At 52.4% G+C, this 111,151-nt stretch overlaps 4 protein-coding genes across 7 annotated transcripts in view; 2 read left to right on the forward strand and 2 right to left on the reverse strand.

The window, feature by feature from the left end:
* Nucleotides 1–3,417, forward strand: part of E2F1 (E2F transcription factor 1) — a 4,471-nt gene extending 1,054 nt beyond the window's left edge. Inside the window, exons 3-7 of the mRNA XM_075108884.1 lie at nt 473–692; nt 1,160–1,312; nt 1,469–1,583; nt 1,680–1,884; nt 2,129–3,417. Of these exons, the coding sequence (XP_074964985.1) occupies nt 473–692; nt 1,160–1,312; nt 1,469–1,583; nt 1,680–1,884; nt 2,129–2,379 (944 nt within the window). The 3' untranslated portion in view covers nt 2,380–3,417. The remainder of the gene's footprint in view (nt 1–472; nt 693–1,159; nt 1,313–1,468; nt 1,584–1,679; nt 1,885–2,128) is intronic.
* Nucleotides 3,418–9,804: 6,387 nt separating this feature from the next.
* On the forward strand, nt 9,805–39,345 carry NECAB3 (N-terminal EF-hand calcium binding protein 3). The gene is made up of 13 exons (XM_075109185.1): nt 9,805–10,328; nt 15,234–15,258; nt 16,322–16,430; nt 23,409–23,434; nt 23,770–23,867; nt 31,560–31,696; nt 31,887–32,008; nt 32,333–32,412; nt 32,856–32,909; nt 33,539–33,651; nt 35,329–35,406; nt 35,739–35,830; nt 36,703–39,345. Exons 1-13 carry the CDS (start codon nt 10,236–10,238, stop codon nt 36,729–36,731), a joined length of 1,056 nt encoding a protein of 351 aa, XP_074965286.1. The 5' UTR covers nt 9,805–10,235; the 3' UTR covers nt 36,732–39,345.
* On the reverse strand, nt 24,579–30,012 carry ACTL10 (actin like 10). The gene is given in 7 exon segments (XM_075108811.1): nt 24,579–24,621; nt 26,004–26,099; nt 28,863–29,073; nt 29,076–29,126; nt 29,129–29,174; nt 29,177–29,673; nt 29,676–30,012. Coding segments are annotated over 7 exon segments (1,281 nt in total).
* On the reverse strand, nt 39,183–105,892 carry CBFA2T2 (CBFA2/RUNX1 partner transcriptional co-repressor 2). Of its 4 annotated transcripts, XM_075109182.1 has the most exons (12): nt 105,773–105,867; nt 102,555–102,837; nt 58,047–58,190; nt 53,921–54,162; nt 50,894–50,983; nt 50,146–50,327; nt 49,254–49,507; nt 48,459–48,544; nt 47,135–47,330; nt 45,164–45,232; nt 44,609–44,799; nt 39,183–42,063 (listed from the first exon to the last, which is right to left on the reverse strand). In XM_075109182.1, the coding sequence occupies exons 3-12, from the start codon at nt 58,162–58,164 to the stop codon at nt 41,773–41,775; spliced, it is 1,719 nt and encodes a 572-aa protein (XP_074965283.1). In that variant the 5' UTR covers nt 58,165–58,190; nt 102,555–102,837; nt 105,773–105,867; the 3' UTR covers nt 39,183–41,772. The 4 variants fall into 4 exon arrangements, with proteins under 4 accessions (XP_074965283.1, XP_074965282.1, XP_074965281.1 ...); XM_075109181.1 differs by lacking the exon at nt 102,555–102,837 and having other exon boundaries at nt 44,609–44,796; nt 105,773–105,892; XM_075109180.1 differs by lacking the exon at nt 102,555–102,837 and having other exon boundaries at nt 105,773–105,892.
* Nucleotides 105,893–111,151: the final 5,259 nt, after the last annotated feature.

The raw sequence follows: 111,151 nt of genomic DNA on the forward strand, positions 1-111,151 counted from the left end.
TTGGGGAGGCTGTTCCTGGAGCTGGGCTGTTTCTGGCCATTCTCTCTCCAGCCCTTGCTGCTGTCCCCTGGGCTGGTGGCACAGTTGTCCTGCCCATCTGCTGGGCACCACACTGCCTCCATCCCTCCCTGCAGGATGGAGCTGTAGCTGCTGGCACAGTGTCAGTGCAGCATCCCAGGTAGACTCACCTGGAACTTCCCTCATCTCCTCCCTGAGCCCTGCCTGGCACCTCAGTGTCGCAGCCAAGCAGGGGTGTCATTGCTCACACCAGGCCCTGCAGCATCCTTCCCAGGGAGGATGCGGGGAGCTCACTCCATTGCCCTGAGAAAGCAGATGGGTTTTGGGGTGCCAGTCTTGGTCCCTGATCCACGAGCCACCTGTGAGCATGGGCGGGGGGGTGTTTTGGGACCTCTCGGCTCCAGCACTGTGTTTCCCTTGTGGCTAAATTATGGTTGTCCTTGTCGCCTTGCAGGGGCAAAGTCTCCTGGGGAAAAGTCCCGCTATGAAACCTCGCTGAACCTCACCACCAAGCGCTTCCTGGAGCTGCTGAGCCAGTCGCCTGATGGCGTGGTGGACCTCAACTGGGCAGCTGAGGTCCTGAAGGTACAGAAGAGGCGCATCTACGACATCACCAATGTCCTAGAGGGCATCCAACTCATCACCAAGAAGTCCAAGAACAACATCCAGTGGCTGTATGTCCCTGGGCCAGGCTTGTGGGGCTGTGGCTGACTGTCCCTGGGGATGGGGGAGCTGCCTGGGCCAGGCTCAGGGTGGAGCAGGGTCTTGCTGGGACGGAGAAGCTCTGAGTGGTGTCACCAGAGCATCTGCTCAGGTGTCGAGTGGTGGGTCCCCCTTCCTGTGGGCCATGGCCTCAGGCAAAGGCTGTGCTTGAACATGGGTGGCTCCCAGGCAATGGTATTGCTCTGTTGGCTGCAAGTTCTCCTTGGGCTCCCCGAGCCAGCCTGGGAAGCCAGGAGCTGCATCCAGTCTCTGGGAGGGGACCCCAGGAGTGTGCCCTGGGAAATCCCTGCAAGGCTGATTCCCTGGGTGTGAGGTGGGATTTAACCTGGCCTAGGTGGGGACAGTGCATGGGATCTGTGCATGGTGTAGGGCAGAGGAAGCCTTGGGTTTGGCTCCTGATGGCTATGGTGCTCCCCAGGGGCAGCCAGGCCACCGTTGGGGCCCCCGGCCGGCACCGACTGCTGGAGAAGGAGCTGCGGGAGCTGCAGGCGGCCGAGCGGCAGCTGGACGACCTCATCCAGACATGCACGGTGCAGCTGCGCCTGCTCACTGAGGACCCTGCCAACCAGCAATATCCTTTTATGCTGGGCCAGGATGGGGCTGGCTGGGGTGGGGGGAAGTGGTCAAGCCCCACAGCAGGCCCAGCTGCATTGCAGGCAGGGCGTTTCACTGCCCGCCCTGCTGCCACATGAAAGCATCCCTGTGTCTGCTCCTTGACCTGTCACACTGCAGCCTATGTGACCTGCCAGGATCTCCGTAGCATTGTGGACCCCTCGGAGCAAATGGTGATGGTTATCAAAGCCCCGCCAGAGACTCAGCTGCAGGTCTCAGACCCAGCGGAGGTGAGCTGAGGCTGCCCTCTTCTTCTAGTGTCTGCCCAGCCCAGGCTCCCCGGACACCCTACACCTCCTGGTCTCACTCCTCTCCCTTTTCTCTAGGCTTTCCAGGTCTCTGTGCGAAGCACTCAGGGCCCCATCGATGTCTTCCTCTGCCCCGAGGACAGCTCAGGGGTCTGTAGCCCTGTCAAGAGCCCCTTCAAAGCCCCTGCAGAGGAGTCGTCCCCAAGCCATTCGCAGCCTAGAGCCTCCCCGCTCCTGCATCCCGCCCAGGATGTGAACATGCCACTGCTGCCTGGAGAGCAAGGTGGGCAGCCGGGGCTGGGGACAGGGGCTGGCGTGATGGCACAGTGGCTCTGGGTGGCGGTTCTTGCTGTGTTTGCAGCTGGGAGCCCCTCTGCTGTTGGCATAAGTGAGGAGCTGGGGTGATGCTCAGGCACCTCAGCAAGGCAAGGAGGGGGGAAGGCAGGTTCTCCTGGATAGCCAAAACCTGCTTTTTGGGGTTTTTTAGCAAGTATTGTGGGATTTATGGCTGCTTCCCATCCCTGCAGAGACACTGCTGCCAGGGACGAGCGTGCTGCCCAGCAAGTGCCCGGCAGAGGAGGTGAGCCTCTCACCGCTGGCCTCCATGGATGCCCTCCTGGAGCAGAGCAGGGAGGATTTTTCAGGTTTCTTGGCGGATGAGTTCATCAACCTGTCGCCACCGCAGGCGCAGGACTATCACTTTGGCCTGGAGGAGGGTGAGGGCATCAGCGAGCTCTTTGACTGTGACTTTGGGGACTTCACACCCTTGGACTTCTGAGGCTCTGCCTGGATCTTTGCAGGGGAACTGCCAGACGGGTGCAGGGGGGCACCCCGGGGCTCCTGCCCTCGGAGGCAGGGTGGGCAGGGCAGGCAGCCCCTCCAGCTGCAGCGGCCACAGCTCCTCTCCCTGTCTGTTTTTGCAATATTTTCTTCTTACTCCTCCAGCCCCACCCAACTGAGTGGGGGCCGGCAGTGTCCCTGGCTCCAGCCCCACGAGGGGGATGCCAGGGTGGGGGTCCCATCTTGGGGGATCTCCTGCAGGGCCCTGGTCACGGGGGGGCTGCCCAGGGCAGAGCCACTGCCCCCCTCCCCAGGTGCCTGTTACAGAGCTTTAAGCAGTCCTGTGTATAGATTTGATTAATTTATTATTGTCCCCTGGGGACAGTGTTTAATTTCCCAGGGGGGGTTGGGGGGAAGCCATGCAGCAGAGTGGGGGTGCCGAGAGGTTTCGTCACGCTGGGAAGGGGGCAGCAGAGACACAGGGGGTGCTGGGTTGGAGCTGTTCCCCACCCTGTGTGGGGAGCTGCCACAGCCCAGCTGAGTGTGGGGTATTTATTTATTATTTATGGCGTGTGGGAGCTCTCCTGGGATACGGGGGGTAGGAGGGAGCGGGGGGACATGGAGTGTCCTGCTGGGGATTCACCAGCATGGCCCGGCTTTGCTCGTGGCCAAAACGGGGCTTCTGGCAAGGCCACCACGGTGGCCGATGGCTGCAGGAGGGGGGACAAGGCTGGATGGCGCTACAGCCCTGGGATCGTGTGCGTGTCCCCTTGGGGGGGACACAGGGGTGTCCCGGTGGGGGGCGCATCTCTGCGGGTGAGGACCCAATGCCGTCTCCAAGCCTCTCTTCCCCTCCCCACACAGCTGTTCAGCCTTTCTTCTCTATCTCTGTCCCACTGGGCTGGGAGAGGCAGAAGGGAGGAGAGGGGGGTCCTGGGGCTCCCCTGCGGCTGGCCTGGAGACGCACTTTTACTGCCTTTTAACAAGCTTGTGTTCCTCTGAGCTTCATGTTTAATAAAGGTTTCTACTGACTGTCCTTCGGTGCAGGGTTGTGCTTGGGTGACTGGGGGCATTAGGGGTGGTGGGGACCCCAACCTGAGAAGCCAAGGGGTTTGGGGTTATTCTGTGGGGTTTTTTTTTCTGTTTTGACCTTGAACTGCATGAGCAGGTATGTTACTGCCTGGGGTTGCAGGAAGTGCTTTGGCTCTCGTGGTTTTCCCCCCTGCAACTCCATGCACTCCCATGTATGGGATGGGAGCTGGGGCTGATCCTGGCACCCTCTGCTCCTCCGAAGTGGCTGTGCTCCAGGGGGATGGAGTAATGGGTCTGAATGGGGAATGCTTCTCCCTTCAGCAGCCCTGTCCCCACTCGGCTCCTCCCGTCTTCACCCTGGCTTTGGGGCAGTGTTTGCACGGGGGTGCCTGTGCCTGCCCTCCTTCATGGGAAGGAGGAACACAGCGTGGGGCTGGTGTGAAGGCAGCCCGTGCATCCACCACACCACCAGGCTCTCTGTGCCTCCCCAGCACCTCTTGGTCCTGCCTGAAGGCAGCTGTTGGCACCAGCAGCAGCCCTGACCCTGCATGCCACAGCCGCCCCTGTGGCACATCCCCTGCCCAGGGAGTGAGGCTTGGAGACTCCAGGAACCCCCTGGCAGGCTGGAGTGGGCCCGGGGGACCATGGCCCCCACCTCAGTTGGAGGCAGGGATGTGACACTATCCATGTTCATGCGCTCGCCCCCCTCCTCTTTCTGCCTGGCTGTTTCTCCTTTAAACAAGCTGACAAATATTTCACCCTGGACTGTGTTGCATAAGCTCACCCTTCTCCTGCGCTGGCTTTTGGCAGGGAATAGGAGCCTGGGTTTGGGCTGGGCTGCTGGCAGGTGCTGGGGTGGCATGGCACGCCTGTCACTGCTGCCTAGCCTCCCTCCCCTCCCTGTGCTCCATCCTGCACCTGGGTGCAGCCCCCAGCTCCTGCTGCCACAGGATTGTTCTCACTGCAGGGCACACGTGGATGACGATGTGCTGGTGTAGGGTGGCAAACCCCACGGCGCAGCCCCGTCCGTGCGCCAGCTCCGGGCACCTTCCTGCTCCCAGCCCTCCACCCTGCAGCCCCCTGGGACTGGCCGGGGCTTGGAGTGGGGCCAGCCAGGGCCCTGGCAAGGAGGGGAGCATGCTGTGCCATCCCAAAACCCAGCGGCCAGAAGGGCAATGACACACACAGCCTTCCTGTCCCCTGTGCTTGAGTGGGATGAGCCAGTGGCTTGCTGTCATCCTGTTGCCCCATCAAATGGGGCTTTTTCAGGCAATTAAACTGAAAGACCACTCCCGCTGCTCCAGTCCGGGGGGGTCCTGCCCCACAGAGCCAGGGGCAGGAGGATGGGGAGCTCAGGGTGGGTGGGCATGGCCCCCTGTCCCCTGCCTGCTGCATCCTTCTTTACAAGGTCGATGTTTATCACCCGAGGTGACAGAGGTGCTGAAGCTTTGATGATTTACTGCAGGGCACCCAGCCCAGCATTATGTCAACACATCTTCCTCCCTGCGCTTAGCAAGATCCGGCCCTCCTTCTCCTCCCCACCTTTCAGTTTCGCTTTCATGGAGGGTGGCGATCTACGGTGCTGCCCAAAGGGGTGAGACGCAGGTGGGAGGAAAGCGGGGGGCAAGTGGCTCTTGGCTTTCACGGGAGCCAGCAGGCACAGGGAGAGGGCAGAGGACTCGTGCCAATATCCTGAACTCTTCAGGGCTGTTCCTGCAAGCGAGCTAACCCCTGGGAGCAGCACAGCTTTTCCCTTTCCCCTGAGCGAACCTCTCTGCCGGCACTCACCATCACAGTCCCCTAATAGGAACCGTCATGGGATGATGGGCCCTTGGGGCTCCCGGTCCCCAGGAAAGCAGGCGGCGACAGGCCCACGGCCCCCGCTGCAGCAGTGCAGCCCATCTCATGGGGGACACGTTGGCGGCTCCACGCGAGCCAGAGCACTGTAAAAATAACCACTCTGCCTCCTGGGGATGATTCGTGATGCAGCTGAAGGGCTTCCCTCCTGCTATTTCGAACAGTTGGAGAAAGAGCTGATGGTAGCTCGTGTGGGGGTTCTCGTTCCTCTAGAGCACATGGCGGCTTTGGGAAGCGGCCCCGGGCACTGCCTGGTTTTATGAGCTGTCTGCACCAGAGATGCTTTTCTTTGTCAGGCAAAGCAGACACAGTGTGGGAGACAGGCACCCTGAACGTGTCCCATGGGTCCTTGGCTCCTGTTTGCTCCTATCTCACGCCCCCTGGCAGTAACCCTCTAGGGACCTGTCATGGTCTTAGCTGGGACAGAGTTCATTTTCTTCCCTGCAGCTGGCACGGTGCTGTGCCTCGGACCTAGTATGAAAACAATGCTGATAACGCACAGATGTTTTGGTTGTTGCTGGGCAGTGCTTGTACTAGTCAAGGACTTTTCCAGCTTCCCAGGCTCTGCCGGGGGCACAAGCAGCCGGGAGGGGAGGGGGCACAGCTGAGAGAGGGGATTCACACTGGCCAAAGGGATATTCCATATCATGTAACGTCATGCCCAGTGTGTTACTGGGAGGGGCTGGCGGGGGGAGGGAGGCAGCAATCGCGGCTCTGGGAGTGGCAGCATCGGTTGGTGGGTGGTGAGTGGTTGTATCGTTTGTGTTTCTGGTTTTTTCCCTTTTCCTTTGTATTATATTATCATTATTGCTATTATTATCATAATCACAACCCACAAGGGTGGGGGCAGTAAGCAAGCGGCTGCGCGGAGTTTAGTTGCTGACTGGGGCTGAACCACAACAGTCCATTTTCATGGCCAGGCCCCAGCACATTGCAGTGATTTGTATCTCTCTGGGATTGCCAGGGTGACAGCATACTTCCTCCAAATATTCTACTAATTTTTAAGGATTCTGCACCTGTTCAGGAGTGAAGTCCCAAGAGACTGGGAGTACCCACCATCTTAGGCATTTGCCCACACTATCCCACATACCCTGCCACCCATAGCCATCGAGCCTTGGGGCAGATCTCTGGGTGATATTCTTAAATTGCTTATTAACCTTAGAGCCGAAATGATCTGCCAAAGCAATATCAACAGATATATCTTAACTGCCCAAGGATGTTCAAGATACTGAAAAGTTGTTGTAATGAAAGAGGAGGCATTACAGAAGATGGTAGCTAAGGTGCCGTTCTGTATTTCCTCCATAAAAAACCTCCCGGAGGAGGAGGTATGATTGCTAATTGTATCCATGAGGTGGTACCCGACCTACAGTAACAGCTTCATATAAACTTCAAATACCAAATAAAACTCAAGGCCAACGTTTTTAAAACAACTGTCCCAGGCAAAACATCCCTAATCCCTGCAGAGCGCAGCAGACCACAAAAACCAACACCAATCTTTAACAGACACAGCAAATACAAGAGCACGGTACAGATCGGATAAACTAATATTGAGAACAGAGTCTATGCTGTGACCAGCAACTGTTATTATCTCAACCCTTCGGGCCCCACGTTGGGCGCCAAAAATGGACTGTTGTGGTTCAGCCCCAGTCGGCCACTAAAGACCGCGCAGCCCCCACCCGTGTGGGATGGGGGAGAGAATCGGAAGAGCAAAAGTAAAAGAAAAAAAACTTGTCGGCTGAGATAAGAACAGTTTAATAATTAAAATAAAATTATTATTATGATAATTGTTATGATTATGATAATAATAATAATGATATACTAAAAAGGAAAAGGGAAAAAGGGAAAAAACCCAAAACACAAACGATACAACCACTCACCACCCGCCGACCAACGCTGCCAGTCCCGGAGTTGCAATTGCTGCCTCCCTCCCCCCGCCAGCCCCTCCCAGTAACACACTGGGCATGACGTTACATGACCTGGAATATCCCTTTGGCCAGTGTGAATCCCCTCTCTCAGCTGTGCCCCCTCCCCTCCCGGCTGCTCGTGCCCCCGGCAGAGCCTGGGAAGCTGGAAAAGTCCCTGACTAGAACAAGCACTGCCCAGCAACAACCAAAACATCTGTGCGTTATCAGCATTGTTCTCATACTAGGTCCAAGGCACAGCACCGTGCCAGCTGCAGGGAAGAAAATTAACTCTGTCCCAGCTAAAACCATGACAGGACCGCACCTGCCCAGCTCTGGGGGTGCCCAGTGCCGTCGGGCTACAGTGGCAGCTCCACTGGCACGAGCAAATGCTGCAGCAGGCGAGAGGGCAGCTGCAGTCCGAGCTGTGCTGGATGTGGATGTGGTGCTGAGCCCAGGCCGTCGTGGGTCCTGTCCCTGTGCTGCAAGGGTTGGACTTGGAGGAGTCAGGAGAGCCCGACAGTGGGATGAGCTCTGGGACCAGCTGGCAGTGCCTGGGGTCGGCATTAGATGCTGACACAGCATAAAGTTTGCCAGAATTTATACTTTCAATCTAATCCCCCTTGGAGGGTCCGGGCAGGTTTTGGGGTCCCTATAGGCCCCTGTGGTACATCTGGCCTGGGCTGCCGTGCCGTGCCCTGCCAGTGCTGCCTGCTGCCTGTCTTGTTTCTGCATCCCACCCATGTGTCAATATTTCCAATTCTGAAGGCCACTCGTGCAGCATCATTTATTCACGAGAAGCAGGTAAGTGGGTGCTTCATTTGATTCCGGCCCGGTTGTGGTCCTGTGCCCCCCCGACCTTGGGAGTAGAGCACAGCCCTGGCATCACCCCACAGCCGGGGCCGAGACCACGTCCCCCTTCCCTGCTGGTGCCTCCTGGGCCGCGCTTTGGAAGCACCCATGGAAGGAACTGGGGCATCCACTGCCTTCTGCCACTGGCAGAAGTTTTGCCCTGGACTTTGCCCTCACTTTCCAGCTGCTCCTTCCCACGCTGAAACTCATGCTGACCCCAAGGCATCCTGGTAGGGACCGAGCATGGATTTTAGCAACGTGGGAGTGTGGAAAGGCCCCCCCGGGGCTTTGCTTTCTCCACAGCAGAGCCCCGCCATCACTCAAACCACTTCCCTCCCTGGCAAGGTGATCTCTCCCCGCTGCCGAAGGGCCTCCCCTCCCTGTTTCTCTAGTTCCTGCCTCCATTTTAGTTTGGTTTGATGATGGCCATGTTTGACAGCTCCAGCTCCTGGACCTCTTTCTGCCTCCCCAGGGGCAGGGGACAGCCCTGTGCCATGTGGGCTGGGCGCACATGCTTCCCGGAGCCCTTGGGTACCCCCACCACGTGCCAGGTGCACTTTTCCGCCTCTTTTCCCTTGCACACACCCGGAGCAGCCAGGAGATGGTAAAAATAAATGTGATGTATCCTTGCAACTGCTCTGGGCTCAGCTTGCAGCCGGTTGTCCCCGGAGGAGGAGGAGAGGCAAGCGAACTACACGTGCTGTGGCTTGGTCACGTTGGGCTAGGGAAATGTCTTGGTTTTGAGAGCTGGGTTAAGAGAAGCCGAGCTCAGCAAAACAAGCTGGCCTCGAAATGTCCATGTGAAGGGAGAGGTGGTACAGACGGAGGCAAGCCTGGCTGGGATTTTGCATCCAGGCGAAGTGATTGCACGCCCCTTTTTTAAGAAAGATCCTGGGACACTCCGCGAGGGATGGGAAAAAGCCCATCACCCCCAGAAGTTACCACACCTCATGTACCCCAGGAGCAGTGTGAAGCTCTGCCCAGGCATGGCTTTATCTAGTTTAGTTATCTGATTACCTGTTTCCTGTTTGTGGAAACCTTTGAGGACAGGCTGGGGTATGGACATGGATGGTCATATTCCTCTCCGCTTGGACAGACCTCCGGGTGTCTGTGCTGGGCAGGGATGGAGGCAACTCCTGCCTCCTCCTCCTCCCCCTCCCCAGCCAGCCTGTCCCCCACTTCTGCAGCCGTTGCTTGGGGCGGGAAAGGGGTTTTACATCTGCTCGAGGTACTGGGGACTCAGCGCCATCAGTATGGCCCCGGCATGCCAGACCAGGGGGAAGCAGCACTCAGCAAAGGCTGCCCGGCACCACGGGCACGGAGGGGCTGGCACCTCTGGAAAGTCATTTGAAACCACTCTCGCTGGCAGGGGGACCATGCTAGGGCCAGCTGCAACCACAGTGGGGCTACCCGTGGCCAAACTAGGGCCACCCCAGTGCCAACTGGGGCAACCAGGGGTACCCTGGGGTCAACAGTGACCACATTGGGACTACCTGTGGCCAAACAGGGACCAACTGGGGCAACCAGGGTTAGTCAAACCACAGCATGACCACCCGAGGCCGTACCGAGACCCCCGTGGGCTGCATTGGAGCCAACTGGGAGCACAGTGGGGTGCACTGGATCCAGCCGGGACCCGCCCGGGCCAGCCCCACAGCAACCAGGCACGGGGAACGAGCGACTACCCCCGCCGCCTTCCCTCCGCCCCGCCGCCTCCCCTCCGCCAACGACAGGCACGGCCCTGGGTGCCAATCACCGGCCGCGGCCAAACGGATGGCTGAGGGGGTGGGCCTTCAGCCCAGGCAAAGTTGCCTGGCGGCTGCGGAGCCGCTCGCGTAAGTCGGTCTCCGCGTCGCGAGCCCTACGGCAGCGTACCGCGGGGCATCGCACCCTACGGTACCGCACCGCGCCCTACGGCGGCGTACCGCGGGGCATCGCACCCTACGGTACCGCACCGCGCCCTACGGCGGCGTACCGCGGGGCATCGCACCCTACGGTACCGCACCGCGCCCTACGGCGGCGTACCGCGGGGCATCGCACCCTACGGTACCGCACCGCGCCCTACGGCGGCGTACCGCGGGGCATCGCACCTTACGGAACCGCACCGAGCCCTGCGGTACCGCTCTCCCCGGCGCGGTACCGCGCTCTCCGGCGCTGCACGGCTCCCTCCGGCACCGCTCCCACCGGCACCGCAGCGCCCGCGCCCGGCGGGGCCATGATGGCGTGCGCCGAGCTGCTGGCCGTGTGCCTGCTGTCAGCCGACCGCGGCCCCGCGCCCCGCCGCCAGCCGCTCCCCATCTTCCACGACGTGAGTACCCGCAGCGAGCACCCGGCCCACCCCCGGGGCCGGCGGGGCCGGGCGGTGGGTGCCCCCTCGTAGGGGGCCGCCGCGGGGCTGCACATGCAGGCGTCGGGGTGAGGCCCTTTCCCGCCAGCCCCGAGTGAGGAACCAAGCCTGAGGGAGAAGCGAGCGGGCGTAGCTGCTGCTCTAGGCCTGAAGCGGTGAATCAAGGTGTGGGTCGTGATGTTTTAAATAATACTCAGTGTTGTGCCCTTTTTCTGAATTATGGGCCTCTGAGTAGCTAGAAATAGCCCACTCCTCATCAGGAGCTGGCTGTCGTGACTGCTGGAGCGGGAGCTGCGTGTGCCTGGCAGGAGAGCTGCAGAAGGTACTGTGTAGCTGTTAAAAGCCGTGGGATCCCACAGGCAGAGCGTGTCTGTTGCAGCCCCTGTCCCTGCCTGCTCCTAACGCACCAGGAGCTGTGGAGGAGGATGCTCTTTGTGCGGGTTGGAGGTCGGCCGGGCGTCCCAGCAGCTGCGGGTGGCTTGGGGGAGTGGAAGATGCAGAGTGGCCGTTTTTATTTTCACAAGACGGGTCCTGGCACAGTGCCTCCCATCACACGGCATCCCCTCAAGCCATATGGTGAGGGTGCTCCTGTGGAGAGGGAGCTGTGTGCCCTGGGGCCAGGGCTCTGGGGTCACAGTGCCTCTCCCCCATGGCACCCGGTGGGGTGTGCAGGTGGCTGCATGCATGGCCGTCTCCCAGGGCAATGGCGCAGCCTGGGTCAGAGCCCACCTCCGCTGCTGGAGCACGTCAGAGGTGATCAACTCCCCTGCTCCTGGCTGTCTTTCGTGAGCTGCAGGGTGCCTGGGTCAGGTGGGCAGGGCCCGAATCTCCCTGGTGGGCCACCAGCCCTTGCATTCCCCTGTGTCCAGCACCACTGGTGTCCAAGTCACCCTGTGGAGCCCAGGAGGTGCTGCCTCTGCCCTGCCGCAGGGACAAAGCAAGCAAGGGTTAGGGGAGAGGGCTGGTGTGGTGCCCCAGCACCTGGACAGTGCCAGCTGCCATCTCTGTCCTGTCCTGGTGCCACCCACCATGTCCCAGTTCATCCTGAAGGAGGGGAGCAGGAGATCTTGGGCAGCACTTTGGGAAGGTGAATGCCATGCCTGGTCTGGTCCTCCATCTAGGAGACCTCCTGGCATCACCAGGGAGCAGCTGGAAAGCACGGTTTCCTCGGCTGTGGTGGTGCTCACAGCTTCCAGTGGAGGGTAAGGGTCTCTCTCCTGCTGTGGGGGGATTGCAGACTGCAGGGTTCTCCAGCCAGCGTCATTAACCACACTAATTACTTGGCTGATGAAAGATGGGCTGGAGGGGGGTTGGTGGTGACAGCTGTGTTCCAGCTCAGCTCCTCCGGGCACTCACTGAGTCCCACATCTATCCCTCAGGGTGTCATTAAGGCAATTAAAATGGGAAGTGTTAACAGCGCTAGCAGCTGCTTTCTGGGTTCTGTCGGCTTCCCTTCCTCTTCCCTGTGGCTCCCTTTGCTCCCGCCTCAGCTCCAGAGCTTGGCACGGTGAGTTTAGTATCTCTGCTTTTGGGTCTGGGCAGTTGGCTGGTCTCCAGCTGCCCCCCCCAGGCTTGTCAGGACAAGCTGCAGTGGTGCGGGATCCCTGCCTGCCCATCGGGCAGTGGGAAGGCAGGGCTGCCCACGACAGATCCCATGTGGCAGCCGATGCTTCCCCTGGGACCGGAGCCATCATCTCCCTGCCCAGACATCGTCTGCATTCAAGAAAGGTGAGGAGGAGGTGGGCTGTGCCTCCAATGCTTCGTTGCAGGTGCGATACAAAGTGCAGTGCTGCCATCGCAGTTGTTTCTCTATGCAGACATCTCAAACCTCTGGCAGATTCATCCCCCAGGCTGGTGTTCTGGGTTTGCTTACTCCTCTCGCTGTATGAGAGGTTCAGAAAAGCCGCTTGGATGGCCCGATGTTTATCACCGGCGCGTGGCCGCAGCCTGCGTTAGCCTGTGGTGGGTTGATGAGCACAGTGTCCCCAGGGCAGCTGTCCCCTCCCCAGCAGCTGTTTTTTCCCTGGCTGCTTCCAGCCCTGCAGGCAGGGAGAAGCTCTATAATGCCCCTCCTTCCCAGGGTGTGTGTGGGGTCAGCCCCAAGTAAATGCCATTTCAGTGCTTCCTCCATCGGTCTCAGCATGACTGCCGCTGCAGGCACTGAGCAAGGCTGTGGTCACTTGGACACAAGCCCAAGAGCCAGGCGCTAAGGGAAATGCCTCTCTCGGGCTTGAGGCAGCGTCCCTGTGTTTTTGCGACTGTCAGCTCCCGCAAGTGCAAGCAAAGGATTGCCCGTAAGGGCCTCTTCAGCAGCCAGAGCAGACCTGATCCCATTCCCAGCCTGGCTTTGCATCACTTTTCCCTGGCTTTGTCCCATGGCTGCTGTCTGCGCCGGGCTCTTGCACTGGGAGCAGCGCTTACCTGCCATTGCTGTGTGCGCGCCTGCACCCTGGGGGGGCGGGGGTTGCCCTGTGGAGTGTGGCTCTCTGCTATTTTTGCTTGGCTGGAGTTGGATCCTGCCCTGTGCACAGGAGCCGTCGGTGCTTTCTGGTGTGTGCAGTGCTCAGCTGGGGTCGGCTGAGGACGGGCTCACTGGAGGCAGCAGGGAGCCCCATCATCCCTGGGGGACGTGGAGCAGACATGGCCTCGCCTCACAGAGCTCTTGCAGCTCTGCTGCTTGCACCACATTTATTTTAAGCGTCAGGCAGCTGTTGTGTGTGCACTGGCAGGGCTTTTCTAACACACCGCTGGAGCAGGGGATTCCATGTGTGAGGGAGAAGTGTCAGCTCTGTTTGCTGAGGTTTATGCTGAATCCAGAATGGGCTCACCCCAGTTTAGAGACCTTCTCAGCCTCATGGGATCCCCCTTGCAAATTGTGCTCGCCTTCTTAGCCTGCAGACAGACCCTGCTGAGCAAGACCAGCCTGGGAGTGGGAAATGTTTGACCTCACTTGAATCTGTATTTCTTAAGTGCCTGGGTGACACTTGACTGCCTTTGGGATGGGCTCGCTGGCCTCAGTGACATTTGGGGTCACAGAGATGTTGTTGCATGAGCCACATTCCCCTCTGATGACAGAGCTCTGCAGGATTAAGCTTTTGCCTTGATGGAAAGTGGCATGCCCAAAGCAGGGAGGTGGCAGGGAGGCACCGGCATGTGGGACCCGCTGGTGCTGCCCTTGCCTGCAGGCAGAGCTGCCCCTGCAGCCGGGGAGCCCTGGCATGGGTAACCCTGCAGCCGTGAGACCCAGATGTGCAAGTGAGCCATTTAGCCTGGAGAAAGTTTTGCTTTAAAACCTGGAGAAATCCCCAGTGTGTGGGAGCTGTGGGTTCCTGTCTCAGCCGGTAGCGGTAAAGCTCCAAAGCTCATCCAGTGAGTCCTTTGGGGTGTTCAGAGAGTGCCTGCCCCGCTTTCCTGGAAGGGAAGCAGCCTGGCCGGCTGGAAGCCCATGTCCCAGAGGGACAGTTGCCTACTTCTGGTTGGCTCAGGGTTGACCCTGTTCTCTGCAGCGGCTTGGGTCCGGAGGAGCTTGCCTTGCTCGGAAGAGCTTCCTCTGAGGAGGTGTCCCTGCTCCTGGTTTTGGTCGCGGGGAAGGATCAGGGAGGTCCCCGCTGGGACCAGCATCAGAAAAGCTTCTGTCCAGTTGCAAGCCAGTGAGCAGCTGAGGTTTCTCTGGGCAGCTGTTTTTTTACTTCTAAGTTATTTTTCAGGGACGTTTCAGTGGCTAGATATGGACTTGTGCCCTCAAATCACGCAGCAAAGCTGTTAGTGAGCAGTGCAGAAGGGAGCTGGGGGCGGAGGGGGCAGCTGGCAGCGACACATCTTCCTGCGGCAGGGAGCAGAGCTGGTCCGGGGGTGGTTTTATCAGCAGTCTCTGCTTTGCAGGTGTGTGGAAAAGAATATAACAAAGTCTGCTTTCCCCTTTTCCTGCCCTTTTTTTATTCCTCATCTTTCTTCAGACCTTGAGATTTCTTCATCATCCAGGATGGTTAAAAAGGATGATTAAAAAGAAGAAAGTTGCCACACCCACAACTTTCTGTTGTAGGCTCTGTTAGGATGTGCTGGTCAAAACCTTGTACTGTTTGGTCTGGCGAGATGATCCCAGGCTTCAGAAATGGTGCTTTTCCTCACTGGAGTCAGCCCCAGACCTTCTGATAATTATTGGTGAAAGAGGAGCCAGGCAGGGATAAGAAGCCCCAGCTTTCTCCTGGGCTGCAGGCAGAAGCCTCGTAGTTGGGAACCTGGGTTGAAACCCTGAATTGGAGCAGCTCCCCATCTGTGCTCTGTGGCAGAATTAGTTAAAGATTAATTAATTCATTAATTATTAATTACAGTGTGTGTGTGCACGTCGAGGTGTTGCAGGAAGGATTGTTGTGAAGGGTGATTACAAAGTGCAGAACAAGAGCTGCTCCTCGGTGCAGATGGTGGAAGTGTCAGTGGTGATGCACAAAGTGCTCCCATTACGGTGTGGTTTTGTGCTTAATGTTCTTTTGTTTAAAGGGTCTGAAAAATTAAACACCTTCCATCACAAGGGTGGGTAGCAAAGCCCTTTCTACTTCATCTCCCTCTGCGTTCTTTAAAAGATGCTCAGTGTGAGTGCTGGGGTTGCTCAGGCAGCAGCGGCTGTGCTGAGAGCTTTGCACATTGGAGGTGAGAAATGGTTTTTATCGTTTGCAAAGGGGAATTTCCCCAGAGGAGCCTGTGCAGCACTGGCCTGTGCAACCCAGGCAGCGGGGGCTTCTCCATGGCTCCCTGGGCTCTGGGATGTGGTTCTCCCAAGGTGGCAGTGCCGGGTGCTTCCCGGCTCACTGTTCAGCCACGCTGCTCTCCCTGCTGCCTCACTAAACCCTGTTGTATTTTCTTTTGCAGATTTTCCGGCGAGCCGACAAGAACGGTGAGTGCTTTGCTCCTGCTGCTGCCTCCCGGTCCCTCTGAGGGTCTGAGCGAAGCAGCGCAGCCTGTCCCTGCTGGAAGGTTTGACTGAAAGAGTGAAGGAGGATTAGGGCAAGCAGCTCTCTGGCTGCAAGAAAAAGGCTTTTCTGCTACCTCTGGAGGAAAAGGCTCTGGGGCCAAAGGCCTGGCCAGGGGGGCTGGGGAAGTGGGCTCCCCCAATTCACTGTCCACGCACCATGCAGGACAGGGACCCTTCCAAGCCCTTCTCCTGCCTACATGCACACGATCTCTCCTCTGTGCTGCTAGCAGTGAGAAGGGACGGCAAACCAAGCTGTGCAGCAGGTAGCCCAGGGGCCATCAGGCTTCTGCTCTGTCCTTTGCAGGAATGATTCAGTCTCTGTGCTCAGTCCAGGGTTTTACGGGTGCCCCCTGTTGGGTGGCCCTGTTCCTGGATGCCCACTGGAGCCCCTGGCATTTGAGAGTTAGGCTCTGCTACCCAGTGTTTAATCTGGCACCCATAAACCAAGAAATCCAAAATCACAAGTTGTTTTTCTGGGCCTTCCCACCCTCTCTTGGGCTCGTCTCCTTCATGGTAGCTTGCAGGCTCCAGGAGCCACTTTTGTTGCAGATCAAAATGCAGCCCAGGAGCTGAAGTCCTCCACAGAGAGGAAGGAAAAAGCTCTTGAGTCAATGGAGAGATTTTATTTCCATAAAAACCTGATGCTCTCCTTGCTATGCTGTTTGTGATGGACTCTGCTTGGACAGTTGTCTAAGTACAGTGTCTGCCTGTGTTTCTGAAAATGTTGCAGTGGGGTCTTTTGGAAGGGGCTGAAATTCCCACCTGGGAACCTGCTGCTGGAAAGCAGCAGGGGCCCTACTTGCCAGCACTCCTGGGTTTTTGACACGGTGGGACACGCTTTCAATGAGATATCTGCTCTAATTATTATGCACAACACGCCCAATCATCCCACGCTCCCAGTAGAGAGGCTGCTGGGAGGATCGCTGGGGCCTGTGTGCTTCTTTCTGCAGATATATAATTACTCTTCCCTTTTATTTAAATGCAGATGATGGGAAGCTGTCATTTGAGGAGTTCAAGAACTATTTCGCTGATGGGATCCTGAGCTCGGAGGAGCTGTGGGAGTTATTCAGTAGCATTGACAGGTGTCATTCAGAGTAAGTACTGTGGTGGAAGAGAGGAGAGGAGATGAAGGAGAATATAAAACTGCTTGACTGTAGATGGAGGACATTTGGAGGCGGGTGCGATAAATAGTCAGGGCGAGATAAACCTACCTCTTGAAACACGCAGATGTTAAAACCCATTGAACACCAGCTATGAGCGTTGGTGATAAGAGAAGCCAGATATTTTGAGAACAGTCATTATCAGATTTACTGTAGTTCCGTAAAAGCAAGCATCCATTTAAAGTTATATTACGTTAATTTGAAAAATGTATTCCAGAAATATACAGCTCTATAGAGCAGGTTGCGTGTCTGCAGGAGGAGCATGTGTGGACGATGATCCCTGCTCGCACAGGGATCATCACTTTTCACTTATGTAAGAGCTGCTTTCCACCAGAAGTGGGCCTTATGAGTGTAACTGAATTTAGGCCAGCTACTTTTAAAAAAAGAAACCCCCAAGATCAGGAGAAGTAATTGCACTTAGCCCTGGTCTCCTCTTGAATGGTGCTATCTAGAGGAGCCTGTTGGGCTCATCAGGGTTTCTCATCCCAGTCTTTCAGATATCAGTGTGCCCTTGCTGGGGTCCCTGTGCCCTGCCAGCTGCTATGAACGTGTGTGTGTTGGCACTGGGAGAAAGTGGCCGTTGATAAATTGCATGTCTGGGGGTGCCTGTTCAAATGGAGGATGCTGCTTGGGGGGAAGGTTGGCTGCAGCTTCCTCCTGGTCTTGGGCGGGAGACTTGGCTCGGCTCTGGCTCGTGCTGCACCCCAGGAAGCATCTCCTGCACCTCTGTGACACCCTTGGCCAGGCCAGTGTCTGAGCAGGTCCCCACCAGGGAGAGGTAACTCGGAGCAGCCTTAGCTGCGCGCACTGGTCCCAGGGCTCCGCAGGGAGCTGGGGCAGTGGCACAGAGTGCCTATGCCAGGCGTATGCCACGCCGAGATGCCACCAGCCACCGAATGCCACCAAGCCACTGACAGTGAATACCCAGTGGTCCCTAGCTGCAAGTCCCCACATCATACACCCAGGACTGGGGGAGTGGGGTTGATTGACTCCTGCTGAGTGTCGGGTGGTGGGTTTAGCTGATGCTCCCAGTTTAGTGATGGGGCAGAGAAGTGGGCTGGTGTGCGCAGCCCCTTGGTGCCTCTTTCTTTTAAGCCTGCCTGCCCATTGCTGCCTGTCCTGCCAATTGGGCTTGTTGGATGTGGGCAGCAGGAGGCGTCTCCTGAAAATAACTCTGTGTCTTTGGGCTGTGATCCCAGGGAGTGGAGACAGCAGTGAGCCATTCCCTTTCCTCTGCAAATGCTCCTTTCCTCTCGCTCCATTTTGGGGTGACCTTGGAGTCACCTCCCCATACAATACTGCTGGAAAATGGCTTGTGGCAAAGCAGAGAGTTTTAACTGTGCCCTTAACTGAATGGTGAAGGTATCCTGGTTTACCATCACTTCCCGACTGAGCATCTTCCATCTGCCCAGAGCAGATAAAGAGAACTGACCGAAGGGCCCCGTGCGAGCAGGCTGTGTCTGGGAGCCATGCATGGCCTCAGCTGCAGCAGTGCCCTCTATAACTCATTACCCATAATGATGGTGTGGTAGCTATGACAACGTGGCAGTTGCGGCATTGAGCTGGTGACATCTATTAGCAGGGCATGGCCATTGGATCTTTGATCTCTTTCTGCCATGAAGAGCAGAAGGGACCCTCTGGACAGAGTTGGTTTCCAAATTCCTGCGTTCAGTGACTTCAAGCAAATGTGGGAGAAGCCGCCCCTCCAGCCCTGCGAGGATGCCCTTGTTTCTGCAACAGCAGGAGGGAAAGCCCAGCCCTGAGTCCATTGCAGGTGTAGTTCTTGTTTCTGTCCCTGGCTGGGACATGGTCCATGGGCACATGTGCAGGATCAGTGCATGGGACAGCTTCAGTGTCAGCAAGCAGGAGTGGGACAGGACATGGGAGGTGGCAGCAGGGAACTGTACCTGATTTCTTCAGCTTCATCCCCAGCCTGTGGAGGAGGAGGTGGGACCTCCACGAGGGAGCCTGGTGCTCAGCTTATTGTCTGATAAGAGGAATCCTGCCCCCCGCAAACAAAGTGGGACAGTGCTGGGTCTGCCTGAGTGCTCTGACCCAGAGCTGCGCACTTGCTGGGACGAGGGACTGGGAGAGAGAGGCCTCTTCCCAGGGAGGCATGACCCTGCCTGTCCCCAGGGGCTGGCCAGGGACTGCTTGCCCACTGCACAGTGGCAGGTAATGGATATCAAGCAGTGTTCAGCACGCTGGGCCTCGTAGAGGTCTCTGTGGCTCTGTGTATAGAGCTGGACTTTCTGGCATTTGTTTTTGGGGTGTGCAGGGGGACTTGCTCCCTTGTACAACCTCTGGTGTCCTGTAAGGGCTGTGCTGGTGCCCTGCTGTCCCCTCAACATGGGGGCTGGACAGCCCCTGTGCCCCGGGCTGCCTGCTTGCCTTGGACTTGCAGGAACTTAGTATTCTTGAGGAGCTGGCTGAGATTTGCTGCCAAATTCAATAGTTATTACCTGAGGTAATACTTAAAGTATTACAAAGCTGGAAAGCAACTACAGGCTCTACACACGTCTGGCGTGCTTCTTTCATGTCCCATAGCTTTTCTGATGATGGGAAAGTTTCACCCTTAATCCAGTGGGTGGATTTGGCCACAGGGATGCTGTGTTCCTCAGGTGTAGGCTGAAACTTGTGTTTCTTTATCAGTGCCAGCCTGACCCAAGGAGAGACAGTAACAGAGACCTTTATACCCAGGTGCTCTCCGTGTCTGGGTAACAGAGCACTGCCCAGACACGTCCTGACCCTCACCCATCACTGCAAACCTGCAGCTGCCCCCCTGGGTCCCAGAGCTGACATTTGGGAAGATGAATATTTCAGAGGTCTCATGCGTTACTTGTTCTCCTTCCAGAGACCCCACGGCACCACACTCCCCTTTTGTCTGTGTCCTTCCCATCCGATCTTCACCTTCCATCCACCCGGTGCTCAGGTGGGATGCTGTGGCCTCAGGCACCTCTGTTGGGTTCAGGTCAGATTTTATGTTTTCCCATGAGGCTTTTCTGGTTCTGCATTTCTGAAAATTGTTCTATTTTGCTTTTAAAATATCTCCTTGCTCTGATTCTTTGACATTTAGAAAATTATGTTGAAACTGAATTCAACTCTTTATTGCAATTTGGTACAACAGCTAGGTGCGCCATTTCATTTAGCTTGTCAGAAGGCTCCATGGCACTGGTGCAGAACAGAAAGATTCGTCTTCCTGGAAAAGTGTATTTTCATCCACTGAAACGTCTGGGTGAGAAGAGACAAGTGTTTTTGAAGGGATGAAAAAGCTCCACTGCTGCAAAAGCATCTTGGGAGACGCACAGAGTGGTTTGCTCTCCGAGCAGCCCTGTGTCCATCTGCAGCCCAGCCAGGTGGGATGGCAGCGGGTCCCAGGGTCTCACAGGGGCAACTTACTGGAGAGTTGGTTACAGAGGGCTTTGGTCCGAACATTGTAGTGTTGCATAGGTTGCATTACTACTGCTCTTCGCAGGGGACTATGAAACCTGCCAGGAAGTGTGACATGGACCTCACGTGTCTTTCTGTCCTGCATCTGTTTTAGAAGAATAAGGTTTAGAAGATTTAGAAAAACAAGGTCTGATAAATCCTCCTTTGCGTGAGAGTGGTCAGATGGTGGTGGCAGGAATTGGGTACAGACTGCCCAGAGCCTGTGTCTCTGACCTTGAGCCACAAGTGAAAGAGGTGGGAGTGCTGACCTGGTGGTTTTTAAAAGCTCTCAGTGGAAATAAACTCAAGCCTCTGGTTCCGTGGAAGAAGGGATTTGTGTGAACCTCCCCCTTCCCTCTTTAGTCAGAGACTCAGAGCTGCAGTGTGTGCCAGTCTTTGAATGAAGGAGAGTGACTGAAACACCCTGGGTCACACTGGGAAGGTTTGGAAACCAAATCTGTGGTGGCAGCAGAGGTTCGCAACATGATAAATGATAAAAATAAAAAAAATCCCATCTGCTTTGCTGAAGCTGATTGCTGTTTTCTTGCATAAATTCCAGGCACATTCTGACAAAATCCCGACAGCATAATGATGGCAAGATCCTTCATCATCAGTTCAGGCTTAATTACAGTTAATCAGTGGTTTGAGCACAGTCAAAATACAGCTATTTGGAAATGTGGAGAGTCTCAGGATGAGTGCTTTGGAGGCAGAGGATGGCTCTTATCTTGGAGCGGGAGAGGGGATGGCAGAGACAGGAGCGGAGCAAAGCCTGCTGCCTCTTTGCAGCCCTGCGAAATGGGTCGGGATTTGACATGCAGATTCCTTACATGAGCTCCTCGTGGTTTCTGGTATGAAGTAGCTTCTGGTAGCCTGAAAATGGCAGCATTGGCCCTGCTATTTGCTTGCTGCGGTCTGTCCTGCCCCTAGCTGTGCCCTGGGGGCTGCTGCAGGATGTGGAACATGGGGAGAGGTGGCCCGGCAGTGTTGCTGACGGACCAGGCTGCATTGGGAAGGGAGCAGATCTTCCACCGGACAACTCCCAGAGGGCTGATTTTTGCCACAGGATCTTGGTGGTTAGTTCAGTGTTTAACTGTTCAGTGTTTCAGTGATTGATTAGTTAACATTTATTTTTAAGCAGCAAACAGACAAAATAGAAAGAGTTATTAATAATCTCTGGCCTCTCCTTAGAATCCAGAGGGTTGGTGTTGGTAGTAACTCTTTGTCACACAGACGTCTGCTCACGAGAGCTGAGGTGGGGAACTGGGCAGTGGGTTGAGCTGGTGGCCCCTTCTTCTCCCTGGTGAGACCAGTCTCAGCCCCAGGTTCTCACTGGGGACAGTTGCAAACGCCTGGATAACGGATGCATTAGGTGTTTTGTTATCTCCTGTCCCTATCCCCTCTTTTGTGAATTTTACCCATCTCTTGGATGGGAACCAGTGCCTGCAGTTACTGCTCTGAGGCATGGGTCTAACAAGCAATGCTGCGGATGCTGTGGTGCCAAGTCTTTAGTGGCAGTGCAGCAGCAGCAGCGGCTCTGCAGGCTCCAGGCAGCTTTCAGAAATATGTGGAAAAATTAACAAGGAGGAAGATATTTTTCCAATTTAAATTTGTGTTTCAAACCCTGGTCATTCTGTCTAGCAGAGCTGTGGTTGGGTTCATGGAGCTCCTCAGAGATGGGATCAGCAAAGTTTGATGGAGTGGAGCTGACAGAAGAAGGGGCTGTGGTTTCGCTGATTATCTGTATTGAGTCTCAAGGGAAACACTTTTTATCCACTTTAAAAACTGGCTGCAGTGCCAGAACAGTGCGCCAGAGCCCTGCCTTAATCAGCTCCTGCGGTAGGTGTTTAAAATAGATGAGCCAAATCACATCATAAAACTGCCCATCTCCATTGCCTAAGAAGGCGCCTGACACAATTAGCTAAACAGAGGGGTCTGCAGTCCCACTGCTGCGGGTCTGCAATGACATCCACACCAAAATATTTTGATGATTGAAGCACCGCCTATTATTAAAGTACACTAAATGGAAGCCCAGCACAGAGAGAGATGCGGAAACCAGCCTTTAATGTTTGGGGAAAAAGCTGTAGGAAGATTTTGCTTAAATTATTACACCTGTACTTGGCATGGCATTTTGGACACTCCCCACACTCTCCTCTAATCCTACCTCTGTTCATTTTTGCCCCTTTGCCTTGTGAGCAGCGTCAGCGGGGGGACAGGGTGATGTGGCCGTGGTTTGACTTCCCTTGGGCAGCAGCACTGCAACTGTCCTGGTGCTTGGAGCCCTGCAAACTCCAGGTATCACTGGCTCCTCCACATGTGACAGCACTTAAACAGTTAAAAAACTCTCCTTCATGCTCTCTTCCGCTTTCCCAATCAGGATTAAAAATGGTTGTAACCATTTAGGGGACTTTGAGACAGCAGAATTTCTTGAGTGGAGGCTGATTTGAATAAACATTATCCTGGGGCATTTCCCTGGGGCTCTGCAGGTGATGCTGGGCATCAAAAGCAGCTCTGCCTCCATGACTTTGGCCGTCTGAACAGATCTGACAGCTTCATGTGAACCCACAGGTCTGCTTGACATCCCGTCCCAAAAACAGGTGGCTGTTTCTGGACCTTTTCTCCACCCCAGCAGGGCCTTTATTAGCAACAGGAGGGACCTGTCCAAGCCCTGCAGGGATGCCAGCATTGATTCTCCAATGCAGTGCTCTCTGGTATCAAAAAGGGGTGGGGGACTGGTCCCTGCTTCCAGGTTTTTGGACCCAGATCACTGCTTTAATGGCCTTCATGGCAGGGTCAACCCCTCTCATGGGCTGTGAAGCCATCCAGCCCTCTGCCCTAGGAGCCTGAAGGCAGCCCCATGTCTCCTGGGCTCTGAAGACGGGGAAGAGGAGGAGCAGGTGGGGGCACTTGTGGGCAAATGGGAAAGGAGGGTGCCTGGTGCCATGGGGCAGCCGTGAGGGAGGACCTGGGCTGAGGTCAAGGGAGACAGGAGGAAGGAGCCCTGAGTAAATGCTTTGTACCTTTGAGGGGAGAGGATGGGTTGAAGAAGCAGCTTCTGGGGCTCATCAGCTCCAGGGCTCAGAAATGGGGCTGCCAGCCCAGCTGGCTAGCCCAGTGTCGTGGGGCACTGCCTGCCTTCCCTGACCTCACTCCCAGCCCCATCCTGCTCTCACAGATGCTTTCCCAGCACACTCCAGCTCCAGGAGATGTTGGTGGAGCAGCTTTGCTTTCTCCGTCAGCCCCTGAATCAGAGGTGATGCTCTGCAGCCCTGCCTGGGCGCTGCAGGTGCTGGGCATGGCTTCTGAGCTGCTGGCTCTAAACTTGTGCAGCTTTTTATTTTTCTGATACAGCTTTTGAAAATTCATGGGAGGAGCAGTAAATGCACTGAGGGCTCAAGGCAAGCCCTCAAGACCCTGCTCACCACAGCTGTTTCTCCCGAACCAGCACCACCGTCTAACAAGAACTTGTTTTTCTGTTTCTTGTAGCAACGTGGACACGGAGAAATTGTGCGGTAAGTAGGTTCATATTCCTGCCTCAGAGGGCATCCTCTCTCGAGGGTCTGTGGTGGGGCTTTGTACATGTCTGTCCCGGGCAGGGCTGGACGGTCAAGTGGCACAGACAGTCCCTGTATCCCAGCACAGAGGGCATCTGTGGTTTTCCTAAGGGATGGGGCATTTTGGCCCTGGGGATAGGAGAGGACTCTTCAGTCCAGGTGGGAGCGTGACTCTGGAGAGGGACGCGAATGTCCCCTTGCAGCGGTGGGCTGTGTGTGGGCAACAGCAGGCGCAGGGCTGGCAGGGATGGAGGTGCTCGGGAAGCTCACTGTGATCTTCTCTCCTGCTTCAGATTATTTCTCAGCATATCTTGGAGAATACAGGAATGTGCTTTCTGCTCTGGAAGCCCTCAACTCTGCGGTCCTGGCAGCCATGGACAAAACCAAGCTGGTAAGTATGGGACGGTGGGAGGGCAGTGGGGCAGGCGGGTGAGGAACAGAAGCCCTGGTGATCTTAGCTGCTTGCTTAGGGTTAAACTTAGGTGTCAGAGGCAGTAAACGTGGTACCTCTGAGATCAATGGGGTTGCCTGTGTGTCCTTTGGTTGTTTCCATGTGTAGTGAGTGCACGGCCTGCAGTGTGCCTGGAGGAGAGGGAGGCGTGCTGGAGGAGGAGAAGGGTAGGGCTACTGGTTTTGTGCTGTGGAGACATTTTGCACCCTCCTTCCTCAGAGGGCTCTGGCAGTGGTTGTTTCAACAGCTCCTTGCAGACCACCTGCAGGGTCCTGCCTGGGTCACTGATTCTGGGAGCATCGCTGATAACCTGTGTGCTCCATCTCTGAGCTAAAGCAAGGCCTTTTCCACAAAGGAGTGTGGCATGCAGTGGGGACTCCGGGGTTGAGCCTGCTCTGGACTGACCCCAGCAGCTTGTGCTCAGCACAGCCTGTGCTCACAGTGACAAAAATTGGGTGCTGGTGAGGGCGCAGGAACTGCTGCACTGCGAAGGCTGCTTTGGGAAACAGTGAGGTGTCTGGGAGAAGGTGGGAAAGGGTGAAATTCATTGACTTGTGCCATGTGCTTCCCTGTAGTGAATTCTCTCCCTCTCCCTGTAGCTTGTACTGATGGGAGGCAGATTGGAGGCTGCTAATTAGGGCAAGCAGCCTCCTACTCTGTGAGCTCCCCTGCCTCTGCATCAGAGGGCAGCTGTCTGCAGTGCAAAGTGTCATGGGTGAAATACAGCCACGAAAAAGCAGTGGCCAGTACTGGAAGGGACCCTCCTTGGTGACCAGCAGCCCCCTTTGCATTCAAAAGGTATTAAATGGTTTAGCCATGTGCTTGGGGCTGGTGCTGTTTTACAGCCATGGGAAGGGCCGGCCCTTTCTTTCCCACTGCTCTCACCCAGGCAAGGTCTGTGCTGATCCAGGTGCTCTCATCCCAGCCCTGAGCTCCTGGGTGCCCCGATGCAGATACTGACCCTGCTGGGAAGCATCCCCCTGCGCCTCCCTGGTCTGCTGGGCACTGCGCTGGTCAGAAGGCAGGACAGGGCAACGCTCCCACCCTGTGGTCAGGGCTCTTGCAGAGCTGTGGGAAATCTGCCACTGCTAGAGGCTGGCAGAGATGATAAATGCCGCATTCTTACCTGCGGTGACCCAAATATATTCCCATGTTTGTATTTCCAGAATGGGAATTGATCTTGGATTATTGTGGGATCAGTGGGTTCATTAGGTTGGATTTTAACCAAAGCTCACACCTCTCTGAGCCAGGGGAGGGGGCAAAGAACAGAGATTTTCCATAGTACACATATGCTCCTCATTTATGTTCATTCAAACACCTCTAATGCCACCATGGCTGAGGACACAGAGCCCCAGTTTGGCAGAGAGACCACCCTCCTGGAAGAGCCAAATGAAATTTCATCCTGGGGAGCTGCTTTTGCTGGAGATGCAGCTGTGCTGTCCGCTGAGCAAACTGGAAGAGATCTGCCCGCTCCAGCAGCCCTCACCATAAAGCTGTGCTTCCAGAACAGGGCTGTGGGGTCAACAGATGTTGGAGGATCTTCAGTCCGTGCTCGTTTTTCCCCAGGCTGTATTTAAGAGAGCTTCACATGACTCCCGAGGAGGCAGCAATACCTAGACCAGCTAGAAGAAGAAGAAGGGTTCTCTGACTTGAGCTGGGTCTCACCAGTTGAACCAGAGCATCTCTTGGTTAGGTCCATCTCTGGTAGTTCCTTACTTTTGCTGCTACAGGATTGCTCACCCCTGCATCCTCCAGGTACTTACCCCACAGCTGTAAAAAGGCTCATGAAAATACGAGCTCACTTTAAAAGCAGGAAAACAGACAGAGGGCATGGGCTGCTTTGTTGGCACAGCAAAAGAGGAACCTGGGAGATTGTGCTGGGCTTGCTCAGACCATGCCAGGGTGATGAGCTGCAGGGAGGAGAGAGAGGGAAATAAGGAAACCAAAGTTCAGAGGGAATATGCAGTGGCTCTGTGTTTGGGAGCTGTGGGTTGAAGCAGTGCCGCTAAAAGCCTTTTTGGGATCGAGGATTCCCACCTCCGCATGTGCCATCGCGGTCGCAGCAGGCCAGGGTACCTGGACGGGATCAGTGGTGTGTCAGCGGCTGTCTCCTCGCTGGCAGGCTCCTCAGTCCGCTGCCTGCTGTGCACGTTGGTGACCGCAGGATAAACACTGCGATAAAGCATGGGAAACGCAAGCCAGGCTCGTCCTCACTGTGTGACTGCAGTTACTGTAGGAAGTAGTGTATGTGTGGGCAGCAAACCTGCTTGTGGTCTTTGTTGTGGATCCACAGGTTGGCAGGAGGAAACCAAATCATTAGGGGTTCCTACACTGTCATCCTTCCTTGCTGGGTTGCCAGAAACATGGCAAAGAAAAGATGCCTCTTCAAGAAAAGAAGGTTTTTCTCCAAATTCCATCATTCCCACTTACATTTGTAAAATATAACTGTTGATAGCTATGCTGCAGTATATTAAATACAGCTTATCCCATGGCTAAGCTTGGCGTTTGCAATATAATAGTGTCAGAGTAGGAAGTGAATTGTGGAAATACCTTGGGAAACAGTCTGATACTTCTCACAGGGGACCTGGATGCTAAAATCTTTCCATTCTCCATTTTACAAAAACTGCAAACTAATCTATAAATACCTCTCCCAGTCAGGTGCTTTTATTTCTCCTTTGGCAGGAATTATGCGATCACCTATTCCACTCTGTCCTGAGCTTAACTATCATCACAAGAAACTAATAAAGCCTCTCAAAAGCAGAATTACAGCAGCTCTTGGCAACTTTGGGATTTTCATTTGGGTCAATGGAGCTGAAACACCAGTCCACAGCCCAAAAGCCTTGTCTCGTGTTTGCTGAGTTATTTCCTCTGTGACGCCTTCCTGTGAATCTTTGCTATGAGCAGAAAATGCTGTGCTTAGCGAGGCAGAGCACATTTTTATTAAGCCTCTATTTGCAGAGGGGTTCAAGTTGCGTAGCGCAACACCTGACAAGAGGGCTTTGCTGTTTGCCCCCAAGTGAGGAGTGTGAAGGGGGCCGGGCAGCTGAACGGAAGAGAAGGTGCATTTTCAGTTGATTTTCTCCCCTGGCATGAAATTTTCCAAGTCGATGCAGAAGGGTGAAACAGCATTTGGGGCTCTCTTGAGAGGTGGTTATTTCCATCCTTCTCTCTGGCGCGTTCCCCTGGGCGTGCTGTGTTTGACGAGGCGAGAGACAGGAGGCAGCTGGCTCGTCCTGTGCAATGCTCGCCCGAAATACTGAAGTGTCTGCGTGGGTTCCTGCTTTGCCCTTGCAAGGTGGGCTGGGGCAGCTGGGACTGGGAGGATGGGGAGCCCTCTGCGCAGCTTTGCTGCCATCCTCTTCCTCTGCCAGAAAAATGAGATTCATTTTCAAGCACAGATGAAAACCCACTGGCAGCATGGCTGCGGGGCAGGGGGCTCTGCTCGCCCAGGTGCTGGGGGGCTGTGGGGAGTGGCTGTGGCTGTCCTTTGCCCACTCCAGCACCAGCCCAGGGCAGTGCTCGGTAGACGAGCATCCTCTCCATTTACCTTCCCCCACTCTGCTGTGCCAGCAGCCCCAGGCAGACGCAGCTCCAGGACTGGGCTGGTGGCTCAGCTGTGGTTCAGAGGAACCAGGAGACCATGTGGGAATCGAGACCTTCTGTGCTGCCTCCCAAAAAAGATTTTTGACACCAGCGTCCACGTGTTTTTGAGCAGAGCTTCTGGAATTCAAGATACTCAGTTCTCCCATGTGTTGGAGATAAACACAGTAGGAATTGGAAATATTTGACCTGAGTAATGTGGTATTATTGCTGGAATCTGTTTTGGACATAAAAGAGGGAGTTCATGGTGTTTGGCAGGGTGAAGGCAGCCTGGCTCCTCATCTGTGCCAGAGCCTTGGGGGTATGTGAGGATACCACAGGGAAGACAGAGGTGACTCTGGTCCTGTCTGTCTCCTTGTCTTATCAAGGAAAGGGTTGACCTTTCCTGGTGGATGCCTCTGTGGAGGAACCATCCCTCCTGCATCATGCGGAGGCTCCTTCCTTGACCTCCCACTGCCAGTTGTGTCTCTTTTAATGCTCCCAGTGATGTCCCATGGTTTCTGTGGCCCTTGAGGAGCTGGGCAAGGGGGCTGGTCGTGAGGAAAGGAGTCTGCTATGACAGCTGGACAGTGCTTCCCAGCTTCTTCCCCCATGCAATCTCTGATCCTTTTCTAATCGCCTGCTAAGCTGAGTCAGTTCACTAAAGCAACTGCAAAGCCAGGTGGGTGCTTTTCTGCCCGTTCAGTGAGCTGAATTGGCTCCCTGAAGCACCAAATGACCTTTATACCAAAATTAAAAAGAGCGAATTCAGTTCACTGGTTTTCACTGGCTCATCCCCTGTACCCAGTGCTGAGCCGCTTCAGTGCCAAGATCAGAAATCACCTCCCATAGTGAAGTTGCTGCAGTGCAGGTGCCGTGTGGACCTTCTCAGCTTGTTCCTCCCACCCTTGCGTCTCCCCACAGAGCTCGCGGGTCCTGCAGCACCGGCTGCTGGGAGGAGCTTTCCTGCCCACTGGAGCAGCCCCCTTGCCCGTGCCAGCAGCTGCAGGCAGTACATTCAGAAAGGACAGCTTTGCTTCAGTGCTCTAGATGTGCACGGCCCCCAGCCTGGAGCGCTGTGGCTCAGTTGTCGACTGGCAGTACCCAGACAGACGGTGTGTCCTGAATTCACAGCACAAGCAGCAGTTGTGTTGCCAGCCTGATCGGACACGTGCTTATTAGAGTGATGGTGGATAGGCACAGAAATAACCCCGAGTGCAAATGAAAAACAGTTTACTTCTCTGGGAGCATTTGAATTGACTTTGCACACCTGCAGCTGGCCCTCGGTGACCACCACTGCCACAGCTCTGCCCAGAGCAAGCAGACCCTCCTCCCGCAGCAGGAGCTGTGCCCCACCAGTGGGATGCTTTGAATGCCTGGTCGTCATCTGCCCACGGAAATATCTTGTCCACGCACTTGGCACTGTGCTCCTGGTAGTTGCCTTTTGCCATCCATTCGAGCTGGAAAGATGTGAGTGACGCTGCCTATTTCAAGACCCCTGCCCAGGCGGCTGTGCCCTTCTCCAGGCTTGCCAGGACCTTAATCTGGCAGCCTGTGCTGTGAAACGGTGTTCAGCTCTTACGCACATCTTCTCAGGAAAGCCACGAAACATTGAAGATGCCCTGAGAGCGCGATGTTACTCACCGTGTCCCTCCTGGCATGGTTGGCTCCACCTTCTGGAGGCTCTGCAAGGCCAAGTGGTGGAGCCCTGCGGAGCTTTGGTGGAGTAGCCTCAGTTGGAAGAGCAGCTCCGGGCAGCAGAACCTCTTCTTGTCTATCGTTATCCAGTGCCCATCAGGGGCCTGAAATCTGGCTGGATGATGGTAGCCTTGGTAGTCAAGGTCGTCTTTGTAGTCCATGGAGACATAGCAACATTGCTTCCTCAGCTAGATCACTGTTGTCTTCTTCAAGGCCTTCAGCACCGGGGTGTGGCTGGGGCTCTCCATCTGCAGGCTGTGCAGGTAGCTGGAGAGGAAGCCACCAGCTGCACCAAGGTGGTAGGTGGACTCTCTCCAGGTCTTGCCCAGGCAGGCAGAGGTAGCATGGGGCACTCCTGCCCCAACCTCCATGGCCAGACCGGTGACTCTGCTGTAGGTACAGAGGGAAAGAAATCTGGTGTTAGCCATGTGCAGGGCTGGCACCCCAAAGCTCTCAAGAAGCACCTCTCCAACTTTTCCCTATTGGTGGAGGGGTAAGAATGGGGGTTGGCCATGAGCACGGGCTGTTCTTCTGGGAGGACTTTCAGGCCACAGAAGAATAGGTGGCTCCACAGGTTTTCCATGCCCTCCCAGTCCTCAGTGAAGCTGTGCTTGAGTGGGTGAGTCCTGGGTGCTATGGTGAAGCCCGCCATGCCTTCAGCAGGATGCTGCTGGGTCTCCCACATTGTGCCTGCACTGCAGGGATGCAGTGACACGGTCCTTAGCACAAACTTGGGTTTCTTCTGGCCTGCAAACCCTGCCCGGGTGAAGCTGCTGCTGTTGTCTATGATGACTGCAGGCTTTGGCATGACTAGGACTCCTGAGGGATGCCAGGGAGGAAGAGCCTCACCTTGCAGTGGAACAAGAGAAGTCTACTGGGGGCAAACCAGGCCAGGTACCTGCTCTGACAGGGAGACTGTGGCTCAGCCCCAGCAGAGGATGACTGTGCCTGCCTTAGAATTATCTGTCTCTGGGTACGTGCCTCAGCCTTTCCTCCTGTCTCCTTGCTCCCTGCCTTGCCAAGCATCCCTCCTTGGGTACCTCGTCTCTGTCCCTGGGGGCTGGAGATTTGCCCCAGGCCCTTGGGTCATCTAATAGTGCAAGGACAAAACTCCAGGTGGTTTTAAGGAACCAAGTGAAAACTGGACAGGGCAGTACAGTGTGTGGACCAGACTGCAAGGAACAGTGCTGCCAGCAGAACCCATAGCACATGGAAAGGAGCCATGCTCCAGGCTGTGGCTGTTCATTGCAACCAGATTTTTGCCCAGGAGGATCCATGGTCACAGCTGGCAAAGGAAGGAAGGAGTTTGGAGTACATCTGTGTGCACCTGGGTAATTCCCTGGCTCTCTGTGCTTCTTGGACCTGCTTCTGGGGGCATGGTGTGCATCCTGACCCACTCTTTGGGTGCCCTCTGGGCCAGTTTGCCTTCTTCCCAGGACTCAGGGTGACCCTTTCATTCTCCCCAGCACTTCTTGGGTGCCCCCTGAACCTGCCTCTACACGCCCCCAGTGCTAACGCCTGTGGTGCGCACATTGCACATCAGACCAGGACGGGGGGTGATGGGGAAAGACCACAGAGCCCTGTGTTCCTGCTGGACACCTCTCCAGTGCCGTAGGGTGGATTGGGTGGGACTCACAGCCAGACACAGCCATCGTCTCAGCAGCTGTCACTCGTGCTCTGTGGGTGACGTGGGACGGCCCTCGTGCAAGAGCAAGTCAGCGGGAAGAGCCATGAGCAGGTGTGCATTGGAAATTCAGCAGAGATCTCTTCTGGTTGGAGCTGAGAGGTTCAGTGCTGTCTTCCTGGGGAGCGAGGGCATGAAACCAGCCCCCTGCCCTGCCAGTGGCAGGGTGCTCTCTGGAAGGTGCTGCCTGCACCTGGGGGGTTGCTGCGGGCTCTCCTTAGCCTGCCCCAAGGCCTCTGCCCTGCTAGCCTTGTCCCAAGAGCCCTGGTGCAAGCAGAGCAGTGTGTGAACCCTTGGGTACAGCAAGGGATGCTCTGCCTGCCCCGGAGCCCTCCCCAGAGCTGGGGGCTATTTCTGCAAGTGGCCTTTACCTGGGCTTGGGGGTGCCCACCTGAGGTCCCCTGTGGCTCCTGGGGGCCATGCCATCCAGGGGCTGTGGGTGCCGGGGCTGGGGTGGGGGGGTCATGCCATGCATTCCCTGCTGTGACCTCAGAGGTCTGCAGCCAGAGGATGCTTTTGTCCTACAATGTCATAGTTTCCTACAATGCCTAAAAATTTGGTTGGAATCCACCCTGCTGGGTTTATTTAAGAGCCAACCCCTTCCAGATGCAGCTCTGCTCCCCCTGTGCAGAGCCAGGGGCATCTGACAGACACACTCCCTTTTCCTGCAGAGGTATGAGACCTCCTCGAAGATGGAGCAGTTCCTGACCCGGTTTCTGCTGCGGGAAACCATGTACCAGCTGCAGTCCCTGCAGGCCTCGCTTGAGTGTGCCGTGGACACCGTGGAGGAGCAGGCGGGACAGGAGAGGTAATGGGGTAGGACATGCCAGTCCTCCCCCTCTCCCCACTGCCACTCGTGGGGGTTGCAGCACGGGGCAGGACTCACAGGTCCCCCTAGGGGACACATCTGGGAGCAGGATCTGCCCTTTCCAAGCTCACTGTGAAGATGATCTGTATAATGAATGATTCCAGTCCCACTTTGCATTTCATTCTTTCAGAAAGGACATAAAGAAATCTGAGACCTCAGTTGGCCTGAGGTCAGGGAGACGATGTGGGCGCAGAGGACAGAAGAACGTCTGTCTATCTCCAACAGACCCTTATTCTGGGATGCTAACGACAGGTATCTGCAGCCCAGCTGTCCCTTGGCTCGGTATCTCTGCCCCTGCCCCGCTGGAGCCCAGAGTGGGTGTGGGGGCAGCAGCACGGGACAGCAGGGGCTTGTCTGGGGGAGAGCCTGGCCTGTTGCACCCAGGCACTAGCTGGAGCTTCTGTGGGCCGTTGGTATCTCTTGAGTAGCAGGAAAAGTTTCAGGAGAAAACCAAATCAGTTTTTTGGTTTGAATCAGAGGTCTCGAAGCTTTTGTGGTTTCCTGAGTCTTAAGCAAGCTTTTGCTGTGATAAAAGCAAGCTTGTTTGGTGACAACTCTCTGTCCTTCCCCGTGCAGGCATTTGTGTTGAAGACAACAGCCAGTGGATGGCGCAGATCAACAGGCTCCAGCAGCTCATCGAGAAGCTGGAGTGCAAGGTGCGTGGCAGAGGGGAGGTGGGCTGGGGGCTGCCCTGCACCTTGGTGCTGGCCAGCTTGGCGCTGTGACCTCTCTCCCCCTGTGCCAACAGTCCTGGTATTAGAGTCCTGGCAGCGTTACACAGCTGCACACATTCACTAGACCCAGATTCACAAGGCTGATCATCCCTTGCTGTCTCCAAAGCCCCCCTTCTCCCCTCAGCTCTGCTGACCCTCCCCTGGCTTCTCCATGGTCAGAGCTGAACTAAGTCAGTCTGGACCCACCGACACCTACAGATGTGAAGGTCGCGTCCCTTTTCTCCCCTGGGTACCTGAAGGAACGTCCCCAGAGTGGTCCCCATCTGTCACGCTGAGCTGGGCTGGGCTGTGGGTTACTGCAGCATTTTATCTTGTTGCAAAGTTCTCCCAGTAACAATAGTCTTTCCCGTGTTGTTAAAATGCAGAGCCCACGCCTGGAACCACTGAAGGACGAAGCGATGTGCAAAGGAAGAGATGCAGTAAGTCCCCGTCCTGCTGCTTGTTGTTTGCAGGTAACCCCGTAGTGTGCACAGATACCTGCTCACACACCTGCGTGCTCACACAGCCGCTGTGCCCCGAGACTGGGGTCACCTGGGTGAGCTGCCGGCTTTGGTCTGGCAGGGGTTCCGCTGCCTGGAGATGTAGCAGGGTGGGAGTCACAGCTGTGAGCTGGCTGTCGGACCATCCACAGGTCCATGAAAGCCCCGGGCAGTGCCCGTGGCCAACCCAAAGGAAGGCAATGCTCCGCTTTTGAGTGCCCAAATCCCTCAGTTTCACTGCTAGTGCCCTCAGACCATGCAGAGCCCTGCTGGAGGGGTCCCAAGGCCCCTTTCTGCTTGGGAAGGGCACAGGGAACTGTAGCAGCCCCAAAGCAGGACGCCCTCACCGGCGGATGGAGCATCTCCTGTCGGTGCAGTCCTCGTAAAGGCAACCTGCGCAGGTCGAAAGAAGCCACTTTGTGTCAGCTTTGGACCCAGCATTGTGGTGCCAGTGCCTTCTTGTGGCTTCCCCTTGCTCAGCACTGCCTTGTCCCGCTGCTGGGTGGGAGCAGGGCGGGCAGGAGGTGCAGATCAGTCCCTGTTGCCACTCATCTGCTGTCCCTTTGCAGCACATCCTGGTGGCGAAGAGGCAGATCTCAGTGGCGACGAACAGCATCGAGGAGTTTCGCCAGGCATTCAGGTCCTACACGGAGTTCACCGCCGGGCAGAGCAGCTGCCTGCAGTAAGCGTGGCGGGTAGCGGGGCTGTCCGTGGCATGGCTTGCCCAGAAACAGGGGCTTTTAACACAGCACCCCTGGGGGACAAAAGGGTTTTTTTGCGGAGCATTTTGTGTGCCGATTGGCCTGCGGGCGAGCTTGGCGTGTGGAGGTTTGACCTCGCAGAGAGGACAGGACAGTGTCACAGCTGCAGCGCTGTCTGCCTGCGGTACTGTCCGTCTCCTGCTGCAGGTTCCCCCACCAAGAACCCCTTGTCAGTGTCTGGCAAGGACGAGGTTGGTTTTTATGTTAGCACAAAGGGGCTGTGGCTTGCATGTGTAAGAGAATGCATGCTCCATGCGTTCCTCCAGCGCTGAAAGTAATGGGGGAGAAGTCAAGGGGAGAGCTCATGTCACAGCATTGCCGTGTGTAAAGTATATGCGGTGCTGGTGGGAAGTGGCCGTGAGCACCTGAAGCTAATCCCCACATGAGAGCCAGGATCTGCCCCCCAGCATGGCTCTGGGGCTCCAAACAGAGCTGAGGATGGGGCCCAGCTCTGGCTTCTGCCCCTGGAGACTGCACAGCTGCTCTCTGAGAGGCGCTTTCCTTCTCCCATGGGAGATTTCAAGCCACTCTCAGTGGGAAACGTTTGTGTTGTTCCCTTTTAAAGTGTCATTTTTCAGCTCTTCAGTTACAACAGCACAAAATTGTCTTTTCAGTCCAAACAAAAGGAAGATACTTGTTTTGACATGTGTGGCAGAGAGGATGGTATTTTTTTTTCTTTGCAATTGATGGGATTTTCTATCATGAGAACTATTTGTGTAGACAACTGGGTAGCGTTGCGTGGGCAGGCTCTCCACGTGAGTGGAAAGCTGGAGTGAAGCCCGGGGGGACTCCACTGTCCTGGGTCACGCCAGGGGATTAATTGCAAAGCACGTTGCGGCCCCGGCACAGGGGGATGCAGCCTCCGAGCTGCCAGGTGCCTGCCTTTGCTCTCCCCCCGGGTCCCTTCCTGCAGCCCTCAGCAGCAGCTGGAGGAAATGTTCATCCTCAGCTGGAATTAATGATGCTGCATCTGAGTGCAGATGGTTCCCCAGGCCCTGCACCCTACGCCTTGCTCTCTTGTCTCCCTGCTGCTTCCCCCTCCACCTTCCCATGGAACAGAGAAAGCCCCAGCCTGTTCCTCTAGCTGGAGGGAGCGTGGGAAGCATCGCCTGGTGAAACAGCACCACTCTGGGGGGCAGCGAGCTGTGGTTTTATGCTGTGATCTCCGCTCCTTGCATGCGTGCCTTGTTTCTTCCTGTGTGAAGGGCAAGGGATGACACACACCTACTCCCAAGGGCTGGAAGGATGAGCTCCTTCATCAGGCTGTGTGCTGCAGTGCTAGGGACATGCTAAGAAATACTTAAAATAACACTTAACACGCTGGTTTCTGGGCAGCAGCAAGGACTGGCTGTAAAGTTCCTCTCCTGCCTGGCTGCCGGAACTGTGAAGCATGAAGGATTTGGGTTCAGGATTCCCTGGAGCCATGTGCCAGCCCTGGCAGCCACAAATTGTGGATGCAGCCAAACTGCTCTTTGAAAGCCTCCTGGTGAGGCTCACGTGCAGACCTGTGCCCCTCGCTCCCGGGCCTGGCGGGACTGACGTGGCTGCGCCATGCCACCTTGCCAGGCCCCGTCTCAGGGTCGCTCCTGTCCCCGCAGCGTGTCCACCTGCAAGCTGGCGGACGAGGCCTGCTTCATCCTTTACGAGTTCTGGCAGGACGTGACTTCATGGAGAAGGTTGGAGGGGCTGGGTCTGGATGCCCTGGGTAGGGGGGCTGAAAGGGGTTTCCCCGGGGCTCTAGCAGGACCCCACCGCTCCCCCTCCTCATGCAGCCTGTCCTGCTGCTGGCTGCTCAGCCTAGTGCCCCCCAGGGCTGTTTGCAGTAGAAGGGGGTGAACACTCTGATAAAGGCTCTGGGGAGCAGGGCAGGCATGGCTGTCCTGCTCTGGGTGGTGCAGAAGCAGCCTGTCCCGTGCGTGGGCAGGGACCCTGGCACGTGGCCGCTCTCCTACAGTGGCGAGGCGTGCACAAGCCCTGCACCCTCCTGACCCTGCACACTGTTTTACAGCCACTTGCAGTCCAGCTGCAGCAAGACTTTCCAGCGGGCCATCATCAGCTTGCTAGAGTCCCCGGAGCTGCTGACCACCATGCTCTTCCCAGGTGAGGAGGGCCGTGGGGCCAGCTGGGGGGCTGGGGGATCCCCACAGTCCCATGCTCCTGTGCCGGGTGTTCTGCAGAGCGCAGGAGCGGTGTGGGCAACAGGCGCCTTGGCTCCTTCCAGAGCAGAAGGTTGGTTTGGCGGTGACCTAAATTGTGTTTTTCAAACCGGAGTGAGACCCACCGCCCCTGGCAGGTTTGGTTGTGTGTGCTGGCAGCGCTGTGGGGCCTCTGCCCTGCCTGGGGGATGCTGTCCAGGCGGGACAGCCAAGCAGCTCGGGGCACTTCCTGGGTAGCAGATGAGCTGGGGCCTCTCTTGAATACACCCGATGATGGCTCATTTTTTATTTTTCCAGCTGAGCCCTGAACCTGCTCTGCAAAGCGCTGGCCCTCCTGGGTCAGTCCCAGTGCCTGTGTACAGCTCGGTGCTGAGGCAGGGGAGAGACCAGCTCAGGGACAACGCACGTTCCCCATGGTACCAGCAGAAATCTGAGCAAGACCTGAGGAACTGGGAGAGCTTGGGGACAGATAAGGCCAACTTAAGCCCCAGTTTGCTATTACTTTTGGGTTTTGTGTAAAATAACATGAAACACAGATTCATTTGGACTAAATCCCATGCTGGCAGTGTTCCTCCTGACCCGCTGGTCCCACTGACCGCATTCCCAGTGCTCCCCTGAAGCAGTCACTGCAGCTCAGGCAGATCACCCATCTCCCAGCCACGCCACATCTGCGCTCCCCACCCCGGGGTGGTGGGTGCTTTAGAGCCTGGCGCCGGGCACCTGCAGGAATGCCTCGGCTCGTCTCTGCCACCCTGACCCCTCTCACCTGTTTAAGATGACCGCACACCCCTGACCCCTTCCCCCCTCTCTCTCCAGCCTCCTGGTGGATCATGAACAACAACTGACCCTGGGCAGCCGCTTCCAGGACACCATCAGCATGCGGAAGGATGCAGAGCCCTCGGCACAGCCGGTGCCTTCCCTCGCGTTTGTCACCTCCCTGCCCCTCGTCCCCTCCTGCTGTCCAGCGGGGGCTGCCTGCCCGTCGTCCCTGGCAGTGTTTCACCCTTTTGCTCTTTTCATGTTTATTTATTCCTCCTGCCCAGCTCAAGAGCGTCTCGGTGCTGCCCAGGGGGAGCGGGGTGCGCCCAGCAGTGCTCCTGGGAGCTGCGTTCGCGGTGGCAGCCGAGCCCTTGGGGAGCACCTCTCTGGTGGCTGCATTGCGGCAGCCTTCAGCCCCTCTCACACCCGGGCTCCTCTTCCTCCCCATGCTCCTCTTCCTCCTGGCTCTGAGGACAGGCCGAGGCTCCAAAGGGGCCTGGGACAGGCTGAGGGTTGTGGCTCTGGCCGGCTGTGGCATCCCCGTGCCTGGCCTGCCAGAGCCGCCCTAGGCCAGCAGTGGCTCTGCCCAGGGAGCTGGGCTGCCTCGTACAGATTGTGAATAGTGTTTTGTAGAAAAAAATTTCATTATTTCTGGCAAGGTGTGCCAGATCCAGCCCTGACCATGCTGGCAGCCTGTGCAGCCTCTGCAACGTCTTTGAGACCGGACTCGTGCCCCACCCCGCTGTGCCCACGGCTGTGCATGTCCCCCCCAGTAAAGCACTGCACGCCTCCCGGGGAAGGCAAGCATGGCTAACAGCTCTGTCGCCCCATCCTGCGGCTCAGTTAACATAAACCAGAGTTAGCACCAGTTTCAGTGCTGCCAGAAGGCGCTTGTAGCTGAATTAATGGTGATGTGGGCCGGTGGCGGAGGGGCATGAGAGGATAAGCAGGGAAGCCCCCGTGGCTGGAGTGGAGCAAAGCTCACCTGGGATGTGAGTTACACACTCACGGTTTCTTTGTAGGTGGTGCAGAAGCAGCTCCTCCACTGAGCTGGTGGAACAGGCACTGTTGCAAACAGCACGGAGCAGGTGCTACCAAGGGCAAGCGGGCCCGGGCATGGTGGGCAGGGGCCGGCAGGGCTGCGAATGCTGGCAGGCAGATGCCTCCTGGCATGGAAAAATACCACTGTCCTTGCATCCCTGTCTGTCCCCGACACCCGGTGTGGTTCACCTGGCTCACCACGGGTGCCCTGGCACCCCGCAACCTCTTCTCCCATGTCCTGTGGATGCTGCTCCCCAACAGCGTCCCCAGAAACATTGATGCTTCCGTCCCTAGTCCCTGGGTGCAGTAATTAAAATGCAGTTAATGTGTGGCCGAAGGAGCAGCGGGTACAGCTCTGTCCTGGGGACACCGCGTCTGGCGTGGTGTCACCCTGCGCCCAGTACTGTGGGGGGGCTGGGTTCGGGGTGCTTGCTTTGCCCCAGTTTGGGGGGCAGGGAGGGTGGCCTGGCTGATGCTGGGAGTGAGCTGCAGCAATGGGATCAGGAAAACTCATTGGGAGGAAAGCAGCTGCTGCTGCCAGCTCTGATGGGCACCACCAAACCCCGTCCCTGGCAGCCTCAGGTGCCTGAGCAGCAAATGCCCCCCTCCCAGGGTGTGGTGAGCACCGCCCGACCCCCTTCCTGCATGGGACCCATCCTCCCAGCGCCCAATTATTCACTTCATTGTTGACAACTGCCGATTTCCCTGGCCAAAGCCCCCTCTTGCCGTGATCACGGGATGGTGGAGGTGACCCCAGGCCCCTGCTCCGAGAGCCGCGAGGCCCCGGCTCTGCCTGCTGGAGGGCCGTGTTCCCCGCCGTGGGGGTCACACACGAGGGGAGTGGGGAAGTGCTGGGGCCCGAGCTGCGCCGTGGGCGGGCGGGAGGCAGGAGCTGCGTCGGGACGCAGCCGGGGTAGGCCAGAGATGGGCACCCACACGTGGCAGAGCTGCGGCAGGCACTGGGATTCCTGAGCTGCCAGCTGAGCTCAGGAGGGGACACCAGCAGCCTCCCCAGACCAATGTGGGGTTTGACCCCCAATTTTGGATTTCTTAACCCCTGGATTAGCGCTTGCAGCAGCCTCGAGCCTGAAATTCTCAGATTAGGCAAAGGTGGGCACCCTTAAGTGGCTGGGGACACCGGGCTGGCCCTGCAAGCCAGCCACAGCCCCTTGCAGGCTGTTCTGTGCTCAAATTACAAAAAACCCACACCAACCCCCCCAAAAAAAACACAGGAAAGAACATATTTAAACAAGAACCCAAAGAAAGCCGAAGTTACCAAGTATGGGGCTGAACAGCAGCTCTGCAGGCGCGGGCTCCCAGGCTTTGTTCGGAGCCCCCATGGGACCTGCAGCAGCATCCCCAGGCCAGGGCCGGCAGTTTCTGTCCCCCGCAGCTCCCCTGGCCCCAGCCACGGTGCAGCGGGGGTCCCGCCGGAACCCCCTGGCCGCCCGAGCGCCGCAGCACTCCTCGGCTCCTGAGAGGAAGGGGGAGCTGGGTGATGAATATAGTCTTTTATTGACTACTTTTGAGTAGAACAAACTAAATACATCTGTAACAGTTTGGGTTCCTTTATACAGTACATTAAATAAGTTATGCACAGGAATGAAGTAACAAATTTCTATTACAGAATTAAATGTCAAAAAAAAAAAATAATAGAAACCTCAAGCCAATGTCTTCCCATGTCCAAAGTTCACATTTATCATTCCATGTTTTAAAAAAAAAAAAAAAAGCAATCGTTCTAATCATGACTGTTAGTATTTCATTCATTTACACTGGAGTTAATTTTAGTACACAGCCATCAAAGTTGCATGAGAATTATGGAAGACAATCTATTTACAAGCAATTTCTTCCAGCCCTGCCCTTCTTTCCGCATCCACCCTCGCAAGTCGGCCACCGCCGCTGATGCCGCGTACGGCCAGGCCCGTGGTTGGGATTGGGATGACACGGCCAGGCTTCATTTACCCAAGGCAGCTCCGCCTTCGCACGCGTCCTGTTGTGGCAGGAGAGCCCTTCAGCCACCCACGAGTGGAGTGGGGGGTGCAAGGGCAGCCCCCGGCCCAGGCACTCTCTGACACGGCCTCCTCCTCCTCCCTGCTGCAGGCCCGGGCGCAGCCACTTGCCAGGGCCTTCGGAACGGGCGCAGCATGGGGCTGCGGCGGTGTGGGGCTCACCGCGCTGCCTCTCTCCCTCTGGGGGTAAAAACCTTCCCCGGGGCTGCTGTGGCTTCGCTGCGGCTCAGGGTGGCTCGAGTGTCACCCTGATTCAGGACAGCACTGCGGCACAGCACCGTCGTGCTCCGCTCCCAGGAGCTGTGGCCGTGCGAAGGGCTCTGCCGTGGCTGGGAGCCCCGGCGCCAGCTCCTGGGGGACATGGGAGACACCCCAGCTGCCTCTCGAGAGCTGTCTTGACCATCGAGTGACACTGTGGCTCTCTCCCATGACAGCAGCTTCCGAAACAGCCTTCCCCAAGGGACAAAGCTGGTTCAGTGGGTCGCTCGTCCATCCCCCGGCAGCCAGCAGCCAGCTACACCGCTGCAAACTCAATGACAATTCATTACATCTCTATTATTCGCCTCCAATTGAAAAAGTGATCAAAAGTAATTTGGGAATTACTCGCCTCATTGGGCTCCAGCCCAGCAATCGCACAAAAACAGTCACAGAAACATGGCTTTGCTGAATAGATGGTTTTCTAGAGCCCGTTAGTGCACAGCGTGGGAAATCCGTGTGGCTCCCCAGAGGACACCTGCCCGCTCTTCCCACGGCCACGCCTCCGATGACTACACGAAGCATCTGAGATGAGCCCCGCTGTGCCCTGAAACTGCCCTTCTGTGGGTCCGTGTCGGTCACAGGGTTTGTGCTGCCCTGAATCCCTCCTTCCACGCTTCAGCAGGGACGCTCCGAGCGGTGGATCTCCCCAGGCTGACCACGGCACCCCCATGGGACCTCGCTCTCCGAGCCCGTGTGTTTGGGACGGTCCCCGAAGGCTGGACGAGGCGGTGGTGGCTGCGCATCCCTGGCCGCCTCTAGGGAGAGGAGCGCAGCCAGCGTCAGAGCAGCACCGCAGGAGCCCCGCGGGGCCGGGGGGTAACAACTGATGTAGGACACCAAGTCCCGCATTCATTTTAACAGTTTGGCCAACCGGCGTGGAGAGAAGAGACTATAAATAACCCATCGCAATCGCGTGAGGATCTCTGTGGTTAAAAACAACGGCAGTAACTCTCAAACCAACAACTTCCATGTGGTGAAAAAAACCCCAACGCATTCTGCATAGCAAAATAACGGTACCCAGGTGGAAAGGGCAACAACCGCCTGCAACCGATCCAGATTTGCTCCGCGCTTTCCCCCGGCAAAGGTCCCAGCCAGGGTAACACGCAACTGGCCGTACCATCGCAGAACAGGATTAAAACCAGGCCACCCAGAAGCGACCGTCTGTACTTCCCTGGTACCGGCATTTGGTTTAGAGCAGACAAATCCATTCCTCCCTCTCTGCAACCATCAGCTGCCAACCTGCAGGCAGGCAGAGGAGAAGAGGGCTTGGCTTTTGCCTTTGCACTAGAGGACGAGATGCTCCTGCCGGGAAATCGGCTCCGGTCTGTTCACAGCAACGACCGGCCAGCACGGCCATCTGAGACGCCACTGACTGGGAGCAAGGGAAAAAAATTAGATGCCCTGTTATGGAAGAAAGGTAGCTGAAGGAGGCAGCGGCTCAGAGACCTCAGGAAAGGAGCTTGAGCACATCTGACCCGTGAGGATGGGGCTCGGCATCTCCTGCGTGCACCGGCAGCGCTCCCCACCGAGTCCAGGCTCCCTGGCGCGAGCGTCCAGCCTCCTCCGGGTCCCGACCGACGCTCTGGTACCCCCCTGCAGAGGGACGGGCACGGAGGCGCCGCAGGCAAGGCCGGCCCCAGTTCTTCACGAGCCACAACAGAAAAAAGGCAGAATGAGATGGCAAAGCCCGAGTGTCGGCACTCTGAGGAGGCGGCGCAATGTGTCAAATGCGTCAAGTGATACAAGTTGCTGTGGGGTTTTTTGGGGCTTAAAAAAACCCAGGGAAACTAATCAAATGGACCGAACCAAAACTTCCCCTTTAGAGTCCGTTTGTATCTATTGCTGTCACGGATGCGGGGGTGGAGGACCGGGAGGTGGTCGCTGAAGTCTTCTCGAGGGCTGGGCTGGGAACGCCGTCGAGGTTCTTGGCGGCTGCAGCTGCTGATCGGCCCGTGGGCAGAGCCAGTGGCTTGCTCTGGCTGTGCAGGCCTTGGCCACAGATTCGGTGGTGCCTCTCCCAGTCCTTGTGCTGGCAGAAGGAGCCGCAGTACCGGGCGATGTTGCAGCCGCTGCACGTCTCGCTGGCTTTGCGACCGCAGTTCCAGCAACTCTGCAAGACCAAAGACGCCACACTTTAAAACGGGTTTCGTTTCCAAGAGCTGGAGGACAGTGCTGACTCGACAGTTTTGGAGGGGACTGTTCATCCCCCTCTGGCCTGGATTTAGTAGTAGTAAAATGAGCAATCCATTAATTCCTGCTATTTCACAGCCCTTTGCCAAGGGTACTAACCCCTACTCCTCTGCTCTGCCCAAAACCGCCGGCCAGACTGCACCGGTCACGTCCTCTCCCCTAGATCCACCCAAACGCATAGAGGAAACAGCAGGCAAGGACTAAAAAACATGCCACAGATGCTGCTATTCGGTCTTTTTATTTCCTGTTTCAAGCAGCTCTATTCTGGTATCGCTCCCAGCCAAGGGCTCTCTGCAGGGATTACAGCATGCTGCACAGGCACCATTTGCTTTGCACCCTGCCTAGCTGCACAAGAGGTCGGGGCAGGCTAATTTGGAAAAGAAAAAGCTCATTTGAAAGTCTCCCAGCCAGGTGGAAGCACTGCCAGAGCCCAAGCCTCAATCTGGAAGCGGACCAAAGCCCCTCTGGCCGCTGGGAGAGGTGTCAGCTGGTGGGCTTACGGCGTGCCACTGCTTCCTTATGAGTGTGGGGGCAAGGGGCCAGCGCCGGGAGCTGCGGCTGCAGCTGCTCTGAGGAGGGGAGCAGGCGGACTAGCTTTCCTGCAGCTGGACTTGCGCATTAGCAATCGCACACTGAAGAGGGCAAGTTCAGCTGTGGAAAAGCAGCCTCTGCCAGAGCCTGCCTGCCTCTAATCCTGCCTAACAGGGCACCTTTCACTGGCCACTGCTTCTGCCACTGCAAGTAAAAAGCTGTCAAAGCAGGGAAGCAGGGTGGTGGGAGGTGCTGACCTGTATCAGACAGCCCTGTTGTGGGGAAGGGCAGCGAGATTCCCTGCTCCCGGGGTGTGCACTGGAGCCGCCAAGTCCCGCAACGATTTACGGGCTGGCAGTGAAGCGCCGAAGCGAGCTGGTTGGGAGCGAGCTGCTCCAGAGCCAGCGTGTCCCCAAGGCTCCTCGATCTCCTGAGAGAAGCAGGGCTCGCGACCAAAAAAATAAAAACCCCACTGAAGTCTGCGGTAACTCTTGGAAAACTGGGTCACTGCGTTACAGCTGTTTACACTTCGAGTGGTGTTTTCAAACCCCATTTCAAAGGTTACATGGTGTGCCAGAATACGTGACAGCTTTTCAACATGGCCGTTAGAGAAGAGCTGTGGGTGCTGGGGAGATGGGGCTCGCGCTGGCCGGGGGATGCTCGGCTGCTCCCCAGGTCCCACACGGCTCCCCAGGATGGCGGAGGAGGAGGGCGCTCCTCTGGCATTCCCCTATGGAGAAATCATTACTTGCCTCATTTCTTCCACGGCTTCCTGAGCAGTTCCACCCACTCCCATCATGTGTTTACTGACTGCTGCATTTGTCCTTCAGTGATTTAATCAGGAAATAGTATAGATGTACTTCTCTGGAATACCACCTAATATTTACATGGTTCCTGCCGTGCACAGGGACCCCGACACCAGCCCTTCCCGAGCGCCGGTCAGCAGGGTAGATGGAAACCCCCCTCTTGCATTTGTGCAGAGAAGTTAAAACAAGAAGCAAACCACATGTGGAAGGGACGTGGTGGTGCAGGAATTAGCCATGCAATGCCCCTTGCTCAGTCCAGCTGCCATCTCTAAGGCTTAACAAAATGAGCTTCCAGTTAAGCCACAGTGAAGGTAATTAATGATTGAGGAACAGAAAGACAGTCTGTAAGAGACACCCATCCAGCAGGTGTTGCTGGCTATGACAAAGTCATCCCTTCTCTTCCAACGCGCCAACGTCCCATCAGGTGTTACGAGGCTTTCGGTAATGCAGGGACAGCCACCCCGCGCAGACGCTGCCCGCCTCGCCCCGACGTACCGCAGCAGCGCAGCACGAGATGGGGGGAGCCTGTCTCTGGAGGTGAGGTGACCACACGCTGCCTGGGCCCATGTTTCAAGAGCCATGAAACAACAACATCCGAGACAATATACACGCACCAGGCTGGTCTGCGCCGACACAGGCTGTGGCACAGACTGTCAGGTACGTGCAGCTTCACCTGCAGCCTAGTTTCTACCCTGTGTTATTTTAAAGCCCACAAACAGCAATTCCTTTTCTGCACAGATCAAGTAACCCACAACAGCAGATTTCTGAGATAAACAGAAAGCTGCACCCACTGGCATCCCTTCCCCTTTGCTTCCACACCTCCCTCAATCCCAAGAAATCCCTGCTCGTTACACTGGGTCCAGCTCACGGTGCCCAGCGGTGCCTTCACGTGGCAGATGGGCACACACGGTGCCACAGACACCATTTAGGCTGACTCCCCTGCCAGCAAAAATCAAAAGAAAAAGGGTTCTTTATGGTATCGGTGTATCCCTTTAGTTATTGATTGGAGAGAGACTTCTAGAAGGCAAAGGATGGGGGACCTGCAGACTCTGAGGCACTGCCAGGCAGGACTTGGAGACTTCGTGAGTCTTTGAAAGTCCCTTCCTATGATGTCCCCTGGCGCCTTACCTCTGTAGATTCCTCCTGTTCGTTTATCACTAAGAAAGCATCCTCGGTGGCCTGGCGCTTGGCGTCCGCAATGGTCTGCTCCATCCGAGCCCTCTCGGAGGCAATCATCTCAAACGCCTTCTGCTCGGCCTCCGCCACCGCCTTCTGCACCTCCGACATGGCCTGGCGCTTCACCTCGTTCACGGCTTCTTCTGGAAGAAAAGAGCAGCTTCACCCACACGCCCGAGGAGCGGCGTGAGCCTCTGAGACGCCGAGATGCGGCAGTGTGTTCCCTGCGGCTGGGACGCCCGCGGGTCACAGCCAGCACCGGCACCGCGACTGCTCCTGGGAGCGGTGAGGCCAGGCTCAGCCCCACGAGATCCCCACTGGCATTGCACAGAAGGAGCGGAGCCCTTTGGAAAGGCCAGGCTGGGGGCGTTGGTGGCCAGATGTGCACATCCTGGGGCGTTCCTGCAGCTGGGCTCCTCTTGTTTCTGCAGAACAAATCTGCAGCATCTGTGTTTACCTCAACCGATCCGGCAGAATCCCTCGCTGAGGTTACTAGCAAACACTTACCAGCTTTTTTCCATATCTCTTCAGTGACGTAGCCCGTTCCCGACCTGCTGCTGAACTCCCGCAACGAATCTGTTGAAATAAGGGACACGGGGAAAGGTTGGCAAAGCCTTGTCTCGCGCAACTGCTGCTTAAGTGCCCAGCGGTACCTTGGTACATTGTGGGGCAGAATTAACCAGCTAAAACTCAAAGCAGAGGATTCCCACAGTTAAAGCCATTCATCAAACACTCGGATGACAAATTACCATATTTAATTATTGCATTGCTTAATTTATGACACTGTATAACCTATTTCCATCTCCTGGTACTCTATAACAACAGGCAATGCTTATAAATATAAATATATGCCACCAAACACGTGCACTGTCCAGCGACTTTGAGCATCTATACGACCAGCAGTTTACATTAAAAACAGCACTTTCCACTCCCAGGAGCAATTCAAAGGCTTGAACTGACGGACAAACCATCCTGCAAGACCTCTTACGGCAAGAGGCACACACGTTCCCCAGCACCCACAAGCCTGCGAAGAGCCTACGCGGCAGATGGGGACGGTGACGCGAGGACTAAACGCTGCAGTCCCACAGGGAAGCTCTTCAGAAGCCTTGTCCCGTGTTCTATCCACATCCCTTCTTTTCATGATTCAGAGTAAATTTCTGAAGGGTCAAAATAAAAACTGATCCATGTCAAAGGCTGGTGGCAGAACCAAAGCGCTCCAGGAAGGCAGTGAGGTTATTTAAGCCTGGGGATGCTTCTTGATGTTTAACTGCACCTTCTCACAACAGAAAAAGAGCTTGAAAATTAGCCCTAGGACCCATGAGGGGAGAAAGCATTAAAGTTCCCAATTTCTAAAAAATTTAAATTATACCACCTTTAACATGGGGCTGTAAGTATGTTAGTCATGATAGACTTAAACATAGAAGGGCTAAAAGCTGGCTGTGGTCATCAGGTCGTCACGCACGCCCAGCCACCCCGTGGGCTCGCCGCACGCCGCTCTGCAGCTACGGCCGGAGCCACGGGCACGTGGAACTAAAATAGAATATATTAATCTGAGTTTCTCAGAAACCTTCTGCTTGTGTTCTTGTTTTCCCAGGAAATACTTGTTCTTGCTGTCTGACAACTATCAAAGCTTGTTCAAATGCAGCTAAATCTGGGCTGGGTTCTGATTTAGGTGGTTCTTTCTGGCATGCAGGAGGACTCACTATTTTCTATACAACCAAGTTGAATATATATCGAGATTTTTAGTTTGACGTTCTGCTATTCTTATTGTTAGAAAACATCCATTTTTTATTATCAAATGATCGGGGTTGTTTTTGGTTTTTTAGCATTTGATTCGCGGCATGTTTGGATGGAAATTAAAATTATATCCAAATGCATAAAATCAGCATTTTTGGCTTGTTTCTTGTATAGGGTCAAACCCCTGCACACTGGAGGGGAAAAACAGTCAGCCTTATTGAAGTTACGTTGACTCATGATACAAAAATAGAATTAATAACTCAGGTAGTAGCTCTTACACTTACAGTGGTCTTCGGTATTTTTAGAATTAGTAGACCTTGACATTTAAAATCCTTTAGGCAAGGCAGACTGGAAGGGGAAAAGGGGTGGAACCAACCACCTCTTCTGCCTTTTCACCCTCTGGTTTCTCAGCTTTGAATGAACTTGGCTCGCTTTGGTCAGCACGCGTGGCTCAGTGGCAAGGAAGATGCTCTTCTCCTGGCACCAGCAGAAGGTGCTGCTGCTGCCCAAAGGTGCCTTCAGACACCAGCAAACGCTGCTTCCAGGAGCTCACCCAGGAGCTTCCACGCGTCCAATGACTCTTTTATCTTCAAAGCTTTAAGAACAGTTATGCACTGCTTAAGTACTTAATTTATATCAAAGTTTGAATATATTATGATTCCTTTATGCCTAATAGAGCTTTGTCATAATCGGACACCTACTTAAAAAGGTCCCGGCGGAGCATGCCCATCCCTCGCTTACCGCTGCCGATGGAGTCGGAGCTGCTGGGGCTGTGCTGCCTGGAGATGAGCTCGCTGCCCGCCTTCCGCGGCTCGGCCGTCTCACTGCACCGCCTCTTCCAGTAGTTGAGCTCTTCCCGATCGGCCTCCTGGCAGCGCCGCAGCACGGCCATCGAGCGCCGGGTTTTCTCCACCATCTCCATGATGCAGTTCAATGCCTGCAGGGGGGAACACGTTTGCAGTCTTTGCTCTCTGCTCATGAGGTCATCTCCCAAATTTCTCATCAGAGGGACCACAGGGACCATCCCAGGAAGATGAAACACGAGGCTGTTTCACAGGAACAGGCTCTGAGCACAGTATTTCGGATGACGCAGTATTCAAACAGGTAGGTAAGACTGGGTCCCGTGCCTGCACGTGCAGCAGTGGTGCTGAACACCACCAGCTGGGAAGGAGGTGATCACACCTGCACCCTCCTGGGGCTCTGGGGGGCGTAGGAGGTTTAGGGCTGTACTTCTAAAAGGTGGAGGTGAAAAAAACCCCACTTCCCTATGGGATTACGGTGCCCATGCAAGGGCTGGCTGTCATCCCGGCGCCAGCCCTCCATAGCCACACCAACTCCATCCCAACATGCAAATACTCAGCTACGGGGTCTCTACTCCACACCCCGTCCCTCGCCTAAAATGTCAGCTTTAGAACATAAGCAAGCACGGGGTCTGTCTGCATTTGCGATCGAAACTGAATTTCAGTATCATCTCTCTGGGGGAAACACTCCAGTGATGAGTGGCTTGGATGAGCAGCCTTGCTCAGAGAGGAAAAAACCAGACTGCAGGAAGTCTGCCAGAAGTACCAAGTCTTGCTGTCGGTACCTAGTTGAGGCCCGTAAAAGCCTGGCAGCCCAGGAAAAGAGTTTTTGAAAAACAGTGATGGGTTTACTTATTCTGCAAACTCCACATCCTTGCTGCACGTAGCACACCTGCACGCTTGTCAGTACAGTGCTGGCCTGGGCTGCTGCGGAGAAGGCCCGCGCGGGGCCAGGGTTGGGTTTGGATGCTTGGCCAGCCAGGGCGGCACACGGTCGTGCTCCGCAGGAGGCGCTCCCCAGCTCCAGACACATCATCCAGAGCGATTTTGGCTTCCATTGACCATGGGTGCAGAAAACCTGCCAGGAAAGTGCTACTGCTCCTATCTGCCCTCCCCGCCATCCACCTTGTGGTGGCTTGCTCCTCGACAAGCCACGAGCAATGCCTGGGTATGGTGTCAACAACAAGGAAATAACAAATGGGAGCAGGTGAAGCTCTGGGTTGCTGCGTCCCACAGAGCTTCCCACACCTCCTGCCGTTCCTTACGTGATCGAGATGCTTCCACTCATCAGCCCACTCTCTCTCCGTTAAGCGGTGGTCCACCAGCTCGTCCTGGTATCCTCCATTCAAACCTGCAACAAACCACAGCCGCAAGAGTGGTCGGATGGACCGAGTGCTTGCAGTGCTGGAGAGAGAAGGTGGCCCCAAAGCAATAATAAAAAGCTCTAATTTCAAGCTACATATAGCTGGGATTTAAAAACACATTTCAAGGAGGTGGCTCTATAGGGGCAATTCCACACTGGTGTTTTTATCCTTGTCTGTGTCACTGTCTTGGGAGTGCTACAGTCCACCGAAGGGTCTGGATCTGCCCTGCTTGGGGAGCTGGCTCCCTTGTTATAAGCCCACAGGAGCTCAGAGCTTGTGATTCAGGCTGCCCTGCTGGAAACAGCGTGCGCCTCCCACACGCCCCTGGGGAGAAATGGGGCAGGGGGTCAGGCTCTGCTCTCCTACTTTAGTGATCTTGGAAAAGTTAATTTCTATTTCCCTGCCCTCCATTCCTGCCTGCTGGGTTGGCTACACTTGACTCACACCAGGTTCCTCCTCCTCATCCTCAGTAGGTCCAGCCTTTACATGTATCTAGGGAAATGCAAACTCTCAATTTTCCTGTTTTAAACCTCCCACGGTCAGTTGTTTTCTCTGAATTCCCCGCAAAAACTCTGCTGAGCACGTGCCCAGCATTACACAGCTTTGGGTGCCAGTGGCCAAGCAGGGACCGATGCCGAAGCTCAACTGCTGGAACCTCACAGCTCCTATGACTAAAAGCCCTCCAGGCTTTCTCACCAAGACCGCTGTGCCTGTCCCGAATCTCTCTGTGCTCCAACATCTTGCTGGGGTCCCTGTAGAGGTGGGAGGTCGCGATATCTTCCAAGGTGTAGTGCTGGAGGGGCGGTGGGGTGGGGTGGAACTGCCCCCCGGGGTTCATCAGGGGGATCGTTAGGGCAGGGCTGTGCCGGGGCGCGGGGCTGATGGTGCACACCCTCTTGGCTGGAGGCTCTGTCGGCAGTGGCTCTCTCTCAAAGCTGCTGTCTTCCCTTCTGCAACCACACCAGCAGAGAGAGGTGTTCATCAGCACCGCACAAACATACTCGGAAAGGGAAAGATGCAGATTTTGGATCAGCAGAGTTTGGGCAGCGATGATTTTACCGGGGGTAAAGGCAGGGAGCTAAAACAAACATGCTCAACTTGTGAACAAATCCACAAAATGACCCTGTCAAAGAAAAAGTTCAAGATGCCCAAGTGTTGTGATTCATCTTTCTGAGCATGACCAAATTAAAATTTCACAGTTTTTAGAAATTTGAGGCACGCTCCACATAATTGCATAACAATCTTTAACTTGGAATAAAAAGTGGTGAAAATGAACCGCATCCTTCGCAGCCCTGACAGTGCCTCCGCTCGCCGCCTGGGAGGCGGAGAACCGCTCAGCTCCCCAGCTCAGGCTTTTCAGTGCTACCCAGTCAGTCCCTCTGGCACAGAACCTGCCTGAAAGAGGATCCCGACCTGAATTCACAGTGCAGGAGGAGCAGTGATCGGTGTCTTATTAACAGCCAGAATAGTCATTGGGAGCGATAAGATCCTACGGTTTAGCCCTGGATGCTAAAGCTTTGACAGCAGCAAAGTTGAAACAGAAGTCATGACTTCAAGAACTTGGCAGAGCGACGAAAGCGGTTGTTACCTGTCTGGACTGTGCCTCTTCCCATTCCCGTTCACCTCGATCAGCAGCTCGGAGGAGTCAGCGGGGGACGTGGTGTTTGTGTTCAGCAGGATGTGCTCGTGCTGCGCCAGGTACTGGGAGGGAGTCTGCTTGGCAGCCCGGGCGCAGTGCAGCAGCTCTCTCTGCAGCAGCGGGAGGTTGGCCTGGAAAACAAGCGTGGGTCTGGTTTAGGCAGGCTGCAGGCAGGTGTGTCCAGCCACTCGCAGGTTTGCCCTGCACTCTGCACACACAGAGCAAGAACACCTGCAGCCTGTGCCCCCCAGCTCAGGGTCCTCCAGCTCCTGGTGTCTGCGCTGTCAGATTTACCTGTATTTTCTCAAGAGCTGAGGATGCACCCAAAAACCAAGCGTCACGGGAAGCGCTCTGTGCTTCCAGCATCTAACCACCCCAGACATGCTCCATATGCCAACGCTTCAAATATTCTAGATCTGAACATTTGCAAATAAGATTATGGGATCAGAAGCTGCCGAACAGAGCTTGGTTTGTCTCCTTTATCCTTAACATACAAGCAGACATATGTGGCACTCGTTATAACGTTAGCTCTCCGCAAGCCAGTCCCACATGGCCACCGCTACTGTCTGCGGTCTGTCTTGGACTTTAACAAAATTGCTGTGGTGCTCGAAACGAGAGCTTTCCCAGCAATGACACGCTGCCAAGCAGCACAGAACGGCACACGGAGCGTCGGCAAGCCCCACCAGCTCCCTGTCACCTTCAGAAAGGGGATCACAAATGGCCGGAGAGGGAAATTCGTCGCCTCTTGCAGCTTGCAGTGGAATTCCTCGATTGTCACCGTTGAGTTCTGAGAAAAGAAATTAAGAAATGAAATGACAAGTTGTTCTTATTTTCAGACACGTAGGAAACTGGAAGGGACGCTGCATCTGCCACTACAGGACTGACAATGTTTGCATCGTATCCTGCCTAATGCAACCAAAAAGACTCAGGCCAATGGAGTAGAAATGCTGCGCTAGGTGAGGGGTGAACGCTGTGCACAGCCAGGTGCTGCCTGGCCCAGCATCCTCCCAGCTCCGGGGCCAGGAGGCAGAGACTGGCTCTGGGAGGCAGCAGGACCCAGCTGGCATCTCCTGCACCCTGGCCAGGTGGCCTGGGGCAGGCTGCGGGGAGCCAGACGGTGATTCCAGCTTCCTCTCCTCCTTCCTCCCTTTCAGCTCACCTTGTCTAACCTACCCACTGTCCACAAAGTCTCCATCAACCTGCTGCTCACCCCACTAGCATGGTCCTCCCAGGCCCAGCCTCACATCCCCTGTGGCTGTTCGGGCTGGGTGCTCCCTGGCACAAGCAGCATTTGATAACTGGCACGTACAAAGTTCATCCCTGCAGCAATTACCACGATCAGTGGTGAGAACGACAGTCAGAGGAACCTGGATGGCTTATGATTTCCTTTCCAAAAGGGTAAGCTAAGGTACTACCCTACACCCATGGAAATACATATGCCCGTCGTCTTCAGCAGCAGCATTCTGCATCCAGGGCTCAAGCACTGTGAAAGCCCGAGGCCATGGACAGACTCACATTTGCTCTGCCCACGCCAACCTTGGAAGCAGAATACTCCAGGCTGCTGCAGTCTAGCTACCTCCGCTGCATGCTGAGCCTCTAAAGAAACATGCCAAAAAGCAGAGACCAGCTCGGGAGCAGCGCTGGGTGCCACATGGGACCGCAGCTGGACAGGCAGCGTGGTGCTCCCTCTGCTCCAGGGTCTCAGTCCAAGGCCTGAGCTTGCACAGCATTTCTAGCAGTTAGTTTGTATACCTGCAAATATTAGATAAAATTCTGCGACAAGACCTGCTCATTTGGTTTTCGAAGCCTGTTTTCAGCTGTCCATAGCTGCTAAAGGGCATTAGGGCATACCCACGCTGTTTGTACAGGAACATGCTGCCACCAACCCCAGCTCTTGCAAATCCAAGCGTGGGAATGCAGAAGACGGGCAGAAGATGCATTAAGTTATTTAGCAAAACCTTTCCTGCAGCTGCACCTTCCACCTGTCACAGGCACGAATATGACTGGAAGAATCAACGCCTTTGGTAAAGCAAATATGCAGTCACACAAAGCAGCAGCAGCACACCAGAAGCCCAGACCTCCTGTTTTGCAACAGCAGCCTTTCCACCCTCCACAGACCTTGGCAATAGTTAAGTTTGCTGTGCCAGTGGGCTTGTTTTAAGATATGCAGGAGCAGCTCATAAAGACCACAAAAGCTTGTTAAATACATCGAAGATTTAATTTATTTATACACAGTGAAGTGTCATGATATTCTCACCACACTCAAGAGCAGAGAAGGACTATCAGCTTTCCAGAGTAAGTCCCTGCTAGCGACGGGACCCTGCTTTTCCATTACACCTGGCTGCCTCACCGAGCAAAGCAGCGCTGCGTTCGAGCACACTGAAGTCAGGACAGCACTAACAAAGCGGTGGCTGGAACTGACATTTCTTTGTATGGAAGGAGATCAGAGATAAACTGATCTGTGTTCGGGGTCAGGCAGTCAAACCTGCACAAGCAAGAAAAGAGTTCCGTAGTACAAACTACAGGGTCCTCTGAATTGTGTGAAAAGTTTCATTTATGAGAGGAAATGGAGAAGCCCAGCATAGCCCATGGCACCAGGCCTGTGGTCTTTATAGAAAACCTTCGTCCAAATCCTTCTAGGTTCCCTTAAGTGTAGCTGCAGACAAGCTCATGTCAAAGCCACTGGACAAACAACTTTCTGAAACCCATTGAAGACAAGAAAATAAAGAAGTCCGCAAGTTTACCAGAAAGTGTAAACGTTATAGAGACTTGCTCAGTCAACAGCTCTGCTTGTAAAGATGCAGACAGACTGCAGAGGGACCTGGACAGGCTGGATCGATGGGCCGAGCTCAGCTGTGTGAGGTTTAACAGGGCCAAGTGCCGGGTCCTGCCCTTGGGTCACACCAACCCCAGGCAGCACCCCAGGCCTGGGGCAGAGGGGCTGGGAAGTGCCTGGCGGAGAAGGCCCTGGGGGTGCTGGCTGACAGCCGGCTGGGCATGAGCCAGCAGTGCCCGGGTGGCCAAGGAGGCCACCAGCCCCCGGGCGAGTGTCAGCCCTGGTGTGGCCAGCAGGAGCCGGGCAGGGATGGGGCCCCTGTGCTCGGCCCTGGGGAGGCCCCACCTCGAATGCTGGGCTCAGGTTTGGGCCCCTCGGGACAAGAAGGGCCTTGAGGGGCTGGAGCGTGTCCAGAGAAGGGCAGCGGGGCTGGGGCAGGGTCTGGAGCACAAGTGTGCTGGGGGGCGGCTGAGGGGGCTGGGGGGGTTTAGCCTGGAGAAGAGGGGGCTGAGGGGAGCCCTTCTCGCTCTCTGCAGCTGCCTGAGAGGGGCTGGAGTGAGGGGGGGGTCGGTCTCTGCTCCCAGGTCACCAGTGACAGGACGAGAGGAAACGGCCTTAAGCTGTGTCAGGGGAGGTTTAGGTTGGATATTAGGAAAAAATCCTTTACTGAAAGAGTGGTCGGGCACTGGCACAGGCTGCCCAGAGGGGTGGGGGGGGTTTCACCATCCCTGGAGGTGTTCGAAAAACATGCAGACATGGCACTTCAGGACACAGTTTAGGAGCCCTGGGGGTGTTGGACTGACTGTTGGACTTGATGATCCTGGAGGTCTTTTCCAACCTTAATGATTCTATGATTCTGTAATATTGTGTAACGAGGGCACGTGCTGGCTGCCAGGACCTCACTGTCTGGCAAACGCAAGGCAGCCTGGGCTGGTGCGTGGGGCTTACCACTAACGCCAGGACGAGGGTCCGGACCTTCTCCCCGATCTCTGGCGAAATGTCATTGCCGAACTGCTGCAGGGTAGTGAGGAAACGCTTCAGCTTGCTGAGCTGCCGGGCGCCGCATGTGGCCGGGAGCTGCTGGTTTGTCAGTGAGGAGGAGGAGGAGGAGGAAGGACCGTTGCTAAACCTCTGGGGTGGGGATGGTGCCCCATTCAGCGTTGGAGGGGAATGGTTTATTCCGTTGGGCACTGCAAATGGGAGACAGAAGTGATACAGAGCATCAGATGGGCACGTCCCTGCAGTCCAGTGTTTAAGAGGATCCACCTTCCACCCGAGAGCCTGCTGCTGATGGTTACCTGCTGCCAGCAAACAGGGCAGGAGCCAGAAAAGGGGCTACAGCCAGAGCAGAGCCCACACACCGTGCCGGAGGGCACCCACCGATGCAGCTGGTCACTGGCAACCCGTGTGCCTTCTCCTCAACCTTCCCCTGAGCTCGTGGGGATGCTCTGCAGCTTCCAGCACGTGAGAAACGTGTGCCCAGCCAAGGCATCCACAGGAGTTTTCCCTATGGGATTGCTCAGGTGTAATTTACACCACAGCCAGTGACTTTCCCCTCATTTTTCTCCTCCGCTTAGCAAGCTTCACACGCGGGCCAAACACCAAGAGAGCTAGGGCTCAGCAGAACCAGCACACCTCTATTTGCATTTGAGGTGGCCCAGGAGAACACAGCGTCAGGCTGCATAAAGCTGTGCTGCAGCCGACCGAGCTGTGCCGTACATTCAGCCCGAGGAATTAAATGTGCTTGAGCTCAAAGTTTACAGCCCTCAGCAACAATTACTGATCAGCATTTTCTGGCCTGTGACAGGCAGAAAATGACACCAGACAGTCCAACAATCCTTCCTGGCCTCATTGTTTACGATAAATCATCAGTGCTCATTACAGCCGGGGTCCCACTAGCAGATACTGCAGCTCAGGTGCCTCTGCCTCACCCCGAGGAGGGCTGACAGCATCCTGCCCCATGGCGCCTGCCCACCATACCTCCCTGGGGGTTTACAGGGAGTTTTGCAAACACAGTTGTTTTTTCCAACCTGGTCCCATCTGCAGCTTTGCCTGCTGTAAGCGGCGAGCATGTCGAAACAGGCTGAAGGGCTGGAAGTTTGGGAATTTGGCAAGGGGTTGGAATAAACTGTTGACATCCCCGCACTGCCGTTGTGCAATCTAGAGCCCTGTCTGAAGAGCAGCTGTGCGTTGGGGCCCCAACTCAGTATAAACCCAGATTTTGAGAGGTGAAAAGTACATCATCATAAATATAGCTTCAGCTGATCCACTGGGTTATCCTTAAAAGCCCAGTCTTGAATCCCTTATGGACGCAAGTGCTGAAGAGAAGGCCACAAGCCTTCTTGTGAAACCTTCTTGTTGAAAAACCATTTCAAATGACGGTGCTCAGAGGAGAAGCACTGGAGCCACCCAGCAGAGCTGTCCCTTGCATGTGGAGCAGGGGGAGGCGCGTGGTGCTGTGATGGAGCAGCAACTTGTGGAAAAAAAAAAAAAGATACCAAAATTTCTGCTGCAACTTGGCGAGAATCATACCAGATCCTCATGACTCTAGCGAGGGTGGGTTTTTCGGAAAAGGTGGCAGGAGGTACTTGAACAGTTAAACCACTCTGGGGCACACCAGGGTTGGAGGCTGGGAAGGCTCCACGCACCTGGACCTGCCATGGTAAGCACAGGAGGGAACCTGAGAAGATCAACAGAGTCAGTTAAGATGCAAGGGAAAGATAAGGCTAAAGGGACCAGCGAAGGTGATTCCTGCTAACCAAGGGGTGATAGGCTCTTTGCAGGCATAACAAAGACAGGACCCTTCGTAGACAGATGATGAAATGAAGACGAAGGCCAGGATTGAATGGATGGAGGTGCAAAGACAAAGCAAAATCATGCTTTTTGTTATGGAGCAATGCAACCTGAAAAACTCCTGTCCATACCAGCTTCCCCAAAGCAGCAAAGGAACAGAGATGTCCTGCAGAGACAGCACGCAACCGCAGGGTTAGCTACCATGGAGTACTAGCAAACAAAGAGCTACATGAAAGGCAAGGCAATTACTCATAAAAAGCACTTATTTAATAATAACAGTATTATAAATAAGGGGGAAAGCCACCCAGAGAAGCTCCTCTCAAACAGCAAAGGACTGCGCAGGTCCATGCTCTCCGGTGGTCGGGACCGAGGTGCTTTACCCCCTTCTCTATTTTGCTTCCTCTTATTCTTTTACATGAAAGACTAGGGAGAGGAACAGGCTGTATTTATACCCCAGGAGAAGTAGGGGCTGCGCGACCCACCCGGGGGCCAGGGGGCTGCGGGGGACCCTCGGGAGAGGCTGCCAAGGATGGGAGCAGTGGACGTTGATGGACTCAGGTGATGCCACGGAAGGGGAGCGAGCTGGGTCGGGTTGGGGCTGCCGTTAGACGCAGCCCCCGTAACCGCTCTCTGTGTTTTTAGGTTTACCCTGCCTGACCCTCCTGCAAACGGCATTACCACAGGGCGGCTGGCAGTTATCTGATCCTGCACATCACCAGGATCTGCTCTGCCACAGACCGCAGAGCTGGGCCGGGACCTCTCTTTCCACGTGAGAAGACAGCGCTGAAGCAAGTGAGGTGGCATACCAAGACCAGTGAGATTACTGGTCTGGGGAGAGGAGGGTGCTAAATTCCTGGGAACAAAAAAAGTCATCGTCTAGGACGACTCTCAGATTTTGCCTTAGGTCCTCAATAGTCAAAGGCTTTTGCTGCTTCTCCAACCCTTTTGTTAGCGATCCGCAGGCAGGCACGGCCTTCCTCCAGCACTCTCCTCCTCGCCTGCCCAAGCTGTAGGCTTTTACAGGGCAGGACACACACCTACTGACTCTGACCAAGACCCTTTGGTGCAACTGAGAAGTAAAAAAAAAAAGCAAGAATAAACTTCACCACAGGTTGCATCTCATCCATCTTGGAAAGAGGAGCAATTAAGTCATCTGCAATCAGCAGATTCAGGCTCCTTGGCCCTTAACGGTATGCCAAGCAACCTCATTGGAAAAATTAATTTCTGTCACTTTGCTAATGGTCTTTTTCTGCCTGAGCAAAAGGAGAGCCATTAGAAACCCCTCAGCACACAAAGATGGGGACAACACGTCTGGCGGGATAACCCAGCGATTAGTGCTATTGCCAGCATCACACAATACATTAGTGTGTCCTGAAAGAGGCTGGACTGTAAATCGCCGAAATCCACTGCCAGCGTGAAACTGTTGAGATATCCCAGACACCGCTGTGGACAGCAAAGCAACGCAGAACCAGCGTGGGGGAAAAAGAGGTGAGGAGAGCCTGGAAAATATGTATGTGCCACGTGCAGGGGGCAGATTACTCCATGCCCAACGAAGTAAAGAAGCTTTGCTCTGCAACGATGCTCTTTGAAAGACATTAAAAGGCTTAAATGTTGGCTAAAGCAGGAGAAAAAAGACTCTTTCTAGGGTATAAGGAAAGGCTGTATGTGTATCCTGTTTGTGGAGTCACCTCTGCTAGAAGAAGTGGGTGCAACGCTGAGCTACGGCTGGGCAGAACCAGGATTGACTGTGGCTTAATAGGAAAGATTATGAAGAGAAGATGGAGAAAAGAGAATCTGATGGGCAAGGAATTGCCAAGGCTGGCAAAGTAAAAACAGGAAAACTTTCTCATCTCAGAAGCACTGTCTGCAAAGTGAGATACAGCAGAGCAGGAATTAACTCCTCCAAAAGATACAGTGAAAAGCCCAGCTCTTGGCTTGTTTGAAGCTGACTTGATAAAAGACTTCAATTTCTTAAGGAGTTTAAGGCGGAAATCAAGGCTGCACCTGCAAAGAGAAGGACTCAAGGCACACCAGGAATAAGGCAGGAGCAGGCAGGGGGGTAGTGGGGGATTACAGACCCTGTTATACATCCTGCATACAGAGCAGAACAGCAGGAAAGCCCAGTCCCCGCTCCCTTACAGCGTGCAGCATGGCTAATGCCTGCCATGCTGGCAAGCAGCCCTGGCCAACAGCTGACATATCCCTGGTGACTTCTACAAGCAGAGCCTTTCCTCCTGCCTAGAGCTGGGCCCTAGGAAAAGCAGCATTAGTGGGGTCTTACGTGCAGTCGGGGTGAAGGAGACCGGCCGGGGGCCACCAGGGTTCACGGGGGGCAGTGGCGGCATGTTGGAAGGAGAGGACCTGGACTGTATCTTCACTTCCACGGGCGATCCGGGCATCACTGGCACCCTCTTCTCACCAGCAACTGTATGAAGAGAAGGTGGTAGTACTTAGTGACAGTCACAAACAAACATTTCCCTGCCCAGCATACAAGTGCAGTTGCAAGGGTGAAGATGAGTGGCGGGGGGAAGCCACGCAAGGCTACCACACTGCTCTGCACAGCCCCAGGTCACCGCGGGGAAGAGGCAGGGCATGTCCCTGAGCCAGGGGACAGGCACCCAGGGTGCAGCGCGTGTCCCCACGTGCTGACAGGTGGGTGCAGTGTGCCCATGTTCACCATCCCAGTCTCTTGGTTGCATCTTCTCACCCCTTGTGCCTCATGCTGCTTCCTCAAAGTATTTCTGCCCGTTTGCTTTGCTTTCCCCCCATTTAAGATCTCCTTGACTCTCCCCAGGCACGTCCACATGCACCTCAACAGCATGGGGTGCCGAGGTTTCACCTCCAGCCCAGCTCCCCAGCCAGCAAACACACACTCTGAAGCGGCCTCTTTGGCAAACAGCGCTCTGACCAGTTTTGCATGTTTGCTTTTACATAAAAAAGCCTCAAAATTAAACAATCCTGCACCTGCTCTCCCTCACACCAGGGTGGTCCTCGCTGCCCAGCGCAGCCTCCCTGTGCCAGCATGCATGCAGCCTTGCATGCGCCCTGAGTTCACGCTGCCTGGCCAGAGATGGCCTCTCCGGAGGAGCTGCAGCCTCTCTGAGAGCCATACGACAGGCAACCTGCTTTTTGGGTGGGTGCTGGCCTGGCGTGCAGGGAGCATTGGTGCAGCTGTGCCAGCAAGAGACCAAAATGGTCGCAGGGTTGTAAAGATGAGCTGACATCAGCTATTCACCCCCTCACTCCTGCATGCAGCCTCTGCTGTCCAACACCTCACCAGCTCACACCGCAGCTTGTTTTTTAGCCTCTCAGGGTCCCTCTTGTGCACCCAGGCTCTGGTGGGACATCCCAGCTCAGCTGAACAGTGTGGCCACACTCCTGGCTCCAGTGGCTAAAAACAGCCTCAAAAGGCATGCTTGGGGAGAAATGAGAGAAAAGGAGGAAGTATGTGCTTATGCAAGCCTTGGGGTTTTGGGGGATTATTTTTTTTTAGAGGGTTGGTTGTTTTTGTTTTTGGTGGGTGTTTTTGTTTTTTAAATCCAGACAGCTCAGCAGACAGAGCCTAAGCATCTCCAAAGCGCAGCTCCCATGGGAGCCAACACCACTCCAGGGGTGCTCCACGTTGCGCTGCCCGCGGCTCCGGCGCCCACCTGGCTGCACGGAGCTCATGTCCCCGGATGATGCGACGTGAGGCGAATCCTCCCTCTAAGAAGGTGGTCACTGCTCCCTGCGCCTCAAGCTGCCACTTGCCTTGTGCGATTAGCTCGCTAACGCGTTGTGACCGTGCTCCAGCATGTCCCCGTGCAGGAACACTGACGGGTTCCCAGCGCACCCACCTGCACCCCGGCTCGGGGGGCGAGGGAGGTGCAGACACTATCTCTCACCTCTCCAGTGCACGCTATCTGGGCTTTGGCCCAGTGAATTTTCTCGGGCAGTTTTTGGCTGTCAGCGAGTGTCTGCTGGAGCTTCAGGGCGGCAGCCAAGCACACACGCTTCGGACGCGGCAGCTTGCACACAAAGGAGCATCACTGCTTGGCGAGGCGGACGAAGGGGGCTCCCGGTGCACCCCTTTGAAGGGGGCTCGGCTAAAAACGACACGTGCACAGGGGCTCTGTGCCACCTGGGATCAGTCCTGATGCCTCTGCGGCTTAAAGAGGCAAAGCATTAAAGCACGTGCTGTAATCTAATCAAAATTAGGTTACAATCTAATTTGTAATCCACAGTTTTTACAAATATCAATCAGCTGTAAGAAATTCAGCTTTCAAGTTCTGGCAAAGCAATTAATGCTGTATTCCCATAAAGCAGGGAAGCACCGAATAAATGGCAAAGTTTTGCACTGAAATACAACCACAAAACCTGCTACTTGACAGCTCCTGACAACAAAAATGCTGCTTTCGAGAGCACAGAAGATGCAAACTGGCACCCGAGCCCTGGCCTGGAATCTGCTCTGTGAGCCACCAGCACCTGCTCTGCCACCACACACCAGGCACAAGCTGGCTCATTTACTTTCCTTATGGCAAGTTAACACCAGCAAGGTAACAAATGACGTTCATTATTCCCAGCATTTTTTTTTGCCGTTTGCAGGACAATCCATGGAAGGGGGAGCAGAGGTGAACACACACTGAAAATCCGTGTTTTCCTGCCCTTTCAGTACAGCTGGAATAACTGGGGTGGCGGGGCTGGAATCGCTATAAAACCTGCATCCACAATACTTCCATCGCAGAAAGTTGGTGTCTTCATTCATTTAAGCCTGCTTTCAAAAAAGAAAAATAAAATTCTAGGCTTTGCTTTCATGCACAAAGTGGGGAGATGCCGAAGCCATGGGAAACTACTATTAATTTTAACATATGACATCCATATTTATATAATATTGCAAACTGCTAGTCACATACGTTTGGTCCACCTTTCAAACAATTTAACACCGATGTACAGGCTCTCCCTGTCATATCCACACGTGACTATGGCGTTCAGACGAATAACAACGTATTGATGTAGGAATATGACACCATTCATGCACGTAGGTACCTATTCCAGCAGGTGAGTTTATTGGCAAGAGCAGGAGGAGACAAAGCCCTGCCTTTCCTACCTCTTAAATAAACGCAGCAAAGTAGTCAGAGAGCAAGTTTTGTGCATGAAGTTAGGGGCGTTTTTACCACAAAAAGTCTGGGTTCGCTCACCCAGGCAGGGAAGGGAAACATTGCTAAATGACCCAAATTTTTCAATCAAAACAGCACTAATTGTGCCTATCCACCACCCGGTGCCAGCTGCTTGATGACCATCAGGGGACAGAAACATTTTTGCTCAGAATACAGGAATAATTGCAAAACCGTGAGCTGCTAATACACGAGACCCACGACCTGTTTGCACACAGTCCTGGGGTGGAGACGTGAGGCACGGTTCACGCTCTTCTCTGCAAGCCCTCCGCCCACCTCTGCCCAGCCGCAGGCCTGCCAAGGGGACAGCGCACCGCTCCCTGCCTCCTACTAGCCCTTTCCCACCGCACAGCCCGAACCGCAACGCAGCGCTGCCCGCCCACCTCGTCTCATCTTCTTCACCCCCTTCCTATGAAACCCCCTTCCCCAGGCGCATATGGCTGACCTGATACTGCCATGCTCTGGGTGTGAAACCAATCCTTAAGGTTTCTCCTCTTTCCTCCTAAAACACATTAAGAAAGCAGAACTGATTTGGTTAATTTGGGGGTTGGGGGGGAGTCACATGGAATTTATAACCCCAAAATAAAACCAGCTACTGCTGGGCTACTGCGTGAGACACCAAAGCCAAAGCCCACGAGAAGCCAACACCTTCTTTTCTAAGCTCACTTCAACAGACAAGAAGCAAATGGGATTGTTAAATTTAAAAGCTTCCTGCTAATGACCTGGGGCATCTATAAACGCAGATAAAAACCATCTTTCTAAAACTCCTCATTTTTAGCCTAAACACATCCATTTAATGAGAATCATGTGAGCAAACCAGACTGTGAACAAGGACTTGAGTCAGCCTCGAGTTGGCCTGGGGCTAAAAATGAGCCAGTGAGAGGGTCCCTGGAGAAACGCTGCCCTCCCGGTCTCCTTCCTCCACATTTCACCGTTCAGAAATATTTACTGGCTCACCAATGGCAACATTTGGCGCTGCCTCCAGATGCACAGAGAGGAGGCCGAGATGCTCCTCAAAACGCCTGCAAGTCAGTCCACTGTATCAGTTGCCTGAAATCATGCTAAAGAGTCAAATGCCATAACAGATTTTTTGGATGATGCTCTAAGAAGAGTAATTCTTGTCAATGACTGAATAATCCAAGTGTCAGAGCAGGACACCTGCCTAAACTGGAAACATTGGAAGGAGGAGTTTTTGAAAGAAACAACCCAAACCGTACCTGGACGTGGAAACATTTACAAATGTTGTATGGGTATTTTTCAAGCAGTGCCTGCAGGACACAGATTGAGTGCGTTTATGGCACAAAGCTTCTGCCATCAAGCTGCCAAACCTCAGAACTTTGCAGCGACGCGTGCTCAACTTTGCACCCAGGCCCTGCAAAGGTTATCCAGGGAAAGGGGCGTCAGCGACGTGGCCACCCAGCCGGGTGGGAGAGCTGCCTTCCTCACCCTCAGTGCACTGGAGTTTCACATGGGAAGACAATTCACTTGGAGTAAAACGAAACCCAATCACGGAGATGCTGTTTTAGTCTTGGCTTTATGCAAGAATTTAATCTTCTCCAAAAGCCAATGAAGCCTGAAGACCAGATTTCACAGCGATTGGAGTTACAGATTTCAGATGCTGCAAAGCTGCTGTCTGGGTAAGGACAGCTGTAGGCACATATCAGTTTATGCTGCGTGCCCTATATATTCGTGTGTCCCATTTAAGGAGCCCAGGTGTGCGAGAGACTAGAAAGCCCCAGAGCTTTGCATACACCTTAAACCCTTCATCCCTCTGCTCTCCAGTGACACACTGAAAGGCTCCAGTTTTCTCTGACTCTCCATGCTGACTGTTGGTATGCACCGTATTTCCTTTGCTGCTCTAGTTCTCACCCTAGCGTAACAAATTAAAAAGGAGCATATGTCAAGATTAAGTGCAGCTGATGATTTTCTTCTCTGGAGAGGAGAAAGAGCTAAGTGAGGCAACAGGACAGCACACCGGGAGGAAACCTCGTCTCGACTGGTCCTCAGAGAAGACCCACCCCTGCGCTCCCAGGGGCCCAAGGCTCCAGCTCTCTCCAACACAGCAGCACATTTTAGAGAGGGTAGTTTCAACACCCACTCGAGAAAGACTTCACCATACTTATTTTCTTTAGAGAAGTCTTCCACCTGTGGTCTTTAGTACAAAGCAAGTGTTGCTGTGATATGTAACCTCTGAAGGACGGCTAGCATTTACTCGTGTTGTAAACTGTATAAAGAAGCTGCTTTATTAATCTCTTCATGCCTGTGGGCTTGAGAAAACGGAAAAGGCACAAGAAAAAATAGTGACAAGTTAGGGAGTATCTCAAGTACACTGGAATTTAAACTCATCCTTAAATGCCTTTGGCAATTAGAGAATAAACTAAACGATGAAAAAGAAATAAAACCACTGTATGAGGAAAACTGGATGTTACCTTCCCCCAAAAAGCAAGAAAAGAAACCAGAGAAGAGAGCCAGGAATAACCCCGTGTGGGCAGACAGACACAAACGGTCTCCTCCCCATCCACTTCCCAAAGTTCAAAATATAGTTCCAACAGATGACAGAATAATATCAGGATGGGAGATTTGTATTTATTAACAAAAAGCAGATCGTGAACCTGTCTCGCATCCTTGCTGGGGCTACGACTCCCAGGTTGTGTCTCCCATATGCATGGTCACGTTTCAAAGAGATGATGGGAAGTAATGCAGTGCCCGAGGCTGGTGGTGCTCCGCTCTGCAGGATGACACTCAAGAGAAAGCCTTGATCCAGCTGTGATGGCAGAGCTGTAAGCTTGCGAAGAGCAAGGGAAGAGAGAAAGAGCCACTGCTACTGTGCAGAAAATGGGCTGCTTTATACAAATTTACACCCTAGCGTCTGCATGGGCGCAGTTTAACACCATCCAGCAACCTCTATTTGTGAGCACTGAGTACGTGCAGGCTCTTAAACCCTGCTGTCCGCTCAGGACAGTAAAGCCTTTCCTCCTCCATCATGGGAAACGGATTTAAAGTCTGCAGCTGGGTGTTTGGAGGGCGTGTATAGCATGAACATCAGTATCTTCAAGCCGCTTGTGATGCAGGTGTAGGATTCCCCTTGATTCACTGTTGTGGGAGTTGGAATGAAAGGAGGAACCCGCCTGGCCTGGGAGCAATTCTGCAGATCCTGTTTACAAATAAACTGCATGGAGTCAGAACTGCTTCTCACAAACCAGTCTGCCAGTCTCAAGCACTCCAGCTTTCTGTAGAAGTCAAAACATGAAACATATTGGAAGAAATAAGAAAAAAACATATTAAACATGAGATAGCGCTGCATAACCAGCAGGAGACACCAGTAAGGGTTTGCTTTTCCCTTTTGCAGTTTGCAGGACAGAAAGAGCAGACTCCAAATCAGACCTTGTCATCGAGGCTTTGACCACTAAGTGGTTAGACTGAAAGTCTGTAAATTAACAGAGTTTTGGTTTTAGTCGATGTCTTTTGAAGAAAACTGTGTGCAAGAGTTTGCCCAGTGGTTCAGAGTCTCGGGAGTGAAAGCATGTAACAGTTTCATACAGAAAGAAGAGGTTTAATCAGAGCAGATGTTTTCTACTTTCATCCAGAATAGGCAGAATATGCTCATAACCTAAAAAGCCACTCCTCACCTCAAAAAGTTAAGAGCCCAAAATTCATACCTGCCTCTTGAGAGGAAGGACTGGAGAATCATCCCAGTAGGAGCAGCCAAGGTTAAGTCTGGCAGAAGTTCTTTGGTGACCCAGGAGCTGGCTCCAAGCTTGTTCTGGAGCCAACGGACAGACACCCCAAAGGTGATTCAGCCCATCCCAAAACATTCATCAAAGCAAGGGAGAAACAGCTTACCGCACTCCAGCCACATCTCTCTTTCCACTGGCCCTGCCACCTCAGGTGACCACTCAAACGAGAGCCATGAATTATAGATCGCCTACAAGGTCAGCAAAACGACCCCTCCCTAGAAACAGTCCTCTGAACCAGAGGCTTGGTCCCCCACCGTTTACATGGGTAAGAGTCTGTGGTTTAAAATAAAGCAGTGCAAAGCTTGTCTAAATGGATAAAGAGACCATTTGAAAGAGGGAAACAAAGGAAGGAGGCACCGCGGTGCCCTCTCAGGTGGCTGGCAGGACCCTGCCTACAGCCTGGGTAGAGCTCTTTTAAGACAACTAGCTCAATATATCGTCCTGGAGAGAAAGCCAGGGAAATGGCCCAAACCCATCCGTTCCAGCCCAAACACGCCGATGATGAAAAGGACACGCTGCAGTTGGCTGCATCGCAGGGTTCCCTGTTGATAGTCTGAATGCAAACGAGAGGCAGCATCAGTGTAACCTGACCTGATAATGTAAATAGGGTGAAATGAAATATGGTTCGCCACCTCCCCAGCTTTGGCGAATGTTTATTTTGAATAACATGCTTATCTGCTCCAACTGCTCACCATCTGTTTTCAGTCTCCACCAAGCTAATATTTTTCACATTTAGGAACTGAGAAATGGGAAGAATTACATTTAAATTTTATTAACATCTTTCCTCTGCTCTAAGGTTGCCTTTCCCTCCCCTTGACGGCTCTAAGCCATCTGTAGAGCACCTTTGCAGTTCTCCAAGGCATGCAGATGAGAGGTTATCTACATGCAAAGCAAGAGTATCATTACTCAGACTTCCAGAAGACACCGCTTACTGCTACTCCACTGCAATCCCTCCATCGCCTGCTTCCAGGCAGCTTCCCTCAAGCTCAAACTGAAATCACATCGTCAAGGAAAGAGCCAATATTTTACCTTTTTGCAGCATCGCTGCATCAAAAAGTGATGGAGGGGGAAGACTGAAGATAAGCATCAGAAACAAGGCAGCCAATACAGCTGCCTTAGGAAAAAAAAGGATGATTGGGTTAGTCCCAGTTTGGTGGAGAGGGAGATGTTAAGAGATCTGCAGTCAAGGTTACACTTCCATACAAATACTGACATTTATTTGCATGCAAGGCAGTTTCCAGAGGTCTCCTTTTGCTCGAGTCAATAAATGACAATTTATAACCAGAAGTGGGAGACACGATCGTGTCACATAAACAGGTCAGCAGCAAATGTTGGTCAACTGAGGTCCTCCTTCGTCCTCCTCCCTCCATGCCAAAGCAAGGAGTTGGCTCAGACAATACTATAGCATCTGTTGCAGAGGGTAACTTACGTTACTGTATGGATACTTCCTCCACTAAATGCGATCAGCCTATTTTTACCCTCTTTAGCTTGGGTTTATAGCACATCTAGGCTCCTGAGCTGTAAGATGCTGTGGGAGTGGAGAGGACTCGGCACCTCGCAGGAAAGCCTCGCATCACACAGGAGGGAGCTGCTGAGCCTGGGATAGGCATTTTATAAATCAAAAATAAACGCGTGTATCTCCATTGCCATCTATTCCTCTCCCACACACAGCTGTTTCACTTTAAATCTCAATTCAATGTGAAACTCAGATAGAACTTGAAAGAGCAAAGTATGTTATCATTCGCAACCAGTCCAGAAAGCAGTTAATAAGGGAAATAAGATTAATAATTTATTCCTGAAGGCAGACTGGAGATCTTTATCCATCTTACCCTTCAGTGATTTTTATAAAAACCTATTAATGTGCCTGGCTCTACAAGCTCATCAGTAGCACAGGCTGGACTTCACAGCAGTTTTCTGCCCTCCTCCAGACAGGAGGGCTGCAGCTCCAGCCCTGCTCTTGCCCTGGCGATGTCAGACCCATCAGCACAAACCCGCCTGCACGGCACCCCTGCCTCCTTAGCTCTGGTTTCCTCTTGGTCGACAGACTCATACAAGGGCCAGCAGTGCAAACCCATGGATGCAGGATCCATCCCACAAACTACTGCATCCAACAGTTCTCAGAGTGGGGCATACATCAAGGCCCAAATTCTGGTCATCTGGCTTCCACAAGCACACAAACCACTTTGGCATGGTACCCGCCACTCTCCTGCTCTCTTTTCCATTAAAGAGTGAGGGAATAGTTACTCAGATAATAAAAGCTGCCCTAAAAACCATTTACCCACGGTATGGCAGCCACCCGGGAGCTGTTGCTGCTCTTACCAACATGCATAGCAATTCCCTTCCACACTGCTAGTGCCCACACAAGTAAGTTTTGGGGACCCAAGTTAATCAATCTCTTGATTTCCCTGCCGACAGGTTTTGCTCATCGGCTGCCCCAAAGGGGAGCAGTGAGCACCGCCAGGGAGCCCGCGATGCCCCAGGGTGGGGAACCCTCCCCATCCTCACCAGCTGCTTGCTCTGCCCCCATCAGACACAGCCACCCCGAAGGGAGGGTTATATGCCTGGAATATATCCCAGCACAACATATTCCTGGAAACCAAAGCCTACAGAGCAGCCAAGGTTTCAGTTTTAGGATGGGAAGCACTTTGGGGATTGGGGGGAGCAATCCACCCTCCCCAAAACCGCCCCTCTGGTTGCTCGGCTGGGGTTATAACCTGGGACACGGACAGGGCTGGGCAGGGCAGCTGTGTTCAAGCAAAGGCAGAGATGCTCGCTACTTCATTTGATTAGTTACTGCTAAAGTATTTTGGTACTTTTTCATTAGTCCATTGTTCCATTTAAAGTTACAGAATCAAGATATTTTTCTTTTAAATCATCCATTCCTATTACAATATTAAGAAATGTTTACTCCTCTGCACTATTTACTTATTAGGCTAAAGCACTCTGAATGAAAAATGAAAGCAGTTACAGATATCAAGCAGGCAATTATCACAATCATGGAAAGATTAGTTTTTAAAAGTCTCAGCCTGCTGCACTGCTCTCCCAATCCTCTGACTCCAACCAAAACGATGGTGGCAGGAGCAAACTTTCCAGATGGGAACATCTGTCTCTCATTTGCCACAGGGAAGAAAACACCAGGAATATTAACGGCTCCCGAGTCTGGTGGAGCCCAGACACAACACGTACAAAAGGGGTACCATTCAGAAAGAGACTTGGAGCAACAGCTCAGTACCAAAGAATTTTTTTTTTAATGATTATTTTGTGGGGCTTCTACATACAGAGAACTGTTACGTCAGGAGAAAAAAGCATGAGGTTCACTTACAGTAAATGCTATGTACAGCAAAAGCAAGAATTGAGTTAACCATGCTTATATTAATTATATACAGCACTTTTACCATCTCATCTACGTTTTAGATATGAAAAGTAATTTTAAAAGTTGGCTTTAAGGGGTTACCCCCGAAAGATCTGAAATTGCTCCCTGCCCAGAGCAGCAAGGCCATGGACAGGGCGATTCACCCCTCTCGGGTCCAGAGAGTGAACACCAAGTTCACTCCTGAGACTAACGAGTGACCCAACAGGTGAGAAACTCGCAGCTGAAGGACGTGTTAACCCAGCCTCCCTGGCAATGCTAGGCCCGAAAGTCCATCCCTCTTATCAGCATTCTTTAAGCTCTGACCAGTGTAGGGACCACGCTTATGACGCTAGGCAGGCGTTTCGCCGAGGCTCCACCCGCTCCAGCCACCCGTGCGCACACCATGCAGCCCAAAGCCGCGCATCGGACACTAATGCTCGCTTCTGCCACGGTTCAGCATCACAGTGAACGTGCAAGATGTGCAAGCCATCCTCTGCACTTCAGTGCCAAAGGCACCAGCTCTGCCACCGCTCCACACCCAGCATCGGCGTATCACAGCCTTCCTCCATGTCTCTGATGTTCCTCAGCAGCACTTTTTGATTGTAGAGGTGCCCGTTACAGCAACTCACAAAGCCTTCCTCTTTCTAATTAGTGGCCTAGTTCTTAACGTCTATTCAATACCCACCAGTCTGAGCTGGTGTAAGCCCTCTCTGGAAGGGACCAGCCTGTTATACAGTGTAACAGCATTAAATGCAGTTAATTCTGCAACAGGACCCCAGCGGTGGAAAAAATAAAACTTCATAATGGATGCAACTGCCCTTAAAACTTTAGACTTTTGCAAGCACTGGTTTTAAACCAAAGTTGTGCTAAACTCTGCTGAGGTATAAAGAAAGGATAATTTCTTGCCAAAAATCCCATAGGTTATATAGAAGAACAACTGAGCACTATAATTTTGGGAGTGGAAATCTTTTTTTCTTCCTGCTTCGGCTCAACGCCATAAATAAAGCTGCGACTTTTGTACTTGCAAAATTTTGGGCGACTGAAAAAGGGATCCAACCAGCTCTAACTTTTGAAAAGCATTTTCCACCTTACAGAGGCTTTGAGACAGCCTTTAGGATATGACTTTATCTAGCACTCATAAATATTTTTAAAACTTGGATCACTAGCCATTTAACAAGCAGCTCCACCCTCCTCCAGCTCTCCAGATGATACACATATGCACTAAGCTCCATTTTGTTACCTTCCTCTCCAACCCAGCAATATTGGAAAAGCTGTGGTAGAGCCCAGGGAGTGGTGTTTAATTGTCATCCTCTTATTACTAATTAGCTCCAAGGGGCTCTCCACAGCTCATAATGGTCAATAGAAATGCATCCACTGATTTAAACGGGCTTTGGAGCAGCAGAGGTGCTGGAGCAGACTCTGAGGAATGACCCTGCTGCAGCTGGGGGAACCCGGGCCACCACGGTGGCTCTCCGTGGAGGAGCCAGTGTGGGGCCACCGCTGCTGCAACCCTCGCTGGGCTTCTCCGGTCACAGGCACGGGTCTGGAGGAGCCTTGCAGAGCTGTAGGACAGTCTCACCCAGGGGAAGTGTTCCCGGAGGGTTTTGGCTGCTGCGCAACTTCTCCGCAGCATGTCTTGCACAAGAGTCCCTCACATGGGTGCTGCAATCAGAGCCGTCCGAGCAGACACAAGATCAGCAGTGCTTGTTGCTCAAAATCCATCAGCAAGACCTCGACGGAAGATATTTAAGCCACAAATTCATCTCACCACGACTCAAGAAACTCTATTAGAAAGCCTGGGACCCCATGCCTCCTTGGCTGCCCTACTTTATTCTTTTACAAAACAGTTCAGAAAAGGGGAGTCTGTAAAAAGCATTTCAGCAACAGCGCTGTGATTTTGCAGCGCCAGTCTGCTCACAGCCGGCTGAGCCGGAGAGCCGCCGGTGCCGCACAGCAAGGCCACAGCTCCAACACTGCAGCAGCACTCACTGGCAATGCAGCCCCTTTTTCACTGCCAGGCTGTTGCAAAAAGCTCAGGCGAGCGCTGCGAGTCTGGCATTCCCATGGCTTCCTCAGGGGAACCACATTTCCCACCCAAACCCCTTCCCGGGGGATTTTTGCTGGGTCCTGAAGCCTCCATGATGTAAGACTGGTTCATTCCTGGAAGCTGGGGGGGGCAAGTAGAAAAAACAACCAAAAAACCACCCCTGATGGTCTATTCTGAGATACCAGGCTAGTGGCCTTTCTTTTTCACCACCTGGTGTTTTATATCCCAGCCCTTAGTTTCAGTAGGAAAGATAAAGTTGTGGAAGAGGAGTTAATTTTCTAGCCAATTCTGTAAGAAATTTAGCAGATGTTGAGAAAGATGCTGTTTCTGGGTCAGTGCAGCGAGCCCCTTTGCTTAAAGGCTTCCCACCAGTGGTCCCTCTCTGCTCACTGCAGGATGAATCCCTGCCTGTTCAGGAGCAATCATTTAGGGAGTTTCCTCTGAGAAAAGCATCACATCAAACAGGGGCCATTTCACTTCCTGGTGCATTTTTAACCCCTGGCTCCAAGCAGCCAAGTGACGGTGCGAAGCCTCGTGCCACAGTGCTCAGATCCCACTGAGCCACGGCTCCTGGGGCTTTGAGTCCTACCCACCGCTGTGCCTCCGCTCCCCATTAGCTGCTGCAAACCAGTTTGGTCACATGCAGCACCAGCGCCTATGGGGAACAGGTTGGTTTGTTTGTACAGAAGCTTCCACAGCTCATTAAAAGGATCTTTCAGACCAATAGGTCTAAGCTTAAAAAATCCCTGCGCCCTAGACGTGAGGCTCCTGGCTGCAGACCGCCAGTTCAACACCCACCTGCTCCCCAGGATGCCACGGGGAAACTCCCAACTAGCTCATAACCACAATGCTTTGGGAATCAAAACTGCAGGGTTTTTGCTGCCCTTCAGAGCCCACATGAACCAGGAGGGGCAACAAGAAACACCACGAGCAGCTCCCACAGTGGACAGAGCCAGCGCGGGCTCCGCTGCCCAGGCAGCCCCAGCAGCACCCTGCGGGGCAGCGGGCAGAGTCCCCACACGTGATGAGCGATGGCATGGCCTGGGCCGGCAGAGACCTGCTGACAGCAGGGTTTTCTTGAGTTTTGCGTCATCAGAGAACCCAGAAATGCTTCAGTCACAGCAGCAAGAGGAAAACACAAGCCTCCTTTGGGAGAGACAGTCCTTGTCTGCGTAAGCTTCTGTTCATCTGAGCATCCCGCAGATTCGATTGCACCTTCACAGCGATCCTGCCTCACTGGGTACAACAAGCACGGGGATTGTCCATGACTTGGGCAAGTTCTCAGTCCTGCACTACTCAGCCTGACCAGGACGGCAGGTACAGACACACCTCACAGAAACATACAGCCTATGTAGGGCAGAGCGTCCTGAGCACCTCAGAAGTTCCTACAACACAAGGTAAAAGGGGGAAACAGCCTGAAAATCATTATAGGAGGAAAAGGTCTCATTTAAAATAAGAGGATGGATTCAAAACCACCACAAATTCCCCTTAAATCTTCAATTACTAGATGATTTTAAGAATTCTAAACCTGGTAACTAAAGACGTACAGGAGGAGGTTTAACTCAGAAGCTTTAAAACAACAATTTATGAGTACTTCCCTCTCTGCCCTCCATCTTCCAAGCCCTGCTGCCTGATGATTTGGCTCCCACCACTACAAATCAGCCTAAGAAATCACCACTGCCCTCAAAAATAGCCAGTACTGAGCAAATCTGGATTTCTTATAGCATCACGAACGCTACTGAGCATGCGGGGATCTGAAGTTAATGAGAACTGGTATAGCAGATCAGGTGTCTAAGGGGTGAGGGTATCCGGTGAGTAGAAACTACTCAAACTGAGTAATACAGGAACTGAGATTAAAAAGTCTATGCATACAAGACAAACCCAGAGTACCAGCATCAGCAGCCCAAGTGGCACTACCAATAAGTGGTAAATAACACTGAAAAAAAGCAAGGCCATTTCTTAAAGAACTGAAGATCTCAAGGCAGAACACCACATTTAATCCGTAACATTCAATGAGACCACAGAGAGGCACAAATACCACCAAGGACAGCCAAAGCTATTACCAAAAGCCTAAATTAAACTAGAAAAAAACCCCAAAACCGTTTGTTAAGCACAGAAGAGATACAAGTCCTGACCACCTGGAGAAAAGCAGTCCAGAAGCTCATAGTCAGAAGGGCTAGTTTAGGGGAAAACAATGGTATTTTCTGCAAAAACAAAACAATCCAACCCAAAACAAACGACCATCCAAGTTCTACCACAAACCCAAAGTGAAACAATCAAGGAGGGACACAGAAAAACTAACCCTGAAGTCACTGAAGGTCACTGAAGTCGTATCGTTCACTCTTTTCCAAATATAAAGCAGAGTCCAATGGGGAGTCTTCCTTCTCTGGATGGAGGCTGAAGAGCAGGAGCTCACCCACCTCCAGCCAGCTCCAAGGCTGATGTTCCACCAAACTTTATCCAAAACTGGGCAAGATCTTCAAGAAATCAAGGAGGAACTTCAAAAAGACTTTGGAAATCTTTTTCATCCCCATTATTTACAACTTCTTACAAGCGCCAAAGTCCAAACCAAAGACCACAGGTGTTCCTCACCTGCTCGTGTGTATTAAAGCCCACTGTGGCTTTACTACTGCAGCCATTGACCAAGTCCACCAGTGCCGTGCACACTAACACCCATCTTGCTACCCCACCACTGTACCTAAGGTAGCCAAGGCTCGCTGATCACACCGTACCTCACACTGGCTGTCTTTAGAGAACATGCCTCATTCACTTGGGTGCTAAGTACACTAACTGCTGCCCAGCTAATATCCACTCCCGATCAATGGCACACCTGGGAGCCCTGCCAAGATGGCAATTCTGCCTCTTAGAACACTCACATCACTACACAAATTGCTCTTTCTCTTCACCCTGAAACCCATCAGCATGTGGAAAGCTTTTTGCTGTCCCACGGAGCTGGAAGCACAGGAGCAACATATTTAGGGATGGTTTTTAGAGGTGTTTAGGAGCCTGATAACGTAGCTGGGCACCTACACACCTTTAGGAGCAAGGCACCATGAGCCAGCATCTCCTGGGAGCCCAGGCATGGAGCGATGGGGGTGGACAGGAGAGCCATTAAAGCTCACTGCTTCTTGGTCTCTTCAGGGAATGACCCCAGCAGAGGTGGACACACAGTAGTAACTATCTCTGCTGTGCCTCCTTCCCCTCTCTCACAGGCAGCAGAGGTGGATGTTTTCCATGAATAACCTCTGGAGATTCAGTGATGCACAGGGACCATACAGTGAAGGTGGTGGCTCAGCTGCTGATGCACTTGCTCTCAAAGCATCGCGCTGCAACAAAGACTTTCCAATTTGTCATTCTTAGGGTTGTCCTAAACTGGTTACTAGCAACCTGCATTAGCCTGCTCATCATCGACTGCTGCACAAGGGAAAGACAATCTTAACCAAGAAGTGCAACCACGAGAACTGTAAACCCAAGAAGTAGAGAGCCTACCCTACAAACAAAAAAAACCCCAGCAAAACCCCAAGTTTGTTTTAAACTGCTATTTTCCTCCACCAGTCACAGCAAAACCTGTGACACAGTGCCTATAAATTTCCTCTAATGATGCAGCAGCAAGGCAGAGACCCATCTGTGCTTGGGCACAGGTGAGACTTTTCACTATCGTGTAAGTGCAGGCTGCCTTTCAATTACACTCACCAGCCCATTAGGCAAATTAGATTTGCATACGAGAGGATAACCAGAAAGTCAAGGAATAGGCCCTGAAGTAAAATATGTTTTCTAACCTATATATCCCTGGGAAGATGCGGACAGTAAGCTTGCTATTTAACCCAGGGCTGCATTTGATGTTCATGTTCTCCAGGTTTCTGCTCTTAGCACTGGAGTGTTTTTGAGAATGGTCTCTTCGCCATGCAGAACTGAAGCCAGACAGAGACATCTGCGTACCCTGCATCCCCACCACCCTAAAAATATGCCATTTCTGCAGGGCTGTGCATCATTTGCAAGTTCTGCCTTGCAGTATGCTTGATAGTAGATTAAAATATTACTGGCCCCAGGGAATTTAAATTGATTCCACCTGGGTTTCAACAGATATACCACTAAACTACAGAATTATTTCCAGCACCCTAACTGCCCAGCAGTATGGGATTACACTGGTGTCCCATGTCACCGAGGTCATTCATGCGGACTAAACGGTCCTGCTCAGGTGATCCTGAAGAATTAATCTACCCGCGCATACTTTTTTTTTCCTGGTTAGTGTATGCAAAACAGAGACAACCTAGCTCATCTCCCAGCATCCAGATGGCACTTGCAAACCTTGTCTGTGTATCAAATGTTGTTTTTTAGATCAAGTGTCCCTGGTTGACAACACAGAACTTCACGATGCTATCTTTAGAGAGGCTCCTCTGCAAAGAAACACCCTTTGAGCATACGTTACAGGGAATATGCTAATGTGGCAGGGGGGTTTCAGCGGACACAAATGTATCTGCTTCTTGGAGCTCAGATACCCCAGAACAAGCTGATCCTGGCTGAAGAGGAAGGGGTCATCCAGCTCCCCTTTTAACACCAAGCCCCTACAGAAAAGATGCATCAGCAAGTTAAGACAGCAGAGAAAGGTTAACACACACCACTGGAGAGATGCAGGATGAGCTCACAGTGAAGTCCACTGACACACAGAACTATGCTTACTGAAAACCCTACTAAATGAGTTAGAGTAGCTGAAAACAGACAGCAAAAACCAAGGTTTTTCATTCCTTCATTTCTCCTACAGGTTTAGAAATTCTTACCCTACTTTCCTGTTCATCTAAATGCAAGGGTCTCATAATAAACCAATGGTTTTCTTCCTTAAAGTCTTCATTTCCTCCTCCAGATTTCATGTAGAGATAAAAGCAGCACATGCAAAGTAAGTTGTGTGGTGATGGTTTTTTTTTTTTGTGTTTTTTTTTTTTTTTTTTTTTTTTTTAGAACAGCCCATTAATAAAGAACAAAGCTATACAAAACTTTCAGTTTCACACATTCCTGAGACGGTAATGTTACCCTCAACAAAAAAATTAGTAGTAGTTGTTAAAAATAACACCACCACCTCCAAAAAACCCACCATCCTGAGTTGTTTTCTGGTTCTCGGCTCCAAGAACAAGAATCACTACCTGCATGTGAAAAAGCATGGAAAAACCCCTGACCTGTACACACTCCCACTAAGCAGCAAAATGGCATTACAAAAGCCAGGAGAAGACAAAGGCGGCTGCAGAAACAGAAAAGGTTATGACACAGCTCATGCCCAGGATCAGAAGGTGACACCAACAGCAGCGAGGTGGCTGAAACAACCCCTCACACCCGCTGCTGAAAAGAACATTTCAGAACAGCGACATCAGGTAAAGCAGCTTCTTTTGAAAAAAGAAAGTGATCCAGGAGGTAGCTACGTCCATATTGCAGGCGCTCACAGTAAACACCATATGGCCTGTTAATTTAATTAGGGAGAAGAAACCCCCTAAGTTTGAGATTTGACTTTGAAGGGTTTAAAACACGTATGAGGAAAAGCATTCAAGATACTCTATTAAGTTGTCTTGCTAGCTTCATCCGTCCTTCTGACCCGATCGAGCTGGTGGCTCTCCCCACACTGCACACCACTTCCACGGGGCTGGTTTTTTTTTTTAAGAAGTCCACTACCAGATGTGCACAACCTCCACTGTTCCACCAGCACGGCTGCTCCCCAGGAAGGTTTGGGTGGTCCACACTGGGCAGCCAAGCCAGGGTGGGTCTGCATCAGGAAGGAGGTACATGCAGTAAGGAACCTGAGTACTTCAGTTAAATCCACCTCCTCAGATGCCAACCAGAATTTTTATTTTAAATCCTTCTCAGAAACTGCATTGGCAGGTCCTACCCACCAAGGCAGGATGGACCTCAAGGTGGAGGTCAACCTGACAAATGCCAAAGAACCAAGTCTCAGGACAAGCCCATTCCCCACCCCTAAGTAAGTTTGCATTTATGAATATTGAGGTCAACCAACCAAGCCCCAACCGTTCCCAAAGATTTCTGTATCTGAGTAAAGACTCGCTGCAGCATCTACTTCCAGAGTAGCAACAGGGACTCTTTGCCAAAGGGGCTATGTAATCAGAATAAAAAATCATTGCCTGTTTTGAACATATCTTCCATGTGAAGGGGGCAGGAAATGGAAATTCCCTTCTCTGACTTGGGGAGAAAGTGAATCTAGAGACTTGACCGCCCCAAGCATCCTAATATGGCTCCTCCACTGGTAGGAGCTATTTTCTAAAGACTTATCATGACATTGAAAAAGTGGGGAAGTAAAGTAAAAAAACATCTGTACTGATTTCCCTCTTCTTTTCTTCAATCTGGACAGTTCACGGTTGTTAACTGGTTGCTCTGAGGAGAGAGGAGAACATCTTGGACCTCTTCTAGACCAGAGGTTTGCATCAGCATATCTGCACTGCAACAGGAGACTGTAGCATCGCTGTCATGCCAGAGCACCCTGCCAGGTCTCAGCACGAGCTGCCCAGTGCATCACCAGCAGGGAACAAGGCAGATCCCATGGAAGTGGCTGCTGAGGCACCACCAAGAATGCAAAGACACAAAACCTACTGATTATCTATGAAAGAGCCTGACAAGCTGTACTGGGTGAGGCTTACGGGGCTTTGGTGGGCTTTCATCTTCAAGCAGCCTGTTCAGGCCCAGACAGTAGCACCCAATGCCTCCGTCATGGTGTTTTTAGGACCATCACCTCCAAAACTAGCTGCTCTGTCAGGAGCCACCAGCACAAACCTCGTCAGCTGCAACCCTGCAGCATAACCAAACTCCTTTTGGGAGGCCTGGCACGTCGTAAGGGAAACCCAGTGTTTCTCCGTAGAGGCGTATACTCCAACTGACCGACCTCCAGACTTGGACGGTGCTTTGTCACCCAAGTTGTTTGGATACAAGCACAGAGGAAAGCTATGCCTTGTGCCTCCAGTGCAGAGACAGGCTGCCACTCTCCTCCATTCCTGCCTGGCACAAAACAGGTCAGGGCTGCGTGGGCTGGTCCCCTTGTCACGGGACACGACCCACCTGCGCTCCTCCCTGGAGCTGCTCTGTGCTTCTGCAGAACAGGTTCATTTTCAGGTTCTAGGTAGGGAAGCAAGAGATGTGTGTCCCCCCCCCACCTCCTGTTACTAACTGCAGCACATCTCGCCTCACGGCAATCCCAGGCTGCTCCACGCCACTCCGCCAGCGGGAAACCCAGAGAGATTTCGGGGGGTTTGGGCTTTCATGCAACCTGCCGCCCTAGCATTTTGTAACCTCAATTGGCATGTAGTTTCTCTTTGGCTTCCCTCAACAGTTGACTACACTCACAAAGTAACAGCCTACTTGTTTGGTTATTTTCTCCTTTCCTGTCCAGACCCAGGTTGGGATCTGTGTGTCCCTTCAATAGGTGTGCCACAGCGTTATGCCAGAGACCAGAATTTCCCGTTTTCTAGTTTAAAAAAAAAAAACACCAAACCAAATTCAAATAACCAAACATCTAAAGCCCAGCAGACTTCTTCCTGCTAGCAAGAAAACCTCCTCTCAGGACACTGCAAAGATTTAATTTACTACCAATTGCCCTCTGGTTATTTTACATTTATGGGGTGGGGGCTGAAGAAAGGAAGAAAGCAGGGAGAGGGCGTAATTAGCTTTGCTTGTAAAATGTTCATCCCAGTTGTAATAGCAACTGGAGCCTATTGGGGGCTTAACAGATTTCAGGGTTTTGTTCCTTGTGAGTGCTGAAGTGTCTGTGTAGGGTGGGGGGAATAAAAAAGGGGAAAAAATATATAAAAAAAATAAATCAATAAGTGGATCCTACTTCTTGCCACAACCCCATATGGAAGTAATCAAGCACAAGGGTGGCAGCTGGGGCCAACAACAGTCACCTGCAGTTGAGGGATGTGGGGGTTTTGGATGGGTTTTTAATGCTAATTTCCTGGAGAAACAATGAGGGAGCGGGCGCGGAGCGGCAGCCGAGGGCGGATGAATAGGGACCAGCCGGAACAATGGCTGCACCTGGTGCTGGGAGCAGCGGCACAGAGCCGGCACGCGGCAACAGCGCACGGCACATCTGTTCCCTGCACAATAACCCGCTCCCCCCGATGCTCCACCAGCATCCTAAGTAATACCGGGTCTTTAAACATTCACAGCTTGCCGTGGAGCAACAGGTTTGAGCTGTTTCGGGCTGCAAATGTGCTCCTCCTCCTCCCCTCATTTGGGGCAAGCTCAGTGATGTTATTAATACTTCTGGGGCTTTCTTGGGTTATTTTTGGTGAAGGAGATGCCTTTGAAAGGGATGGTGACGCAGCATCCCACCATCAGGTTGTCGTGCCCTGTTGCTGGAAGGAAAACTGACTCTTGGCTTTGTAGTTTCCATAGGACTGGAGAGTAACGAAGCAGCAGATCTGCAACAGTCCTGGTTCTTCCACGTGGTCTTCTGGCCACCTACGACTGTCCTCCTTCAAAAGCACAAATCCTGCCACAGACGTGAAAGACGAGTCCTGCAACCAGGAGTGCGCCAAGGAAATGCAATGCACATTATTGTGAAACCTTAAGCTTGCCTTATAAAAATGCCACTGCCCAGCCCAATAAAAGGCACGATAGTTACACTTTAAAATGCTTTGAAACCTCTGAAATTGCTATTGTCCTTTTGGACGTCAGCCGCCGACAGACAAAGCAGTGCTAAGGTCAAGGTCTTGCCTCAGAAAATTGCTTGCAGACCCAGGAACTGAACCCAAGCCACTCCATGCTGCACTTTAACTGCGGGATCATCACTCACCAGTTCTTCCCAGCTTTTGCTCTTGCTCTAAACAAAGGTTTTTCCAGCCGTTCCCTGAACGCTGCATGAATTAAGACAGTCTCCATCATAAAAATAAAAGTTGAAGAGGCTCCCAGTGACCTGCAGTGATGCTGCCCCCAGGGACCGCTCTGGAGTGTCTGTCGAAACACATTTCATACCTAGCTTCTAACAAGCAATCGGATACGGAAATAGTCACTAGATACTAGGATGAAGGCAAGCTTACAATCTAGCCCAGAACAAGTATAGATAAGACAGCTCTTATTATGGGGGAAAAACCCAACAGGCAACAGATCACGACCATCTCCTGTTCAGATTTAAGAACTAGCCAGCGTTGCCCTAAATCTGCTACATATGCCCAAATCTTCAAATGACTTTATTCAGCTATCCAGCTATATGATAAACATTGCACATACACATGACACAAATCTTGCTTTTTGTCCAAACCCTAAAAAAACAGACCTGGAAGAACAAGAGGCCACCTGGCTCGTCCATCCCAGCGCATCCCGTGGGAGAGTGCTGCCTCCTGCAAAACACTGCTGATGGCTACTGTGTTTATGGGTGTATTTGGGGACAGAAGAGCTGGTTGCCTTGAAAACTCAGCTCCTGAAGTCAAACCAGTCTCTTTTCCTCTCGCCTACTGTCCCCCAATGATAACCTCTACAAGCCAAAAAAATCCACTGTGAGTTACACATGACAAAGCCCTGTAAAGCAGCAGTAAAATGCTTTGGGACTCACACCCGATCCGACAGGCAAGGCAGCACTAAGAACAAACCCCGCTCTCCCGGGGACACTGGTCCTGTAAGACTGAGAGGAATAAAACAAGAAAAAAAAAAAAACCCAGGAGCCTGACCCACAGTTCATGTGAGAAAAGCTCCTTTTGCTTTTGGCTTCAGCCCATCTAAACAAGCCTCTGCAAAAACCAGCAGATGCAACTTGCAAAAATAGCAGCATCTTGGAACTAAGCAGGGGCCGTGGCTCCAGTCCCCAGGCACAGCAAAACCCAACTTGGCAGCACTGTTTTGGCCTTTTCACTATTAAAAGGAGTTTCTGCTCTTTTTCTTGGGGCATTCCCTGTGTAATAGACTTCTCAGATTAACGATTTATCCTCCTTGCCTTTAGCAAATCTGCTCCTTCCTCAGACCCTTCAAATCCTTCACTTGGCTTACTGCACTTTCCTGTTGGCAATATTTGCTCAAACTGCCTTTGCTTTACCCCTTTTACCTTCTTCCTTACACTGGGACCTCTTAGTTTTGCATTATTTGCAGGTTTCTCTAACCAGTGGATGCGCTGGGGTAGGGCGGTACCTGGCTGGGGAGGACCCTCAAGTCATTTAAGTGAAGCCTAGGTAGTCCCAAAGATCAGACTAAACACCTTCTCCATATTAATAGTGAAAATCACATCATCCAGCAAACAATTTGGGGGTGGGGTGGGGGGGGGAAGTCTTCACTTGGATGTGCTACCCCATTTCTATAAAATTATTCTGACTGGCCACTGAGTTTCAAGCCAACCTCTTCCCCAAAACACAATCACCTCTCTCACCTAAGCACTCAGCTTGTCAGGCACCCCAAATGCTTTCCAAAAATACAGGAACCTGAGAAGAAAAAGAGTTTCCCACAGGGCTTGAGCAAAACAACAAATAGTTGTTTAATGGCCAAATCGTGCCACCCTGATGCCGGCCGAACTTCCGCCTGCTTCATCAGGGCCCGACCTGCAAAGAGACCGCAGGAGCAGATGCTCCAACACGCTGCACTGCCTTCACAAATTCGGGAAGTTTTCGGGAGAGGCGCAGCAGAGGAGCACAGCTCTTTGCTTTTAGATATCGTCACACTCTGTGTGGCTTTGCTGGAGGTTTTTAGGTTTTCATTCCTCCTTTGTGCTGGTGCACTTGGAGATGTTGAAGTTGCAGAGCATTAGGCAGCGCATGCTCCTTCTGCCTCCTCTCCAGGGATAGCGAGGGACACATAGGAGGTGTTTGGAGTGTTCGTAGAAGCAGACTTACAATATATATATATATTTTAAAAGCCTATACCCAAATGCTTGCATGCTGCAAGAGAAGGAAAACCTTAAGGCGGCACGCGCAGTGGCTGAACTGGACGAGCGTGGAGCGGCAGCCCATGCAGCAGCGCAGCACCCCGCCAGGGAGCCCGGCCAGGCTGCACCGCGCTCTCCCTGGGGAAACCCTGTCAACGGGCATGCTTAAAACTAACCCGGACAAAGCAACAACAGAGTGCCCCAAACAGACTCACGCTGCACCAGACAGCCTAGCAAATATTCCCCTCTCTTTTTCCAGCTCAACAGCAAGCCATCCTCGGCCACATTTTAGCTCCCCAAACTTTGAGTGCTGATTTTGGTGCATCTCCTGCAGCTGGGCAGGATTTCTCCAGCACATAAAATGGACCGTTAGTACTGTCGCGCAGGAGCCGAAGCTGCAGGGGGGAAAAAAAGCCGGTAATATTTTGCAGAGCGCACACCCGGGCAGCGGCTCAGCAAACATGCAACAGAGGGATCTTCACAACAAGCTACTCCGGAGGGTCGGAGGAGCAATTTCACTTGCTGAACCTTTCCATAAAACAGGGAGGGGGAGAAAGGGCAGGTTTAAAACACACATGCAGGATCGGGAGATCACAATGGAATAAAAGAAAATACAGCAGTCTGCAGCCCGACGGTGAAAATATATAGGGCAGGGAGGTCTGTTCCAGTATCACAAAATTGATCTGAGAGATTTAGATGCTGGTAACATCAGTTGCTGCTCGAGGAGCGCAAAGACAAAAAGGGAGCAGCCTCTGCCACAATGCAGAGAAGCACTGAAAACACAGAGAAAATTAAGGAAATTTGGGAGCTGATGGAAGAAATCTGCCTCTGCAGATTTACACCCCCTCCCCGGCTTCAATGTCAGCATGCACACATGAGAGTAAGGCTAGGCACAGCGGAAAAACCACATTCTGCTAAAATACACAAAAAACCTTCCTGCTTTTCCACTTCCCCAGAAAAATGCTGAATCCCAGCCTCCTGTTCACGGGGGTGGGGGGGAAGAAAAATAAGAAAAAAAAATCCCAAAACATTCCATAGCAACATAGAGAGAGCTCTAACGCAGATCTCCTTAGAGAGAGTTTAGTATTTTTTCAGCTGCAGAATCCACTCATGCAGCCGGCTCCTCTATTGAAGTTTCCCCCCAGCAGAGCCACTGCAGTCGACCGGAGGCAGGCTGGGTGGTGAAGCGCTGCGGGCAGCGCCGCTCCCACCCTCTCCCTCTACCTGTGCTCAAGGTTGAAGATCTTCCCAGACCGCCGGTGAAACCCGCATCGCTCTTCAAACCTACTTGGCAGCAGGGCAGCTGAGCATCCCCCGGCGCATCCCCCGCTGCCCCCAGATACGCCGTGCCCTACCCAGTCCCATTTAAAAACAGACCCATCTATTGCTTACCCTAAAAAGCAAGGTTGCAGTGATCCAGCTGCTATTGAATACACCTAGTTTCTTTGAAATATAAATAAAAGCGCTCTTCCTCCTCCTCCGCTCGTGATCTTCGAGCGCAGCCAGAGCCCAGCCTGCCTTCTCCTTTCATTAGCTGGACATGTGTCAGGTCCCGCACATCTGCGATTTCTCACTGCCTGGAGCCGCCTGTCCGATTCCAGGGAAACACAGATGGATCCCAGATGGGAAGGTCCTGCCAAACAGACCAGCTCTCCACCTTGCCAGAATACCCAGCTTAGAGGCACACACCCTCGGCTCCCTGCCTGCTCCCTGCCTGCGCCGCGCCGCTGCCAGGCTGCTCGCCAGCTGATGTCACCAAGCACACACCTACCAGCGCCTCGCAGCCCGGCTGACATTAACTTGTTAAATACACGTAATTTGTTTATGGCCGGCAATAACAGGGAGACGGCGGCGGGGCGGTGAGAGGAAAGGAGGGCTTTGCCGGCACAGGCGCTGCAGGTCGTTTCCACCCTCACGAACTCGGATCTGCCTTACGCAGCTCTGGGTGTAAATCAGCCTTCGTCTTAGCCCTCAATTTTGGAATCTGGATAAGCTGTTGGGTATACTAGCGAATTAATTTTCTGAATGTTTCCTCACGCACGTAATCTTCCCTGTAAACTCCCCTCCAAGCCCCAGCGCCGGAGTTTGCGGCGCTGGAAAGCTGGCATGTGTTAGCAATTAGAAGCAACAACAAGATAACAAGATACTGATGTTGCAAGGGTACCAAACGAGGACTGGAAGATTCAAAGGGAGAGCAATTAAATGTGTAACATATTACTCAGATTGAAGAGGAAGTGTTAAAGGAAAAAGTAAATCCGAAGTGTTTTATATGGGGAGTAAACTCCACCAGCAGCAAGGGAGGCTCCTAACAGAATCCCGGTGGACACAACTACATTTGGCCAATTCCCCCCCTCCTTAATACTCAGACGTGGCCGCTCTGCCACATACAAACCTCCTGGTAATTTTGAATAGCCGCTCCCCGACGTGCAGCGTGAACAACAGATATTAACTGGAGGCCCCTGACTAATCCCATCAGCACCGTTCACCGCGAGCCGAGCGCTGGGGGAACACGGATTTACACACAGCATTCCTCGCCCCGCAGACGGGCGTCCCTGGCTGCCTGCGGTGCTGCCCCCGAGAAGGGGCAACTGCCCCTCCGCTTACTGCCCAAGCCATCCTCCCCCATTCCGTCCTCCTCCTGGCTCCCATAAAACCACCCAAGGAGGTGAAGCGACATTTGCATTTTGCTTGCAGACCTTGCGCAGGCACATTTTAAGATCTCAGGAGGGATTCACCATTCCAGTCCATATTCCTCTGAGCTGAGAGGCTTCACATCTCAATATAAACCTTTCCAAATCTTTGCAGGCAACACTACCTCTCCCTCCAGCTACTTTTTTGAGAACCAGAGACGTACATACCTTGCCAGGACAGCAAACTAAACCTGCCATTGCCCAAGCTGACGGATGCCGGTTTTTCAAAAGCCCAGAAATCACAAGCTGAATTCTCCACAGTTGGTATAAGCATGGCAGGATATTTACTTCTCACAGACAGCAAAATGCTTCTTTTTATGGAATTTCCAATGCTTTGGTAGGCTACTGCTAACTGCCAAGCCATGTCCATAAACCTTCTAGAAGTACCAGCCCCCAGCATCCCACCTAACCCTTCACCCCCAACTTCTCTGCCTCTTACTCCTAATTAGTTTAAGGTACCTCTGCTTCCCGTTGGGAGGGGAAAAGGCTGTAAAGGGAGAAAAGAAAAGTGCTTTAAAAGAAGTATTAAAAAGCATTCTGTGAGCAGGCATGGCTTACATTCATGAAGACACGGGCCATGCTTTCCTCCCACGGGCCCCCCAGCATAGGCAGGATGCTGGATGCTAACTAGGGGGAGGCATTTGGGCAGGAGACTCAGCTGTTGGAGGAGCACATGAAGCTGCTGCAGCCTTGGCTGGGCAAGCACACTGCTCTGAGAAGGGCAGCCTGGCTGCAGCCAGGGGGGGCACAGATTTACAGCTACCCTCCCACCTCCAAACGCCAACTAAGAGCAGGGATTTCACATGCTTCAGTTAAAAAAATAATAAAAAAAGGTGACTTGCAATCAAGTCTCAGCACATGGATACCTGGAGCACCCTGTGAAGTGATGCTCGGGCAGCAAAGCGGGGTGGGAACAGGCAGACGCTGCAGGCAGATCCACCAGCACCTCCTGGCACCCGATTCTTTCTGCGCTGGAGTCCCTGCTGGTAGGGCTGCTGGCAAGGCACGTCAGTAAAACATTTAATTTCAGAAAGTTTAGCTCGCTGGGGCTTCTGACACTTTTGATGAAGGTTGCGCAAAATTCTGAAGCTCTCAATATTTCATAAGGCAAGATGGAAAAATCATCTCTAAATTATACAGACAATGAAAGGAGACAAAAAACAAGCCCGACTACTAGAATTAAGAAAGTTATTTTCCTATGGACTTGCGCCTCATGATTTGCTTCCCGGCGCCTCGCGCTGTGAGGTCCCCAACAGGAGCCCTCCCCGGCCAGGGTCATCCCAACGGCGGTGGCTGTCATGTGGATTCTCTGAAGTATCATAAGGAGCAAGCCCACATTGCAGCTTTGCTCCCAGTGGAGGTGGTACCAGGCAGATGGATGCAGCCCTGTGACTAAGGCATTAAGCATTTAGTATCAGATACCACTCTTCCCTGCCCAGCCGTGTCCCAGCATCACCAAAACAGCCTGGAACCAGCCAGTGAATTCAAAAGCTGACCTTGCTCTGAGCATGAGAGAGGAGGGGGGTGCTGTATGACAAACAGAAGATGCTCAGGATGTGCAGCCTGGGAGCTGCAAGGTCTCTGGGTCAGAGTCATCACAGAAAGCCCTCTCAGAAGGTATGTGGGATGGCCTGGTGTTTGGAGGGTTTATCTGAAATAGGTAACTAGCACTAGACATTCCCCACCTTCTTTTTTAATCACATTTTAACTTAAGGACCTCAACAGCTTGTGAACATTTCACATATAAAAAAAGCTGTCCCCAACTATGACAACTGGGTTGTAACTGCCATTTGTGAGCTCACGGCCAAATAAATTTTTTCCCTATTTTTACAACCTAACGTAGTTTGAAACGTCAAAAACTCCAGTTTTTGACTGTCAGGCCACTCCAAGTATTTTAAGTAGAGTTCCAATGACGAGACTTTATAAATCTTTATGAAAATGTATGCACGCTTTGCCATGGTGTCCACAGGCCAACTTCTACCAAAAACCCAACATCGTCAGGACAGACATCCCTCCTTTTGGCTGGGGTTGTGGCAGGAACATGCCAGACCTCATGGCTCAGCTTCAGAATAAGGAAGCTGCACATGTGGTTTTGGGCTCTCAAGACATAAAAACTAAAGGTGGGACACCTGGGTGCCCTGACTAGAAGCCGTCGTAAAGCCTCCTTTGAATGGCTCATGGATTGTATCTTAAACATGACCCATGGGCCTAAGCTCGCCCAAACCATGACCCATCCCTAAGCTCACCCAAACTGCAACCCAAAGCTCGCTGCCGGCAGAGGTAGGTCCGTGGAGCTGCAGGCAAGCGTGCCCCCGCCAGCCGGTCTCTCCAGCAGCGCCAACACAGCAGCTCCCGTTACCGCAAAGCGAGCCAGAAGAAAGCATCCCGCACGCCATGCCCTGCTCAGCCACCGCCTCTGCACACAGAGCCGGGGGAAGCAGAGGCAATGCACTAACAGAAGACACTGAGACATGTCATCTACTGACCTCAAGCAGCACCTGTACATAAAAAAAAAAGTGGCCGGCCTGCTCCACAAATATGCATTAAAATAGATTTTGTAACCCAGACATCACCACTGCAGTGGAAGGAAGGAGGAGGACTGCAGGCAGCACAGGAGAAACTGCCTTCCCTGGCTTGCCACATTAATCTGCTTCTGCTTTCTTCTCATGGGAATGTTCCATGGAAAGAACGATGCAAACAAAGTTTGAACACTGGGAGCTATTGATACCTGCTGCTAAGTGTGGTTTCTGAGGAAAGCGAGGAAATCTGAAGAATTTTTCCAGTTGCCAGTGGAATTTTTATGCCTATCACAGCCCATTGCCACAGCAAGCACAAGAGACCCAAACTACTTCTGATTTCTCTTCAATTCCACCCATATTTCATGACGCGCCGCAGCTTTATTTTTTTGCCTGCTGTGTTCTTACCTTGGAAAGAAGTTTCACTCACATTCATGGCAACCCTGGAAAGCCTTTGCCTTTTTAAGCTGACCACTTTCCATCGCACAGAAAAATAAATCCAAACGCACCAAGGCAGCCAAAGCCATTTATCAGGCTAAGTGGAAACCGTAAATTTATGCTAACTGGAATCTGATGGAAACCAATTGGGATCCTCCTCCTCCTCCAGGCTCAGGTCTGGCAGGAAAGTCAAACATTTTATTGCCTTCTTTATGCCTTACTTACAAGTCAGCAGAGCCAAGAAGGGACTGCTCCCTTTGAAGCGATGCTGGTGGGGTTGCATGGGAGGCTCGCTGACTCGAGTTCAAGCTCAGCAGACAGAAGCATGCACCCCCCACAAATGCAGATTAGACTTCTCTATTCCTAGCAAATTTATCACATTTAACAAACATCCTCTTTTCAATACATCCATTATTTGAATTAGCACATGGCAGATTAGGTTAACAAGCTTAATTTGTCAAGTAAATCTAATCATATTGCCTCCTTCAGGAGTGAACGTGAGTAGTGTTTGGCTTTTGTGCTATTTCAATACTGCCCAGAGAGGGGAAAAAAACATTAAAAGTTGGCCTTAATTGAGCTGGCAGAATTTACACCCGGAACAATTACGATCAGACACTGCAAAAAAACAGTGGGAGCAAAGGTGCAACAAGGAATTAAGCACTACCTAAAGAAGTTACTGAAATTTTATTTCTGGCCACTGATTAGGGCTGGGGGGTACCTGAGCAAAAGGTACCTTACTCCTGCTATATGACTGCATATGTAAAGAAGTAACACCCAGGAACTGATGTCCTATCCAAAAAATCCCCCCCCAAAACAACACACCAATTCCTAAATCCAACACCCTTGCTCTGATTAGAAATCCCAGCCTCTGTAGCTGTCACGGGTATTTAAACCAAACACAGAAATACATATATATATAAAAAAAAAGAGCAATCCTATTTGGAGAAAGTAAAACCGAGTCTGCAGAGGATTAAGTCTAGCCCAACAGCTCTGCAGCTCGACAATATTTTCCAAATCAATAGCAGCTCCCTTCGATCACAGAGAATTGTTAAAATACATATGTTCACTCCCTACAGCTGTAATTTTGGTGACCTTCATCATTGTCATCCACACCCCAGGTGGGGATTAGGAGAACTCCTGGCTTTGGAAGCTCTGTTGATGGAGCTCTCTGCTGCAGCTGACTCAGGCACCACCCTGCCACTCCAGAAAACCCAATTACCTGCCTACATCTGACATTTTCACCCGAGTCCTCAGAGGGCCAGCCTCTTTAGCATGTGTTTATGGTGCAGACAAGCTTTGGAAGCAGAAATCCTCCCTTTTGCAGGTGAGATGCTGTGCTTTGAGAGCTGTGTCCTGGATCTGACACTCCACTCTGAAGTCTGGGACAGTCCCGGAAGTCCCACCACCTCCCCTGCGGAATACCTTTAACAATTAAGAAAGCACATATTAAAGCTTATCAAAGCAGACTTGCTAGCAGAACTTGTGGGTTTGGTCTCATCCCAGAAAGGGCAGTATTTACAGTCAAAAATATGAGCAATAAAATGCATGCGATGAACCCCAAACCCCTTCCCTACAGCTGGGGCATCACAGCCCAGCTCACTTCCTGCACCTCCCTCCGCCGGTGACTTCCCTCCTGCAGGCTGTGGAGGTGTTACCCCCTGAAAACGCCTTTCCTTTCTTTATCTTGGGCTCCTTTAGCAGAATCCTTTCCCTGTCACCCTGAGCTTCCCTCCCCTCATGGGATGGTGCTGTTGGGCCTCTGATCCTCGCCTGGCCCTTCAGCGGAGGTGGAAACTCCCCATCTCATTGCCTAGCCACGTCCTGGCATCAGACAGGCACCGAAGGAGGTTTGTTTTCTCGGTAATTAGTTGTCACTAACCTGGTAACCTTGATTAAAAAAAAAAAAATAAATTTAGGTTTCTCACCCAAACCACAGCTTGCCTTTAAGATGCTTAAAAAAAAAAATCCTCTGTTGTTTTGTTCATTTTATCAAGTAAAACCACCAGTTCAGGATTTTAAGCAGGGCTTTCCAGTAGCATCCCAGTTTGTTGGCTTTGCAGGTTTAGCACTGGATGGGGCTCCCTCTCTTTTCAACTCACCAAACAACAACAACAAAAAATATGTTTTAAACAGGGATTTTTAGATGTTTTTATTTTTATTTGGGGGGATTTATTTTTATGTTTTAAACCTTTTTTTTTTTTCTGAAAAGTCCATCCTTGCCAGCTCCCTCTCCTGCTGTCAGCTGGCCCTTTGGACCTAACAAATGGTGGATTTGGGAAAGAAAAAAAAAAAGAAACAAAAAGAAACAACCCAGCGCAGCCCTTTGCGCCTGGCCCGGCATTCCAACTCTCTGCTCCCGGCTCCACCAAGTCTGATTTAGTAGCACTGCTGGGAGCTATTAGTTTACGAAAGAACCAGCACGCCCACCCAAGCTCAGGCGACTGCAAGAGGCTCCTCTTACACCGCTGCCATGTGCCTTTCATTCTGCCCAGAGAAGTCGGAAAGGTTGCGGTTTCGCTTAGGGCGGGAAGCCAAGGAGAAACCAGCAGAGCGGCAAGCGAGGAGAGCTCGGAGGTCAGGCTGAGAAGGGCTGGATTTCATCCACACCCCAGTGCTGCCGCATGAGAAAGCATTAATTAATGGGATGCTTATTAAGAGAGTTCAGCCTCCATCCAGATCTTCCTTTTATCCTGCCTGTTGCTCCTTGTTTCCACATCCTGTAACCACTCCTCCCTTTCTTTCTATATCCTTTTTCCCTTTCCTCTACCACACTTTAATCTCTTTTTTTGCCTTGCTTCTGCTTCCCTCCTCCACTCTCTGCTTCCACCATCTCCCAGTCCCTCGCCTGCCTCCATCCCTTCCCTGACAGCACAAAGAAGCCTCAGCATCCCCAAGTCGGTTCCAAAGATCAGCATGGTCATGCCCCAAACCATTTCAAGCACACAGCATCTGCCAAGCTCAGCCACCTGCCTGGGTGTGTGCTACCTGCCTCTGCTACCTACCCAGAAATAAAGCATGCAACAGCCTCCAAAAAGCACCTGGCATGGGGGGCCAGGCGGCTGCTGTCTGTGCGCCGCTGCCTCTTCCCGCAGCGACCTGCGGGCACGCTTGTCTTGGTGCTGGGAGAAGGAAGGTAAAGCATACGGCTCGCTAGCCACAGCCTCATGCTGCATCAGCGCTACAAGGCAGAGAGAGCAGCTGGCTGCCGCTGGGAGCCCCCAGCCCCTGAGCCAGGCCCCCAGCCCCACGTGGGATGAGGCTCGCGAGCTGCTGCTGCACGAAATGCAGAAGAGCAAAGCGTTAAACATGGAATGGGAAAACCAACAGACCAACAGCTAGTGTGGGTTATGCATCCCACCAGATCTCCTCTTGGAGGGAGAAATAACAGCAAGATTAAATTATTTGGGTGGTAACATACAAAGTCATCTAATAGCTGCCAGAATTTGGCCAGCTCATTATCCAAAAAGGCCTGTTTTGGATGTAGGGTAGAGTTAACCCCCCAAAACCAAACATCAGCTCTATGGTAGGAAAGGCAAGGAGAAACCAAAGGAGAAAACAATGAAGCACCATTTTAGAGTCATTAGGGTTTCGATATTCTCCAACTGGTTTCTGTTAGGACTGCATCCATATCTGGGTGCCTAAAGAAAAGGGGAATAATATAAAGGGAAAGACTCATTTCCAGAGGTGCAGCGCAACCAGCAGGTTCCCTCCTGTGCCTCTGCACTTCCACTACCTCTGGGGTGTTTGGACACAGGTCAAGGAGGACCAGGCGCAATGAACAAGGACCTGAAGTTTTATTACCTTCATCTTCTGTCAGAAGCAGAGCCTGTTTGCAGATTTACAGCTCCTGTCAACAGGAAGTTCATGTTTACAAGTTTCCAGGAAAAAAAGACAGCATTCCTGTCCTATGCAATAGCTCGGTGGGGATGCTGTCTCACGTGGGAGTTCTCAGATTGGTATGTTAGACAGGAACAAGTTTTAGCCATGTAAAACATCCAGACAAAAAGATAAAGCTATGAAAAAAATTGAAGGCCAGAAGGAAAAAAATAATTCAGCAATTTGGTGGAAAATACACAGCAAGACAGCATAGCCACGTCTGGAAAAACTTTTTTAGCATCTGGGATTCACACACACTTCAAAGAAACAGAAGAATTTTATGAGGATGAAAAACTATATTCAGGCGCTAACATGAATTTTTCTCCTCTGGTCCAATTCCCTCATCATTCCCATTACTGTCCCTCCAAGGGTCAGCAGCCAAGCTCGGCCCACACTCACACCGGGGTGACCCCTTCCCTCCCAACAAGCGCACACGTGGGACCGCAGTGGTGGCTGGTGAGGCTACTGCATCTGCCAGGATCCACCAGGATCCATCGTCCCCCCAAGCTCAGCCCCAGATCAAGCCCCCTCCTCTCCACAGCCACCAGCAACCGGAGAGGTTTGAGTGACGGCGACACCACGGCCCATCACCGGACGGCGCAGGTAGCGGCGGCTCACCTTAACCCCCGCGCAGAGCTGTGCCAGCTGCAGAGCAGACCTCTGGCAGCCTCAGAGCCTTCCGGAAAGGGAAGTGCAGAAAGCTGGCTTGTACGAAGGCGTTCCAGCACCCTGCGCATCAACGCAGACGGTGTTAGTGCAGCAGCTGGTACGCTGCAAATTCACACCCGAACGTCGCAGCAACTTCCCCGTGCGGAAAAGCCATGTTGTTACAGTAAAACTTCAAATGCTAAACCTCGAGTTGAGGATACCACTTATTGCGTTCAGCAAGCAGGAGGTCTGGGCAGAAACAGCCCCACCCTGTGAAACCTGGACTTTAAATCTTCCCATTCCATATGGTTATTAAAAAAAAAAACCCAAATGAAATAAAAAACCCAACCCTCTTTCAAAAATTACACAAAACAAGTAGACATCAGGACAGCCAAAGGTCAAGCAGCCAGCACTCTACCAGGATGCCAAAGAACCATATTAAAATCAGTAAATATTTATTTAAGCCATGTTGTACAGTTTAGTAAATACAATTACAGAACGCCTAGGGTGGTTTCTGATCTCCTGAGCACCTATTGGTCCCAGGGAAAGTTTCTGTCTTGACAAATGGACATTTTCCGACAGAAGAATGATTTGATCAGAAGATTCTTCTGAAACAAACTCATTCAACAAAACACAACAGGTACAGAAAATCAGGTCTCAAAAAAAAAAAAAATACAGCCAGCTTCTCCCAAGAGAAACAGCTGAAGAAAACCAGGCTGACAAAGCACACAACCCACCCACCGTTAAAAACTTTCAGGATGTAACATGTGGAAGCTCAAGACCAACCCAGCTAAAGAGGTCCATAATTGCTGGAGGCAGCAGCTCCCTCCAGCACCACCACGTCTGTACCCGACACGTTCAGCTGTAGCTGCCCTCAGCACAAATTCAGGCTGACCCACCTCACCCACAGATGCACATCTCCGCTCACTCCCTGGCTATCCGAGCTCTTTCCATATCAACCCAACACCACCGACAACAAAATTCCCAATGGAGTCAGAGAGACAGGGAGGAGAGAGTCACGCAAAGTTCCCAACACTTTTTTTTCCATCCAAAGTGCTTCGGAAGAAACACAACATTACCAAGGAGCTGCCTGCCCTGGATCCAAGCATTGCACATCCTGGTGACACCATCCCCACCCAAAGGGACAGATGCCATCAGATCCCTTATCATTTCTACGTGGAAGAAAGGGGGACCCGCTCATGCTTTGTGCTCCCTGCAGCAGTGGAGCAAGCAGAGCAAGCGCCCAGCACCCCCTGCCTCTGCCCGCTCCCACAGACCTGGGAAAACACCTGAGACAGTACAAAGGATTTTCCAATAGACTGAAAGGAGTAGTTGGTGAGAGCATCACATCAGAGAAGTCAGGGGTCTTCCACCCCACGCACCGGACGTACGTGTTCAGACAACCGTCAAGAGGTAGAAGAAGTCAAGTGTCTGTATGTTGAAGTTCACTAACATGCACATAGGGGAAAGAGGAAGAAGCCAAAAATTACCTTCAATCCAAAACTCAGATTTACTAAACTTGAAACTTCAACAGCTGCCAAAATCTTGATTTTCTACACCACGAGTTATATACATATAAAGTAGATCTTGGGGAAAGAATAAGAAAGAAACATCTTAATTTAAAAAAAAAAAAAAACAAAAAACCTGAGTAGGAGATGAAAAGACATGTTCATCAGCAAAGCTGCTGCAAAGTGGGGTTAGATTTGCTGGCCCAGGCAGTTAAAAGGCAGCGTTCTGGAAACAGCTGATTTGATTTGGCTGTGTTGCTACTGAGAGAAAAAAAAAAAAATAAAACCAGCTCAAGCATACATTTTTACTTCCTCTTCATTTCATTAATCCTGCCCAGAGCCATCGGTGAGGTGAAGCCGTGGTTATCGCCAGCGATTCTGCTTCGGGGTGCACTCTGCCCAGGTGAACTAACACGTTGTGGGGCTGCTTTTAACTTTTCCCAGCTGTGTTTTGCTGACGGTCCTGAACGTCTCCACCTGTTTCTGCAGATGGAGCAGCTGCAGTTAAAGGCAAACACCTGGCCTGCCACAGCCCTGCCCTGCGTTGCAGGGGGAGATTAGAGTTACAGCAGCTCCTGGCCTACTTAAGGCCATATCAGTATTTGGATTATAAATGCTGCGTTCATGGTCAATAACCTGGCTGCTTTGAGCCCAAGTAACCTGAAACACTGCATGCTGACTTTTGGGTTCCACACGACTCATTCATGTACAGTCAATGACCATGGTCAGCTTTCCATTGACGGGCCACCAAAAAAACCCCTGAAGGGATGGAGGAAGATGGGTGGCAGACACACCAGCAGTCCTACTCTGGGCTGTAGACCACTATCAAATACCCCAACGATTGTATAGTTACAACCAGTTGCACACCTCACACAACAGCTTCGGGCTGCACAAACCCAACTGGGGCTGCTGGTGGGACTCAGCCCATGGCAGGCGCAACCATGGGCGTGCTGCAGCTTCTCCAGCACCACTGCAGCCAAGCCCAGCCATCACGATGTGTTCCTGGCAGCAAGGCTCGCCGGATGCTCTGCTCGGCGCAGGGGAAAGCAGACCACATGTGCTGTTAGCTGCTCACGTTTGACCTGGTGCTCCAAGCCGTAGCCTGAGTACTTTGGATTTTGCTTCTCTGCAGCTCTAGAAAAATAGATGACAAATACAATACATATCCTCTAAGGAATGCCATTATGAGCAGAGCAAGAGAAGTACTAAAACAATTTTCGGGGGGATTTTTACAGCAGCCATTTCAAATAACACCTCTCTTCAAATTAATACTGCAGCCTGAGCAGGCAGCAGCGTCCAAGAGTTCATTCTTCTTCTTACAGCTAAAGAGCAGTGTAATACATCTACCTGATTAGCAGTGCTGCTTCAGCATTCTTTTCACCACTTTCCTGCAAGTCCTTGCTCAGTTATGACAATATTTATACTGGGAACACAAGAATGTGCAACTCTGTGACTACAAACTGTAGAATCAGAGAGTGCACTTAAAAAAAAACCAAACAAAACCACTTCCCAGTAGGCTCCAAATGTCTGGACACTTCAGCATCAGTAAAAGAAGCTGTCTGTTACTTAGCAGTGATTATTAGATGACTTGAACCTAATTCAGAATCGTAGTCATACAGGAAAAAAACCACCATGAGATGTAATAAACTTTTGGAAGAAAGGAGATAATCTGAGGACAAAAATTAGATCTTGCAATTACAAACTGACAGGAATTAGTTCAAGAAAGCCTGTGGGGTCAACTTGTATTTGCAGATTAAAAGGTTTTCCTGCCTCCTTGTTTTGGCATGTGGAAAAGCTCCAAATTCACCCTCTAAGGTTCACACTAATGACAGAGGCTGTTTAACGCCAGAAGTCTCAAAATGGGGTGTTTGAACGATAAGCAGCAGCACTGGAGGTGCAGCCCACTAACATTTTTCCACGTGTTCAAGAGTCGAGTCCAATCAAACCAACATTTGTAAAAGCTCCTCTTGGGTCCCATTGCCAAAGACCTACACCCTGTGTCTCCTGGGTACTCAGCCTCCCACTTGCCTCAGCCATTTCATGATACAGCTCTGCAGGCAGGAGAAGTTTACTCCAAAAATGGAGTGTGGCTGTCTTCTTGACCCATGCAGAACGGCTAATCCCAGAGGAATAATCCTGCTTTAATGAGGAAACAATAGGACCTTTGATAAAGCATACAAATTTTTAAAAAGTCCAACTAAAACATTCCCTAGTCTCTGGGACTGGATGACGGACCTCTAAAATGAATTTTGTATGTGCCTGTCTCAAACCATGTAATGCAACATGAGGCAGGGAGAGCAGACTGCTCGCTCTTGTTTGCAAGACACCGTAAAATCTGTAACAGCACTGGAGGCAAATTTCCCATGCCAACTGACATCTGCATGCTGCCCCTTCAACAAAACGCCGCATCCTCTCGCCTGCCGGAGGAGCCACCATCTCCAGCTCATCCAGCTCCATCTCTTCAACTCATGGCACACCTCCTGCGTGCCGAAAACGGAACCACCTGTGGTATAGCAGACCTGTCCCCAAGAAAGCGGGCCAAAACCACCAGCTGATTTCATACAGCCCGACAAAGAGCTGTGGGACGGCAGGAACTTTGTCAGAGCCAACCTGGGCTGCAGCTGAGCTGATGATCTCCAAGCTGAACCTTCAAGCCTCCGTAAAATGGAGAATCAGTGCCAGGTTTTGCGCTTTAAAAAACAATTAGATTTTAAAACAATTCCTCATTACAACTTAGGTGTAGAAATCCACTCAATGTTCATTGTGCAGAAATCCTCAGACACTTGTTTTCTGACCTGACGAGACCTTCCTCCGGCACCAGAGCAGAACCCAATGAATTGATATTTCAACACTTTCTTTTACCCTCAAATATAAACATAAAACTGCTGAGAAAAAACAGTGATGCTCTGACCTGACACAACCAGTCATGTCAAGGGATAATTCCTGCGCTGTATCAGTGACTGGAATTACCAGAGCTTTGCCAACAGCTTAATGAGATGGAAATTCATGCTCCCACTGCCAGATATGTTTGTCAGGGTCTAAACTATTTGGATGCCCCGAATATTTTGCTTCTGTGTTATAAAACAGGTGTGAAGAGGTGCATCTCCATTCACGGAGCTGCCGCTCGGGGAAGCACAGCCATTCGGACAGTACTGTCAGGGACGGATTTAAATTCCTGGCCTGCCAAGTGGACGCAGGCAGATCTGTCTGTTGGGTTGTCCTCATCCTGGTTGTTCCCGCTGATCGACAGACTCACCCCATGTTGGAGAAGCAGAGTCAGCAGAGACAGGAATACTGCACGTGGTCACCTGAAAAAGCCCATGCACGCCGCTGCTTCTGGTCCCATCTGGGGTTTTTTGCTTTTCTTTGGGGCTGTCTGGAGAAGCAGCATCACCCTGGCCTTCAGACTGGGACAACCAGCAACGGCTGTAGAAACCCTGCATAAAGGAGCGCAAAAAGCAAATTGCTGCAAAATTCTGCCGAGGGAGGCTTTGAGCAGGGCAGCGAGGGGCGGTGGGTACGTTTAGGGAGGCACCGAGGTACCGCTGCAGCCCAGTGGCACAGCGCGGGGGGTGCCCCTCTGGTGGCTGTTCCTAACAAGGTTTGCTCACAGGTCACTCAGTGTAGGAAATAACAATGGGCTTTCACCAAACGGGGCTCTCAGAGCCTGGATGGTGGCAGGGTCACACCTGCCCAGAGTCCACCTGAAGCAGGACCAGCTCCGTGCGGTGCTGCCAGGTTCTCCAGGGCTTCCTGGGCCACCTGACACCACCAAGAGCACTGGCAGGACAGTAGAATTGCAGCACTGGTGGGAACTGAGGCAATCCTTATCGACACATGCAAAAGGGAAAACAGAGATCCTATGCCAACCAAACTATCTTGCGTGATATCTGTGAGACTGAAGGCAAGAGTTTCTGCACGGTCGAGATCCTGGTCTCTGATGGTTTGCTCAGCTGCCCATACACCATCAGAAAAGTCATCAGCACTGACGGAGGGTCAAGGAGATGTGGTAAACAATATTCAGGAGTAGTGACTAAGTCTACAAATGCCATCTTTGGGAGCATATTTTACCATTAAAATATAACAGATTTCATTCCATTAACTATATCAAACTTCGCTTTCTTAATTATGAGGTACAGGGCTCAAGGGAAACTGCTGTAACTACTACATGGGAGGTAAAACCTGATGAACACAGTAGCTACAGTGACTGAAGACTTAGCATTTAAATAAAACTGGTAGCAGGCAAATCAAGAAACATCTAAAAATTATCTGCTCAACAGTTTGTGTGCTCTAACAGTTGTTTACCCATTCACATACACAAAGAGGTTTTATTTTTCCTCTTGCTAAAATCAATACTACACAGGGGAAAAAAAAAAAGGTTTGTTCAGTGAGATGAGTATATTCAAGTAGAAAAAGGATGAAGAAGTGCTTGTGAACATTTTAGGAACACCACAGTGCAAAACCAGTGCAAGGCCAAGTGGGTGCTGTTAGATACAGGCAGCTCAGATGCCAATGCTGAAATCAAAGTGGGTACAGGTCACCTCTGCTGCTCCCTTTGCAAGGTTCACAGGCTTTCCAAAAGAGGGGTATCTGCTGCTGCCCAATATTTTTCCTAAGAAGGTTCCATCATATTAACTTCCAGGTGCCCAGCATACCTAGATAGAGAGGCAGACCACGCTTGCACAGAAAAAAATAATCCCCCTAGGGATAAAAAATGGCACTGACCAGTGTAGTCTGAAATGTGGAGATGCAGGTGGACTAAGGGCAGTATTCTGGAGTCAGGTATTTTGCAGCAGAGTAAAGAAACAGTAATAAATGGATGCAGACAATCCACCAAAATTGTGTGATGCTGATTCACAGCCCCTGATACCCCACAGTCAGATTTACAAGCTCTATGAACAAGCCACTGTCTTCATCTCTAAATTCTTAGCCCTGCTTTCTGAGTACACCTTTACAGGTGAGGGCTGGCTTGGCTGGAGAAATGGATGCATGGATGACAGCAGAGACCAGGGACAGGATCCGACCCTGCCCCTGTGCTTCTCCATCCCACAGCTCTGAATGGTTTCATATCCACAGAGGTCCCAGGGATGCTCTGCCAGATCTGTTAAACTGGTTTGCTTCATGATTGCCACAAATTTGCTGTGGTTTTTTTTTTCTGGAAACCATCCTCCAGATTGCTGCCTTTTTTCTCAACCTTTAAGCAGGTCTCCTGGCAAAAGTATTTGTTCCTGGGAAGCAGATGGCTCTACGGTGAGGACATCAAGTTTAATACAACTTCCATCCATGAAGGGAGAGGAAGAGAGTAGAGAATGCACAGAGGACAGAAACCTGGATGCATCAGCTTGTACATGCACCCAACTGTGGCACAAGCTCTGATATATCCTCAAGTACCTGCCCAGGCTCAAACAGGAGGGGGGTGTTTATGCTGACACAAGTGATCTCAAGCTATGCTTGAAGGCTTTTCAGTGCTGCCTGATCTGCGACGGTTTAGGAGTGGCAATGCATCTCTGAAAGAACGTTCCTGAAGACGACAGTTTCTCAGCACAACGTAAAGTACGGCAAGTAAAGTACGGCATGTATCGTTACTCACCATGGGAAGGTGATCCATTAGCATCTGTAGTGCGAAGAGGGAAGCAAACAGCAGAAGGAAAGCAAAGTGCTAGATGAATTTCTGGCTAGAATTAGCTACTTTAAATCTTTGCTTGAACACGGGCTGCGTGCTGCAGAATGCCACGCTCGCCTCACGAAAGGAAAATGGGCACAAGGCTTCCATCCAACTCGGATTTAATGGCAGAGAAGATAGATACGCTCGTTGAGAAAAAAATCCCAATTGTTGATTTCTATTTTGCCTGGCGATGGAGCACACTATTCCTCCTTCCTTCCTGCCAAAAGTGGTGGAAGTACGACGTACTTTAATTACAGCAGCTCATCCCAGAAATGGCTCCATTTCAAACTACGCAGGAGATGCACAAGTGGGGAGTGGCTCCCTGATGAATGTTTAACCTGCCTTCAGACCTCTGGATGAAAAGCTGCTCTCCAAAATAAACCACCGCCGTTTGCTTCCAATACCTGTCCAGTTTGTCACCCCTTTGCCTGCCTAACCCTGCTAGCACCTCCATGCGATGGCTGACAAATCCAGGGCAGCACAGCCCCGGCACGGCAGCCGCGGGCGGAAGCTGCCATCCTATAAAGGTGCTCAGCTCGATCCAGGCTTTTTTTTTCTTGAACTGATGGCTCTCTGACTCCTCAGAAAAACTGGCTAACATTTGCCTGCGACAACCCTGCACCCCTCTAAATACACAGCCTGGGTTTTGCAGTACGCCTGGAAGTGTTCAGTATTCTGATTATCGGTAGAACAGCCACAATTATCCAAATAAAACTATTACTATATTGGGCCTTAGATCATAAATAGAACTTAATGGATTTTATTACATCCCAGGAAGCAAGAGCTACAGAAGGAGAAGTATTGCTAAGAGTGCATTGCTAGTACCTATCAATTTCTCCTAAACACTCAGCACTTAAGAAATACCCAAAGAAACACACTGCTCCCACAGCATAACTATTTCAAATTCCCCTCTGAGCTCTTCCCTTTTAGCCAACTCGCATGGTACATTTTAGCAGCTGAAAATTAAAGGATCACAATATTGAGCCTTCAGGTATCAAGTTCACAATGGAAATAGCAGCTGACACAGAAAGGGCGCCGCTGAGCACGGCGGTAATAATTCTGTCGCCTCAGAGCTGGAAGCCGCTCCCTTGCACAAAATTTATTATTTAACTCAGTGAGAAATGAAAGAAAATGCTACAGCCATGGATTTATTCCTTACACAGCCTCTTTCAAATCATACTCCAAAACCAGAGCCACGCTAGCAGTGAGAGTCTTTAACTCAGGCTGCAGCATCCTCTTTAATCCAAATAACTCCCTTTCAGGTGCCAGTGAACGCAGTGTTGGTGATAGCCTAAGTAAGGGCTGCTTGTCCTTCAAGCCCATGCGTGGTCTTCTGCTGGAGCCCAGCCTCCAGAAGCCTTCACAGGAGGCAAATGCAACTAGATGCCCGGGATCTATCAGCAAGCAACAACAAATCTGGGACCTCACAGAGAAGGGCAAGAACAAGGAGGGCTTCTGCAGGGCCACAGGAAGCCAGCCAGATACGCCTGCTTCCCGTTTGCCCCTCCTCACGTCATCCAGGAAAAGCCATCTTGCCACCTCTGGGGACTCCCCACCTGGCCCTGCTCCGCGGTGACAGCCCAGGCCTGCTGTTATCTCCCAAACAGATGCATTTATTCTCTTGAGAACCTCCCACGTCTTATCTAGCTGGCAGTTTCCAAACGGCGAATGCCAAGTCCAGCTAAAACCACTTTAAGCTCTTTTAGGCAACTATTCCTGAAAGCGTTTCGGCTGGGGAACGAGGAAGGCAGAATGGCAGCCCTGCGGCAGGGTCTCCCCCCCTCGCCATCCTGCCGGGACGGGTATGGGAAACACCTCCCGCACCCTGCTCTGGTGCTGCTGTAAACAGGACCTGGCATGGGAATGGATGTACAGTTTACAAAGATCCCTTGCTTCAAGCAAATTTGCCTCTCAACACATGGCCAAACTCTCACGCAATAAATTAACTATTTGGCAGCCACTGAACTAGCACTGGAGCCAAACCAATTAGGGTTTAATGTGATCCCAATTTCCTATTTCTGAGACGGGGGTCGGGGAGGGGGGAGAAAAGGGGGAAGAGGAGGGAGGGAGAGCGAAGTAAATCCCCTCCTGGTTTATAAATCCTTGCCAATCATCCCAGATAAACCTGTCACCCACAGCTCTAAATCTGTATTTGCACTCGCATGCTCCAAGGGACGCAATGGGAAAAGGCGCATTGGACACAGCCAGCCTGACTCCCAACATGTGTTTTCCATACTTGGGAAATTCAATCATTTAAAAAATATTTACCAAGCTTTGTCTTTAATTAGAAAAACATGACGACGGATAAGGCGAGTTATTGTTTCTAAGCTAGAAATGTCAGAGATCCTAATGATGTCAGAAGATAAACCCCGTTACCAACCCACGTACATGCTGCCAGGGCAGCAAATGTTTCGAAGGTTTTTTTTTTTCATTTCCCCTCAAAGTTCAGCGCTTTACAGTCACAATTCATCAGTGGCTTCTTGGCCCCCACCAAACCTAATCAGGGAGGAGGAGGAGGGAAGAATCCTGCCGGCAGATCTGCTAGACAGGGTGTTCTAATGCAAAAGAGCTTGCACAGCGGGGGAAGGAACACGGGAGCCATTTGACTTCTTTGTTTTTTAACATCCTGACTACAGCACCTCCCCAGCACATGCAATTACCTGCCATCACCTAAGATAAGCAAATTAATCTCATCCGAACCTGGAAATGCCACAGGCTTAGATATCACCACCCTTTAAAAAAGTGTTAAATTAAGTTTCCACTTAACCAAGACCCACCAAAACGTTTGCTCCCAAGAAGACAGCCACAAAACATTGTATCCCACAGTACTCAGGTAAGAAAAGAAAACTGATTGTACTGAGAGTCAACAACTGCGAGTGTCCGGGAGCTCTGCCCGCCCAGGACAAAGTGCGACCATACAGATGTACCCCCACAGTACAGCCCCTCTTCCATCTTGTTTGTTCAGGCACCTCCAGCCAGATGCAAAGAGAATCTGCAGGCAGGATGCACAACTACTTAGAAGTATAAAGCAAGCATTTTTTGGCTAACAGACACAAGAGAGAGCTGGCATGTAATCAGTTATTAGGCTAAGCATTTGTGTGCTCACCACTCCTGATACAGCCTCTGAAGAGTCTTTGCCGGCCAGGCAGGGTCAGGGAGGGTCCCGGGATGGGCTCCCCAGCCCTGCCGAGCTGCTGTCCACCACCAGCCCAGGCCCAACAGTGCCAGCAACTGCTCGACCCAACCATCCCTTGCCAGTCCCTGGCCAAACCAGCCTACTCACACACACACCAACCACATACAGCCTCCCTGTTTTCCTTCCTTTAGGATTTTATACCTCCTTCTCCTCCCCCTGTTGCTCTCTGTCAGAAATTGTGTGATAAAAAGCAGGCAAAAGCCAGGCAGGAGTGTCCCAGGTGATATATTTGGAGGAACTGCTGCTACAGCAACTAGGTGCACCATTAGGAAGTAACAGAACTCCCAAGAGATCACATGGATTAAAAACTCAGGGATGTATTTAGTTCAGTGAGAAGCTGGTATTGATGTTAACAAACTGGTATGTCTATCGAGTCCACTTGGAGAAAAGCAGCTGTATTTCTGCAAACATTCACAAGGTATTTGCCCAATTACTTTATATCTGCAGGAAAAAAAGAAAAGGCTGGTGCTACACTTTCCATTCAAAACCATAGCTGTAATGAGAGAATTCTGTAATATTTCAAAAAGCTTCAAAGTGTCACCTATGGACCCAAAGTCAAGACAAGAGCATGCCATTTATCTCCTGAAAATATCCTTGTAACCCAAGGTTGAGGGCTATTATCAACTACTATCTTAAATACGAACATAAATCTACACTAGAGAAAATCCCTGCCTGAATAGTCTGATCCTTTAAACTATACCAAGACTGCAAAGCACGTCTTCGAGGCAAACGCGCAGATTTTGACCTCAAAGTGCAATCACCAGATAAGCTACCTGTGGAATTTAGTGCTTCTCTCTCTAGAAGAACATGAAATGGAGTAAAGAACGTTTTAGCTGAGCTCTGAGGTCAGGGCTGATTAACCTGGAGTGCACAAATACAGCCAAAACGTCCAGCAACACCTTCATAGCTGAATCAAACACGGGTGTGCACATACGTGGGGTGCGGCAGGGAGGGATGGGGAGGTGACAGGGACACAGGAGTTTTTTGCCCCAGACACTGGTGGGGCAAGTGCCTTCAGGAAGGTGGCTTTCTGTCTGGAAAATCTCCAGGTCAATCACCTATCCGGGCAGAAGCACTGCCTCCGGGACTTTCTGTATCAGAGGGGGAGAGATAGATTCACTCTCACTTGCGTAAGTTTTACAGCCACCTCCTTCTTCTGAAGTCAAAGAGGTTACCTCTGGTTCTCAAGAGCAAAAGGGAAACCTGAGCAGTCCTTCTCCCCTCTCCTGTTCCAGCAGTTTACGGCAACATCTCAAGGTAGCTGCGAAGCCTTGGCAGGTTAGGCTGTTGGAAATAGTACTCAGCTCACTATTCCACTCCAGTCCTGCTTCTAAGTCAGTCAGACTGGCAGTCTTGTCAACTACACAAGCTCTGTCTGAAGTGTGTGCTCTTTTCCATCCTCAGTGAAGCTGCAAATAAAAAAAAAAACTTTATCTTTTTTTCTGACTGCTTTAAAAAGTCAGTATATTTCACTCTCCCGAACCCTGGTGCAAGGGAAGAGTATTTTTTAAAGCATATGAATATCAAGACTAAATCCCTGAAAGATCCATTTTCATTTCTGCCCATTGGACATATCCATGTAAGAAGGCATGTTCATGAGAGTCAGTATGTGCCTTAAACTAATATGGAACATCCCAAAGTCTCAAAGCAGTCCCACATTCCTCCTTTCTTTCTGGATCATTAGTTCCACCCTGAGCACTGAATCACTTCTCTGTAATACCCAAAGAAATCAAGCCACCTCCTGACATTGCCAGTAACTGTATTTATAATACAGCAGAAATCACTGGGCTGATAACCAAGGCCATGCATGTAATTTGTGCTTATAAAAATTATGAGTCTACAGCTGATTATTCACTTTCTCAAGCCCAAAGGTAAAATCCAGCAGTGTTCGCAGGCAGGTGTGAGGTCCAGGAACTAAGTGATGTCTTGTGCCAGCATTCAGCCAGTTCAATAACTGGCGCTAACAGGACACCGCTACCTGCTCTATCTATAAAGCTGCTGAAGGCTAAAACGCATATTTATGTGCTTATCCTTATAAAACAGCTGTATGGCTCACTGGGGTTATCACTAGCACTTCATCAGTGGATGCTGAGCCACAGGCGTATTAAAGTTGCACAAGAAATGATGCTTTAGCTGCTGCTGAGTCATCTGAAGCATCTCAGGTGCTCGTCACCCTCCCTGGCCAGGGGCTACAGCCTTGCTGTACCTCCTGGCATAAGGCCAGTGCAATCGCTTCCTGACCCTGTTCTGTCAATGGGACCCAGATGAAAAGCCCTACTTTTATACATGGTTTAATATTGCAGAACCAAGCAGCTACACAAGACATTTATACATTACTGCCACGATCCAGAAAAACAAACAACTTGCTCCAGGTTGCATAAAGTGCAACAGCTGAGAGAGGAACTGGTTTCACATACCCACTCTGAAGCTATGGCTTTAGGCAGAAGATCGCCGTCTTCCTTAGCTTCAGTTATTTTTAAGTAGGATTTCAAAGCTCCGTCTCCTCCCAGTGCTCAGTCTAAGAGAAACAGGGAATCTGACCAGTCGCTCCATACACCATCAAGCTGCACCATGAGCAGACACACCGGGTGGGATTTGTTTCATCTAACTCCTTGCTGCCAAACCCCAAGCCAGTTATCCTGGACTCCCCTTGCAGTCAATGAAAAAGACCAGGCACCTCCAGCACATAATTCATCTCATCCAGAGAGAGGTGTCCAAGACTGGTGAGATGAATCATCCTCGGAAGCGCCTGCTCCTCTGCTGTGACTTCAAAGGGAGTTTGGAGAAAGGAGATTGGGCACAGAGGGCTGACCTCTGGGCAGCAAGGCAGATTATCTCACCCAAGCTCCTTCTATGGGGCCTTTTCTTCAAGGCAGGCAAAACGAAGAGCCCTCCCTGGCAGTGAGGTTAGGAGCCCATCAGTCAGGTACCAGGGTTCTGCAAACCCAGGCAGTCACTAACATGGCTTGCTCGCCGCTGTGCCCTCCTCCTGCCGCAGCCGCCCAGGCCACTGGCTGTTTCGAGTCCACACGCTCTGACAGACTAATATTTGTAAATGCCTTAACAGATAACAACCTCACTCCAAACATCTCCACACATTTTGAACTAAGCAGCACGATAAAGTATTACCCACCCTCTGCGATTTCTATCGGTTGGTAATTCCTTCTTCATACCAGGAATGCAGCTTTCAGGGTGGTTTCTACACTGGCGTCAGCCTCTATCTTTATATTGCTTCCCAATGAGCAATCACACTTCATTTTAAAATCCCCTCATTTCCTCTGAGCTTTGGGATGCACTTTTAAGTGCTCTTCTCCCTTCACTGAACTAGGACTTATCAACAGAGTCACCTCGAGGCCATGACCCAGCCCATGTGCAGATGGCCCATCCCAGCTGTCAGCCTGGCCGTCCCTTAACCCAGGGTCCGGCACCTCGCTCCTGCGCCCAGGATGGCTGGCAGGCCATTCCCGATTGCGGATACACAAATGATGCGCGCACGAGCACAGACGAGAAAAATTACCAGGAGGTTAATATGGTGAGAGGCGCATGCTAACCATCCACCCTGCTCCCTGGCAGCAGCAACGCGCTTCCCTGCTCTCCTGCCCACCTCTCCGCTTTCAGAGTGTGCAACTCTTCTGGAAACAAACCTTCTGTTTTGAGCAATTAATGAGAATGGAGCTCCAGCTATTCACCTTCCCAGTCCCAAGCAGCGGAGGATGCTGCAACAGGCCAGCTTCATGTGCACACACGCGCCCCGGCTCGCTGCCCATCTGGGTGCACTTTATGGGTCCGGCCGCCGCAGACCCCACCGGCCTGCTCCGGGGTGACCCGGGGGGTGCAGGCAGCAGCCCTGCCGCTGCCCGCCCTGCGCCGGGTCTCAAAACCCCATCCAGCCTGGAAGTTAAAGATGAACCCGGCCGGCCACCCCGCAGGGCTGCTCCTTTTGCAGGCGGGGGTGCCCGAGGCGGCTCCCGGCCCGGCTGCCTCACAAGTTGAGGGCGATGAACCGCACGCTAAGGAAAACACGCCAACCAAACGCATATATTAGACATTTTTATGTAGAAGCATGTGCAGCTGGAGGAGCCGAGCAGGGCGCAGCACCCCTCTCCGCGCCCCGCGGCCGGGCCGGGCAGGCCCGGGGGGTGCTGAGCCCGGCGGCGGGGCCGCCACCACCGCCGTTTCCCGCTCCGCGCCTCCGGTCCCGCCGCCGCCGCCCGAGGCCCGGCCAGGCCGAGGCGCCCCCGCCGCCGCCCGGCCCCGGCCCCGGCCCCGCCAGGCCCTTCGCCCCCGTCCGAGCGGCGCCGAGCGAGCCGGCGCCTCCCCCCAACCCCGCACCGCGGCTCTTACACTGGCAGCCGCCCGGGATCCCCACCATCGCCCGGCTCCTCGGCACCTCCTCCCGCTCCCCGCCGCGGCCCCACCGGCCCGGCCCGGCCCTTCGCCGTGACGCTACCGGGGGCGCGGCCTACCCGGCCCGCCCCGGCAAGGCCGGGGGCGGCTCGGCCTGCTGCCGGTTAGCGGAGCGGGAGGGCCGGTTTGGTCAGGGGCGACGCTTTGTTTATGAATTTAACTATTAATTTGAGCCTAACTGCGGTTTATGGCCTCCCCCAAACCATCTCCTGGACAAGCTGGAGACGTGGGCCTGTGAGAAACTCATGAGGTTGAACAAGGCCAGGTGCAAGGTGCTGCACCTGGGTTGGGGCAACCCCTGGTATCAATACAGCCTGGGGGGTGGAGGGATGGAGAGCAGCCCTGCAGAGGAGGACTTGGGCTTTCTGGTGGATGAAAAGCTGGACATGAGCCAACAATGTGCGCTCGCAGCCCAGAAAGCCAATGTTACCCTGGGCTGCATCAGAAGCAGCGTGGCCAGCGGGGCGAGGGAGGGGATTCTGCCCCTCTGCGCCGCTCTGGTGAGACCCCCCTGCAGCGCTGCGTCCAGCTCTGGAGCCCCCAGCACAGGAGGGACATGGACCTGTTGGAGCGGGTCCAGAGGGGGGCCACAAAAATGACCCGAGGGCTGGAGCACCTCTCCTGTGAGGCCAAGCTGAGAGAGTTGGGGCTGTTCAGCCTGGAGAAGAGAAGGCTGCGGGGAGACCTTATTGTGGCCTTTCAGTACTTAAAGGGGGACTATAGGAAGGATGGGGGAAACCTCTTTAGCAAGGCCTGTTGTGACAGGACAAGGGGTGACGTTTTTAAACTACTTAGACTGGACATAAGGAAAAATCTTTTACAATGAGGGTGGTGAAGTGCTGGAATGGGTTGCCCAGAGAGGTTGTGGAGGCCCCATCCCTGAAAACATTCAAGGTGAGGTTGGACAGGGCTCTGAGCAACCTGATCTAGTTAAAGATGTCCCTGCTCACTGCAGGGGGGTTGGACTAGGTGGCCTCTAAAGGTGCCTTCCGACCCAAACCATTCCATGATTCTAGGACCTCGCCTCCTCCCCCCACTCTGAGCTGAGGTCTTCCTGATAACAATACCTGAGGCCCTGGTGCTGGACTGCAGACTTTGTAACCCAAAGTGTCTGAGATGCCTCCTGGCACTTGCCACAGCCCAACCCCATGCCCAGAGGTGTTGGTTTTGGTGAGATGGCTAGGTTGACCCAGAGGGACATCCATTCCTGGAGATGATGTTTCAAGAGTTTCAGGACAAGTGGGCTGAAGAATCGTGCAGTGGTTTGGGTTGGAAGTTGGAAGTGACCTCTGAAGATCATCTAGTCCAACCCCAGGGGTATTTTGCACTAGATTAGGTTGCTCAAAGCCCTGTCCAACCTTCATGCCCCAATGATGGGGCATCCACAGCTTCTCTGGGCAACCGGTGTCTCACCACCCTTACTGTAAAAACTTTCTTCCTTATATCCAATCTAAACTCACACTCTTTCAGTTTAAAACCACTGTCCATTGTTCTGTCACTGCAAGCCTTGGTAAAAAGTCTCTCTCCACCATTCTTAGAAGCCTTTATCTATTCAAAGGCTGCAATAAGGAAGAATGGGGCTTTTCCCAAGGACAAGCTGACTCCATGGTCCTTCTTCTGTGTTTCCACACAGGTCCTTCAGGGAAGGACCTGAAAAGCCTTGCTACAAGCTCTCGTGGTTAAGTGCGACTTTGTTGGCCAGGGAGCTTTGTGTGTCCGGAGATCTCCCATGAGCTGCTGCTTTTCACAGATGCCCCAGGGAGTCTGGCCACAGGAAAACACATTTAGATTTACATGGAAAAAAACCCCAGAAGTTAAGTTGAATGTCCACATCAGAGCTGAGATGTGGGTGTTTTGACTCTGACAAAGTCCAAGGCTTGGGTGCCATTTACCTCCAGTAGGTACCTGAAACCCCAGAAATGGCAGAGTTTGTGATCATGAGAGCTGCACCGAGAGCCTGAGAGTCCTGCCCAGGGTTTGTCGAGGCTGCAGCCTTGTGCTGATGTCCGATCGGCATCTGAAAACTAACCGGGACCCTGCTGCCATCCTGGAGGGATTTGCCATGATAGGTGTTCTCTGGAGAAGCTGCATGTAGGCAGGCAGCTAGCTGCGTCAGGCATTTCCTGAAAGACTTGAAAGTAGCTGTAGGAAGAAGATCATGTGTCTGCAAATTGCGTTATAGCTGGGGTTTCTGTTCCCAGCAATAGAATATATATGTGGTCCTGGAAACAGGGCCAGGACCCAGTCTCCTGTCGCAGGCAGACATCCTCACCACCAGTTAGCAAGTCATGCTGGTACCAGTGTGTCTTTTGATGCCTTGCCGTCTCTTGGCTCAGCCTTGGCAGAGCTCATCAACAGTGAAGGAGAGCACATGGGATGGAGCAGGGGATCCAAACCGGCTGCCCTAAGGCACCATCCATCCCCTCAAGTCTCTGCCTCTATAATCAAGGCAGTAAGAGCTGTGAGCCCTACTCAGTTCTTGGGAAAAAAGGGCATGCAGAGCAGGGCCGCTGTTTCCCAGTAGGACCACGGTCCCAACAAAACGGGTTTAAAATCCCGCAGTTCTGGGCTAGTGGTTGCTAGAGGTGAGCTGCAGCGCACCGTAGCTTGGCAGTGGTTAGCCGTAGACACTGAGGGAGCCATGGGCTCGTTTTGAGTTTGCTGGCCAGGAACAGGCATCTCTTGAGCCCAGACGTCCCGTGATGGAGCAGATCCAAATTTGTGCTAAAATGACAGGAGCATCGATCTAGTCCCATCATCCTCTTTTTAACTTTGTGGCTTTGTCTCCTCCCCTTGCGAGGCACTAGCACTTCCCTGGACCAGCCTGTCTGCTAGAGCCTGCATCCCCCGTGCAGCTCTTATCTGCTGTGCTGGCTGCAGCTTGGCTCTGGCCTGTATTTACCACCACTTCATTTCAGTGTCATCTACAGCCTCACTGTGGCCAAATTTACACTGGTGATGCAAAAAGGGCTGTTGTGTGGGGTGCTGATAAGGGCTTGGTTTTAATTTAGCTGGTCTCTGAAGTCTGTGAAGCGCCAAGGAGAGCAGCAGGCTGGGCTCCATCAGAGGCTTCACCAATGTGAAGGGAGCAGCTCCCCAAGCCTCTTGGTCATGCTCCCCAGCTGCAGGCTGGCATGTGCCCAGGGCTCACCCGCGCTGGAGCCCTCCACGTGCCTGAGCTCGACCAGATGGGAAGTGCTGTGCTGATGGCATGGGGCCGCTGCTGCCCTGCTCTGTGTCCCGTCCTCCTGAGCACCGCCACCTTGGGAGAACGTGCCCTGGTGTGAAGTATCACTGCTAGGAATGGGGAGGAGGTGAGGAGCACTGAGACTGCAAAGCAGAGCACTGAGATGTGCTGGGAAAGCTTTGAAGGAGGAACTAATGTCTCCTTTCTGTTCAACAGCTTTGGTGCTGCCCAAGGTAAAGCCGTGGTGGGCACAGAGCAGCTCCATTACATGTGTTGCTGCTTTGTTTCTAAAGATGAAACAGCTGCAGAGGGAAACCCCAAAGAGGAGAGGATGGTGCTAAACAGCACTCATAATACCTGCAGAGTACCAGGATAGGGTACTGCCTGACCTTTCAGACCTCAATGCTGACGAAAGAGGTAGGAGCTCAGGACAGCAGCTTTGGGGATGTTTCCACAGTTATATGTGACTTCCCCACAGAAACAAGCTCATGTTTTAAATGTGGCCATTCTGCCGCTCCTCTTCTGCCTCCTCTGTCTTCTAGAGAGATGGAGAGGTGTGAGCTGGGAATGGGCTCTCCGTGCTGTTTCTCAGGGGGTCTGAGAAGCGTGGTGCCAGGGTTGTGGGTGAGACCTGGGGCATGAGCATGGTCCTGTAGGGAGGATGAGCTCCAGATCCTGGTGGTCTGCGAGCAGGGAGAACATGTCGCCCTAAGACACACACTGCCATAGCCTGCCCTGCAGGGAGCACCCTTTCTCTGCCTCCAGCCCCCCAGATTTTAAGCCATACCGTGAGCTGAGCTTCTCTCATGCTCTCTGGAGCTGGAGTATGGGTTGGGAAACATCAACAGCCGTCAAAGGCAGGGGGCAGTTTCAAGTTTTGCTCCTTTGGTGCATTGGTACACAGAGCAGGGTTTATTTGGTCTAAGAGAAAAAAAACCCACCCAGCCTTTATGAGTATGGATTTATGTTCTCTGTCCAACCGAGCAACACCTGTTCACTTAGCTGATGTTTCTATATGTCCTTGAAAATAGGCTTGTGTATTAGAGAAGAAGCTCTAAAGGCACATGGACTTTGTTTGGAACCCTTTTTTTAATCATTTAAACATGATGTATTTGGAACAAGAGGGAGAAGACTTCTCAGCCCAGTGCAGTATGTGGGCACACACATCCTAGAGAGGTAGATATGTATGTCTAAATATACATACATATATCACACCCGACTAACCATCCACAGTTTTGCAAACAGCATTTTTAGGACTATAAATACACAGGCACTATACACGTTATGTATCTATGGCTGATAAAACACAAAACTTCTTAAAATACTCACACATGCCCTCTGCGACTGAGGAAATGCCCCCGTCATCTTTAAACATATGATCACATTTCATTGTGCATCAGACAGTCAAGTCACGGACTGTGTTTTTCCATGGTGTACTTCTCTGTTTGGTGCATGGGGGAACAGCGCTTGCCGTATGAGCAGGTACTTGATGTCTGCTCTGCTTATTTGCTGGCATCCCACGCCACAGCTCATGCCACGCTGAGCGAGCTGTGCTCTGAGGATGGAATTTTTCATTTCTGCTGCCCTGCCACATCCTCACCTGTACCCCATCACTGATGTAAAGCACCCTTCTGGGTGTGATCCTCTTTCACTCACTGTGCTCCTTCCAGCTTCTGCTCAGCTCCTGCAAAGGCCCTACCAAAGGAACCCTTCTTCATTGCATGGCCTTGAGTCCCTCTCTGACTAAAGCTTGTCCACCAACATGACAAAGGTAGGTGCAAGTGGGAAGCTCAGTCTCTGGGAGCGGGACTTCACAGCCTTGCTCCTGTTGTTCCAAAGTGCGGGTCTGTGTGAGCCCCCACCCCAAGGGAGGCCCTGTACAGCAGGGTACGGACTGAGGTGGATCACCAGAAGGTCTGAAACACTTACATATCCCTCCTAGACCCTGTCCCTACAGCTGGTGATGTAGCTGAGAGCACTTGAAAGTTGTTATCCTCTCTGCAGACCTGTGTTAAAAGGAGGGAGCAGGATGGCTCTCAGGTGGGGGGAGGTCTCAGCTGGCGGCCATGGCCTTGGGCTGGAACAAGCTCTCCTGGGGAAAGATGTATGCCTGTTCTTGCTCCTCACAG

This window comes from Phalacrocorax aristotelis, chromosome 13 (assembly GCF_949628215.1).
Source record: "Phalacrocorax aristotelis chromosome 13, bGulAri2.1, whole genome shotgun sequence".
Lineage (NCBI taxonomy): Eukaryota > Metazoa > Chordata > Aves > Suliformes > Phalacrocoracidae > Phalacrocorax > Phalacrocorax aristotelis.

Coding starts and splice junctions, on each gene's coding strand:
- NECAB3 (XM_075109185.1), top strand. CDS start 10,236: ATGATGGCGTGCGCCGAGCTGCTGGCCGTGTGCCTGCTGTCAGCCGAC. Junction 31,697..31,886: donor GAGCAGGCGGGACAGGAGAG/GTAATGGGGTAG, acceptor TCATTCTTTCAG/AAAGGACATAAAGAAATCTG. Junction 32,009..32,332: donor TTCTGGGATGCTAACGACAG/GTATCTGCAGCC, acceptor TTCCCCGTGCAG/GCATTTGTGTTGAAGACAAC.
- CBFA2T2 (XM_075109180.1), bottom strand. CDS start 105,800: ATGGTGGGGATCCCGGGCGGCTGCCAGT. Junction 45,233..47,134: donor CTCCGACTCCATCGGCAGCG/GTAAGCGAGGGA, acceptor TTATTTCAACAG/ATTCGTTGCGGGAGTTCAGC. Junction 44,800..45,163: donor AGAGATATGGAAAAAAGCTG/GTAAGTGTTTGC, acceptor CTTTTCTTCCAG/AAGAAGCCGTGAACGAGGTG.